This window comes from Muscardinus avellanarius, assembly GCF_963383645.1.
Source record: "Muscardinus avellanarius genome assembly, chromosome: 13".
NCBI lineage: Eukaryota > Metazoa > Chordata > Mammalia > Rodentia > Gliridae > Muscardinus > Muscardinus avellanarius.
This window is the reverse complement of record NC_137799.1, coordinates 66,765,174-66,909,352: the sequence shown is the minus strand read 5'-3', so window position 1 is coordinate 66,909,352 and position 144,179 is coordinate 66,765,174. Positions and strand designations below refer to the sequence as shown.

Sequence of the window (144,179 nt, the reverse complement as noted above, 5' to 3'; positions counted from 1 at the left end):
AAATAAATATAATATATATTCAAACCCCAGGACAACGACAACCACCACCACCACCACCACACACACACACACACACACACACACACACAGTATTCATAAGTATTCAATTAAACACATTTACATGACATGTAGTCTCTGCAAATGCCTCTATTCTACTGGACAAAATTACTGAAAAATAAACAAACAAAAAATTACTAATAGCCAGTTATACCAATTTCATTTAAAAAGGGCAAGCTTTAGATATTATTTATGAAATGTATATTTGGGTTTTCATAAAACATTTTAGAAAGATTCTAAGGAAATTTTCAGCAATCCCAATAGCAAAAATATGTATTTTAATATTCAAAATCAGTATTCAACAGTATCACTTAGAATTGCAAACTGGAAAATGCAGCAGAAAACTTGACACACAGAATTGCAAATGCAACTGTCCTTTTCAGAGGGGTTAATATCAACGATTAACTATGCAGTGCTTAATTTACAATGCTAATAAACACTGAAACACATCCTGAGATTCTTCTGCTTAGGCCAAAAAGAAGAAAGCAGTGATAACTCTTTTAGATAGGTTATTAATCAGAGCTGCATTCCTGGTCTGGGGAACCAAGGCATATCAATGGATCAATGTCTAAAAGAGCCTGTACTATAAAGAGAATTTGTTGTTGTTGGGTGGGGGGGAGGTGGGTGGTACTGGGGATAGAACTCAGGGGCATTCTACTTCGGAGATACATCCCCAGCCCTTGCCATTTTTTATTTTGAAACAGGGCCTTACTATGTTGCTAAATCTTGCTAAATTCCTGAGGGTGACCTCAAACTTTGAATCCCCCTGTCTCAGCCTCCCAAATTCTAGGATTATAGCTATATGCCACCTTGCCAGCTTCTGAAGAGAATTTGAAAAATTTAAGTGAATAAATACAAGTTTCATATCTAAAATATAAAAAATGATAATGAAAATATCCAAAAAAGTATTCTGCCAAGAAATTACCACTCACAAACTATGCAAACTTTAAGGAAAACTATAGAGTGAATTCAAAATTCTAGAAAAAAAACAAAAGACTTTCTTATGTTCAAAGTTTAAATTCCAATTTGTAGCTAGGCATAACAGCACACACTTAAAATTCCAGTACCTGGCCGGGCGTGGTGGCACACACTTGTAATCCCTGCGCTTGGGAGGCAGAGACAGGAGGATCGCACAGGTTCAAAGCCAGCTATGCTGGCTTAAGAGACCCTGTTTCCATATAAAAATATAAAGTAGGTCTGGGAGTGTAGCCCAGAGGTAGAAGGGCTTCCAGGAACCCCAGTACACCAAAAATAAATATATATATATATTCCAGTACCTGGGAGGCTGAGATAGGAGGATTTCTGGTTCGCAACCAGCCTCAGCTACTTAGTGAGACCTTTCCCAACTTAGCGAGATCCTGTTTCAAAATAAAAATAGGGCTGAGGGTATGGCTCAGAGGGAGAATGCCACTGGATTCAGTCCCCAGTTATGCAAGGGAAAAAAAAACTTGCAGCCAGGAGTGGCAGCACAAGCCTGTACTCCCAGCATTCGGGAGGCTGAGACACCAGAGGATCACAGTTCACCGACAGCCTCAACTATTTAGTGAGGCCCTCCTCAACTTAGTGACACCCTGTTTCAAAATAAAGAATAAAAAATAGGGCAGGGGGTGTAGTTCAGAGGTCGAATGCCCCTGGGTTCCATCCCCATACCTGAAAAAAAAAAAACCCCAACTTGTAATCAGGCATGGTGGTGCACACTTGTAACCCCAGTACTTGTTAGGCTGAGACAGGAGGATCACAGGTTTGAGGACAGCCTCAGCAAGTAGTCAGACTCATCAAACTAGCAAGATCCTGTTTCAAAAAAAAAAAGGTTGGTTTAAAAAAAAAAAAAAAAAGGTCTGGGAGTGTATCTTGGAGGTAAGAATGCCCCTAGATTCAATCCCCAGTAACACAAAAATAAATACATAAATTAAATATAACCCAATTTGTTTATATCAACAAGTTTTCATCATTAAACATAAATAAGTAATTTTTGAGGTAAAAAGTGCTAGAGAGATACTCATAAAGAAAAAATACAAAACTCATGTCAATCAATAATAACAGTAATCAAAATGTTTATTTTCTCCCTATTTTCCAGGCAGTGCTCTAAGTGCTTTTCCTATATTTGCCAGACAGTGCTCTAAGTGCTTTTCCTATATTTAATAATTTCATGAAGTATATACTATCATTACCCCACTTTACTAATGAGGAAACTAAGGAATAGAGAGGTTGAATAACTTTCCCAAGTCACATAGCTAATAAATTACTAAGCTGCTACCTGAATTCAGTCTTTTGGCTCCAACATCTATGCTCACCACCAGGTTTTTGTTTTGTTTTTATTCTATTTTATTTTATTTCATTTTATTTTTGTGGTACTTGGGATTGAACCCAGGGGCCTTCTACTGATGAGCTACACTCCCAACCCTATTTTGTATTCTTTATTTGGAAACAGAGTCTCACTAAATTGCAGAGGGCCTCATTAAGTAGCTGAGGCTGGCTGCAAACCTGCAATCCTGTCTCAGCCTCCCAAGTACTGGGATTACAGGAGTGCGCCACTACACCCTGCACCACCAGACTTTTAAATAAAGACATTAATAATTACATAAACTCAGTCATAAGTTATGCTAGTATGAACCTTGATATGATATGATATGCTGAGAATGGCACTCCATTGCCAGGAGTGGTGGGTGGTACATACCTGTACTCCCAGTACTTGGGAGACTGAGACAGGAGGATCACAGATTGAAAGCCAGTATCAGCACTGGCCCCTAGTCCTAGCCAGCCTAATGAGGACTTAGCAACTTAATGAGATCCTCTTTTCAAAAAAATTAAATAGAGCTGGGGGTGTAGCTCTGAGGTAAGCTCTGAGGTAAGACTGTTCAATCCCCAGTACCACTAAATAATGAATGAATGACACTCCACCTCTGTGATAAACCTCTCCCAAATCCAGAACCCCTCTACTCATGGGTGCAGTATCAGACGACCTTAAATTCATAGACATTCTACAAAATACTTGACCAGGATTCCTCAAAACTTCCTTCATCTTCAAAAACAATGAAAGTTTTAAAAACGGTTACAAACTAAAGGAGGCTAAGGAAACACTAAAACTAAATTTACTGTGGCATAGTGGATGGGATCCTGGAACAGAAAAATGCAGGAAAGAAAAACTAGTGAAATTCATATTGTGGAGCTGGGTAAACAGTAATATACTAATATTCATTCCTTAGCAGTGACAAATGTAGTATGGTAACATAAGATGTTAATTAAATGAGAGAATATTAGATGTGTTAAGATATTAATATTAAGATGTTAACTGAATGAGAGCACTATCTTTCAACTTTCATATAAACCGAAAACTATTCTAATACCGAAAACAATTCTAATAAAAATCTTACTTCTAAAAAGGAATGTAAAGCCAGGCGTGGTGGCGCACGCTTGTAATCCCTGCGCTTGGGATGCTGAGACAGGAGGATCGCACAGGTTCGAAGCCAACCTCAGCTACTTAGTGAGGCTCTTAGCAACTTAGTGAGACCCTGTTTCCAAATAAAATAGAAAATAAGTCTGGGAGTATAGTCCAGAGGTAGAAAGCCTCTGGGTTTCACCCCCAGTACCACCAAAAAAATTAAAAAATTTAAAATTTAAATTAAAAAAAATTAAAAATTTAAAAATAAAAATAAAAAATAAAAAGGAATGTAAGCCGGGCATGGTGGTGCACGCTTGTAATCCCAGCATTTGGAAGGCTGAGACAGGAGGTTCACACAGGTTCAAAGTCAGCCTCAGCTACTTAGTGAGGCCCTTTGCAACTCAGTAAGACCCTGTTTCAAAATAAAGAATTAAAAAATAGGCTGGGGGTGTAGTTCGGAGGTAGAATGGCCCTGGGTTCCATCCCAGTACCAGAAATAAAATAATAATAATAAAATAAAAAAGCATATAACTAATTTTTTACTTCCCATCTCCACCCATCCCTTGAGGTATTCCTTGGTGAGATGTCCAACAGATAAGCAACCAGCGTGAGATAAACCACAAAGAGGGAACCAAATGAGGTATTTTCTTTCCCATGCCAGAGAACTAATTCCTGGCAAAGAGAGTAAGTTTCATCTTGTTATTTTTGGAGAATGTTCTCTGGAATCTACCCAAAAATCCTAAAGGCAATTACGAATGTACTGGAGGGAGGGGGAAATGCATGTATCACTTCAAATTTCACTACAATGAATAATTGCAATGCACCAATAAATTAAAAACAAGAGAGAGTAACATGTAACTTCTCCCCCCCCCCACGCCCAGAATGTAATTTGTGCCCTAACTCCAAACTAAGCTCCGTACTGGCAATACCCAACTAGGTGGTATTTCCATGTTTAATGCACATTACAGTTACAACTACAGACAAAACAGACTTTTTTTTTTTTTTTTGGCGGGTCTGGGGATGGAACCGATGGAACCCAGGGGCATTCAACCTCTGAGCTACACCCCTGCCCTATTTTTTATTCTGTATTTTGAAAACGGGTCTCACTGAGGTGCAGAGGGCCTCACTAAGTAGCTGTGGGATTACAAGCATGCGCCACCACACCCGGCTAAAACAGACTTTTTATAGTCTTTCCAGGCATCAATTAAACCTATAAGGCTTTATGCCATAATTTATTTGAAATCCTGGAAAGCCAACACTGACTAAAGCCTGAGATGATAGCAGGAAGCCTCCTCTGTTAACTCAAGGAAAGCCCCATACTAGAATTTTGTGGTTGAAGGCTTCCCCTACCTAGAAGACACCTAAAAGGATGAGGAAGAACTAGGCATAAAATGAGTTTTCCATACAGAGAACACAGTAAGGCAAAGGTCTAGAGGCATGTTCAAATAAATTTGAAGTTTTCAGAAGTATAAGAATGTGGTATATCAGAAGTACAACATAAAATTAAGGATGACAAGTTGCGAGAAATGAGGCCAGAGATACCTTGAATGTTGTTCAGGATATATTTCAAGAAGGGAAAGTCTAGTAGGAACAAAGAGGAAGTTATTTATGCAAAAAAATATTAAGTATATATATAGGAATAGACTTTAAGATAGGCCTGAAGTCTAGGGAGGTACATAAATGAAACTGAACTTTGGTCTTCAGTGATGGAAACTTCCATTGATGATAAAATGTTATAGTTTATGCATACCATGAAATATGACAGAGCAGTGAAAATGAATGAACTATAGCAACACTATCAACATGGATGAATCATTAACCAATGACCAAGTAGCAGAAAAAAACATATGCTATGATTCAATTTATATAAGGTTCAAAAACAACAAAAAAAAAAACACTGAACATTAATATACACATAGATGGCAAAGTCTTAAAAAGAATGGTTAATCCAAAATTTGTAGTAATGCACACCTGTAATCTCAATACTTGGGAGGCTGAGACAGGAGGATCATAAATTTCAGGACAGACTTAGCAATGTAGCAAGACTCTGCAACCTAGTGAGACCCCGTTTTAAAACAAACAGACAAAAAGACTGGAGGTATAATTCAGAGGTAGAATGCCTTTGGGTTCAAACCCCAGTATCAAAAAAAACAATAAAATTTGGAGTAAGGTTAACTAAGAGAAAAGAAGGAAAATGAAAAGGATGCTTAAGAATTTCCAAAACATTAGAAATGTACTATTCCTTAGTTGAAGGTATATAAATGTTATTTATAATTATATAAGTAATTTGTATGTTACACAAAATAATTTATAATTATACCTCATAATTTTAAAAGGTACATTTGTATTTTTTATATATGATAGATTTACATTCTTTAAAACAGAAAAGTTTAAAACTAAGTTTTGTTTTAGTTTTCTGGATTTTTGTTTTTTGGGAGGAGGGCACAGAACCAGAGATGGAACTCAGAGACAAGGCACTCTACCACTGAGCTACATCCCCAATGCTTTTATTTTTTATTTTAAGCCAAAGTCTCACACTAAATTGCTAAGGCTGACCTTGAACTTGAAATCCTACTGCCTCACCCTCCCAGTACTGGGATTACACGTGTGTACCACCACAGTCAGCTTTAAAAAAAAAAAAAAAAAAAGAGTTTTGTTAAAAAAAAAAACAAAACTAAGCAGCAATAGTTCAGAAATTAACATCCCAAGTTCACCACTTAACAACTGTGTGACCTCAGACAACTGTATTCTATCTCTGTTTCTTGATAATGTTAAAAAAAAAAAAAAAGTCCCATACAGGTAGACAGAAGTGGGTGGCCTTTTTCTGGGTGAAACCTTTAAAAAGATTGTGAGTTTTCTAATAATCTGCTTGTCCTCAGGCCTCTGGAGCCTGTAGATACAAGTAAGTCAAAATGTTTTGTCCCTACATTTTTCTGGCTCTAACCCCTCAGTGAGAAGCTACAAGGGCTTCATACACTCTCCCTCTCCCTCTCCCTCTCCCTCTCCCTCTCTGAAACTCTCCCAGTTAATTCAAAGTTCTCTATACTCAGGACTAACCCCTCCACATGCCTCTGCTCTGTCCTCTCTGTAAATGTCCACTTTGTGCCCAGTCATTTGAGGAAAATGTTGCTATTCCTAATCCTTATCCTTAGTATTAAGAGAAAAGTTTCTGGTTCAAAGTTTGGGAGAATTCCTGGAACCATTAGCATTTCTGCAAGCACCAGAGACCATCTATTTGCTGGAACAAAATAGGGTTTAAGGAAATCTTTGTTACTCTATATAGGCTTTACATACAGATATTTACAGTAAGAATTATCATTTTTTAACTTGTAGGCAAGGACTACCTCTTTCAATTATTTTCCCTTCGTCTCCATCCATTCCCCTATAATTCCTTTTATTCTACCTCCAAGATGTTTTTAAAAATCTACCTTCAAAGCCCCTTCCTCCTTTAGTATACACCCACGCAGTGGGGACTGGGTGAGGGGTATACAGTTCTTCAGACACAGATTCTAAATTTTTCTTTTTTGGTACTGGGTGTGGAACCCAGAGGCTTTTCTACCTCCGGGCTATACTCCCAGACCTATTTTATACTTTATTTGAAAATAGGGTCTCACTAAGTTGCTGAGAGCCTCACTAAATAGCTGGGGCTGACTTTGAACCTGTGCGATCCTCATGTCTCATCCTCCCAAGCATGGAGATTACAGGCCGTGCCACCACACCTGGCCAGATTCTAAATCATTTTTTCTTTTCTTTCTTTCTTTTTTTTTTTTTTTTTTTTGTGTGTGTGCGGGTCTGTGGATGGAACCCAGAGGCATTTGATCTCTGAGCTACACCCCCTTCCCTATTTTTTATTTTGAAACAGGGTCTCACTAAGTTGCGGAGGGCCTCACTAAGTAGCTGAGGCTGTCTGCGCACCAAGGTCCTCCTATCTCAGCCTCCCAAATGCTTGGATTACAAGCATGCACCACCATGCCGGCCAGATTCTAAATCTTAATCTCATTAACAATAAACTCTCATGCTAATTTAATGTACTGACAGTTCTATTTGGGATTCAGAAAGGAAAATCCTATACTATAGTACACACGTATGTATTTTTTAAAAGCTAAATAGTTCAAGTACAAGGGCTTCTAAAAAGAAATATCATCCTATTCTTAAATGAAGATCAACCTAACCACTGAAATATAAAGACCGATAGCAGTAATACTTGCAGCTATAAACTGCAGCCAACATTCTTATTCATTCTGGAGAATATCTATAAGGAAGTAACTTACTACTTACATTATTAATGGAGCTGGACTATGATGAGAAATAGTAGTGAAAATAACTTTTGAACTGAAGTCATATATAACATTCTGACTTTCCACAAGAAAATCCCAACTACAATTTTCTCCTTCTACTCTTGAAACATTCTCAATGGATTAGTGTTTCAAATATATACCTTATTTTTTAGCTCAATTAAACATTTAAACATTTTCCCTTTGTATTCAGCTAAAATGAACAAAATGTTCATAGCAATAATTTTATAATAGAAATAAAACTTAGGAGGATTCACTATGGCAGTGAAAATGACCAGACTACAGGGTGAGTTGTCAGTACTTTAGAAGCAATCTGGATCATCAGTGGAGATTATTTTATATGCAAGTGTAATCCAAAAGCTCTATACTGATCATTCATAATGAAAGAAATCACATGGTGAGACCTGGTGGCAGTGTTGTATAAGTCCCTAATTATTTTCACACTTGCATGTCAGTCACTATAATCCCACTCTTTTAATCCCAAACCCAGGCTGGGCAGAAGGTAAACTTCGCTTTTATACTCAAGTTTCAAAAATTTACTTATAAAGCATAACATATACAAGCTTCTAAATATAAAAAGAATAATTTTTATCATTTACTTTCACTTCACAAAAGACTATTATAAACCCATCTCCCTTACTAAAGAAAAATTCAAAGTTCATTCTTCATTCTTTAGTAATAAAAACAGGTCAGTAATGTCTTTTTTTTTTTTTGCTTGCGGTAGTGGGGATGGAACCCAGGGGCAATCTACCTCCAAGCTATATCCCCAGCCCTATTTTTTATTCTTTATTTTTGAAACAGAGTCTCACTAAATTGCAGAAGGCCTCACTAAGTAGCTGAAGCTGTTTGTGAACCATAATCCTCCTGTCTCAGCCTCCCAAGTGCTGGGATTACAAGTGTGTGCCACCACACCTGGCTCCAATGTCTTTACAAATAAAAAATAGCACACCATTGAAGGATTACAAATAATTCACAAGTTCCTTCTTCATATGTTTCTGAATCAAATTTTATGTGTGTTTTTTTAATAGCATCAAAAAGCTTTCCGTTTTGAGCAGTACTGGGTTCCATCCCCAGTACTACAAAAAAAAAAAAAAAAGCAACTTTCAGTTTTGTTTTGGTTTTTTTTTTGTTGTTGTTGTTGTTTTGTTTTTGGTTTTGTTTTGTTCTGCGGGTCTGGGGATGGGATACAGAGGCATTTGACCTCCGAGCTACACCCCCTGCCTTATTTTTTACTCTTTATTTTGAAACAGGGTCTCATTAAGTTGCAGAGGGCCTCACTAAGTAGCTGAGGGCTGTCCATGAACCATAATTCTTAGGTTTCAACCTCCCGAATGCTGGGATTACAAGCGTGCACCACCACGCCAGGCTGCAACTTTCAGTTTTGGATGAAGAATTTTTTTAAACCTTTCTATATAATATTGATTATTCCACTGTCTGATCTAGAGATATGAAATTACAAAACTATGAGGTGATAGTTTAGAATGTTATACCTTAAACTGATTATGCTATAAATTAAATTTCATTTGATAGAGCTATGTTTTCATAATATAAGTAAAATGGGTTAGTCCATTATGCAGCTTATGTAGATTTACTCAGGAGATCAGAATATTGGCAACCAGGAGTCCTCCTTCCAGAGCCATGTCCTGATTTGGAATATGGAAACCAAGTCTCTGAAAAATGCCAGCTCAGTTTCACTATGAGAAGAAACCATTACTCTAACAAATCTTAACAAATTATTTCATATTTTGAACTGAAAAGTGAAGAAGCACATATCCAAGAAAACCGGCCACAAGATTGATGGTCCAAATACTTCAGAGAGGGAAAATCAAATGGAAGTTTGGATCTTGTGATTTAGAATCTCAACTCCGAATGAACAGCAAATATTTCATGTTATCTACATTAATCCAGAGATTTCTTTACCCTTCATTCTCAGTTTTAAAATAATTCCAGTTCAAGCTGGGTGTGGTGGTACACACCTGTAATCTCAGTTACTTGGGAGGCTGAGACAGGAGGACCTCAGGTTCTAAAGCAGCCTCAGCAACTTAAGACTATCAACAACCTAGTGAGACCCTATTCTAAAACAAACAAACAAAAAAAAAAAAACAGTTGGTGGTATAATTCAGAGGAAGAATTCCCCCGTGTTAAATCCCCAGTAAAATACACACACACCAGAATTCAGGTTCAGAGTCTGGAACTATTCCTGAAACTATCAGTGTTTCTATAGGAAATGGAGGAAAATTCTACCCTCATGGACAAAATAGCTCCTAGGGCAGCAAGGGATTTATACACATAACCAAATCTCCCATCAACCAGCTTTCATGTTTCCAAAAAGAACAATTCACGTGTGTGTGTGTGTGTGTGTGTGTGTGTGTGTGTGTGTGTGTGGTGTGCTGGGGACTGACTCCAGGAGCCTTCTACCTCCAAGCTACTGGCTAAATTGTTGGGGCTGGTCTTGAACCCATGATCAGTCTCAACCTCCCAAGTACTGGGATTACAGGCCTATACCACCACACTCAGCAACAATTCACACTGTTTAATCTAGGGTAACACACTCTTCATTAGAAGGGTATGGCAATAATAAACATTATTGGATCCTGTGAAAGGGTTTTTGGATATAAACCCAAAGGAAACCTAAAGTTGTTTGGATATACCACAAAGAGATGAGTAAAGCAAACTGCTGAAACTTGTGGGGTATCATATTATGTTCCACAAGCTCTTGTTTGTAAGAATTACCAGCATGGTGGCACATGCCAAGAATCTAAGTACTTAGGAGGCTGAGATAAGAGGATCTCAGGTTCAAGAGTAGCCTCAGCAACATAGGGAGACTCTAAGCAACCAAGGAGAGCCTGTTTCAAGACAAAAATTAAAAAGAGTTGGGACCTGGGCATGGTGGCACACACTTGTAATCCCAGCAGAGACCAAAGTATCATGGTTCACAGACTGCCTCAGCTACTTGACGAGGAGGCCCTTCAACTCAGTGAGACCCTGTTTCAAAAATAAAAAGACTAAAAACTAAAGCTGGGGGTGTAGCTCGAAGGTACAGTAACCCTGGATTCCACTGCTGGTACCGCAAAATAAATAAATAAACTAACTAAAAAATAGGACCGGGGGTGTAGCTCAGAGATAGTATGATCCAGGGTTCCATCCCCATTACAGCGGGGGAAAAGAGCTGAGGGTGTAGCTGAGACATAGAATGCCCCTGGGTTCAACCCCCAGTATCACAGAAAAAAATACTTATATATTATACATACATATATATATATATATATTATACATACATACATATATATATATATATATATATATATATATATATATGATATGTTATATACATACAATTCGACAAAATCAGTAAGAAATGCTCAAGGATATTTTCTGGGCATGAGCAACCAGACAATCAGCTAAGTGGTAGAATTAGATGATTAGATGATCTGGTGAGTTGAGACGCTGATAGACACTATATAATTGGTTCTACACTACTGGACAGACCAAGACCACCTTCCACAACAGTAACCATGAATGTAAGCAGACATGCCTTTAGAAATGTGAGATGAGGAAGGGATGGATTCAACTACAATACTGAAAACCCCTGACCTGTCCATTTGTTTATGTTATACTTTTTCCCCTAAATTCACAAAGTGCAATTTAGTATTTATTTATTTATTTATTTATTTATTTATTTATTTATTTATTGGTGGTACTAGGGTTCTTGGAAGCCCTTCTACCTCTAGGCTACACTCCCAGACCTATTTCTACATTTTTATTTGGAAACAGGGTCTCCTAAGCCAGCCCGCGCACGGCTGGCTTCAAACCTGCGCGATCCTCCTGTCTCTGCCTCCCAAGCGCGGGGATTACAAGCGTGCGCCACCACGCCCGGCTAGTTTTTATTTTCAAGTGTAAACTTGAAAAAAAACACTACTATATTTTCTACTCTTCCTCTCGCTTCCTCCAAATTAAGACAATTGTGGCTTGTTAGACTGTGGGGGGCGGGGGTCTCCTGGACCTCGCTCATCTAGGAAAGCCGCCTACCACTAAGCTGCACCCCGAGTTTTTTAAATTTCGTTTTGAGACAGGGTCTCATTAAGCTGCTGACCTCGGAGCTGCGATCCTCCTGCCTCGGCCTGCGGAGTGGCGGGATCGGGGCGCGAGCCGCCGCGTGGCCCGCCCGCGGCCCGAACCCTGCTGTTCCGGCCTCTCGCGCTACTGATACTTGGCTGGCGCCGAGTTATTTGTATTAGGTTCCGAGGAACCTTCAAATCCACTTTATGAGTAGTCGTGGGGTTTTCTCGGGGCCTTTTCGGGAAGCTGGGGACGGAAGGACAGGGAGGGGGACACTCCCCGGAGTTCTGAGCTCAGGTAACTTTCCGTGCGGGGGCTTTTCACCTATTTCCGTTAGCACCAGAGCTAACCGATCTTCAATTTTGAAAACCGCTGGGTGTAACAGAAAAAGGTACCAGACGGCTTGAACGCGGGGCGTGAGCGCCGGGGCCTGTCGCCCACTCGACAGGAGAGCACATTTCTCGTTCTCCTGATAATAATCGCGGTTCTGCCTACCTCACAAGGTCCTTGTGATGCCGAAACACCGAGAGTAAACGTGGCGTCGGAGCTCCGCGGCGGTTCCGTCGCCTCCCGCCCTTTGGCCCGGAAGTGCCCCCCCGCGGGTCGGCCCCCACCGCCGACTTCCGCCGGAAGTGGACTTCGCCCAAGGCGGCGACTCCTCAGGCCGGAGCTTCGACTCCCGGACCAAGTTGTCAGGCCCGCGTGCTAAGACATGGACCCTTCCAGCGTGGAGTCCCACCACACTGAGCAGGAGTCTGAGCCTGCAGGTCTAGATTTTGACTCTGCCGGCCATGATTGTTTCTCTGCAGGCCAAGAATTGGATTCTCTCTACCAAGAATTAGACCTGGATTCCCTGAACGAAGATGATTTAGCTGTGGCCATGCTAGATGCCAGGGCAAGGTCCACTGTGGGCGCCAGTGAACTCCACCCAACTTCTGAGCCCGAAGATCTGACAGAGGCCGAGAAATTGGAGCTCAAGTCCGAACTCACTAAATTGGAAGCGGAAATCTTAATGCTACGCCAAACACTGGCTGCCAAAGAGAGATGCTGTGAGGAGCTCAAGAGGAAGTTGGGACTCACGGCCTTGGTAGGGCTGAGGCAAAACCTGTCCAAGAGTTGGCATGATGTTCAGGCCTCCAACGCTTACGTGAAACAGAAGACATCAACTGCCCTATCCACCATGGGCTCTGCCATCTGCAGGAAGCTTGGAGACATGAAGAAGTCAGCCACTTTCAAGTCTTTTGAAGGTCTGATGGGAACTATCAAGTCCAGAGTCGCGGGTGGCAAAGAGCTAGGCAGTGATTGCTTTCCTTCTTCCGCTGGGAGTGGGGATGATCCACTTCCGGTTCTAGGGAATGAGGTGGATACTACACCAGGGCCCAGAAATCATCTGCTCCCTTTCCTGGAGCCAGAATGAGCCCTTTGTTAACCTTGCCTGGCCAGCAAACCAGCACAAAAGCCCCCTTTCCTCATCACATTTGAAACTGCCCAAGGAAAACAACCACAACGGTAAAGTTAATTCAGGAAATGGACAATGTCCAGTTTTAAGAAAAGAAATGCTCATTTTTACATAGATATTTGCTGCTGTTAAATGAGAAGAGAACCAAAAGTTTTGTCCTAGTTATTTTACACTAAAGTTTGTAGATGAAATATCTCAATGCCAGCTTTTCTGGGGTTGGGTTTAACGAACAGAACAGTGGCTTCCGATGGGGTCTTAGGCCAAAGTCTCTTGGAAAAACCAATATATTAGAAGACCAAAGTAATCCCTGTTTACAACTGAGGAAAACGCCAGGTGTGGTGGCACACGCTTGTAATCCCAGGCTTGGGAGGCTGAGACTGGAGGATTGCACAGGTTCGGAGCTGGCCTCAGCTACTTAGTGAGGCTCTTGGCAACTTAGACCCTGTTTCCAAATAAAGTATAAAATAGGTCTGGTAGTATAGCCTGGAGATAGAAAAGCCTTTGGATTCCATCCCCCGTATCACAAAAAATAAAACTGAGGAAAGGTATGAAATAACATATAGTTTTAAAACCCTCCCTGGTATGAAATAACATGTAGTTTTATCCCCTCCCTGTTTTCCTTTCTTCCCTTATTCTCAGAAGGAACACAGACACCTGACAAAAAAGAAAACTTCAACTTTTGTTTCATTTTACTTTTTTGTAGTGCTGGAGATTAAACCCAGGCCATTACTAATGCTAAGTAAATGCTCCTACCTCCGAGCCACATCACTAGCCTCACAGCTTTTATTTTTTAATCAAGAAATCTGGAACTCTCTGAGGCCCCCAGGAAGTAGGAAAAATATTAGTAGTAGGTTGTTACTATAAATTTTATAAAAATTTAAAATTTTCAAAGCTCCCAATTAAGCAAGGAAATTGAGCTTCAATTAAAGAAATTACTACCGTTTTGGACTCAAGCTAAAATTGCAAATTTACTTTGCCTTGTGTTTTGTAATCTCTGTATATTAAAATGAGGGGTTAAATTTTAGCCCTTATTGTTAGCATGTCTGTACCACAGAAGCATGCCTCCTAAAAGGAAGAAAATCACATCTTTGTTCTGCAGCAATTCTCAGTAACTACCTCCAGCTGAAGTGCTAGAGGGACATAGTATGGCCAAACATAAGAAAGATTAACCTATTTAAAAAAAAATTGCCAGGCATGGTGGCACATGCTTGTAATCCTAGCATTCAGGAGGCTGAGACCTCAGCTACTTAGTGAGGCCCTCCACAACTTAGACCCTGTTTCAAAATAAATTTTAAAAATAGGGCAGGGGGGTGTAGATCAGGGGTCGAATGCCCCTGGGTTCTATTCCCAGACACGTAAGGAAAAAAAAAATCATCCTCCATAATGCTGACTCTTGTCTTTGAGTGGACCCAACTGATTATATATCACTGCTATGCTTATCTCTAAATCTGTCCTTGTTTATTTTTAAAACCCAACTGACAAGGAAGTAGAACCCAACCCTCTAGAGGTGTCCAGTCAGTAGGAACCTGTAGAACTTGGTTTGAGTTTCTTCAAATTTCTCATATGTGATTTTCACAGGAGCTATGGTTATTCAGGTTTTTCCCCCTCTTTTTCCTTTTTTAAAATGCCAGTGCCTGGTAGCTTCTTTTACATTTCCAATCACACTGCCTGAAGTAGAAGTTTGTGTCTTGGCAAAATGCCTAGGACCTTATTTGCTTTGGTACAGTGTGTGTGTGTGTGTGTGTGTGTGTGTGTGTGTGTGTGTGTGTGTGTTTCTTGCATGTAACCCCAGGGCATTCTACCTCAGAGCTACACCCCCAGCTCTAGTTTATTTTATTTATTTACTTTTTTTTTTTTTTTTTTGGTGGTACCGGGGGTGGAACCCAAAGGATTTCTACTTCTGAGCTATACTCCCAGACCTATTTTATATTTTATTTGGAAACAGGGTCTCACTAAGTTGCCGAGAGCCTCACTAAGTAGCTGAAGCTGGCTTCAAACCTGTGCTATCCTCCTGTCTCAGCCTCCCAAGCACTGAGATTACAAGCATGTGCCACCACGCCCTACTTTATTCTTTATTTTGAAACAGAGTCTCAATAAGTTTCGGAAGGCTGTCCATATATCTGTGATCCTCATGTTTCGCTCTCCCAAGTACTGGTATTACAAATATGTGCTACCATGCCCGGCTTGGGTATATTTAATAAACTCTCGTTGCTTTAAAAGTAGTCTTTCTACCCTAAGAAAGTGAACCTGTCTATTGATTTTTTAATGCTCCCATATTCCTTTGATTTTTCTATAATTGAAATGAAGTGCCACAATAAGTGCAAATGTATTTGGTGAATAGTAAAGTCACTAATATGTCCCAACCAAAAAATTTCTGAAGACCAAGTTTTACTTGAACTTAAAAAATATGTACAAATATTAAACATGTTTTTTTTAATTTGTTATGTTTATCAATTGAAATTATCTTGGAGAACAGAAGGTAAAATTGCACAAGAAAAAAGTAAAAGTGTTACTGGAGTCCTAGGCCAGAGGCCTGACTCTGAGCATCCGACAGCAAATTATTTCTAGCCACTTGTTCCAAAACCCAAAAAGAAAAGGTAATGGTGAAAAGCATGAGAGGAATTTTAATCAGTGCAGCCACCAGGAAGACAAGGAGACCCATATTCTTAGGCTTGTCTTTGAGGGGCTGACAATGATTTAGAGGTTCTATAGAAAGGGGATTGAGGGCAAGCGTTGTGAGTTTGCATAACTGGAGACTGCACAGCTGCCAAAGTGGGTGATATTGAGGAGGGGTAATCTGACCCATCATTATCTCGGGGACTGGTCAGGTGGGCCCTTTTGGCAATTAGGAAGTTGCTCTTGTCTTTGGCTATAATTTGGACTCATCACAAGATAAACTATTGACCAAAGCTGTTATTCCTGGAATCCAAGGTGACTAAGAACAAAGGAAACAGATGCAAAATAGAGGAAGAGATGCAAAAAAAAGTGAAGAGCCCTTGTTACAAAAGCAGTCTGACAGTCTTTTAACTTATGTCTCAAAAAGTTATGTGTTACAGACAATCCCAAACTGACATCATGACCAGAACTAAAATGTTTTAATAATTCATAAATATTCTGTAGCAATTTCCTTAATAAAACATATCTTTGAGATAGGATCTTAGTATGTTGCCTAAGCTGGGCTCAAGCTCACAATCCTCCCACCTGGTATCACAGACATCTGCCACTATGCCCAGCATCCTCAATAAATTCTTAACTACATGAGACCAGTAAATCACATCTATTTTTGTTGATCATCATATTCCCATGGCTAGCTTAGAGCTTATATTAAATGAATTCTTAGTAAGCCAATGGAGAATTAACATCACATATTTCAGACATCACCTCTTGGATCCAAGATTTACCAACCACATAAACTGGTTGACAAGTTCTAGCTTTTCAACAGAAATATTTTGTTTATTCAAAAAAATCTGAAATTTCAATGACAATTTGAGACCCTAATATGTGTCTGAACCTGTTCCAAGCCCTGAAGGCACAGAAGTTCATAAGCCAGGTGTGGTGGCTCACATCACCTAATCCCAGTACTTGGGAAGCTGAGCCAGGATCACAGGTTCAAAGCCAGCCTCAACAATTATGTGAGGCTCTCAGTATTTAATGAGATCCTGTTTCCAAATAAAAAATAAAATGGCTTAGAAGTGTAGCTAGAAGGTAGAATGACTCTATGTTCAATCCCTAGCAGCACACACACACACATACACACACACACACAAAATAATCCATTATACTTCACTGCATTAGGTGCTAAAATTAGAGTTGTGTGCCAGACACAAAGGAAGTCCTGAGGAAGGGATGTTCAGCTCTGCCTTGTAAGTTAATAAAAGACTTCACAAAGGCAGAACGTTTTAGAGACTAGGAAGAGTTTGCCAGATACACAAGAGTAGAGCATTCCAGACAGTATCCAGAGGAACTGAGTCATGCAAGAATGTATAAAAGTGGCATATTCCAGGAAATACCAGTCATTGAAACTGTAAAGGAAAGGGAAATGATGAGAGATGAGTATGGAAAATAAGCTGAGCAAAATCATAAATACATGAGCTTATATGCTGCCTGAGACAGTGGAGTTTAATCCTCCAGAAAATGGGGAAGGATTGAAGCACTTATTTAAAAGAGTAACTGTCAAATTTGTATTTTAAATAGATTTTACTGGTCACCAGAGAAATAGATTGAGAATTTTTTTTTTCAGTACTGGGAATGAAACCCAAGGACATTCTACCTCTAAACTACACCCCCAGCCCTATTTTTTTAATTCTTTATTTGGAAACGGGCTCAATGAGTTGCAAAGGGCCTCACTAAGTAGTAGCTGAATCTGTCCACAAACCATAATGCTCCTGTCCCAGGCTCCCAAATGCTGGGATTACAAGCATGCGCCACCATGCCTGGTGAGAAATATTTAAAAGGTAGAGTTTCCCAGACTTAGGAAATTACTACATGGGGAAAACAGAAGGGCAAATTTGCAAAATAATAAGAATGTAGAATTAATAAAGTTAGAGCTGCATGTTCATTTTGCTTTTGCAATTTTTTTTTTTTTGTGTGTGTGTGTGTTGTGTGTATGTGGTACTGGGGTTCCTGGAAGCCCTTCTACCTCCGGGCTACACTCCCAGACCTATTTTATATATATATATATTTTTTTTGGAAACAGGGTCTCTTAAGCCAGCGAGGCTGTCTCTGAACCAGCGCCATCCTCCTGTCTCGGCCTCCCAAGCGCAGGGATTACAAGCGTGCACCACCACGCCCGGCTTGCTTTGGCTTTTTTTAAATTGGATTTCAGCACACCTGTATCTTGTGCCAGAGGCACTAAATAAAATGCCTCTACAAACATTTGGGCTTTAGGTCAAAGATTTTCTCTAGACGCCAGATGGGGCCCGGGTCGCGGGACTCTGGGCCCCAGACCGAACTGCGCATAGCACGCCAGACCCCTGGAGAAACCAGGCCAAGTAAGACGCTGGGTTCTGGGCAGGGGTCGCGCGCGGCGCACAAAAGCCGGGGCCTGGGTCGCGGGACCCTGGGCCCCGGGCCGAACTGCGCGTAGCACGCCAGACCCCTGGAGAAACCAGGCCCAGTAAGACGCTGGGTTCTGGGGGGTCGCGGGCGGGGCACGCCTAATGGGGCCCGGGTCGCGGGACTCTGGGCCCCGGCCGAACTGCGCGTAGCACGCCAGACACCTGGAGAAACCAGACCCAGTAAGACGCTGGGTTCTGGGCGGGGGTCGCGGGCTGGGCACGCCAGATGGGGCCCGGGTCGCGGGACTCTGGGCCCCAGACCGAACTGCGCATAGCACGCCAGACCCCTGGAGAAACCAGGCCAAGTAAGACGCTGGGTTCTGGGCAGGGGTCGCGCGCGGCGCACAAAAGCCGGGGCCTGGGTCGCGGGACCCTGGGCCCCGGGCCGAACTGCGCGTAGCACGCCAGACCCCTGGAGAAACCAGGCCCAGTAAGACGCTGGGTTCTGGGCGGGGGTCGCGGGCGGGGCACGCCTAATGGGGCCCGGGTCGCAGTACTCTGGGCCCCTGCCGAACTGCGCGTAGCACGCCAGACCCCTGGAGAAACCGGACCCAGTAAGACGCTGGGTTCTGGGCAGGGGTCGCGGGCTGGGCACGCCAGATGGGGCCCGGGTCGCGGGACTCTGGGCCCCAGGCCGAACTGCGAGTAGCACGCCAGATCCCTGGAGAAACCAGGCCAAGTAAGACGCTGGGTTCTGGGCTGGGGTCGCGGGCTGGGCACGCCAGATGGGGCCCGGGTCGCGGGACTCTGGGCCCCAGGCCGAACTGCGAGTAGCACGCCAGACCCATGGAGAAACAAGGCCCAGTAAGACGCTGGGTTCTGAGCGGGGGTCGAGCACAGGGCACCCCAGCTGGGGCCCGGATCGTGGGACTCTGGGTCCCGGCCGAACTGCGAGTAGCACGCCAGACCCCTGGAGAAACCGGGCCCAGAACAGAAAAAGATAAAGAAAAATATCGGAGAGGTGGTAAGAAAGCCGTTATGGATGCCAGGACACTGGAGATGCAGACAAAACTTATCTAAATGCACTGGAACTTATGGAAAAATTCGCCGTGAAAGAGGACTGCTATTTCTCTATATTGTTAAGAATCTCAGACATCACATATAAGGAGAGAGTTTAGCGGAGACCAAGGAGAAATGCGGTGTTGAAAGAGTTCTTCGCGATGGTGGTAGAGACTTGTATTCAGGAGAAGCAGAAACCGGATCTTACCAACTTTATTTTTTTGGAGAAATTACACCAAATGTCGAATGCTACCATCACGCATGCTTAGGAACACTGGACAACATTCAGAGTGGAAAAAGAGCCTGGGAAGGATTTGAAACGGTGGAGGCAGTGGCAATGCCAGTGGCCAATATTCGGGGGAGGCAGAGATCTGATACATTACAACTGGAACCTTTGAAATACTAACCACAGAGACAGTGATCGGAACCTGCTGAGGGGTTAGGCGGGCGCCGGGGCCAGTGGCCGACATCGGAGCTTGCTGTGAGGCAGGGCCACTACTGAGGCCTCCGTGGCCGGGATTGGAACCTGCAGAGGGGTTAGACCGATGCTGGGGCCAGCGAGGCCGGCATTGGAGCCTGCCATGATGCAAGGCTTGTGCTAGGGCCTCCGAGGTCGGGTCCGGAACTTGCTGAGGGGTTAGGCCGGTGCTGGGGTCAGCGAGGCCGGCATCGGAGCCTGCCGTGAGGCAAGGCCAGTGTTGGGGCCCCCGAGGATGGGACCGGAGCCTGCTGAGGGGTTAGGCCGGTGCTGGGGCCAGCGAGGCCGGCATCGGAGCCTGCCTTGAGGCAAGGCCGGTACTGGGGCCTCCGAGGCCAGGACAAGAGCCTGCCGAGGGGTTAGGCCGGTGCTGGGGCCAGCGAGGCTGGCATCGGAGCCTGCCTTGAGGCATGACCAGTGCTGGGGCCTCCGAGGCCGGGATCGGAGCCTGCCGAGGGGTTAGGCCGGTGCTGGGGCCAGCGAGGCCGGCATCGGAGCCTGCCTTGAGGCAAGGCCGGTACTGGGGCCTCTGAGGCCGGGATCGGAGCCTGCCGAGGGGTTAGGCCGCTGCTGGGGCCAGTGAGGCTGGCATCGGAGCCTGCCGTGAGGCAAGGCCGGTACTGGGGCCTCCGAGGCCAGGATAAGAGCTTGCCGAGGGGTTAGGCCGGTGCTGGGGCCAACGAGGCCGGCAGCGGAGCCTGCCGTGAGGCATGACCAGTGCTGGGGCCTCCGAGGCCGGGATCGGAGCATGCCGAGGGGTTAGGCCGGTGCTGGGGCCAGCGAGGCCGGCATCGGAGCCTGCCGTTAGGCAAGGCCGGTACTGGGGACTCCGAGGCCAGGATAAGAGCTTGCCGAGGGGTTAGGCCGGTGCTGGGGCCAACGAGGCCGGCAGCGGAGCCTGCCGTGAGGCATGACCAGTGCTGGGGCCTCCGAGGCCGGGATCGGAGCATGCCGAGGGGTTAGGACGGTGCTGGGGCCAGCGAGGCCGGCATCGGAGCCTGCCGTGAGGCAAGGCTGGTACTGGGGCCTCCGAGGCCAGGATAAGAGCCTGCCAAGGGGCTAGGACGGTGCTGGGGCCAGCGAGGCCGGCATCGGAGCCTGCCTTGAGGCATGACCAGTGCTGGGGCCTCCGAGGCTGGGATCGGAGCCTGCCGAGGGGTTAGGCCGCTGCTGGGGCCAGCGAGGCCGGCATCGGAGCCTGCCGTGAGGCAAGGCCGGTACTGGGGCCCCCGAGGCCAGGATAAGAGCCTGCCGAGGGGTTAGGCCAGTGCTGGGGCCAGTGAGGCCGGCATCGGAGCCTGCCGTGAGGCAAGGCCGGTACTGGGGTCCCCGAGGCCAGGATAAGAGCCTGCCGAGGGGTTAGGCCGGTGCTGGGGCCAGCGAGGCCGGCATCGGAGCCTGCCGTGAGGCAAGGCCGGTACTGGGGCCTCCGAGGCCAGGATAAGAGCTTGCCGAGGGGTTAGGCCGGTGCTGGGGCCAACGAGGCCGGCAGCGGAGCCTGCCGTGAGGCATGACCAGTGCTGGGGCCTCCGAGGCCGGGATCGGAGCATGCCGAGGGGTTAGGCCGGTGCTGGGGCCAGCGAGGCCGGCATCGGAGCCTGCCGTGAGGCAAGGCCGGTACTGGGGCCTCCGAGGCCAGGATAAGAGCCTGCCGAGGGGTTAGGCCGGTGCTGGGGCCAGCGAGGCCGGCATCGGAGCCTGCCGTGAGGCATGACCAGTGCTGGGGCCTCCGAGGCCGGGATCGGAGCCTGCCGAGGGGTTAGGCCGCTGCTGGGTCCAGCGAGGCCGGCATCGGAGCCTGCCGTTAGGCAAGGCCGGTACTGGGGCCTCCGAGGCCAGGATAAGAGCCTGCTGAGGGGTTAGGCTGGTGCTGGGGCCAGCAAGGCCGGCATCGGAGCCTGCCTTGAGGCAAGGCCGGTACTGGGGCCTCGAGGCCAGGATAAGAACCTGCCGAGGGGTTAGGCCGGTGCTGGGGCCAGCGAGGCCGGCATCGGAGCCTGCCGTGAGGCAAGGCCGGTACTGGGGCCTCCGAGGCCAGGATAAGAGCTTGCCGAGGGGTTAGGCCGGTGCTGGGGCCAACAAGGCCGGCAGCGGAGCCTGCCGTGAGGCATGAACAGTGCTGGGGCCTCCGAGGCTGGGATCGGATCCTGCCGAGGGGTTAGGCCGGTGCTGGGGCCAGCGAGGCCGGCATCGGAGCCTGCCGTGAGGCAAGGCCGGTACTGGGGCCTCCGAGGCCAGGATAAGAGCCTGCCAAGGGGCTAGGACGGTGCTGGGGCCAGCGAGGCCGGCATCGGAGCCTGCCTTGAGGCATGACCAGTGCTGGGGCCTCCGAGGCTGGGATCGGAGCCTGCCGAGGGGTTAGGCCGCTGCTGGGGCCAGCGAGGCCGGCATCGGAGCCTGCCGTGAGGCAAGGCCGGTACTGGGGCCCCCGAGGCCAGGATAAGAGCCTGCCGAGGGGTTAGGCCAGAGCTGGGGCCAGTGAGGCCGGCATCGGAGCCTGCCTTGAGGCAAGGCCGGTACTGGGGCCTCTAGGCCAGGATAAGAGCCTGCCGAGGGGTTAGGCCGGTGCTGGGGCCAGCGAGGCCGGCATCGGAGCCTGCCTTGAGGCAAGGCCGGTACTGGGGCCTCGAGGCCAGGATAAGAGCCTGCCGAGGGGTTAGGCCGGTGCTGGGACCAGCGAGGCCGGCATCGGAGCCTGCCGTGAGGCAAGGCCGGTACTGGGGCCTCCGAGGCCAGGATAAGATGCTGCCGAGGGGTTAGGCCGGTGCTGGTGCCAGCGAGGCCGGCATCGGAGCGTGCCGTGAGGCAAGACCGGTACTGGGACCTCTGAGGCCAGGATAAGAGCCTGTCAAGGGGTTAGGCCGGTGCTGGGGCCAGTGAGGCCGGCATCGGAGCCTGCCGTGAGGCATTACCAGTGTTGGGGCCTCCGAGGCCGGGATTGGAATCCTGCCAAGGGGTTAGACCGGTGCAGGGGCCAATGGCCAGCATCGGAGCCTGGCGTGAGGCAAGTTCACTCCTGCGGCCTCCAAGGTCGGGACCAAAGCCAGCTTAGGGGTTTGACCGGTTCAGGGGCCAGCGAGACCAGAACTGGGTCCTCCCATGAGGCAAGGCCGCTGCGTGAGCCAGCGAGGTCTGGATCAGTCCACTGAGTAGCCAGGCCACTACTGGGACCATCAAGAGTGGGATTGGTACTTGCAACGCAGCATGCACAGAGAAATATCGCAGAAAATATAAATCAGACGCTTCTCTTAATCAGCAATAACTAGGAGGAAAAGGGCAACAGGAAGAGGTTGAGCTATAGAAAGGGCCCTATAGTGAAGCAACTAATGTGATCAATCAGAGGGTATGTAATACTGGAGGACGGAGCCTCTTTAAAATGCAGGAGGTACATAAACAAATGTATCAAAGTAAATCACCAAAGAAGTGTGGCATGGAGGGAGGGGGAGGGAATGGGACGGGGGCTGGAGGAGGGCTAATTGGATGATGTGTGCTTGTATATCCTCTCAAGTCTTGTACTCCAATGTGATTGATATATGACTACAATGCACCAATTTAAAAAATAAATTAATTAAAAAAAATAAAATAAAATAAAATAAAAAAAATAAAAAAAATAAAAAAAAAGAAAAAGATATAATGACATGTAAGAAATGTACGCAGTGAACGTGGCACACAAAGCAGGCTTCTTAGAGATGCATCTTAAATTTAGTAAACATGTCAGAAAAGCTGAAGAGAAACCCAAAGAACGGACTATATAGTGGATTGAAAAAGACCAAAGAATTGTTTGTTAACAAATAGAATCAAATGTTGTTATATCATCAAAGAGAAGAGAAAGTAATGTTCTAAACTCTGAAAAAAAAAAAAAAAGATTTTCTCTAAATTTCCTACCTTTCCTAGAAATTTTCTTTTCTGATTATCCAATGCATTGATTTTCTCAATTCTCTCTTTTTATAATTTGATCACCTCTTCTTATCTAGGCCTATTTGGATTTTGTAGCCTCAATTCAGTCTATTTCACTTTAACTTGGCCACTTCCCAGATGGATACATTCCTGGAGCAGTCTACACACAGTTTATGGGATGTAGGGTTGGCAAAAAGGACTCTCCTCCAAATATTGAATACCAATGCCTTGGTCATTGACTGCAGCTTCTGGTCACAGAGGTGATCCCAAAGAGGTGAGTGGCCAGTATTGTTGCACCTCCACCACTGCTGCAAGCCCCCCTTACTCTGACAAAAGTGATGGATTTCCAGGGGACTTAAAGGCCCAGTGCTTGCACACACACACACACTCTCTCTCTCTCTCTCTCTCTCTCTCTCTCTCTCTCTCTCTCTCTCTCTCTCTCTCTTTCTCCTCACCACCCTTAATTTCTTTCTTTTCTCCCCTTTGGGAACCAAACATTAAAGACTAGTACATTCAAAAACAACTGCATGTGTGGGAGAAATTAGAAAATGGTTGTGTATGCCCAAGGAAAGACTCTAATAAACCTGAGAAGAATTTAAGATAACCTACAACAATCAAAATTAAAAATAAAAACAATGACAACTACCACAAAACAACAACAACAAAAACCCACAAACCCCGAAGAAGGTGGAAGAATGTGATTTTTTAAAGTTACTACCTTATGGATTCAAATGTCTAGTTTCCGGCCAGGCGTGGTGGCACATGCTTGTAATCCAAAGGATCGCAGTTTGCGGACAGCCTCAGCTACTTAGCGAGGCCCTTCACAACTCAATGAGACCCTGTTTCCAAGACAAAAAGACTGAAAAATAGGGCTGGGGGTGTATCTCGGAGGTACAATGCCCCTGGGTTCCATCCCTGGTAACACACACACACACACACACACACACACACACACACACACACATCCAGTTTCTAACAAAAACTTTTAAGGCACACCAAGAAACAGGAAAGTACAGTCAGGCATGCTACTACATGCCTATAATCTCGGCACTTGGAAGGCTGAGACAGGAGGATCATAAGTTCAAAGCCAACCTGAGCAATTTAGCAAGACCCTCAGCAACTTAACAAGGCCCTGTTTCAAAATAAAAAATAAAAGTGGGAGCAGCTCAGAAGTAGAATGCTCCTGGGTATAATCCTCAATATGAGAAAGAGAAATAGAATGAGGGAGGGAAGGAGGAAGAAATCAAAAGAGAAAATATAATCTATACAAAGGATGGTTATAAACCAAAGAATCTGTCCTGAAAAAAAAAAACAAACCTGATAGCAGTTATGCTAGACAAAGACTTTTAAAATGCCTTAAAGAAAATCAGGTTCAAGGACAAGCTCAGCAAGTAGTGAGAATCATCAACCTAGCAAGACCCTGTTTAAAAAAAAAATTGGGCTGGTGGTATAGTTCAGAGATAGAATGCCCCTAGGTTCCACCCTCAGTACAAAAACAAGTGCCTTAAAGATGCTCACATAACTAAAGGGAGACTTAAGAAAGTCAAAGAATGCCAGGCGTGGTGGCGCATGCTTGTAATCCCAGCATTCGGGAGGCTGAGACCCAGAGGATCGTGGTTCGTGGACAGCCTCAGCTACTTAGTGAGGCCTCTGCAACTCAGTGAGACCCGGTTTCAAAACCATGCACCAGTTAATTAAGGAGAAAAAGACTATTAACTAGGGATTTGACATTAATTTGTATTTCTGACTTTTTTGTCCCTGTGACAAATACCTGAAAAAAAAAATTTCTTCCAACTAGGAGAAGTAGGTCACTGGGGCCATGCCCTGAGAGGTTCTATCTTGTCTTCAGTCCCTTCCTCCCTCTCTTTCTGCTTTGTGGTGAGCAGCTTTAATCCACCATGATGTTTCTGCTTGGATCCAACCAACCATGGACTGAAACCTCTAAAACCATAAGCCAAAATAAATCTTTCCTCTAAGTTATTTTTCTTGGGTATTTTGTTCCAGAGATGGAAAATTGACTAACAGAGAGGACTCTTTGTTCTAATCCAAAATAAGAAGAGATAGATGCTTCTCTGAAAAAAAAAAAAAAAAGAATGTTTGTGTCAGGTAAGGGAGGAGATGATCATTTAGGGGATCAGTGGATAAAAAAAAGGAAGTAAGCCACGAAGTACCATAATTAAACAAGGAAAAAACCAAAGCTTCTCATCAGGCTTCATTTCTCAGCCCCTAAACTCTAAAAGCCTTCAACCCACACATCATTCTTCTTCCTGATTATCTCTTGGGGGTGTACCTGATTATCTCTTGGGGGTGTAGGAATTGTCTGCCCTAAATGACAGAGACTCAGAAGTAAAGGAAATAGGGAAGAACATTCCTATTCCTAGCGTATTCTCTAGTAAAATACTGTTTATTTGGTAGCCAGGCCCTGTAGTTCTGTTGGAATTCTACTTCAAAACACAATGGGTAAAACATAGTTAACCACCACACAAAACATAGGTACTATGAAGAATGAATTCTGAGTTTCACATATATCATTTCTGTAATTAAGCCACTGGAATATTGTCATTCTGACATAGGGCTGCTTGTGCAACTTTCAAATGAGAAAGATAGGTTGATATCTTTTGGGACTGTTAGGTTCATAGGACAAGGAAAGATTGTCCTTTTTGCTCAAGAACTTTCTCATATTACCTTTTGGTCATTCTAGAGATCAAGAAGTATGTTATTTTCCTTCTGGGCAGGACTCAGGCCACTGACCAGCATAGCCATTGATTTTTGTTGAGTCAAAGCAATGCTTCAGTATCTAACTTGTTTACAAACTTGAGGGAACTAGTAAAAGTTGGAAAGAAGTTTAATTATTTGGACATCTTGATCATGAAAAATATTAAAGCATATTTAACAACTGTAAGCTTCATTATTGGAGTTGAGAGTTGTTTATATAAATTCAGATTATTAAGTTGTATTTTAGCTGCTTTAGCATGAGTGTGTGTGTGTGTGTGAAAGACAGATTATACATATGTGTGTGTGTGTATATATATATATATATATATATATATATAGAGAGAGAGAGAGAGAGAGAGAGAGAGAGAGTGTGTCATTAACAGTCTTCTTATTGAAGCTAAAAGTCTAGTTAACTCTGAAAAGATTCATTGTGAAGTGATCTCTAGCTCACTGTTTATATGAAAGCCAGCCACCAAATCATATTTATTTTTTGGGAGGCCCTTAGCAAAACAATACAATCAACTTCTAGTACATGGAAATATTTCTATACTGCAAGTTTTTCTTTTCTTTCCTTCTTTATTTTTATTTTTATTTTTGGCAGTGCTAGAGGTTGAACCCAGGGCCTTATGCATGTTAAGAAAGTACTTTACCATGGAGCAATGCCCCCAGCCCTCCCAAGTTTTTCTGGAAAAAAAAAGATATCACACCATGATTTGAAAATAATCAATGAAACAGGCTTTTCATATGACTCTTCTGTGCCAAACATTTTTACAAGTAAGACATGTTTTAAAAATAGTTAAATATCAATCATAAGTGTGAGAAGAGTGATAACATTCAATAAAACTCTAAGTCATGCATTTGAGAACTTGCTATGTGTGAAGGACTTTACATATATTATCTTCTTTAATCCTCACCAAAGCCTTTGAAGAAGGAATTAATATTCTCACTTTACAAGTCAGGAAATTAAGGCAGCAGAATTAAAGAACTTGCCTAAGCTTCATAATTTACAAATAACAGAGAGGACATTTGAATCTAGGTCCATCTCACTCAGACTAAAACTCTCAGTTGCTCTCTTGCCTCATATGGGAGAAGTCCTACTGCCACTATTAAACATAAGCCATCAGTACCAAGGATTTCCCAGAGACATCTTTATAGAACAGTAGCATATGCAAACCTCTCCCAAAGGTTCTCTCTTTAGTAAAGATGGCACTTTCTAGAGGAAAGCATTCTTGAATATCATCACCAGTTTATAAATCCTTAAAATTAGAATAACATATATTCTATGCCTCCCCCATTCTCAACCAAACTCTAGATATTCATGAGTCATTATGACTATTGATTGCAGAGAGTTTTTCTTTTGAGACAGTCCTCTCTAACTTACCCAGAATTGTTAAAAGCAATCTTGGTGGTTAGCTCTGATGTCACCTTTGTCTGGCTTGGGGAGGGGAGGGTGCAAACTGCCAACCCAAGTTTCCAAGAACCAAATGAAACCCATAACCAGGTAATAAGCAGGTAGATCCTGACATAGCTTCTTCATTTCCCAGAATTGTTTACCCTTTCCTTCCCTGAATCATCCTTGACTGCCTTGCTATTTTACCCTGATTCATCCCATGACTGCTTTGCTGGCTCCTGTATTTAATCATTTTTACAACACTTTTGTTAAAACTCTCAATAAAAGAAAGATGCTGGTTGAAGGAGGGCAGGAGATCTCAGTCTTCTCCCTATATGCCCTGTTTCTCCAATAATAATTCTAACTAACTCATTCATGTGAGAACATTTCAAATCTATCAACACCATCCATTACAAGTAGCATCCGAATGTAAACCATAAAACCTGGGGTTTTATTTTTAGTGAGTCTCTCACATCTCTTCAACTGTCAAGGTTGTGACCTGCTTGGAAGGAGAATTTTATGGTTGATTCACAACCTTCTATGTGATATTACTCTGCTTTGACTCACTCTTTGCTTAAACACAAAGGAGCTAATGTCAGTTACAGCCTTTGACTCCCACTTAAACAGCTGTGGGGGAAAACATAAGGAAAAATAATACCTTTCCTCTTCCATCTATTAAGTTTTCTTCTAACAATATAAATGATTTAATCCCCTGTATTCTATTATATATGGCTCTTAAGAGGGGTATAAATAAGATTAAAGTGATGAAGAACTTATCTTTCAACAGATAATATCTGTATACCCAACTATTCAAGGTCCTAATCGAAATAATATACAGCAAATTTTTTTTGTTAAATAAATTTTATTGGTGCATTGTAGTCATACATCTTAATGGGATAAAAAAAAAAACTTGTGGAGATACACACACACACATCACCCAATCAGCCCCTATGCAACCCCTAACCCTTCCCTCCTCCTCCCTCCTTCCCATGATTAATTTTTTTTTTTTTTTTTTTTTTGTGGTGGTACTGGGGGTGGAACCCAGAGGCTTTCTACCTCCGGGCTATACTCCCAGGCCCATTTATATTTTATTTTGGAAACAGGGTCTCACTAAGTTGCTGAGAGCCTCACTAAGTAGCTGAGGCTGGCTTCGAACCTGCGCGATCCTCCTGTCTCAGCCTCCCAAGCGCGGGGATTACAAGCGTGCGCCACCACGCCCGGCTTCATAATTAACTTTGATATGTTTTATTTTTTCTTTCATATATGGTCAAGTTATTTTTGACAAGGTTTCCAAGAACATTTGGTGAAGGAAATAATAATCTTTTCACTAAATATTGTTGAAAAATAATAACTACATGAAAAAGAATAAAATTGGGCCCTTACCTAACACCATATACAAATATTAACTCAAAATACATAAAAGACCTAAATATAAATCTTAAGACTATAAACTTTCAGAAGAAAGCCTGGGTCATAAAACTTAACAATATTGAAATTAGCAGTGATTTCTTGGATATGATTCCAAAGGCACAGGTAACAAAAGAATAAACAAACAAACTTCATAAAAAATAGAAAAATATTGTATATCCAAAGACAATGTAAACAGAATTAAAAGTTACTGATAGAATAGAACAAATTATTTCCAAATGCTATATCTGAAGGTATATTAATATTCCAAATAGAAATCCTAAAATTAGCAACAATAAAAGCAAACAATACAATTTAGAAATAGGTAAAAGACTAAAATAGATAATGAATCTCCAAAGATTTTTATATGACCAATAAACACATGAATATCACTCATCATTATCATAATATAACTAATCATTAAGGAAATACAAATTAAAAACTATAGTGAAATACTACTACACATTCGTTAGGATGGCTACTTAACATGAATTACCTTGCTCTAGCCCTTTACCTTGAGTTTGCTCCTATCTTTACTTGTCAAGTGTGTTTCTTGTAAGCAGCAGATGGATGGATTCTGGTTTTTAATCCATTTTGCCACTTTATGTCTTTTTATTGGGGATTTGAGGCCATTTACATTCAGTGTGATTACTGAGAGATAACTTTTAATTCCTAACATGTTAAGATTTTATTTCTGTTTTAAATACTGCGTATTCTTCTTTGCTTAGTTGTCTGCTGGATGGAAAATCTTGTTTCTCTGATTCTGGTGTGTATTACTTCTTCTTTGTAGTTAATCTCTGAGTATTTTCTCTATCGCTGGTTTAGAAGACATAAATTCCTTCAGTTTCTGTTTGTCATGGAAGCTTCTTATTTCCCCATCTAAATTGATAGATAGTTTTGTTGGGTAGGAAATTTTGGGCTGGAAGTTGTTTTATTTCAGAGTTTGGAATATGTTACTCCAAGCCCTTCTGGCTTTCAGGCCTTGGTTTGGGAAGTCTGGAGTGATTCTAATTGGTTTGCCTCTGAAATCCTCCTCTAGTAGCTTCACAGTCTCTGGTCCAACTTCCAGGTTTTTGATAGATCTCAAATTGACACTCACTCTCTCTCTCTCTCTCTCTCTCTCTCTCTCTCTCTCTCTCTCTCTCTCTTTCTCTCACTGACCTCACTATGAATTGAACTTGGATAAAACTCCATTTGTCACCTGGCCACCATAACTCTCATTCTAACTGGAGGACCAGGATGGCATTTTGGGCTCCTGATAACAGAGCACAGACTTCAAATCTAACAAATTTGAAAAGCAAGGGTATCCCCCCTTTCCCCTGGCAAGTTACTATGCTAACTGGCCAAAGATACTTCTAGGGAAAGATCAGAATATTTACTTTGGTGTCATTGCCAAGTTCCTCTTCAAGGATATCTGATGTCCCATTCAGTCAATAGATTCTGGGTCCATATATCAATTCAATTTTTAACTGGGTGGTTTTCCTATTGCAGTACTGAGGTCAGCTTTTTGCTTTATAGTTCTTAATTCTCCTTTGCCATTCAAATCAAGCAACATCCTGGTCAGTTATCTGGCTATCTTGCCCCTAAAATTTCCATAAATCCATGTAGGTCAAATCATTCTAATTGCCACTTTGACTTTGATGCTCATTGTAGTAATTATATTTATCTTGTCTCTGAAAATTAAATCCTGCCACTTGTCTCTCTCATTCTGGATCCCTATCACTGTCAATGATATTAGGCAGCTTAATTCTATGGTCACATATGCAGGCTGGTCTACAGAGAACAAGTACACTAATTTTCCTGAAGAAACTACTGTGCCCAGACCTGATATATTTTCTATTGCCTTGAAGATGGTAATGTCCTCTGGATATTTCAAAGGAGCATATTTGTAATGGGTCCTCACTACCATTTTCACTTCCCTGATCCATGTGTTCCCTCTGCTCAATATAATATGAAGACTGATAAAATCACTTCACATACTCTAAGCCATTGTCATATTTAGGTTTCAAGAAGTGAACTTCTGAGCTGGGCATGGTGGCACACGCTTGTAATCCCAGCATTCGGGAGGCTGAGACCTGAAGATTGCGGTTCGCACACAGTCTCAGCTACTTAGTGAGGCCCTCTGCAACTCAGTGAGACCCAGTTTCAAAATAAAGAATAAAAAATGGGGCAGGAGGTGTAGCTCAGAGGTCGAATGCCCCTGGGTTCCACTCCCAGACCAGCAAAAAAAAAAAAAAAAAAAAAAAAAAAAAAAAAAAAAAAAAGTGAATTTCTTTCTTTATTTATTTATTTATTTTTATTTTTGGTGGTATTGCGGGGGGTAGAACCCAGGGCCTTCTACTTCTGGGATACACCCTCAGCCCTATTTTATAATTTATTTGGAAACAGAGTCGCACTGAGTTCCTAAGAGCCTCACTAAGTATCTGAGGCTGGCTTCAAACCTGTGCTATCCTTCTGTCAGCCTCCCAAGCACTGAGATTATAAGTGTGCGCCACCACACCTGACTCTCAATGTATTTAAACCATGTTAGGTCCCAGAACATTGAGGGAGACTATCCCATACCCGTGAATTCCCCTTATCCAACTTTGTATTCTTCCCAGAATATAATAGTCTGAAAATCCACTCCCACACATGTGCCCTTGTTTTCTGCTGGTAAACAATATCCAGATTCTGTCATTTGTTTTATAGGTAAATTATTTCTTTCCTAAGCAGGGACTGTACCTTCTCTCTCAGGCTGTACTGAAATATGATCCAGGTTACTGGCCTGGAAAAAATCAGGTTTAGTGGAAACAGCTGTTGGGGAGTACAAGCATTATTCTCTTGGGCACCTGCTTCAGGTGAGGTTATCATAGTCTTTTTCTATTTTTTCATTTTTCTTTTTCTTCTCTCTGGGAATTGAATCCAGGGTCATTCTACCTTGGAGTTACACCTCAGCCCTTTCTACTTCTGGTTCTAAAACATAGTTTCATTAAGTGACCTCAAATCTATGCTCCTTCTGTCTCCACTTCCCAAGTACTGGGATTACAGGTATGCACCACCACCCCCAGCTTTATTGCAGTCTTTGGGCAAGGGAACACTGTTCTCCATTGGCAAAGAGGAGCATGTAGATTCTGCTGGCCCAGAAACATGCAAGGAAATTTTTACTCCCGGATTCTTAGTTTATCCATTCAAATATCTTACTGCAGGTCTTTGTGTTCTTTTTACCATCTGGGCCTTGGTGCATGCACACATGCATGTTTGTGTGTGTGTGTGTGTGTGTGTGTGTGTGTGTGTGTGTGTGTGTTACTGGAGATTGAACCCAGAGGCATTCTACCTCTGAGCTATACCTCAAGCCCTATTTAATTTATTTTTCAGTCCTAGAGATGGAACCCAGGGCATTCTAACTCCAAGCGACACCCCCATCCCTATTTTTTTATTCTTTATTTTGAAACAAGGTCTCACTAAGTTGCAGAAGGCCTCACTAAGTAACTAAGGCTCTCCACAAACCATGATCCTCCTGTCTCAGCCTCCCAAGTACTGAGATTACTAGCATGAATCACCACACCCAGCTTGGGACTGGCTTTAATATAGCATTTTCAGCCGGGTGTGGTGGCGCACGCTTGTAATCCCTGCACTTGGGTGGCGGAGACAGGAGGATCGCGCAGGTTCAAAGCCAGTCGTGCTGGCTTAAGAGACCCTGTTTCCAAAATTAAAAAAAAAATAGGTCTGGGAGTATAATCCGGAGGTAGACGGGTTTCCAGGAACCCCAGTACCACCAAATAATAATAATAATAATAATAGTAATAATAAATAGCATTTTCATAGTAGCTGCAAGTTTAACTTTTTTACATCTTTATTATTCTTGTAATTAGAATCTGAATTTTATTTTCAACCCCTTCTACCCTGAGACCTGACTGCTATTGAGATCTCTGGTTGTCAGAGGATACCTTGAGTTGGCAATTAGCTGCTCTGAGCCTACCATTTTCTTTTTATAAGATACTGCCATCAAAAGCAGACACCTTATCTCATGAGCCTACTATTTTCGGCATACTGATCTTCCAGTGTCTTCTATCTCCTTCCCAATTAACCCTAGGCAAAAATTTTATCAATTGTGATCTCATTTCAAGATGTTATTATGGGCTGATCACCAGCAGTAAGGTCCCTATCTTCTGTCAAATAGGCAATTAAAGCCACATTATGAGAGTCTGCTCTGTGTGTGTGTGTGTGTGTGTGTGTGTGTGTGTGTGTGTGTGTTTTACTGGGGATTGAACCCAGGGGCATTCTACCTCTGAGCTATACCCCCAGCCCTATTTATTTATTTATTTATTTATTTATTTATTTATTTAGTGTTTGTGGTAATGGGGGTGGAACCCAGGGGCTTTCTACCTCCGGGCTATACTCCCAGACCTATTTGCCTATTTGATATTTTATTTAGAAACAGGGTCTCACTAAGTTGTTGAGAGCCTCACTAAGTAGCTGAGGCTAGCTTCAAACTTGTGCATTCCTCCTGTCTCAGCCTCCCAAGCACTGGGATTACAAGTGTGTGTCACCACACCCAGCTTATTCTTTTATTTTGAAACAGGGTCTCACTAAGTAGCTGAGGCTAGCCATGAACCTGTGATCCTCCTGCCTCAATTCAAAAAAGAAAAGAAAAGAAACAGATCCTGAGGCAAAGCTTGTGTGATAATGTAATCATCTGTCAGGGAAAAGAAGGTGGGCAAATTACCTGCTGGTTCCTTCCTGTTTCCTATCACTATTGAGTCATGTTGAAACAGGGTTTCTTGAGAAGAAACACAGCATTTCCTTAAGATGAAACAGGGTTTCTTGAGAAGAAACTCGGCATTTTCTTACCAGATTTTTGTCTGTGGTGAGCGAAGAATGACACCTGCAGACGGCAGGCAGAGGAGTAAGAAGTTTATTGGAAACAGCAGGGAATAGGAAAAAATGGCTGAACACCCCTAAGGGCTGTCGGGACTCTGATGCCCAGCAACTGCCTTCAGGACAATACTTGAGGGTATCCCAAGCCAAATGCCTTCAGTTGCAAGCTGCTTTCTCCCAAAGTCCATGCAATCTGCCAGAAAAGAAGTGCAGGTCACCCCTAGGGGCTCTGGTTGGCCTTGATGTCCAGCAGAGGCCTTCAAGTACTACCCGAGTGTATCCCGGGCCAAGTGCCTTCAATTGCACCCCACCTTCTCTCAAAGCTAATGCGACCTGCGAGAGAGAGAGAAAAGCTCCCCAACAGGGAGGGGTTCCCAGAGTGGGTAACCGTCCTGGTGACTGGTCTAGGAGTTTATATATCTCTGCATGTCTTCTGTTACTTGGAGTCTGGGAAGCAGTTCTTAAAATTTGAATAGGGTATTTGCATGTCTTTTGAGGGGTCTCCTTTCAGTAGAGGTGTCAGACTTGCTCCAGTGATGTCTCCTGGGTTTGTTGATTAGTAAACAGATGGTTTTGTGAAGCTTTGGTCATTCTTATCTCTGAACCTTGGAAGAGCTGGTCTCTTTTAGGAGCCTTGGAAGTTAATTAGTATTCGTTGCCCCTCAGGAAATTAAGCTTTTCTACCAAGGCCTCTTCCCTACCTGCCTACTTCTCTTCTACCTCCTCAATGTTTACCCTGTATAGCATAATGCCCCTGTAATTCCTTGTCTACTGATTCCAGATGGATCAGATAGGGTCCTAGAGTTCCTGCCATAGGCAGTCAAGAATCATGAAACCCAGAAAGTTGAATGGACCTTTAAAGGTACAAAAGCTATGTCTGGTGATATAATTAGCATAAGAAAAAATATGATCTCACAGTTAGAGGTATATAATCTCATTATGAAAACTTTCAAAGAGAAATGAAGCTAGACACTAAAGGTAGTAAAGACCTTTTTCACTTAGTAATAATTGCAATAGGAAAGAGTTCAGTGTAGCCAGGCATGGTAGCGCACACTTTTGATCCAGTACTTGGAAGGCTGAGACAGGAGGATCACAGATTTGAGGACAGCCTCAGCAAGTAGTAAAACTCTCATCAACCAAAAGAGAACCTATTTCAAAATGAAAAATAACATATGGCTGAGGGTGTAGCTCAGAGGTAGAATGCCCCCGGGTTCAATCCTCAGCGCCACACACAAAATAAAATAAAATAAAAATAAGAGTCCAGTGTAAACTGAGCTCAGCTTCACTCAACGTGTACAAAGTAACCAGGTGTTTTAAAGGGAGAATGAGAAAGTTGGGTAGGGGAACAAGCTGCAGCTTAGCAGAGTTAGGTGGAAAATTACAAAAAGCACCAGACTGGGGGTTGGTCGATGTGATTCGGCCATCTGAGTTTGCTAACTGGCGCTTGTCTAAGTTAAGGTTCCTATGCTCCCAAAGAGATTGAGGGATTGGGAATCTATCTTCAGAAGCTGACTGAAACAAACAGTAAGCTCTCCTGGCAGCCTTGAGCTTTCTCAAGTAGCAATTTAAAGGAGGGAGGGAGGAAGGGTTAGGTCATCCCAGGATACAACCTTGAGTTGTAGAAACCATGCCAAAGTTTATTCAAATTTCTTAGCATCTGTATATGCTTGAGGACAGAGAGCAGAGGCAAACGAAAGCATTTTTGCTGAGAGTCTGCAGCCCTTATAGGCTAAGATGGATGCCTAGCCAAAAGAGGAATCAGAAGCTGAACATGGTGACTCATGCCTGTAATCCCACTACTTGAGAGGCCAAGACAGGATTGAAGGTTGGAGGACATCAGCAAGTAGTAATGTTCTTGTCAACCTAGCAAGACCCTGTTTTAAATTATACACACACACACACACACACACACACACACACACACACACACACACATCTGGGAGTGAAGCTCAGAGGTAGAATGCTGCTGGGTTCAATTATCTGTACCACAAAACAAAAGAGAGATCCAAGCCAGCATAGTAGTGCACACCAATCCCAGCTACTTGGGAGGCTAAGGCAGCAGGATGGCAAGTTTGAGGTCAGCCTGGGCAACTTAGCAAGACCCTGCCTCAAAATAAATAGAGAGGATGGTGTCTATAGCTCAGTGGTAGAGTACTCTGAGTTCAATCCCCAGTATTTTCCCCAAAAGGACCTAGAAGAACTTGAATTTGTTCAAAGAGACTAAGGATATCCATAAACGAAGGATACAGTGCCTGAGACATATCACTACCTGATAGCCAACTGTCTCTCTAGTTTAGATCATATCATACTGTAGATGCGAAAGCAAACTTTATAAAACTACTTCCACTTACTACTTTTTAAATTTAAGCCCTTTTAACTAAAGCACTTTTAAACTTTGTGGTAAATAAGAAAATGTGTATAAGAAAACATCAATAAGCCGGGCGTGGTGGCGCATCCTTGTAATCCCCGCGCTTGGGAGGCTGAGACAGGAGGATCGAGTGGGTTCAAAGCAAGCCTCAGCTACTTAGTGAGGCTCTCAGCAACTTAGTGAGACCCTGTTTCCAAATAAAATATAAAATGGGTCTGGGAGTATAGCCTGGAAGTAGAAAGCCTCTGGGTTCCACCCCCAGTACCACCAAAAAAAAAAATGTGTATAAGAAAACATCAATAAATGTCAGTTCCCTTCCCTGTTGAATGTCACTAAGAGAACCTCTGATACCAATTCTTTTTTCCCAAGGAGATTCCCTCATAAATGTTTGTTCAGTGTTGCCCTAGACTTTCAGACCCATGCTCACGTATATTTTGTCCCATACTTCTCTGAGGAGGCTAGAGTGTTTAACAGGTCCTGTCTAGCTTATAACTAGAAGTCTCAGGCACCTTATAAGACTCCCTCTTTAGCTTCCTAGAGCCATAAAAATATTTCCCTCAGGCTGGGCGTGGTGGTGCACGCTTGTAATCCCAGCATTCAGGAGGCAGAACCTGGAGGATTGCAGTTCACAGACAGCCTCAGCTACCTAGGGAGGGACTTCCCAACTCTGTTTCAAAAATAAAAGGACTAAAAAATAGGACTGGGCATGTAGCTCAGAGGTAGAATGCCCCAGGGTTCCATCCCCAGTACTGCCCCCCCCAAAAAAAAAAAATTCCCTCAGACTTCAGCTCTACCCTGACCTCTAAGAATTATTTTCCTGCCTACATCCATGGGCTCCAGAAGACCAGCCCTGGCTCTCCATGCCAACTCAGAGTTCTAGAGCCCTAGCTTGGCAAGAAAAGTTCAAAAACATTTCCTGCAGAAAGAGAAGCATCTTTCTTTGCAGCTGAGTACCATCCCTTTAATCTTGATGAGACAACAAGAAAACCTGATAAGTATCCCTTCACTCCTCTCTGGAAGGTACTGGGTAGCTAGCTGTATTTTAATTTGGCCAAGATGGAGTAAGCCTCTGAACCTCTAAAAAGGTTAGCAAATTAACTCTAATTTTCTACTTTCCAGAAAGAAATGGGTGTTTGTTGTTTCAGGAATAACAAGGATTACCTTCTCTTTACTATAAATTCAGATTTTAACCTCATTGACTTATTTCTTCATTTACCTGGCTTTAGAATTATTAAATTTAGTTTAATGGTAAAGGGACTTTTAACTAAGAAATGGTGGCCACTCTGAAATTGTTTAGTATTATGGCCAAGAAGCTGAGTTTCCTGAGTTATCTCCAAATCCTAATTCAACTCTGTGAATTAGGATGCAAACTTACCTAATGTACCTCAGATGACCTACCTCTACTACTAAGATGCATTTAGACTTTTCAAACATCTGGCTTTGATTTTTCTTTCCTTTTTTTTTTTTTTCCCCAGTAATGGGGATTGAACTCAGGGACATTCTACCTCTGAGCTATACCTCAGGCTATAACTGTCTTCTGTATTTCTATCTTTTTAATAAACTTCTTTAAATCTTCAGCAAGAGTCTGGGCTAATGTGTATTTATCCTTAGCTCAGGACAAGAACCCGCAGTTTTTCTGGGGGGGGGGGGGTTGTGGTTTTATTAAGCCTCGCTGGCATAAGAGACCCTGTTTCCAATAAAAATATAGGTCTGGGAGTGTATCCTGGAGGTAGAAGGGCTTCCAGGAACCCCAGTACCACCACCAAAAAAAAAAAAAAAGAATAAAAAATTGGGCAGTGGATGTAGCTCGGAGGTCAAATGACTCTGGGTTCCATCCTCAGACCCGCAAAAAGCCCCAAACAAACAAACAAAAAACTTACCTAGGCCAAGACTCTCAGTAAGTCTTTGATTACTTAATATTCAATAAGTGTTGGCTGAGTCTTTGATGCCAACAGGCTACTCTTGATTTGCTCTTGATATTTTGACTTAATTGCTTATGAAGAGTCAGTGTGCATGTTTCTAAAAGCTTTTATGCTTATTGTGCTTATTTTATAATTATGTTTTTAATCAACATTATATAAAAGAAAGAGTTGTTTGGGGAAAAGTGATTTGAATAGATTCTAAAAGCTAGTCACGTACAAGTGTCAAATTAGGAGTAAAGGATTGGGAGAGGAGTAAAAATTTGAATGAATCTGTTTATATATTCAGATTGATTTATAAGTGTTTTCAGTTCTTGCTCTACCTTATTAAAAAAAGAGAAACTATAAGTCTTATATAATTCATTGTGGATATCATTTATTCAGGAATGATTTCATGAAACTTTAGAGGGTCCTACTGTCAACAACAATGAGTTCCTTAGTCCTAAAATGTTTAAAAATTTTATCTAAGTTAATGAATGAATATGTTCTTATATTCTTTAAATTTATTTTTATATTTTTAGGTTAAAATAAAATGTTTAACATATAAATATTTGGCCAGGGAAATTTACTCCCATTTTTTTCATAGTTCTAGAGATTGAACCCAGGGGCATTCTATTTCTGAGTAACACCCCAGCCCTATTTTATTTTTAATCAATTAACTAATTAATTAATTTTGTGACAATGAGGATTGAACCCAGGGGCACTCCACCTCTGAGTTATACCCCCAGCTCTATTTTATTTTGAAACAGGGTCTCACTAGGTTGATAAGGGACTTGCCTAATTGCTGAGGCTGGCCTTGAACCTCTGATCCTCCTTTCTCAGTCAGGTATATGCCACCACACCTCTCCTCCTATTTTATTTTTGAAATAGGTTCTCACAGCCGGGAGTGGTGGCGCATGCTTGTAATCCCTGTGCTGGGGAGGCAGAGACAGGAGGATCACGTAGGTTTGAAGCCAGCCGCACACGCTGGCTTAGGAGACCCTGTTTCCAAATAAAAAATGTAAAAATAGGTCTGGGAGTGTAGCCTGGAGGTAGAAGGGCTTCCAGGAACTCCAGTACCACCAAAAAAAAAAAAAAAAAATAGGGTCTCACTAAGTTACTGAGATTGGGTTCAAACCTTGTCATTCTCCCAAGTACTAGAATTATAGGCATGTGCCACCATACCTGCCTCCATTTTAGATAATTTAACTTAATTTTCTAAGATTAATATCCATCTTGTGGTTACAATTCATTCAGTTCTTAACAATCTGGAGTTCTAACTGGCTGAGGTAAATTTTAAATGCCTAAGCCGGGCGAGATGGCGCACGCTTGAAGGCGCACGCTTGTAATCCCCACATTTGGGAGGCAGAGACAGGAGGATCGCGCAGGTTCGAAGCCAGCCACGCTGGCTTAAGAGACCCTGTTTCCAAAAAAAAAAAAGTCTGGGAGTGTAGCCCGGAGGTAGAAGGGCTTCCAGGAACCCCAGTACCACACACACACACACACACACACACACACACACACACCCACAAAAAAAAAAAAAAAATTTAAATGCCTAAATGAGCACTTTATTGGCCAGGTGGGTACAAGATGGCTGCTGCCGAATAGGACATTCATTCCTCTGAGAAGCCCTGGACAACAGATTTTTATTTAATATCTGATTGGGACAACTTATGGATACATTTCCAGTCATGACTTCCTATCTAGAATATAGGAGAGAAAGTGGATAATGGCGGAATTAGAGGCAAGATGACAGCGAGGTGCCCGCGATGCAAGAAAAGTGATTTTTGGAAGAACATCCCAGAAGAGATTAGAGATTAGACTGCTTCAGCCTCACATGCTCACTCACATGCTCAGGAATTCTTAACAACATACTCTGTAAGAAAAATGTTCCAGGCGTGTTGGAGGGAGCCCAGCAGTGCCAGGCAGGATGCCCAGCCACACATCTCAGGGGACTCAGTACACCTGGCTGCTGCACTCCTCTACGCCGCTGGAGGCCATGGCATGCTCGGAACAGCAAATCCTGCTCTACGTGGTGAGGCTGTAGGCCTCTGGTCTTGGAGGGGAGATAAAATCCATTGCTGCTGAGTGCTCGAGCTCACAACCTCGGTAAAAGACATGTACTGTTTTCTTTTATTAAAAAATACTGAAGCATGCTTGTAATCCCCACGCTTGGGAGGCAGAGACAGGAGGATTGCGCAGGTTCAAAGCCAGCTGTGCTGGCTTAAGAGACCCTGTTTCCAAATTTTAAAAAATATATAAAATAGGTCTGGGAGGTAGCCCAGAGGTAGAAGGGCTTCCAGGAACCCCAGTACTACATATATATAAATTTTTTTTTTTTTTTGAAGAGGGGCCAAGATGGCAGCGGCAGTGGCCAGTATTTAGGAGATGCAGACAAATCCTATTCAATCCACCCTGAACTTTTGAAGAAATCTCCTCGAAGGTGGACTGCTCCTGCCGCACATGCTTAGGAATTCTGGACAACATACTATGTAAGGAAGGTGCTTAGGGGAGAACTGGGATGGTGGTGGTGGCAGCTGCGGCAGCCAGTATTTGGGAGAGGCAGAGATCTGATCCAATCCACCTTGAACTTTTGAGGAAATCTCCCCAAAGGTAGACTGCTACTGCCGCGTATACTCAGGAATTCTGAACAACATGCTGTGTGAGAAAAGTGTTTAGAAGAGAACTGAGATGATGGCGGTGGCAGCGACGACAGCAGACAGTTTTTGGGAGGCAAAGATCCAATCCGATCCACTTTGAACTTTTGAAGAAATCTCCCCAAAGGTAGACTGCTACTGGTGCATGTAATCGGGAATTCTGGACAACAAGCTGTGTGGGAAAGGTGTTCAGGAGAGAACTGAGATAGCGATGGTGGCGGCGATGGTGGCAGCGGGGGCATGGACAAGTGTTTGAAGGGGCAGACAGATTCAGTCCAGTCCATCTTGAACTTTTGAAGAAATCTCCCCAAAAGTAGACTGCTCCTGTCCCACGTGCTCGGGAATTCTGGACAACATGCTAAGTGGGAAAAGTGTTTGGGGCATAGCAGAGGAAGCCCCGCATAGCCGGGTCAGGCTGCCATGATGCATGTTCCAGGAGATATCGGCCCTCATGGCCGCCGCACTCTTCTGCACAGCACTGGAGGCTGGGGTGCATTTGGAGCAGCAGAGCCCACTCTCCATAGTGAAGCTGTGGACCTCTGCCTTCGGAGAGGAGACAAAATTCATTGCCACTAGGTATTCGGGCTCCCAGCTTTTGCAAAAGACATGTTCCGTTTTCTCCTATTTAAAAAAAAAAAATAGAAGAAAAAAGGGAACATCTGTAGTCGACTTGCCCACAGTGACAGACACCGGAGCCTGCCGCACAGCGAGGCCGGAGCCAGGGCCTCTGAGGCCAGAATGGGAGCTTGATGGGCAGTGGGGCTGGTACCGGAACCTGTGAGGCCAGGATGGGAGCCTGCTATGTGGCAAGGTGGTGCGAGGGCCTGTAAGGCAGGGATCAAAGCCTGCCATGCAGTGAGGCCAGTTCCAGGGCCAGCGAGGTTGGGATAGGAGACTGCTGGGCAGCAAGCCTGGTGCCAAGATCTTCAAGACTGGGATAAAAGCCTGCCATGAGGTAAGGCCAGTACCAGGGTCTCTGAAGCCAGGATTGGAGCCTGCCAGGTGGCCAGGCCGGTGGCAGGGCCTGCAAGGCCAGGATCGGAGCCTGCTGTGCGGCAAGGCTGGTGCTGGGGCCTTCAAGGCTGGGATTGGGGCCTGCAGTGCGGCATCCATAGGTAAATATCACAAAAAAGTAAAAAATTAGATGCTTTCTCTAATATGTGAAGAGCTAGGGAGAAATGGGTAATAGGAGGAAATCTAGTAGAAGAGGCCCTATAGAAGAGCAATTAAGGTGACCTATCTGAGGGGATGGGAAGGGAGAAGATGGAAACTCTTTAAAGCACATGATGTACTTAAACAAATATATCAAAGTCAATCACTAAATCAAGCATGGGATTGTGGGAGGGGGAGGGAATGGGATGGGGATCGGATAAAGGCTAATTGGGTGATGTGCGCTTGTATATCCTCACAAGTCTTGTATTCCATTGAGATGTTTGACTACAATGCACCAATAAAAATATATTTAAAAAAAAATAGCCAGGCGTGGTGGTGCACGCTTGTAATCCCAGCATTCGGGAGGCTGAGACCGGAGGATCGCGGTTCACGGACAGCCTCAGCTACTTAGTGAGGCTCTCTGCAACTCAGTGAGACCCTGTTTCAAAATAAAGAATAATGAGTCCCAGAGGTTTTATTTTTTAATTAGCATTCATTATTTAAGGCATTTTTGTTTTTATAATTAGAAGCAAATTATAATCTTAAAAGGAAGGTGGGCTAATAATGAGACTATTTTTGAGTTCCTGAATATAGCAATGTCTTGTTTGCAGATAATTAGGAGGTTCAGGAAAGTCTTCAGGACTGAAGAAAGTCTTTATGAAGCCAAGTAGTCCTGAAATGGTGTTAGAAATCTTTCATGAACTGAACCATACCTCCCATACTCAGTTCGTATGTTGAAATGGGACTATAAATAGAGATTAGGCCTTTAATGAGATGAAAAGTTACATAAATCCATAAGAGTAGATCCCTAATCCAACATGGCTGATATCCATATAAGAAGAGGAAGAGGGCTGGAGTATCTCAGTGGAATAGTGCTCGCCTTATAAGAAGCAGAATAGAGCTCTTTTTTGGGGCGCTATGTAGGCAATCAGTTTCACCAAGATGAAGCTCAATATCTCCTTCCCCAGCTACTGGCTGCCAGAAACTCACTGATGAATGCAAACTTTTTACTTTTAGGAGAAGCACATGGTCACAGAAGTCACCACCGATGTTTTGAGTGAAGAATGGAAGGGTTATATGGTCCAAATCAGTAGTGAGAAAAACAAACAAGGTTTCCCCATGAAGCAGGATGTCTTGACTGATGGCCGTGTCACCCACTACTGAGTAAGGGGCCTTCCTTTTGTAGACCAAGGAGAACTGGAGAGGGAGAGAGACAAATCTGTTCGGGGTTGCATTGTAGATCCCAGTCTGAGCATTCTCAACTTGCTTATTGTAAAAAACAGAAAAAAGGAAAGGATAGTCCTGGACTGACAGATACCGCTATGCCAAGTTGCATGGGGCCCAAAGGAGCCAGCAGAATCTGAAAACTTCAATCTCTCCAAAAAAGATGTGTGCCAATATGCTGTCAGAAAGCCCTTAAACTAGGAAGGTAAGAAATTCTCAAACAAAGCACCTAAGATGCAGCATCATGTGTTTTACAACATAAATGCCAGCATATTGCTTGGAAGAAACAGTATACTAAGAAAAATAAAGAAGAGTCTGCAGAATGTGTTAAACTTGTGGCCAAGAGATTGAAGGAAGCCAAAGAACAACACCAGGAACAGCTTGCCAGCAGACATAGGCCATCCTTCCTGAGAGCTACTACATTTTGTGTATATGTGTGGTACTGGGAATTGGACCCAGCAGCATACTATCACCGAAGCTACACCGCCAGCCCTATTTTATTCTTTTATTTTGAAACTGGGTCTCATTAAGTTGTAGAGGACCTCACTTAAGTTGTTGAGCCTAGTCTTGAACCTGCAATCCTTCTGTCTCAGCCTCTCAAGTACTGGAATTATAAGTGTGCATCATTCTATTTCTGAGTGAAGTAAAAAATAAGATTTTTAAAGTGTGACAGATAAATAAGATTAGACCTAAAAATAATAATAAGAACAAAAAGTAAAAGAAGCAGTAGCATCAAAGATGTTCCTGTACACGCATGCATGTTCACACACACACACACACACACACACACACACACACACACACACACACTATATGAGGACACAGGGAGAAGATGATCATCTGCAGGGCAAAGAGAAAGGCCTCAGGAGAGTAAAGCCTGCTGCTGACACATTGATCTTGGACTATTAGCCTCCAGAACTGTGAGAAAATAAATTTCCGGGTTTTCTTTTTGTTTGTTGTTGTTGTATCCAAGGGCATCTACCTCCAAACTACACCCCCAGCCCTAATTTATTTTTATTTTGAAACGATCTCGCTAGGTTTATAAGAGACTCACTATTTGCTGAAGCTGTTCTTGAACTTGTGATTCTTCTGTCTCAGCCTCCCAAATACTGGGACTACAAATGTGTGCCATCATGCCCAGCTAATTTCTGTTGGTTAAGCCAGGAAGTTTGTGATATCTTGCTGTGGTGACCTAACAAACTGCTAATATAATACCTGAAGCATTTACATAAAATATTTTTCAGTTGTAGTTACATGCCTACAATGAGCATAGAAAGAAATATTTCAGAACTTTTGGCCAGGCGTGGTGGCGCACGCTTATAATCCCAGCATTCGGGAGGCTGAGACCTGGAGGATCGCGGTTCGCGGACAGCCTCAGCTACTTAGTGAGGCCCTGTGCAACTCAGTGAGACCCGGTTTCAGAATAAAAAATAGGGCAGGGGGTGTAGCTCGGAGGTCAAATGCCCTTGGGTTTCATCCCCAGACCTGAAAAAAAAAGAACTTTTGCAAGTAATTCAACCTAGAATAAGTGAAGATTATAATAAACTGGTTCTACACACAATAGACTCTAGAACGACACTCTGGGCCTGGGTGTTTTTTATTTTATTTTATTGTATTGTATTTGGTAGTACTGGGGGTGGAACCCAGGGGGCGTTTCTAACTCTGGGCTACACTCCCAGACCTATTTTATACTTTTATTTGGAAACAGGGTCTCACTAATTTGCTGAGAGTCTCACTAAGTAGCTGAGGCTGGCTTTGAACCTGTGCGGGCCTCCTGTCTCAACCTCCCAAGTGCTGGGATTACAAGTGTGCGCCACCACACCCAGCTGGCCTGGGTGTTTTAATGATTATTCTGGGTTGAAATGACTGCTCCATAACTGAGCCATATTCAGACATCATCTTAATCACTATATATGCCTGGGACTGATTCTAGAAAAGATAGAAGAAAATCTGGAAATCAGTCTTCCTCTCTACAACATTCTTACATCTAGTATTGTTCTGACTGGACTTTCTGCTTCAGTGGACACAGGGGCTTCTATTCTATGTCTACTAACATTCCAATTATGGGATATATAAAAATTTGTTAGCAGTATTTTGATCATCACAATGAGAGTTACTTAGCTGTAAAAATCTGACATGTTCCTCGCCTCAATTGCATTCACTTTTCTTTTTGGACAATTAAAATTCATTTAGCATATTTGCTGTCCTTGAATAGGGTTGTTGAAGATATGACCAATTTAACCATGAGTGTGTGTGTGTGTGTGTGTGTGTGTGTGTGTGTGTGTGTGTGTTTTGCTGGGGATCAAATCCAGGGTTTGAGAATGCTTGGCAAGTGCTCTACCACTGAATTTCATTCCCAAGTCTAACACATACATTTTCTAACCTATAATTCTTCTTCCAATGGTTTATGAATAATTCAGAAGAGTTGAAGCCCCTCAAGGAATATATTTTGGGTATAATCTCTTTAAAAAATTGTATCTTGCTTCAGTTTGTACCCCCCAATCCCAAGGTCACAGAAAGTTATATAAAAACAGATGATTTCTGTTTATTTTGCTCTTTATTTTGGCTTTTTAAAGTTACACAATACGATCAGAGCCTAACTCGCTTACAGGAGTATAGGAAGTCTTGACAAGTTCCTCTCTTTTTAATATCTCAGACTTGTATTTTCAAATGTCAGACACCTGCTCAAATGAACTCACTGAATTTTCTCAACTGGCTTCTTAGTTCTGTTAAGAGGGCTATTCACTCAATCTATCCATTTAATCTCCCACACTAGAAACCTAAGAATTGTCAGCATTCCATTTTCCTCATTCTTCACATCCATACATTATACAGTCTTAGAAGCTCAATTTTGTAGACTATCCTGAATTATATCCTTTCCTCTCTTATCCACCACCACCAATTTCACCAAAATGGACACAGTTGCCTCATTACTAAACAGGACAACAATCTCTTCCCCACACTTCCCTTACTTCTCCCCTAAGGCATCCTTCTACAATTCTGCGGTCTTCCCAAATATTTAATGATATCAATGTACCCCTTTAAAAAAAAAAAAAAGACTTAGCCAGGTGGTGTGGTGTGTGGTGGAGCAAGCTTGTAATCTCAGCATTTGGGAGGCTAAGACAGGAGGATTGCGGTTTGCAGACAGCCTCAGCTACTTAATGAGGCCCTTTGCAATTTAGACCCTGTTCCAAAATAAAGAATAAAACATAGGCTGGGGATGTCTCTTCGAGGTAGAATGCCCCTGGACCCTGGGTTCCATCACCAGTACTGCAAAAAATAAAAAATAAAAAAATAAAAAAAATAAAAAAGCCCTCATTCCCCCCCCCCTTTTTTTTTTTTTTTTTTTTTTTACTGTTTTGAGTGCTAATCTTCACACACTGCCTTTATTTAGTCAACCTTTCTCTGATATACAATCTCTTCTGATCCGTGAAAATGCATACTTATGGTGTTGGCTTAAGACAGCTCTTTTTACTTTGGGTATTCTCTGCTTATCTCAATCTTCATAATAATAGCACTAAAGTAATACGTTGTTTGCTTAGGGATAGGCACCATGCTAAGCACTTTACATTCATTAGGTGTTAAAAGGAACAAAATGGATTTACAATTCTGGTCTTTCCTAATCCATGAAGGATATATTTAAATTCTGCCTTCAACTACAATATACCTTCTAAGTCAGGCTATGTTGTATACTATTCTTAAACTTCTAGATCATTCTCGTTCCCCTTCTCCCACTCCTTATCGAAGTTTTTACATCAAATTGTTTAATATTAAGTTAATCCTTGATGGGTGTGATGGTGCACACTTTTAACTCAGTACTTGGGAGGCCGAGACAGGAGGATCACAGTTTCACAACCAGCCTCAGTTACTTAGTGGGGCCCTCTGCAACTTAGTGAGACCCTGTTTCAAAATAAAGAATAAAAAATAGGGCAAGGAATGTAGCTCGGAGGTAGAATGCCTCTGGGTTCAATCCCCAGTACCGCAAAAAAAGAAAAAGAAAAAAAAAAAAGTTGATAAAATAGCAAATAGTTACCCCTTCTTAGGGCAGGAGTGTGCTTTAGGTACATCTATGATCTCATTCACATACATAACGAATACTTAGTGTTTGCTTTAGCTAAGTTGGGAGCAGACAAGATGGATTTTATTTAGAGGTCTTTGGTGGATGTGAATTTTTCAGCAAGGGCAGAGTCCCGAATCATGTTTGTATATCCCTTTTTTTTCCCTGTACTTTCGGCGACAGGCCATCTTTTTCTTTTTAAACGATACTACGGGCCTTGTCAGTGGTTGTAATTTTTTCATTAATTTTTTACAAAATGCGGCTCTTTCTAGAAATAGCACTGCTTAATTACTTAAAGTTGCCAATTTCGACAAACATAAGGTACAAATTATTTCGTTCTTTTTCGTATGCTTCTCCCTTCTTACGAAGTCATGTGTTCATCTCAAATAGGCTCCGTTAGGTAGTGCCACGATGGGCCTTATTTCCGAGAATGTACTACCGGTAGGACACTGTAGCTCTGCACCGTTTAAAACTGTTTTCCGCAAGCGCACAGTCCCTGGGGCCGAAGGCCGGCCAGAGGCGGGTGCAGTGCCCGGGAGCTGGCTGGGGCGGCGGCGGCCCCGGCCCTCTGCCCCAAGGCGGGAGCCCCGGGCGGGGAGGCGTGGGCCGCGGGCCGGCCTTGCCCCAGCCCCGGCCGGGCCGCCATGCCCCGCGCGCGGGCGGCCGCGCTCACTTCCTCCCGGGCTTTCTCAGAATTCAGGCTGCACCTCCTCCCTCACTGCGTGATCGAACAGACGCAAACCGGGGTTGCTTGTTTCGGGTGCACTTTCGAGACTAGCGAGCTGAATCCACAAGGCCCTGAACTAGGACCTAGACAGGGACGCGCTGGGAGCGGCCACATAACTGTCCGGAGCGCCGCGCCGGCCGGGGGCAGACGGCGACCGCCGGCGGCCCCGCCCTCGCCGCGCCTTCCCATTTTAACACCCGGGGGGTCTGGAGCCATTTCCTGGGCCTCTTCCTCTTTAAGGCGGAGCCCGGCGCAAGTCTCGCGAGATCCGGTTGGCGCCGTGACCTCCATGTGGGAGCCTCGGCTCTATAAGTAAACACAGCGCGCGGCCCAGACATGGCTCCGCGGCGTCTGTGAGGCCGCCGTCTCCGCGGCGCCTCGGCGGCTCGGGTCTCTCGGCTCCTCCGCCGCCGGCCGGCGCGGTCGGGGGGCGGCGCGGGCCCCGCGGGGCGCGAGTCGGCGGCCCTCCGCCTGCGCGCTCGCTCGTCCGCCTGCCCGCCGCGGAGCCCCGGGCGGCCGGGGAGGCGGCGCGGGCCGGGCGGGGCGCGGCGCCCCGAGCTCCGGGGGAGACAAAGGGGCGGCCTCGGGGACCACGATGTGGATCCAGGTGCGCACCATCGACGGCGCCCAGACGCGCACCATCGAGGACGTTTCGCGCAAAGCCACGATCGAGGAGCTGCGCGAGCGGGTGTGGGCGCTGTTCGACGTGCGGCCCGAGTGCCAGCGCCTCTTCTACCGGGGCAAGCAGGTGAGCGCGCCGGCCGGCCGGGGTGCGGGCGGCGGCTGCAGGTGCGCGGGCGGGCTCGGGCCGCGCAGACCTCGCCGCTTGCTGATGGGGCCCGCGGCGCGGGCCGGGCCAGCCGGGGCCCGGGGTTCCTCGCTTCCCGCGCTCGGTGGATCCCGGGGCGGCTGGAGGGTGGGGAGGGCGGCGGGCTCCGGCGGCCATGCCACGGCGCGGGGGGGGGCCGCTGACCCCGCCAAGGGCTCGCCGCGCTGCCGCGGCCCTGCAACCTCGCCGAGGAAGGATTTGCAGACGCTGAAGATCGGAGGACTTCCAGGATGTTTCGCCGTTCCCTCGCTCTAGATTTGGGATCGATCTTGGGCGAGACTAGAGATCTGGGTTTAAAGAACTATTGGTGTAATCTGGAGCCAAGTTTGAAACTGTCCAGTGTATAGAGCCGGGGGTTTTAGTCCCAGAGTGCTGCTTTTACCTCTCACTTTTGAAGAGTCCCCTCGTTCAAGCTTTTAGCAACACGGAAGCATACATAGCGGGCGGCAACTTGAAGGCTTAAAGTGTGTAGGACGGTGAGGGTGTTTGAGGGTGACTCTAATAGATACAGTATAGCCATGGTCTGGCCAGTTTAAAAGATTTCCTATGCCACAGTCCTCTCATAATCTAAATCTACACACCTAGACCCGTCATAATTTTTCTTTTTTTTCTTTTTGTCTTTGTTAATCCGCTAAAAAATCGGCATTCTACAGCTTGGCTCCAATCCTGAGGTTTGAAATAAGTGCATTTGCCTTTGGTTTGGTAGAAGGTTTGGGAGGACTATTTCTTTACCTTTTACAGGCTTAACTTAAAGACTGTCCAGAAATTTCAGAGTAACATACTCAAGAAAAGAGAACCGGGGTGTTTTTGTTTTTTTTCTTTTTCTCCCCCCCCCCCGCCCTTCTTTTTGGAAAAATGTTATAGCAAATTCATTTTGTGTTCACAGCCAATTTTATACTGATTCCTTAGTGTTTATGATTTGTAAAAACAGGTGTTCCATTGTAAGATTTGCTTTTGAAATAGTTGTACCAATATTTAATACCTGTAGCTTTGTATTGCTGTGCTTCAAGTGGTTGATAACTTTTTCCTTTTGATCTCAGATGAAAAGCATGTCATCAAGTTTTCTGACTTTTATTTTCTAGCTAGGAACAATAGTACATGAATTCCTAGGATACTTTGGTGAGATCAACACCAGAGATAGAAATGGAAGTCAAGAATACATTCTGATTTCACTTTAAAGTTGCATACATTCTCAACACCTTGAAGTCTAATAAATATGCTAAAATAAAGTGACCTGGCTATTGGAGGAAAAGGTAGGGATTAAATTAAATTCAAGGCAGCCGAGTGGTCTTCCAGTAACCAGGAAGCTGGTTCCAGATTCTGGGAAAAACTGTTGAGGATAGCAACCTTTGTACTTCTCCCAGGACAGTCAGTAATGCACTGCTTTGATATCTCCCCCCCCCCAGCCCATTGATAAACCAATAGGAATGAGGAATAAACATTTTGTGCTTGCTGTTGACTTGTTGAGAGAAAAGGAAGACTGCTGCTAGCTGTCTTTCTTATCATTGACTAATAGTCATGGCAGTAAAATTGTCTCCATTTGTCTTTGGAGCTCCACAGTCCATGGAGAGCATAGTGTGCCTCTTGCAGACAGCTGCTGGATTGATATCAGAGCTGTCCCTATCCTATATAAAATGTCTGTGCACATTAGAAAAAAGGTACCCCTTTCTCATGGCTTTACTGCCACACTGAAAATATAAACAAATTTACACAAGCTGGGTACCATCTTCCCAACTACTTGGGAGACTGAGGTAGAATAATCACTTCAACCTAGGAGGACTAGATTGGAAGATATAGGGACACCCTGATTTAAAAAACAAAAAAGGAAGAGATATATTGTATTCAGTTTGTGCCCCTCCCCCTTTTATCTGGCTTTTTAAATCTTTGGTGTGTATCAGATTCACTTGAAGATAACTTATTACAAACACTTAGGTCACCTCAGACTTATAAGTACATAGTTACATTTAACAAGACCCCACTGGAGATTCTGATGAACGCCAGATTTTGAAAGTGAATGTGTTGAGAGGATAGTTTATTTCTTACTATTCAGAGTATACTTCCTGGGTTATCAGGACCAGCAGCTTTAGGCACCTTACAGAATGTTAACTGAAGTCAAATCTGTATTTTAAGAAAGTTTCTAGGTGATCTGTGAGCAAATTAAATGTGAGAAGTAGTATAATTTACTTCACTTTTGAGAGCCAAAATGGAGACTTATTAATTCAAGGGTGTAAATTCTGATTGGAGTAGCATAATCTCATTTGGACTTTCTTATCTAGGAGGTTGAGTTTGAGGCACTGTGGGGTTTGGGTCTTTTTTAAAGATTGTAGAATTTAGTTGGGCGTGGTGGCTTATGCTTGTAATCCCAGCGCTTGGGAGGCTGAGACAGAAGGATTGCACAGGTTCAAAGCCAGCATCAGATACTTAATGAGGCTCTCAGCAACTTAGTGAGATGCTGTTTCCAAATGAAGTATAAAATAGGTCTGGGAGTATAGGACAGAGGTAGAAAAGCCCCTGGGTTCCACCCGTAGTACCACACACACACAAAAAATAAGATTGTAGAATTTAAAATAATTTCTAGGGGATCTCTCAATCTTTTGAGAATCTAGAGTGCTTACTTCTACAAAAAGACTCTCCCCTCTCTTCTCTTGAAGAACAATAGGTGAAGAAAAACTGAACAGCTGTCTTTTGCCTTTATATTATTTGTTTTCATAAGGAGTTATAAAAAATAAAAGTATTTGGCCATTTAAAGAAGTGTGTGTGTCAAGCCAGGAATGGTGGCACAAGCCTGTAATCCCAGTATTTTGGAAGCTAAGACAGGAGAATCACAGATTCATGGACAGCCTCAGCAAGTACTGAGACTTTCATCAATCTAGCTGGGCCCTGTTTCAATATAAAAAATAGGGCTAGGATATAGCTTGGAGGTAGAATACCACTGGGTTCCATCTCCAGTGCCAAAAGAGAAAAAATGTGTGTGCATGTGTGAAATTTGAAATAAACATCAAGGAAAGTGGTTATGCCTTCTCCCCCCTTTTTTTTTCTTTTTTCTTTTTTTTTCTTTTTTTTTTTTCTTTGCCATTCCTAATCCTTTGAGAATGATTTCCCCTACAGCTTTTTTTTTTTTTTTGCCACTTCCATTTTTTTTAACCCCCCCCCCCTTTCCTTTTTTTCCCCTTCTGGTTTCCTTTGCATCATTGTTGCAGTTCTTCCTGTTTCTTGAATTTCTTCTTTCAATCTAGTAAAAATCCAAGAGGGGCAGTCAGATACTTGGGAGGCTGAGACAAGAGGATTGCAGGTTCACAGATAGCCAGCTAGCCTTAGCAACTTAGGCCATCCACAGCTTAGTGAGACCTCCTTTCAAAAATAAAAAATTTCAAATGTAAAAAATAAAACAGGGCTAGGGTATAGCTCAGAGGTAGAATACCCCAGGGTTCAGTCTCCAGAACAATAATAAAACAAGATCCTAGCCATTCCTGCCTTATCAGAATTGAAAATCCTTTATCCTCAAATACATCTAAGAGACCTTGGATTATGATTGCATGCCCCAAATTCATAGGTGTTAGTAATTTCTAGTTGAGCTCATCCTCCATCACTGACCCTACACATAGCACAATTTCAGTGACAGAGATTACTTTGACTCTTCATTTTCATTATATGTGGAAAGACTTCAGTACTCTTTAATAAATAATATTGATACTCCTGATAGCTCTTCTAATATTTGTTTTTTTCTTTTTGGTGGTACTGGGGATGGAACCCAGGAGCATTCTACCTCCAGGCTATACCCCCAGCCCTATTTTTTTTTTTAATTCTTTATTTTGAAACAGGGTCTCACTGAGTTTCAAAAGGCCTCACTAAGTAGAAGCTGAGGCTGTCTTCGAACCACGATCCTCCTATTTCAGTCTCCCAAATGCTGGGATTACAAGCATGTGTTACCATGCCAAGCTACAATATTTGGTTTTGTAGTATAAAGTTGTGTGAAATTTTCTATGCACTGAGTAATAGTGACTGGGGAAAATTGGAAGGATATCTGAATTAGGAATGAGTGGGTACTCTGGGGGAAAGTCTGTCATAGCAAGCATGAAGAAAGATTTTTATTTTTTTGGTGGTATTTGGGTTCCTGGAAACCCTTCTACCTCCAGGCTACACTCTCAGACCTATTTTATACTTTTTTTAAAAAAATTTGGAAACAGGCTCTCTTAAGCCAGTAAGGCTGGCTTCGAACCTGCGCGATCCTCCTGTCTCCACCTCCCAAATGCGAGGATTACAAGCGTGCACCACCATGCTGACGGGTCCAGCCTGTCAGTGGTGAGGCTGAGCTGGAAGGTTGAGTACCAATGGCCCCAAACAACAGCAACACAGAGAGCTGGGAGGCATGTCAAGCAGGATCTCGTTTATTTCTCTCAGGCAACCCAATTTAAAGCAAAAAACTGCAAGGGGGATTTCCAACAGGAAACTATTCTAACCTATCAAGCTAAAGGTCACTCTTGCATGTGCAAGGCACATAACTTGCAGCCAATCATTGTCCAATGCACAAGGGGTTCATGGAAGCATTATTTGAGCCAATAAGGCTCAACATTACCAAATTGGGCTAGTGGGGGCAAAGAGAGTAGTTACGCCCTTCATCCTCTCAGCGCTACATGTTGCAGATTCATTCATCGGAAGTTCAGGCAATTCTGCAGACCTGCGCTGGACGCTACATGTAGTTGATTCATCGGAAGTTCTGTCAGGCAGTTAAGCAGACCCCAACACCACGCAAGATTTTTTTTTTTTTAAATGATAGCGATTGAGCCCAGGGATGCTCTATCACACTGAGCCATATTGTTTTGAAGCAGGGCCTCCCTAAATTGCTTTGACTGGCCTCGAACCTGCGGTCCTCTGGTCTCAACCTCCCAAGTACTGGGATTAAAGGCCTTGCCACCACACCTGAATTTTTTGTTTTTAATAAAGTAAACAATATTAACATCCCTATTTGTATAAGGGCTTATCTGGTTACTACCTTGGTATACTGCTTAGGTTAAGCATATTTTTTTGCATGTGTATTTATTTGTGGTAGTGGGGCCTTGCACATGCTAGGCAGGCATTCTACTACTAAACTACATCAAAAACCCTGGGCTAAATCTATTAACTAACCTGTAATTTCATTTCTCCACTAGGAAATCTATGAAATTGTAACCTGTGGGATTATGCTAGGTGTGTTTTGAACCACGTAAATTAAAATCACTTATCTAATGAATTCAGCAAGCTTATAATTAAAGGAAAAACTTTTGTTCTTTTTGTTTGATTTTGTAAATTTTATTTTATGTCACTGTTGGGAATGGTGATAAGTGCTGCATATAAAGAGGGCGAAAGGAGCAATTTTATGGACATGTTTTTAAGGAAATGATTGTTCTGATCTTTAAGGAGTTTAGTTTTCTTGTTTCATTGTATCATAGTGAAATAACCAACTGAATTTCATAAAGAAATAAAATGAAGATGTAATTTTTTAGGGCTACTGTGACAGTATCAAAACCTTGGGTGGCTTAAAAATGTAGACATTGAGCCAGGCATGGTGGCGCATGCTTATAATCCCAGCATTTGGGAGGATGAGACTAGAGAATCACCATTCACAGACCACCTTAGCTACTTAGTGAGGCCGTCTGCAACTCAGTGAGACCCGGTTTCAAAATAAGGAATAAAAAATAGGGCAGGGGGTGTAGCTCGGAGGTAGAATGCCCCTGGGTTCCATCTCAAGACACCCCCCCCCCAAAAAAAAATGTGGAAATTGTCTCAGTTCGAGAGGTTTAAAATGTCAGCCAACAGGGACATGCCTTCTTGATAGCTTTAGGAGAGAACACTTTTTTGTGTGTGTATGTGTGTGTCCAGGTTATACTCCCAGACCTATTTTTGGTAACAGGGTCTCACTAAGTTGCTGAGTACCTCACTCAGTAGCCAAGGCTGGCTTTGAACCTGGGTGATCCTCCTGTCTCAGCTTCCCAAGTGCTGAGATTACAAAGTGCGCCACCAGGCCCTGCATAGAATACTTCTTGTGCTGCAGTATTTATAAGAAATCCTGTTTCTTAGCTTGAAGATGTATCACTCCAGTCACAAGGTTTCCTTTTCCCAATGTGTCTTTAAAAGATCTCGGTGCTGTATCTGTCTGTGTGTCTCTATTTCCCCATTCTTACTTTTTTTTTTTTTTCTCCATAAGGGCATCAGTCAAATTAGGAGTTCATTCTTAATGACCTTACCTCTTTAAAGACCTTGTCTCCAAACAGGGTCGTGTTCTGAGGAATTGGGAGTTAGGGCTTCAGCATATTCATTTTGGGAGGGATACAATTCTACCTATAAAAATAGGTTGTGTATTTCTTTATTCAAATGGGTTCTTTGATTACCTCTAAAAAACCCACTCCAAATATGGTTATATTCTGAGCTACTTTTTTTGGTAACGGGGATTGAACCCAGGGCCTTGTGTTCTACCACTGAGCTACATCCTTAGCCCACTGGGATACTTTGGATTAGGACTTATATATACAATTTTTGGGGAAGGGAGAGACAGAATTAAAACTAACCCTCTCAAAATATGGGCGAGTAGAGTTGCAAGATAATTTACTTGTTCATTTTGGAAGACTTCTTGATAAAACTTGATAATCTTTTTGCAGATGGATAGAACTAGAGAATGTTAAGCAAGTAGAATGTAGCATAAGCAAGAATTATACTTATTCCTGATTGATTTTTTTTCCTGTTTGATTTTTGAAATTGTCAAGCTCGGTATAGTGCTGCATGCCTGTAATCCCAGCTAGTTGGGAGTCTGAGGCCAGAAGTTTTCAAGTTTGAGGCCTTTCTGGGCAACTTAGGGAGACCCTGTCTCAAAAGAGCTGGAGATGTAAGTTCAGTGGTATGTAGTACCTCTAAGTTCAGCCCTAGTATTGCTGGAGATAAAAGGTATATGATCTTGCTTCAGAAAGATTAGGTATTTGACTTAATATCTTTATAAACACAAGGTCATAAAACACTTGCTTTCCAAATTCACCTTCTTTCCCTTGCAGTAGGAGTCAGGTACTAGTTATTAAAATGAAATTTGGTGGAAGTTAAGTCTAATTTAGAGTATGTTTGGCTAGATCAGTCACAATGATGCTTTTTAAAATTTTAATGGCTAGCAGTGTTTTCTGTGGCTAATATGGAGTAGTTCATATGGATTTTGGGGGGGTCTAGAAGATATGCTGAAATCAGAGACCATAAATTGGGAAGAATGGTTTCCAGGTCCCTAAGAAGCAATGCTATAAAATTTAATAGTTTGGCTGGGACATTTTGGGCAGCTAATGATATAGAAAAATGTTTTGAGAAGAGCATTTCAACATACTTTTCTGTTTTCTCTAGCTGGAAAATGGGTACACTTTGTTTGACTACGATGTTGGGCTGAATGATATAATTCAGCTCCTGGTCCGAAATGACCCTGACCTGCCCAGCACATCCAAGCAGACAGACTCCTCTTCCAAGCCCTGTGCTGTCAGCCCACCCAGAGCCAAGAAAGCCTCCAGGGGGGCATCCTCCAGCCAGCCGTCCACATCTATGTCAGCCCGATCTCGGCTCATAGATCCTGGCTTTGGACTCTATAAGGTATGTGGTCTTCAGACTTAATATTGCAAGAATACAGATGTGTGTTCTCTCCGGATGTTTTGAATAAGCAAACATTGCTTGAAAGTAAAGACTAGGCTGTTCATATATTAACTTTTAAAAGTAGTTTTTAAAAATCTGCTGTGAAGACAAATGTATAAAATCTGTATGCACAGTTTAAAGAATAATAGGTCAGTCACTTGTGTAATTTCACCAAGGTTAAGAAATAGAATGATGCCAGTATATTTTTAAAGTCTCCTGTGTGCCCTTAGCAGAACACATCCCCTTCTTTAAGAGGTAAACTATTCTAACTTTTGTTGATTTTCTTTTTTTAGTTTTACTGCTTATATATATTTCTCTAAACAGTTTGTTCTGCCTATATTTGATTTTTTTCTGTTGCAATTCTGTTTTTCTCAACATTGAGAGATTGATGTATATAGTTATATCTTATATATACTTTTACATTATTCCTTTTTATTAACATGCCACTATATATCTGATTCATAATAATAGATATTCAGGCTGTTTGTTACCAGCTTTAGCTGTTCTTAACAGTGCTGTTCAAACTTCTGTATGTATCCTGGTGTATATGTTCAAGAATTTCTTTAGAAATTTCTACCCAGGAATAGAAGTACTGGTTGTTCACTCAAATGATGTCGTCAGAGTGTTTTATTTTGTTCCACTGGTCTATTTGTCTATTCTTGTGCTCATACTGTTCTAAGTACTGTTGCCTTATAGGCTTTTTGATAATCTCCCTTCTTCCAGCTCCCAATTTCCATTCCTCTTCAAGGATATCTTGGTTTTTTGGCTCTTAATACTGAATTACAAATTTCAGAAATAGCTTGTAAAAGTTCTACAAATAATCTGCTCAGATTTCAAACATGGATTGCATCTATAGATCAACTTGGAGACAGCCTCAGCTACTTAGTGAGGCCCTCTGCAACTCGGTGAGACCCGGTTTCAAAATAAAGAATAAAAAATAGGGCAGAGGTGTAGCTCGGAGGTCGAATACCCCTGGGTTCCATCCCCAGACTCGCAAAAAAAAAACAAAAAACAAAAACAAAAAACCTTGGAGAATTGATGTTTCTATAATGTTGTCTTTTAAATTTAGGAACATGGTAGGCCTCTCCATTAATTTAGATTTTTGACATCTTTTTTTTTTTAACTTTTTTTTTTTTTTTTTTTTTGGTACTGAGGATGGAACCCAGGGGCATTCTACTTCCGAGCTACACCTCCGCCTGCCCGCCCGCCCGACTGACTGACTGACTTCCTTCCTTCCTTCCTTCCTTCCTTTCACTGGGGGTAGAAACCCAGCGGCTTTTCTACCTCCAGGGTATACTTCCAGACCTATTTTTATACTTTATTTGGAAACAGGGTCTCACTAAGTTGCTGAGAGCCTCACTAAGTAGCTAAGGCTGACTTCGAACGTGTGTGATCCTCCTGTCTCAGCCTCCCAAGCACTGGGATTACAAGCGTGCACCACCATGCTCGACGATCTTTGACTTCTTAATGAGTAGGGTTTTTTTGTTTTTTTTTGGGGGGGGGAAGGTACTGCGGATTGAACCCTGGGGCATTCAACTGAGCTACACGTACCCCAGTCCTATTTCATTCTTTATTTTGAAACAGAATCTCACTAAGTTGTGGAGGCCATTACTAAGTTGCTAAGACTGTCCCCAAATTCAGTCCTCCTGTTTCATCCTCCCAAGTGCTAGGATTATAGGCATGCGCCACCACACCCGTCTAATGAGTTGTCTCAACATATCTTGCTTGATTTATTTCCAGTAGTTTTGTTTTTGATGCTGTTTTAAATGGTTATCTTTAAAATAGTAACTTACGTGCTGATGCATAGAAATGCAGTTGACTTTTTTTTATCCATCAACGTTTTTTTTTCTTTTTTTTTTTTCATTTGTGGTACTGGGGATTGAATCCAGGGGAATTCTACCTCTGAGCTATACTCCCAGCCCTATTTTTTATTCTTTATTTTGAAACAGGGTCTTACTGAGTTGTGGAGGATCTTGCTAAGTAGATGAGGCTGGCCGGGAACCTGTGATCAAAGGTGCCCTGATTTCTTTGATTGGAGAATGATATTAGGGGTGCTTCTTGCTCTTAGTTTGTGGAGTATCAAGCCCTCAGCTAAGCATAGATGTGTGTGTAAATATGTAACTATATGTTTATTAAGCTTGTTATTACTTTTTACCTTCTTCCTGGCTATAGTTTAGAAGCTGCAACTTTTGAATGGATTGTTTAGGGCAGTGAAGGAATGATTTTTTCTCCCATAGGAGAGCCAGTTTATGTATCACCAAACCCGATAGTTATCAGTTAGGCAGTTCAGATTAACTTCAATTCTTCTCGTCTAACAAACTTCTGTGCCTCCCTTCCCCAGTCAACTTCAGAAAAATATCAAGAAACTACTTCTCTTAGCAAATATTTGCCTTTTATTTTTAGTGGTAGTGTTTTGACTATCAACTGCCTCTCTTGTTTTATCTTTAATTAATAGTTCTTATATTGATGTATGCTGTTCATAGATCCCCAAACTTATTGGCTCACCGCCCTCCTTTTTAGAGAAAAAACAATTACTCAGTTCCTCCCTGGGCACTTTCACTTCACACTTATTTTTATTAACTTTACTATCCCCCCAGGTAGTGGGGTGGGTAGTATTGTTGACCTTGGGAATTTATGGTTTTGTCATTAGACTTAGTTTCAAATTCTAGTTAAACTGTTTCTTAGTTGTGTAAATTTGTAGATCACAGTGTTACATTAATATTCCACTTGGGAACAGATTGGAACCTGGCACTTAAACTCTAAAAAAAACCTACATTTACCTTGTTGGTTTAGTAGAGTAACAGATTTATTTGTCTTTTTTTTTTTTAATGATACTCAGTAATTGTCATTATTTAAAATTTTTCTGGGCGTGGTGGCGCACGCCTGTAATCCCCGTGCTTGGGAGTCTGAGACAGGAGGATCGTGAAGGTTCTAAGCCAGCTGAGGCTGGTTTAAGAGACCCTGTTTCCAAATAAAATATAAAATAGTTCTGGGAGTGTAGCCTGGAGGTAGAAGGCCTTTCCATCCCCAGTACCACCAAAAAAAAAAAAAAAAAAAAAGACTAGTAACTTTTCATTTAGAAGTGCCTATTTTGGGGTAGTTCATTCATTCCATGATTTATTTGGATATGAGCATATTAGTGCTAGGTATTAGGGATAGAAGGGCAAACATGATATTGTCCCTATCTTCTTGTAACTTTAATTAGATACTAACATTTTTGCTAAATTGAGAACAAATTAGAAGCTACTGCCTTTGCTTTTTAAAAAAATTTTTTCCAAGATTTTTTATTCTTGCTAAATTTATTCTTATTTTATTTTTAATATATTTTTATTGGTGCATTGTAGTCAAACATCTCAATGGAATGCGGTTGTGACTTGTGAGGATATACAAGCACACATCACCCAGCTTTTATCTAATTAGCTTTTATCTAATCTAATTAGCTTCTATCTAATCCCCATCCCATTTCCTCCCCTCCCTTATGTTTGATTTAGTGATTGACTGATATATGTTTAAGTACATCATGTGCTTCCCCCTCCCATCCCCTCGATAGGTTACTTTAATTGCTCCTCTATAGGGCCCCTTCTTCAAATAGAGTTCCTCCTATTACCCATTTCTCCCTAGTTTTCGCATATTAGGGAAAGCATCTGATGTGTGTGTGTGTGTGTGTGTGTGTGTGTGTGTGTGTGTGTGTGTGTGTGTGTGTGACATTTCCCTGGGATGCTGCACTGCAGGCGATTCTGGACTCAAAGGCCCTGGCACCATCCTCAATGCTCAGCAGGCTCTGATCCTGGCCTCTAAGGACCCGGCACCGGCCTCGCAAGCTACTACTTTTGAATTGAAATTTTTAAATTTCCCTTCTGTAATGCAGATTTATTAGTTATTGCTTCCCAAACTTATTTGGCTTACAGCCCCTTTCCAGAAAAAAGAAATTACTCAGAGCTGTACCTTCTTTAAGCAAATAAGTAGAAAATGCATTGACAAATTTGCATTCTTTTTGTATTTTTTTTCTCAACACCGACTGATAATATCAAAATGAGATACTGTATTTTTGTTTCTAGATTTACTTAAGATTCTTCTTAAGTAAATCTAGGGCTGGCTAATTCTTGTTTTGTCTTGATAATGCCAGAATTGAAAAGGCTGGCTAATTCTTAGAGATAGTCAACAACTTGTCAGTGAGCCTGCTTTTCATGTACAAAGCAACCCTGAGTCCATATTTATGTATTATGTCAGAATTTTGTTAAATGGTTTCTAGGTTACTTAAAAACTGGAAGGTTTTCTTTTTATCTTGAGTTTTTGCCTGTACCATTTTGCCTTTTAAAGACTTAACTCTCTCCCCCACACCCAGGTAATGCTGAGGGTTGAACCCAAGGTAGAGCATTGGCTCTACCACTGAGCTACACCCCTAAGATTTTCTTTTTATAAACAGAGGTAGTTCTATAATTAAAATTTCTTTTTGGATGACAGATTTTTCTATTTTCCCTCCTTTTGACTAAAGAATTTTTTTGGACCTCATAACCCAGTACAAAAGGTGGAATTACAAATTAACTTTACTTAAAACTGACAAAGATAAACATGTAAATAATTAAGACAACATTTTAATTTGAAGTTATTTATTATTCTGTATCATTTTTATTTTCCCATATTTGATAACTCTGAGCATTATTTGTTCAGTTTCAGAGCTTTTCATATTTGTAAGTAGCTATCATTAACAGAAAATTGTGCAGGAATCCTCTGTCACTAATAGAAGTTTGTGCGTGAATGATTGTGGGTTCATTCATTCTCATTGTACCTAAAACATAAGTTGAGTCACACTTCTAGATCAGGAACTATTTTCTTTTCCTGAAACAGGGTGGACTTTGAATATCCAAGTTGGTTTTAATTATGTTTATTTTTAAAATGGAGGACTATTTATTTTGTTGCTTAAATCGAAACATTCCATGACTGATTGCCTTTAATAACTTCAAAGTCATCACTGATACATAATGTGGGAGGATAGAAGCCCCACCGCCTCATGCTGCAAAAACCACTTGACACAACCAATGACATGCAAACAGAATTTGCAAAAGCAGACCATCATTACAATATGATAGAGAAAAGTTGATAGAGCAAATGTACTTCACATTTTTTTGTTTTTTGTTTTGCACCAGGGATGCAACCTAGGGGCATTCTGCCTCCGAACTATACCCTCAGCCTAATTATGGTTTTTTAATATGGAAACCTTGTAAAACTTAAGGTCTACTTTTGAAATGGTCATGTGATAGCTGGGCGTGGTGGTGCATGCTCGAAATCCCAGCATTTGGGAGGCTGAGACTGGAGGATCGAGGTTCATGGACAGCCTCAGCTACTTAGGCCCTCTGCAACTTAGTGAAACCCTGTTTCAAAATAAAGAATAAAAAATAGGGCAGCGGGTGTAGCTCGGTGGTTGAATGCCCCTGGGTTCCATCCCCAGACCCGCAAAAAAAAAAAAAAAAAAGTCATGTGATGTGTTTAGAATGGTAATCTTTTAGAGTTTAGTTAAGTGTATGGCACTGTTAAACTTCTTACATATTGATGTATGTTTATCATAGGAAATACAGAAACAATCAGTAATCTAAGTGAAAATATTGATATTTCAGTATATTCTATATTTTGTTCATAGTGCAGTTAATATTTAATATTAGCCAGTCGTGGTAGTACACACTTGTAATCCCAGCATTCAGGAGGAAGAAGATTGCAGTTCTTGTACAGCCTTAACTACTCTAGGAGGCCCTTTGCAACTCAGTGAGATCCTGTTTCAAAAATAAAAAGACTAGCCGGGCATGGTGGTGCACGGCTCGTAATCCCAGCATTTAGGAGGTTGAGACCGGAGGATCGAGGTTCACAGACAGCCTCAGCTACTTAGGCCCTCTGAAACTCAGTGAGGCCCTGTTTCAAAATAAAGAATAAAAAATAGGGCTGGATGTGTAGCTCGGAGGTACAATGTCCCTGAGTCCCATCCTCAGTACCACAATAAATAAATAAATAAATAAATAAATAAATAAATAGACTAAAAATAGGGCTGGGGTTGTAGCTTGGAGTACAGTGCCCCTGGGTTCCATCCCTGGTGACATACACCCACACACATAATCTTCTCATGAAATGTATTAGACAATATAAAAAGAACAGGTGTGTGTGGGGGGTACTGGGAATTGAACTCAGGGGCATTCTACCTCTGAGCTACATGCCCAGCATTATTTTTTATTCTTTAGTTTGAAACAGGGTCTCAGTAAGTTATGGAGGGCCTCACTAAGTAGCTGAGGCTGGCTGGGAACCTGCAATCTTCCTTGTTTCAGGGTCCAAGTACTGGTATTACAAGCATGTGCCACCATGCCCAGCAAAAGAACAGATTTTAATGAAATGCTATGAAGTCAGTGTTTATAAATACCATCCCAAATTATGGAATAGAATATCAGTACCCCAGGAATTTCCTGGTTATAACTCCCTCTTCTCTATTTTGTAACTACTACCTACATTTCTATAATGATTTATTTGCTCTATATTAATTTTATACTATTATTAATTTTTACAGCCTATTAATAACCTTTTTATACAACTCTGATTTTTCTGTTTCTGAACTTTATATAAATGGAACCATATCACATTTTAAAAATTTGTAACCCTAATGAAACATGTTACTAAAAAGTGATGTTCATTGTTGGGAAAACTACAGTCTCATCTCACTTTTTTTTGTACTGGGGATTGAACCCAGGTGCATTCTACACTGAGCTCTACCCTCAGCCCTTTTTTATTTTTATTTTGAAACAAGGTCTAAATTTTGGACGGCCTCACTAAGTAGCTGAGGCTGGCCAGAACCTGTGATCCTCCTGTCTCAGCCTCCCCAGTTACTGGGATTACAAGTGTGTCCCACCACACTCCAGCTAGCTCTCACTTTTATCATCTGTGTGTATGTATATGTCTTGAGTGCTTTTCATACTAAACCTCATTGAAAAAGAGGAATGATTTTGTATTATAAATATTAAAGGTGACTGGGCGTGGTGACGCACCCTTGTGATCCTAGGGCTTGGAAGGCTGAGATAGGATCACACAGGTTCAACGCCAGCGTCAGCTACTTAGTGAGGCTCTCAGCAACTCAGACCCTGTTTTAAAATAAGTATAAAATAGGTCTGGGAGTATAGCCTGGAGGTAGAAAAGCCCTTGAGTTCCACCCCCATTACTACAAAAAAATATTAAAGGTGATATTTTATGTAATCATAAACTGTTGATATTTACTAAGCAGAGTATGGGAAAATAAAACTACTGTGAGTTTTAATAGTCATAACATTGCATATATTGATACTTAGTGTAAGGAGATATTTGGTTCATTTGTGTATATGTTTGCTTTGCTGGGGTGGCGCATTGTGTGGATTTATTTAATCATATCTCAAATAATCTTACTGTGCTAGATGTGGTAGGCCGCTTGTAATCCCAGTACTTGGGAAGCTGAGACAGGAAGATTGTGCAGGTTAGAAGCCAGCCTCAGCTACTTAGGCTTTCAGTAACTTAGTGACACCCTGTTTCCAAATAAAACATAAAATAGGTCTCCCCAGTAAAATATAAAATAGGTAGCCCCTGGGTTCCATCCCCAGTACCACCAAAATAAATAAACAAGCAAAATAATAATCATAATACAAGGTATGTTCTTACTGCAAAGTGTGAGGATTGTACAAGTTAAATTGTTCAGGGTTACATCTTGTAGATGATAAATGAAGGACTCAGGTTTACCTGCAGAACTGGAGTGTTTTCCACAAAACAAAGTATTTAGAAATAAGTGCCCTTGACATATGGAATAAAACTTCTAATATTTACTGTTTGGTATTATTGTTTTAGACTTTTCTTACTTCCCATGATTTAAGTTTCTTTCCTTCCCATCCATTCATCCATCCATTACTCCCTTCTCCCTTCCTGCCAAATACTTGGTAATGGGAGACTTTTCTCTTTATATGGCCATATCTTTCATATGCATAAATTCAGCTCTTAAGTGTAGATACATGTAATTTTTACCCCCGGGACTTTTTACTCAAAACTACCCACTCCATATATATTAAATTTTGTATATTAATTTAAGATATAACAATATTAATTAAAATATGTATTTTAAATTTTGTGTATTTTATGATCTTTTGACATCTTTGAGAGGCCTTGCCAGCTGCAGAGAGACTGTTCTTCCTAGGGCTAGCTAATTTAGTCTTGTTTTCTTCTGGTGGTGCTAGAGAGTGAAAGGGCTAGTTAATTCCTAGAGAGAGGAAACAACTTGTCTCTGAGCCTGCCTTTCATGTATAAAGCACTCAATCCTGAATCCAAGTCTCAACAACCTCCCTTATCTAACTTTCACACATCAAGCCAATATTCCTCTATCTTGATCATCCAGGGCAAGGTACCAAGCAACTAGAGACCCCCAGAGCTCACTGACATTACTCAAATATCAAATCTAAATCTGTTTCCACTGTCCTGCTCTGCCTTCTCAGTGGAAATATAATAAAGGCTCTGGACCATGTTTTCCCTACTTCTACCTCCTAGCCAAAACTGGTGTTTCCCTCCTGGCTTTGCTTGCCTTCCCCTGGGAAATGCTAAGTGATTTTCTTTTTTCTTTTCTTTCTTTCTTTGTTTCCTTTCTTTTATTTTTTTGCAGTATTGGGCATTCTATCTCTGAGCTACACCCCCAGCCCTATTTTTATTCTTTATTTTGAAACAGGGTCTCACTGAGTTGCAAAGGGCCTAAGTAGCTGAGGCTGTCCTTGAACCTGCGATCCTCCTGACTCAGCCTTCCAAATGCTGAGATTATAATTGTGCGCCACCACGCCCGGCTAGTCATTTTTCTTTCAGTGACATTAGCCTATGTTTTCATTCAGTTACTTTCATAAATTAAAGTCCTGTGGGTACTATTGAGAACTTTGCCACACGTGTTTTTTCTTTTGTCACATTATCTCTTCATTTTTTTGTTACTCTTCTGGCTAATTCAGTTCTTAATTTCCACTAGATTACATAAAAAGTTACAATGGCTGTATCCAGTGTTCACATTAGTTATATGGGTTTAATTCTTTTTCTTGTGAACTACCATCAAACCCCAGACTTTACAAAAGAAATTTAATTAATCTCTTACATGCAGCTTGATCCATTTAAATTGGGCCTTAGCTAGGCCTGGTGACACACACTTGTAATGCTAGTACTTAGGAGGCTGAGGCAGGAGGATCGCAGGTTCCCAGCCAGCCTCAGCTACTTAGGCCCTGTGCAATTTAGTGAGACCCTATTTCAAAATAAAAAATAGGTTTCTGGGGGTATAGCTTAGAGGTAGAATGCACCTGGGTTCAATTCCCAGTACTGCAAAATAAATAAATAAATTTGTCCTTAGTATGTTTATGTAGTATGCAAAAACTTTTGAACTCAAGAGCATCCCCCTGTGTATGTGCATTATTGTGGATGATTTACTATCATTAATAAACTAATAAAGCTGGTGTGGTGGTGCATACTTGTAATCCCAGCATTTTTTGGTTGATTTTGGTTTAGTTCTGATTGTATTGCCAAATATTGGGGTATCCAGATAATAATGTCTGCCTATTAATTTCTTATATTTGATAAACAAATTCAGTATTTCATTTGTACTTCTTAATGTGCCATTGGAAGGCTTGTATTGCTTAAGGTATTTTGCTTTTACAGTATTAATTGTATATTGTATTCTCAGCTCCAACCGTATTTGTGTAGAACTATATGAAACATTATATTTGATTTGCATGAAAGAATAGTAACCTTACTTTATCCACCTAATTATCATAGAACTTTGTTTTTTTGTTTTAGCTGTGTTGCCTACAAAAGATTAAATGTCTTTAAAATTTTCAGCAATTATTATGGAAGAAATGAGCCCATGTACATTTAATATGTGAATTAATGTATTCAGTATGTAATATGTTCCATCTTTGACTTTTTTTGGTCATGTCTAACCTGGTTGGCCCTTAGGTTTTTTCTTTCTTCTTTCACTCTTAATTCTTATGTTGTATGAACTATGTCTTTCAAGCTAGTCATTGCTGCCATGTTTATACTACTTTGGGTCAAATATATCTCTTCTGGTAGTGAAAGTTAATACATTTTGGCTTGTGTACATTCTCTCATTTGTTGTCCTTTTGGTGATTTAAAACATTTTGTATTTTTAATAATTTAGAAATAATTTAATGATTTAGAAGTAATTGTGAGTTCATTAGTTACCTTTGAAGTGCCTATTTACCTATCTTGCCATCTATAGGTTTCAAGGCCAAGATGCCTTTAAATTTTGACTTTTCATTAGTTTTCACCTACAGCAAGTTAACTTCTAAGAGTCTATCTCCTTATCTTATAAAATAGGAGATATTTGTTAGGATTAGACAAAATCTGGCATATGGATATTTAATTTTATATACTGTCTCCTCTAAGCTATACTATGTCAGAATTAAACACCTTAGCCGGGGGTGGTGTCACACACTTGCAATCCCAGCATTTGGGAGGCTGAGACCAGAGGATCACAGTTCACGGAAAGCCTCAGGTACTTAGCGAGACTCTTCACAATTCAGTGAGACCCTGTTTCAAAAATAAAAGACTAAAAAATAGGGCTAGGGTGTAGCTCGGAGGTAGAATGCCCCTGGGTTCTTTTCCCGGTACTGGGGGGAAAAAATCAAAGAATAGCCAGTTTAAAGAGATGATTACCATGTGTTGGTTTCAGGTGTTTTTTGTTTCTTGGGTTTTTTTTTTTTTTTTTTTTTTTTTTTTGGTGTTACTGGGGTTCCTGGAAGCCCTTCTACCTCCGGGCTACACTCCCAGACCTATTTTATATTTTTGAAACAGGGTCTCTTAATGCCAGCACGACTGGCTTCAAACCTGCGCTATCCTCCTGTCTCCGCCTCCCAAGCGTGGGGATTACAAGCGTGCGCCACCACGCCCGGCTCAGGTTTTCTTTTTAAGGGACTCCTCTCCTCTCCTCTCCTCTCCTCTCCTCTCCTCTCCTCTCCTCTCCTCTCCTCTCCTCTCCTCTCCTCTCCTCTCCTCTCGTACTGGCATTCCACCTCCAAGCTATACAAAACAGGATCTCACTAAGTTGCTGGGAGACTAAATTGCTGAGGCTGGCCTTCAAAATGGAATATTTCTATCTGGAATCACAGGCATGTGCCACCATGCCTGACTTTAAAGGCTTTGTTTTTTTAACTGGGGGTTGAACCCAAAGCATTCTACTTTGGAGCTATACTCCTAGCCCTTTTTCTTTTGAAACAGGGTCTTGCTAGGTTGCTGAGGGTCTCACTTAGTTGCTAAGACTAGCCTTGAACCTGCAGTCTTTTTGTCTCATCTTCCCGAGTACTGGGATTATAGGTGTGTGCCACCACACCTGGCCTTTAAGGACTTTTTTTTAAAAGAAAAAGAAAGAAAAGGAAAAGAAAATCTGAGTAGATCTCTTTGTTTTTGTTTTGAAAGTGCTTCAGCCTTTTATAGCAATGTTTTTAGATATTTTAGGAGAGATTAAAAAAAACCGGTTTCTGTTTCATACCTCTTAATTCTGATATGCTTTTTTTTTTTTTTGGTGGAGGTACTGGGGATGGAACCCAGGGGCCTTATACCTTTGGGCTATACTCTCAGACCTATTTTTTATATATTTGGAAACAGGGTCTCTTAAACCAGCTGAGGCTGGCTCCGAACCTGCACGATCCTCCTGTCTCAGCCTCCCAAGCACAGGGATTACAAGTGTGTGCCATCGTGCCCGGCTTCTGATATACCTTTAATACTTAATTTTCTTTTTCTCAGATTAACATGGTATAGTTCTATAGTCAGCTGACTTTACATCAATTTTGTTTATTATAAACATGTTCTAACATTTTTTTCTTTGAGGTGGTAAATGTGTATGCCTTGTAAGCTACTAACTAGTGAAATTTCTCTTTGTAAGGGCGAGTTCACTAGACTCTGTTCTTAAAAATAATTCTCTCATTTTAAAGTTTAATATTCTATTTAGTACTTTACTGTTTTCTTGTTGAACTAAGTTATCTTTAGGATTATGAAGAAATTAATGGGATAAATAACACAGTCATAATAAACTCCTGGATTTTTATTAATGACATTTTTATTGGATGACTTGCAAGAACAACTCTTGTATACATAAAAATTACATTTTCACTTGAGTGCAGCGGTGCAAGCCTATCATCTCAGCCACGTGAGAGGCTGAGGCAGCAGGATCACAAATTGGCAGCCAGCCTGTGCAATTTAGCAAAATCCTGGTTCAAAATAAAATTTAAAAAGGGCTACAGATGTTGCAAAGTGGGAGAGTACTTGCCTAGCAAGGGCCCTGGGTTAAACCCTAGTGCCACAAAACAAACACAACAAATACATACTGAAACGTATAGTGTAGACATGGGTGTAGAGTATTTAAAAACACCTATTTGATCAAAATAAATTGGGAGGAAAGCTGTCATATTAATAAATAGCAGGCTTAGCATAATCCTGATAGAATAGTTTCGACCTAATCTCTTTAGTCATTTTAAACATCAATATCTGCAAATAATGTTTACTGTGATAATGCTCAGATACTTGAGTTACATTAAGATTTTTGGAGCAAGGTGAAATAAAGCTTCATTAACAAATTCTAAACCTTTTTTAGGTAAATGAATTGGTGGATGCTCGAGATGTTGGCCTTGGTGCTTGGTTTGAAGCACGGATACATAGTGTGACTAGAGCCTCTAATGGACACTCACGTGGCAAAGCTCCCCTGAAGAATGGCAGTGCTTGTAAAAGGACTAATGGAAATATAAACCATAATCCCAAAGAAAGCACAAATAAATTGGACAGTGTATCCTCTGCGTCTAATTCAGACTCTGTTGCTGCTGATGAAGACGTTATTTATCATATCGAGTATGATGAGTAAGTGCTCATGCTTTGAGGACTTCATGAAAATTCGTGTTTTGTTTATAGAAGTACAACCTTGCATTTCAAGATTTTAAACTAGTCTTTCCGAAGAAATAATTTAGAGATCATGTTCAGTCTATACTTATGTTCTGTTTGGTTATTGTTAACTAATGCACAGGGGCCCTTTTACTCTCAGTCATTTGGCTCTTAAGTGGTTTGTTTTTACCTGGCTTAATTTAGAATGCTCAGATTTGTTTGTCTCTTTATTAGGTGTTTTGATATGCACTTTAACTGTTTTGGACAGTGTTTTATAATAGCCATTAGAATAACGTAAGTATTTTTAAATGGCTTTTTATTGATAAAATCTACATATAATTTTTCCACTTGAATATAATTCAGTGTTCTTAACACATTTAAAGGATTTATGTATTACCACAAACTAATTTTAGAATTTTTTTTTGTCACTCCCCCAAAAGAAATTCTATGCCTATTAGCTGTCACTCCCCAGCCTTCCCATTCCAGATGGAATAGAGTTCTAAAATGTGAGGATGGAAATAGTGTTAAGAACTTGGCCTTAGCTGGGTGTGGTGGCACACACTTGTAATCTTAGTACTTGGGGGCTGAGCCAGGAGGATTGCAGGTTCATGGCCAGCCTCAGCTACTCAGGCCCTCCGCAACATAGTGAGGCCCTGTTTCTAAATAAAGAATAAAAAATAGGGCCGGGGTTTGGCTTGGAGCTAGAATGCCCTTGGTTTCCATCCCCAATATCATCCCTCCCAAAAAAAGGAACTTGGTCATAAGGGTGTAGACTTAACACTAAATTTTCTTTCATTAAAAAGAATCTTAGAGCAAAAATTATTGGGTGGGGGCAAACTTAAATATTTATTAAACATACTGAATGGACTTGTTACCACTCAAATGATACCTTAATATGTATGAGAACTATTATGTTATCAAGTTCCAGTCAAGTATAACAGTTCAAAATTGTAGAATGGGTGTGAATTTTTCTACCATGAAATAATTCAAAGTCATGTTTCTAGGATACCTGGAAAGGGTCAAAAGTAGATCGCTTTTATTTGTTTTTTTGTTTTTTTGTTTTTTTGGTGGTACTGGGGTTCCTGGAAGCCCTTCTACCTCCGGGCTACACTCCCAAACCTATTTTATATTTTTGAAACAGGGTCTCTTACGCCAGCGCGGCTGGCTTCGAACCTGCGCGATCCTCCTGTCTCCGCCTCCCAAGCGCGGGGATTACAAGCGTGCGCCACCACGCCCGGCTATCTTTTTTTTTTTAATATTTCTTGTGATTGAAGTAAACCTATCAACACTACTTATTTCAAATGAGCGTTATTGCTTTATAAAAATACTAGATTGTAATAATGATAATATTGGAAAATCTGGGCTGATAGAAATTGGAGTTTGTGTTGAAAATAGGCAGTCTCTTGGTTTATAAATGTGGCACAGAGGCAGGTTACAGTAGTGGTGGGAGACTTTTTAACTATTGGTATTATCTGCATTCAGCAAGTAGAGTAAGTTCTTGGTTTTATCTCTTGGTGAATTGGAGAAATAACACAACACACAAATAGTGCAAGAAGCTTTGAACACAAAGTAAACTAAGGCTTATTGAATTTTAAAGTTTTGGAGGCTCCCAAAGATGGTTTTGCAGTAAGCATATCTAAGGGATAGTCTCAGAGCATAAAACATAGTATCTTAGCATTTATTTGGTTGCTGCTGCTGCTTATTTTTTGTTTGTTTTTTGTACTGGAGATTGAACCCAGTGATACTCTACCTCTGAGCTATAGCCCCAGGCCTATGTATTTATTTATTTATTTATTTATTTATTTTACATACATACTAGAGATTGAACCCAGGGGCATTCTACCTCTAAACAATACCCCCAGCTACTCCCCTCCCCTCTTTTATTTTGCAAAAGGATCTAAGTTGCAGAGGCTCAACCTGTCTCAGCCTCCCAAGTACTGGAATTGCAATCATGCACCACAACACCTGGCCTTAATTTATTTTTAATTTTAACTTTTTGGTTCTGGGAATTAAATCCCAGGGTGCTCTACCACTGTGCTACACCCCCAGACATTTTTATTTTTTTATTTGAAATAGGGTCTTGCTAAGTACTGAGGATCTTGCTCAGTTGCTGAGACTGGTTTTGAACCTGTGATCCTCCTTAGTTTCCCAGGGTGTGTGCCACTGCACCCAGTTTTGGCTATATTTTTAATGGTGAAATTTGTCTTGAAGGAATGTTTGTAAAAGGGAGTCTAAATCTCTGAAATTATTTCCCTAAATAATTTTATATGATGGAATTACATGTTTCATTGCTGGCCACTAAAAGTTATAATAGCTGAACTAACTTCTCTCTCTTTTTTTTTTTTTTCCACTCGGGATTGAGCCTGTGGGCTTTCTACCTCCGAGCTATAAGCTCAGTCTTGTTGTTGTTGTTGTTGTTGTTGTTGTTGTTGTTGTTGTTTTTAGTACTGGGGATTAAACCCAGGGGCATTCTACCTCTGAGCTATACCCCAGCCCTGTTTTTTTGATTTTTTATTTTGAAACAGGGTCTTGCTAAGTTGCAGAGTGTCTCCTAAGTAGCTGAGGCAGGCCACCAACCTGTATTCCTCCTGTCTTAGCCTCCCAAATGCTGAGATTACAAGCATGTGCCACCACATCCAGCTCTCAGGCCTATTTTTGATTATTTTGAAACAGGATCTCATCAAACTGTGGAGGGCCTCACTAAGTAGCCGACACTGGCCGTGAACCCGCAGTCCTCCTGTCTCAGCCCAACTACTTTGATTACAAATGTGAGCTACCATACTCAGCTGAACTTTGTTTGAAAAATAACAGAAGCTTAGCGGTAGGTAAATATCATTTACACCTTTAAAAAGAGAAAATAATTGTATAAAATATAACATAAGATATATCAGATAAGCTCCTGAATAACAAAAGGCTGGTATAAGCACCTAGAAAGTATGACAACCAATCATTGTTACAGTTTCATTTTTCATGCTCATTTAAAAAATCACTTTGGGCCAGGTGTGGTGGCACACGCTTGTAATCCCAGCGCTTGGGAGGCTGAGACAGGAGGATCGCACAGGTTCGAAGCCAGCCTTAGCTACTTAGTGAGGCTCTCAGCAACTTAGTGAGACCCTGTTTCCAAATAAAATATAAAATACCTGGGCGTGGTGGCGCACGCTTGTAATCCCAGCACTTGGGAGGCTGAGACAGGAGGACTGCACAGGTTCGAAGCCAGCCTCAGTTACTTAGTGAGGCGCTCAGCAACTTAGTGAGACCCTGTTTTCAAATAAAGTATAAAATAGGTCTGGGTGTATAGCCCGGAGGTAGGAAAGCCCCTGGGTTTCACCCCCAGTACCATAAAAAATAAAAAAATAAAAACTCAATTTGAAAATATAGTGAAGTAACCTATTAATATCAATAAGTTATCAAATAAGTTTTTCTTTGGGTAGAGGATGTATTAAACATATGGCTTAACAATAGTGATAAACAGATTTTTTTAAAATTTATTTTTATTGGTGCATTGTAATCATATATCACATTGGAATACAAGACTTGAGAGGATATACAAGCACACATCATCCAATTAGCCCTTATCCAGCCCCCATCCCATTCCTCCCCCTCCCTCAATCCCATGCTTGTTTGGTGATTAACTTTGATACATATGTTTATGTGCCTCCTGTTTTTTAAAGAGGCTCCATCCTCCCCTATTTCATACTCTCTGACTGGTCACCTTAATTGCTTCGCTATAGGGCCCTTTTTATAGCTCGACCTCTTCCTGTTGCCCCTTTCCTCCTAGTTATTGCTGATTAGGGGAAGCATCTGGTTTTAATTTTCTGCGATATTTCTCTGTGCATGCCACGTTGCAAATACCGATCCCACTCTTGACGGCCCCAGTTGTGGCCTGGCTACCCGGTGGACTGATCCAGACCTCGCTGGCTCAAGCAGCGGCCTTGCCTCATGGGAGGCTCCGGTTCTGGTCTCGCTGGCCCCAACACTGGCCTAACCCCACAGCTGGCTTCGATCCCGGCCTCGGAGGCCCCAGCACCAGCCTTCCTCATGGCATGCTCCGATGTTAGCCGATGGCCCCGGCATCGGCCTAACCCCTCGGCAGGCTCCGATCTAGGCCTTGGAGGCCTCAGTAGCGGCCTTGCTTCATGGAAGGCTCTGATGCTGGCCGCTGGCCCCGGCACTGGCCTAACCCCTGGGCAGGTTCCAATCCCGGCCTCCGAGACCCCTGCCTTGCCTCGTGGCAGGCTCCGATTACGGCCTCGCTGGCCCCAGCACCGGCCTAACCGTTCGGCAGGCTCCGATCCCGGCCTCGGAGGCCTCAATAGTGGCCTTGCCTCACGGAAGGCTCCAATGCCGGCCGCTGGCCCCGGCACTGGCCTAACCCCTCAGCAGGCTACAATCCCGGCCTCACTGGCCCCAGCACCGGACTAACCCCTCGGCAGGCACTGATGTCGGCCTCGGAGGCCTCAATAACGGCCTTGCCTCACAGAAGGCTCCGATGCCAGCTGTTGGCCCCAGCACCGGCCTAACCCCTCGGCAGGCTCCGACGTCGGCCTCGGAGGCCCCGGCACCGACCTTGCCTCAAGGCTGGCTCCGATGCCGGTTGTTGGCCCTGGCCACGGCACCAGCCTAACCCCTTGGCAGGCTCTGATCCTGGCCTTGGAGGCCCGAGTAGCGGCCTTGCCTCACAGCTGGCTCCGATGCCGGCCATTGGCCCTGGTACTGGCCTAACCCCTCGGCAGGCTCCGATCCCAGCTTTGCTGTGTCCGTCACCGGCCTCACCCCGCAGCAGGCTCTAATCCGAGCACCCTCTTCGCCCAACTATTTGTCCCACGTTCTCAAGGGTGTGTGGTGGTAGCATTCTGCCTCTGGGGTCATTACTTCAAAGGTTCCAGGTGTAATGCATCAGATCTCAGCCTCCCCTGAGTACTGGCCACTGCCATTGCCACTGCCTCCACCATTTCAAATTTTTCCCAAGCTCATTTTCCACTCTGAATGTTGTCCAGTCTTTCTAAGCATGCGCGACAGTAGCATTCAACCTTTGGTGTAATTTCTCCAAAAAAAAAAAAAAATAAGGTTGGTAGGCTCCGATTTCTGCTTCTCCTGAATACAAGTCTCTACTGCCAACGCGGAGACCGCTTTCAGCACCGCCTTTCTCCTTGGTCTCCACTAAAGTCTCTCTCCTTACAGGTGATGTCCAAGATTCTTAGCAATGTAGAGAAGAAGCAGTCCTCCTTAGCAGGGAATTTTTCCAATAATTCCAGTTCATTTGGATAAGTTTTGTCTGCATCTCCAGTATCCTGGCACCCGCTACCTCCTTGACCCCTCTCTGATATTTTCCTTTTTTCTTTTTCTTTTCCTTTTTTACAGGGTCCTTCCGGGTGGAAAGGGGTTCGCCTAGGGGTGCCCCACCAACGCCTGCCCATCCGCCCAGGGTCGGGGACAGAGGCCCTGACCACGGGGTCCTTCTGGGTGGGGAAGGGGTCGCCTAGGGGTGCCCCGCAAGCGCCTGCCCACCTGCCCAGGGTCGGGGACAGAGGCCCAGACCACAGGGTCCTTTCAGGTGGAAAGGGGGTTGCCGAAGGGTGTCCCGCCAGCGCCTGCTCACCCGCCCAGGGTCAGGGCCAGAGGCCCGGACCACAGGGTCCTGGGTGGAGAGGGGGTCGCCGAAGGGTGTCCTGCCAGCGCCTGCCCACCCGCCCAGGGTCGGGGCCAGGAGCCTGGAGCGATAAACAGATTTTTTAAAATATTCTTTTTTTTTTTTTTAAGTACTAGGGCTCAATACACAAGTGCTTTTATTACTAAGCTATATCCTACCCTTTGAGACATAGTCTTGCTAAGTTGTTATGGTTGACCTTGAACTTTGATTCTCCTGTCTCAGCCTTAGGCATGCACCCAAATTATTATTGTTTTTTTCCTTGTTCTTGAGACAGTATCTCACTGTTGGCAAGCTGGCTCCAAAATCCTAGGCTCAAGCGATTTTGCCGGTTTCAGGCTCCCAAGTTCATACTACTGTGCTTTGCTGTAATCAGATTTTTATTGAATGGAAGGTGTAAGTTAAAAAAAAAAAAAAGAATGTGGCTGTAAATAGTTGATGTTGTAGTTGTACTGGATTGGTTATTCCCTACTTGAAAAATTGCCCTCTAGCTTGAACAAGCTGCTATTTAGCAAAGGAAAGAGAAGTATCAGACATGAGATCAAGGAATCTGCGTCTGGAAGGAGGATAAAAGAGTGTTTTTTTCAGTTGAAAATGAAGCTTTGTAAAAAACTAATTTTTGTTTGTTTGTTTGTTTGTTTTGTTGTTGTTGGTACTGGGGTTCCTGGAAACCCTTCTACCTCCGGGCTACACTCCCAGACCTATTTTATACTTCTTAAAATTTGGAAACAGGGTCTCCTAAAGCCAGCACGGCTGGCTTTGAACCTGCTCCATCCTCCTGTTTCTGCCTCCCAAGCACAGGGATTACAAGCGTGCGCCACCACACCCGGCTAAAAGCTATTTTTGCTTATCTTACTTTTTTATAGATGGAACCTTGCTATGTTGCCCAGACTGGTCTCCAACTCCTGGGCTAAAGTAATTCTCCCACTTTAGTCTCCTGTAATTCTCCATTGCACCAGACTCAAAAGCTGTTTTTATAATAAGCTGCCGATCTAATATATTATCAGACCAGCTGAATTCTTAGTTTTTAAAATGAATTTCACAGACAGGTATGGTGACACATGCTTGCAAAAAAATAAATAAATAAAATAAAACTGCACATTTAGATCAAGGTAAGTAGGTATTCTATTACATTTTCAGTTCCCACTCTAGTCAAAGTAGAGTTAAAAGTAATTTTTAAGAAGCTGGGTGTGGTGGGGCATGCTTGTAATCTCAGTACATGGGAGGCTGAGACATGAGGATCTCAGGTTCAAAGCCAGCCTCAGCAGCTTAGTGAGACCTTGTTTCCAAATAAAATATAAAATAGGTCTGGGGTATAACCTGGGAGTCCTCTAGGTTCCATCTCCAGTACCACAAAAAAGTAATTTTTAGTCTATAAGAAATGATAAACATTGTAGACTTAAAATACTATGTAGAGGAGAGCCGGGCATGGTGGCACATGCTTGTAATCCCAGCTTTTGGGAGGCTGAGACAGGAGGGAACCACTGACTGCGGTTTGAGGACAGCCTCAGCTACTACTTAGTGAAGCCCTTAACAACTCAGTGAGACCCTGTTTAAAAATAAAGAATAAAAAATAGGGCTGGGAGCCAGGTGTGGTGGCGCACGCTTGTAATCCCTGTGCTTGGGAGGCTGAGACAGGAGGAGGTTCGAAGCCAGCCTCAGCTACTTAATGAGGCTCTCAGCAACTTAGTGAGACCCTGTTTCCAAATAAAGTATAAAATAGGTCTGGGAGTGTAGCCTGGAGGTAGAAAGCCTCTGGGTTCCACCCCCAGTACCACCAAAAAAAAAATAATAGGGCTGGGGCTGGGGGGTGTAGCTTGGAGGTAAAATGCCCCTAGGTTCTATCCCCAGTACTGCAAAAAAAAAAAAAAAAAAACAACTATTTAGAGGAGTTTAAAAAATTAAGATATAGAGTAAATATTGTTCTAAAATACAAATAAAATCATTTGTTTTCTACATTTTTCTTCAAAAAAATTTTATAGGTGCATTGTAATCATATATCACATTGGAATACAAGACTTGAGAGGATATACAAGCACACATCATCCAATTAGCCCTCACCCAGCCCCCATCCCATTCCCTCCCCCTCCCTCAATCCCATGCTTGTTTGGTGATTAACTTTGATACATATGTTTATGTGCCTCCTGTTTTTTAAATAGGCTCCATCCTCCCCTATTCCATACCCTCTGATTGGTCACCTTAGTTGCTTCACTATAGGGCCCTTTTTATAGCTCGACCTCTTCCTGTTGCCCCTTTCCTCCTAGTTATTGCTGATTAGGGAAAGCATCTGATTTTTATTTTCTGCGATATTTCTCTGTGCATGCCACGTTGCAAGTACCGATCCCACTCTTGACAGCCCAGTTGTGGCCTGGCTACCCGGTGGACTGATCCAGACCTCGCTGGCTCAAGCAGTGGCCTTGCCTCATGGGAGGCCCTGGTTCTGGTTTCGCTGGCCCCGACACCGGCCTAACCCCGACACCAGCCTAACCCCTCAGCTGGCTCCGATCCTGGCCTCGGAGGCCCCAGTACCGGCCTTGCCCCTTGGCAGGCTCTGATCCCGGCCTCAGAGGCCCCAGTAGCAGCCTTCAAAAATTTTAAATATGCCTAAGTTTATGAATGCAGATGATGTTAAGAGATTTGAGGTGTTTTAAAATTTGAAGTTTTAGCCGGACGTGGTGGCACACGCTTGTAATCCAGCATTTGGGAGGCTGAGACAGGAGGATTGCAGGTTCATGGCCAGCCTCAGCTACTTAATGAGACCCTTTGCAACTCAGTGAGACCCTGTATCAAAATAAAGAATAAAAAATAGGGCTGGTCTAGGCATGGTGACACACGCTGTAATCCCAGTGCGTGGGAGGCTGAGACAGGAGGATCACACAGGATCGAAGCCAGCCTCAGCTACGTAGGCTTTCAGCAATTTAGTGAGACCCTGTTTCCAAATAAAATATAAAATAGGTCGGGGGTGTAGCCCGGAGTTAGAGGCCCTTGGGTTCCATCCCCAAGACCACACAAAAAAATAGAAATAAATAAATAAATAAATAAATTAAAAAAAATAGGGCTGGGGGTGTAGCTCAGAAGTAGAATGCCCCTGGGTTCCATCTCCAGTACTGGGGAAAGGAAAAAAAAAGATTTTTTATTTTTGAAGTTTTACTGTCAGTAAATATCTTTTCTATATTCTATAGAATTGTTAAAGTCTTTTTCAGAGGGACTACTGCGGATAGAACCCAGGGGCATTCTAGCTCTGAGCTATAACCCCAGCCCTACTTTTTATTTATTTATTTATTTTTGAAACAAGGTCTTACTAGGTTCTGGAGGACCTCACTAAGTAGCTGAGGCTGTCTGTGAACTGTAGTCCTCCTGTCAGCCTCCCATGTACTTGAATTACAAGCTAAGTTGCCACCTTGCCTGGCTTGGAGCCTTTTTTTGATGAGTAGTTAGGCTATGAACTTTGATTCACAACTGCAGATAATATAAAGCAAATGGGGGGGTAACATCAAAGTGCCTGGTTCAAAGTAGGTATTTGTATGCTTTTTTTTTTAAGATTTAAAAGGAGTTTATTAAAAGATAGAAATACAGAAGATAGTTACAGCCTCATGTACCCAAGGGTAACATGAGGGGGTGGTTTGAGCAAATTCACCCTATGCTTTTCTTGACTGCTATTATATCTTATCACCTTTCTTATTAGAACTCAATAAACTTAGTACTTAAGAGAATATGTTGGCTATAAGAATATTAAATTTAGACTTGAGATCTAGAGTCCAAAATCTTTTTTTTTTTTTTGGTGGTACTGGGGTTCCTAGAAGCTTGTCTACCTCTGGGCTACACTCCCAGACCTACTTTTATATTTTCATTTGGAAACAGGGTCTCTTAAGTCAGTGCAGCTGGCTTTGAGAACCTGTGTGATTCTCCTGTCTCTGCCTCCCAAGCGCGGGGATTACAAGCGTGCGCCACTGCGCCCGGCTTAAATCATTTTTAAAAAGCACTTTTTAGCAGGCATCTACAACTTGACTGAGGAGAGCTGCCTTTCTTCTCTACCAAAACCTTGATTTCTGGGATTAGGTTATGCCTGATTGAAAACTGATTTTATAATGGTATTTTGTACAGAAGAAAAAATGAAGATTAAAAATAAGCAAATGTCAAGGTAATATAGGCAATTTAAAATCATTATGTGGAGGGGAAAAAAATCATTAAGTGGGAACCAGGAACATAGCTCCATTGGTGAGTGCTTCTCTAGCATGGGCAAAGCCCTGGATTCAATCCTCAGTAGTGTGGGGGGGTAGGTCTCACCAATACATTAAGGGGAAGTGGTCAATAAAAAAAGGGAGAAAACATCAAATTTTCTCTTATTTCATTTTGATAAACAGTTCACTTTTATCTATTCTTGTTGTTTTTTTTTTTTTTTTTTTTTTTTGTGTGTGTGTGTGTGTGTGTGTGTGTGTGGTACTGGGGGTGGAACCCTGGGGCTTTTCTATCTCCGGGATATATTCTCAGACCTATTTTATACTTTAATTGGAAACGAGTCTCACTAAGTTGGGGGGAGCCTCACTAAGTAGCTGAGGCTGGCTTTGAACCTGTGTTATCCTCCTGTCTCAGCCTCCCAAGTGCTGGGATTACAAGCTTATACCACCACGCCTGGCTTTGTTTTTTGTTTTTGATACTGCACTTTGAACCCAGGGCATTCTAACTCTGAGCTACACCCTATAGTCCTTCTCATATATATACACATTTTATATATATTTTATATATATAAACAAAAATATATTTTGTTTTTTGGTACTGGGGATGGAACCCAGGGACATTATTCTACCTCTGAGTTATACCCCAGTCCTAGTTTTAATTCTTTTTTTTGTGTGTGTGGTACTGGGGATGGAACCCCAGGGGCATTCTACATACGAGCAATCCTATTTTTTAGTCTTTATATTTTTTTGAAACAGGGTCTCACTGAGTTGCAAAGGGCCTTGCTAAGTAGCTGAGGCTGTCGGAGAACTGTGGTTCTCTGGTCTCAGCCTCCCAAATGTGGGGATTACAAGTGTGTGCCACCATGCCCGGCTTAATTATTTATTTTGATATAGGATTTCACTAGGTTGCGGAGGGCCTCATTAAGTAGCTGAGGCTGGTTACAAATCTGCGATCTTCCTCTCTCAGCCTACCTGTACTAGGATTACAAGTGTGCATCACCATGTAGGGCCTGATTTTGTATTTTGAAACAATCTTGCTAAGTGGCTGAGGCTGTGGCCTTGAACCTGTGATTCTCTTGTCTCAGCCTCCCTCAGTAATCCCTATAATCCTTCAGTACTGGAATATAGGTGTGTACCACCACACCTGGATTTCTGAATGTTCTTTATTCCAATCACTATCCTCTCCATAGAAAAAATATTAAAAATTAAGAGTAAAAATTATTTAAGTACCTTCCAACATCCAAATTCACAAACTGATTTTAATCTTGGGAAAATAGAGACCTTGAAGCTACTGATGAAGATCCATGATGTTAACTGAAGGGAAAGAAATAGTCTTGAAGATGGGCAAGCATTTCTTTAATGTTTCTAATAGGTAATGTCTATGACATAGTTTTAAGTGCTTTCGATAATGTTAAGTCATATGTGCGAGGCTCTAAGCTAACTTCTTGAATGCATACTCATAATCTTTAGCATAATTGTATTACTTTATGAGGAAACCAAGGCTTAATTACTTAATTTGCCAAAGGTCATATTCATTAAGTTGTCTGACTCTAGTACCTGAGGTAATAGTGCAATATTGTAACTTAATCTAGACATAGCAGATACATATTAGTAGTAGTATACACCTCTATTGCCTTCAAAGATGACCATTTGCTATAAATCTATTATGATCTAAAGACTTGATTTAGACATTGTCTGGAATCTAAAGCAAAGAATGCACCTACAACTTTATCTGTTGAGTTAAGCCATAAGTATATCTGTAACAGAGACCACCAACTCATCAGGTGTTGTCTGTACTAATCACTTTGCTGCTTTCTCAGCAAATAAATGCTAAAATCTTCATTTAGCTTTTGTATTAAAAATACCTTTTCTCATACCTAGACTAATGTTTCTCAATCCTGGCTACAGTTATCTAGAAAGTTTTAGAACTTCTATATCCTGAGGGACGCTACAGGTGTGGGTGTTTTCTTAACCCATTATTCGACTTGAGAACCGCTGTATTAGATCAGTGGTTTTCAAGTTATGGCCCTCGACCAGGAACATCAACATCACTTGTTAGAAATGCAAAATTTTAGGCTTATTCCAGGCATAAATCCATCTCTAGGTGTATCTCAGAGACCATTTATGTTTAATAAGTCCTTTTGGTGGTTCTAATACACACTGAGGTTTGACAACCACTCATTGATAGATTCCTTTCTACCCATTTTTATCTATTGCTATCATACTCCCACCTCTATAAAGAGCAATATGGGGTAAAGGGGTTATATATGACAGTTTAAATATAGTAAGTATATTTTATTAAAGGCAAGAATGCAATAGCTGAAAAATTTGACTATTCATCTTTATTGTAGCACATGATTAGGTTTATAGCTTATTGATTTTTTTTCAATTTTTAAATGTATAGACAATTATTAGATTTTTGTCTTTTCTAAATAAGTGTATTTAATTTAAGCTAAATTATTTGTAGATGGCTTTAAGTGAGGGACTGTTTCTCTACTGTGCAGTCTTTACCCATTATTAACTTTGAATATGTTTATACTGTGTTTATAGGGAATTTATATATTAAATTCTTGAGTAGGGAAAAATACTTTGTAATGGTTGTTTTGAGATCTAGTTCTCCTTTTTCTGTTAAATTTGACTCTTTACAATGTCGATCAGTTCTTGTAAGACAAACGTCCTGAAAGTTAAATAGAAATGAACTAGATCTCAGGTTCTCCTCTGATTGTAAAATGCGTTTCTTTGAAATGTTATCAGTAGATAAAGCAGCTCAGTAACAGTGTTCATTACAATATAATCCCCAGTATATTTTTAAATCAGTTACAAGTTTCTCTAAAGACACATTGAATGAAGCCAGGCGTTGGTGGCACATGCTTGTAAATTCCAGCCTTTGGGAGGCTGAGACAGGAGGATCGCACAGGTTCAAAGCCAGCCTCAGCTACTTAGTGAGGCTCTCAGCAACTTAGTAAAAACTCTGTTTCCAAATAAAGTATAAAATAAGTCTGGGAGTATAGCCTGGAGGTAGAAAAGCCCCCTGTGTCCTACCCCTAGTACCAGGAAGGAAGGGAGGGAGGCAGGCAGGCAGGCAGACAGACAGACAGACATTGACATAAGTTCTTAGTCATGTGATCTAGGCTTTAATTTTTAGGCAATAATTACCATACTACCAGCTATTCTCTTTAGCATCTGAGTACCAAAGATGTAGCATGTATACCTCCAGTAAATCTTAACAGGCAAATTAAAAAGGCAAGTTTAAGCTGGGTGTGGTGGTGCACACTTTTAATCCCAACATTTGGGAGGCTGAGACAGGAAGATCGTGAGTTTGTGGCCAGCCTTAGCTACCTAGGCCCTTTGCAACTCAGTGAGACCTTTTTTCAAAATGAAGAATAAAAAATTGGGCTGGGGGTGTAGCTCGGAGGTAGAATGCCTCTGGGTTCCATCTCCAGTACTGCAGTAAATAAATAAATAAATAAATAAATAAATAAATAAATAAATAAAGTAAGTTTAAGAAAAATATTTTTGTTAGCAACCTACTTTTTCTTTATTGCTTTATTAAATGTAGTAGTCTATAACTTAGAGGCCTTGATTTACAAATATTAGCAGATTTCTGTAAGGACAAAAGCTAGAAAACGTTTGATAGTGTGATGAGGAAGTATGTATTTAAAGAAGGAATATTTGTTAGGAAAGCTCATATATTCCTGTATCATATCTTAGGAATGAAGAATGTCTGTAGCTAGACAAAGTTGGACCTTTAAGTATAGGTAAACAAAAAAACCACCCAAAACCCCTATTTTTTTTTTGGTGGTACTGGGGTTCCTGGAAGCCCTTCTTCCTCCGGGCTACACTCCCAGACCTATTTTTTTATATTTTTGAAACAGGGTCTCTTATGCCAGCACAGCTGGCTTCGAACCTGCGCGATCCTCCTGTCTCCGCCTCCCAAGCGCGGGGATTACAAGCGTGCGCCACCACGCCCGGCCAAAACCCCTATTTTAAACATTGTCTAAGCTGGGCATGGTGGTGCATGCTTATAATCCTAGCACTTGGGAGGCTGAGGCAGGAGGATCATGTAGGTTCAAAGCCAGCATCAGCTACTTAGTGAGGCTCTCAGCAACTTAGGCCCTGTTTCCAAATAAAGTATAAAATAGGTCTGGGTGTTTAGCCAAGAGGTAGAAAAGCCCCTGGGTTCCACCCCCAGTACAATAATAATAATAAATAATAATAATAATAGTATAAGCAATGCCTATTTATGTTAGTCTCTCTGGTTAGGAAATTTTGCAGAACAGATACTATAAACCAGAGGTTATTTATTTAACCTGTCTATCAATGCCTATGTGCATTTTTTTCTGTGGGGAAGACCCACAATCAATTAGTATTAAAAGGTGTTTTTTTGTTTGTTTTTTTGGTTTTTTTAAATCCAGGAGTGGTGGATGATGCATGCTTGGAATCCCAATACTTGGGAGGCTAAGACAGGAGGATAGTTGGTTCATGGCCAGCCTCAGCTACTTAAGCATCTGCAACTTAGTGAGACCCTGTTTCAAAATAAAGAATAAGAAATAGGAATGGGGGTGTAGCTTGGAGGTAGAATGCCCCTGGATTCAATTCTCAGTATCACTAATTAATTAATTAATTAAAGGTTTTTTTTTTTAAACCAGATAGGTTAAACTATACCTTTTAATATAATGTCAAGGTTTTGCCATAAAAATTGAGATTAAATGGAAATGTCATAGCATCACTTAAGACTTTGGGGGCAAATTACACTACGTGTTAATTAAGAGCATATCTGGCAAATGTTATAGATGTGCTACATGATAGAGCAATGTTATCATTGCTTCCAGTGTTTTAAGGTTTTTGAAGCTATTCTCAGTCTGTGGTCTTAATTTTGAGTAGTCTTAATTATAACTTGCAGATAGTCATTTTGAGTTGTCTTAATTATGACTATTGCCAATAGTGAGACAGTTCTGAATAAAATCAAGTGGTATTTTTAGGTGAAGGTAACTTTTCTATATTGATGTGTAGTGATCTTTTTGTAAAAGAATATTAAAAAGTGTTTGAACATTGCTAAATATAAGGTTAATTTTAGAACCCTGTTGCAGTGACCAGTCTGCCTTATTCCTTTGATAATGTATTAAGACATCAAGTATTTCCTCTATTCCTCTGACTTGCAGGGTCTTGAATGGATGGTAATCAATAAAAGAATGAAAGAAGTTAGAAACACAACCTACCTTTATCATTGGTCTTCCATGTGTTTTAAGATTGTTTAGTATTTAGAAAAATGACTACAGAACCAGTTTTTTACTTTTCAGATTTATGCATATCTTTTTACATTAGTGTTTCTCAAAGATGGTCGGAAACACTATAGATTCACCCACATAAAGTGCTTAAGATGCAGATTACTGAGCATCCTATCCCCTGCCCCCAGGAAGTGTGGGTCTTGGGTAGAGCAGAGAATCTGTTTTTGAATAGGTATGCCAGGCCCTGTTAAGTATACAGAGCACTGGTTATCATAGTCTGTATGGTTAGGCACTACAGTGAGAATTTGGTTTGAATTTCAGGTCTTCAGTTTATTGGTAAGTTTTTGTTTTCAATCCTTTAGCATCATTTTCTCTGTAAATATCTACTTTATGTATGTTCTTTAGTCTTATAACTTTGAAATATACTTCATGGTAATGAATCAGACTATCTCCTTTTTACTTACTAATTAGTACAGATTATTTGGGTAAGTATTCTAAACACTTGGAAGTATTGTTTCTTTGGCATAGGTGTTTTAAAACTATGTTGTTTCCACTATTATTAAATAGTTATCCACTGTTAATGTGTTCTAAAAGTGAGATTGATTTTCATGTAATATGTAAAATCCCACTGTTGTACGCAGTTTTAAGTGAATTTTTCTTATCTGTGAGTAAGCTCTAAATTTAAGGTGTGAAACTCAATGTTCTCTATTAGAATAACAAATGCTTTCCTTTTGCACGTGGTATGACATTAAAGATTTACTAAACTAGAACATGCCTGCAGATGAATGGTGTCCTTATTTAAACATATTTACCTCAAGAAGCCATGTTTTGAAAGAATAGGGCTTCATTGATACTGTCTTGCTTAATAAAGTTTGAGTCTTTTAGAATAGCTTCCAAGTAGTTAAATGTAGTTGCAGTGTTATATAGCAGTTTTATTTTTAAACATAGCATAATCTATTCCCTGAAATTTACTTGAACTTTCTTCATCAATTGTTTTTGTTTTTAATTGGTAAAGATGTTATATAGATAAGAATAATCAAAAGTGAGTACTCTGAAGTAGAACTGAAAAGGTAGTTTTTACTTGAAACTGCAAATTTTAATGGAAAAACTTAAACTTCAGATATATTTAAGGCAGACTGAGAAGATAGTCTTTACCTCACAAAAGTGGTTCTTCACTTTCAAAGATGTGATTATCTTATACCTATAGTAGAATAATTCCTTGACTTCCAGGTTCTGTGAACCAGGAGGTCATGCTTATAAGAGAAAGGACCCTAGTTTTCTTCCTTCCCTGGAAGTAGTGTTGGCCCTTGGCACAGTGGTAAGTAAAGTTGGCTTTGATACATACCTGCCTCTCTGCTCCAGTTCATTATGAATCCTTAAGCCTTATTTTAGAAGTGCCACTGGCACAATCACTTGTTTATCAAAGCAAATGCTTGAAAAACTTACCTTACTTGGACTAATTTGGAATGATTAGCTTTTGACTATATGTCAAACTTCATGTGAAAGAGAATGCTATTAGTATAATTAAGAGTTTAGCTATATGGAGTATTTTATTCTTGTTTTATAAAAACATTAAAAATGTAATCTTAACTCCAGGCTTGGTGGCACATGCTTGTAATCCCAGTACTTGGGAGGCCCACGCAGATTCGAAGCCAACTTCAGCAACTTAATGAGGCTCTCACTAATTTAGAGAGACCCTTTTTCCAAATAAAATATAAAAATAGGTCTGGAAGTATAGCTCAGAGGTAGAAGTACCACAAAAAAAGTAATCTTAGCCGGGCGTGGTGGTGCATGCTTGTAATCCCCGCGCTTGGGAGGCAGAAACAGGAGGATCACGCTGGTTCAAAGCCAGCCTTGTTGGCTTAAGAGACCCTGTTTCCAAATAAAAATATAAAATGGGTCTGGGAGTGTAGCCCGGAGGTAGAAGGTTTTCCAGGAACCCCAGTACCACCAAAAAAAAGTAATCTTAACAAATTTGTTTTGTTTTTGCGGGTCTGAGGATGGAACCCAGGGGCATTTGACCTCCAAGCTACATCCCCTGCCCAATTTTTTATTCTTTTATTTTGCAACAAGGTCTCAGTGAGTTGCAGAGGGCCTCACTAAGCAGCTGAGGCTGTCCGGGAACCACGATCCTCTGGTCTTGGCCTCCTAAATGCTGGGATTGCAAGTGTGTGCCACCATGCCAGGCTTAATGAATATTTTTCTATAAGCTCTGCATAAAATTGTGCTCCCACCTGCTGTGGTTGAGTATGGTTTGAGTGTGTTACCTAAAGGTTCATGTATTAGAAGCCTGGTCCTTAGTGTGGCAGTATAAGAGGTGGTGAAACCTTTAAGAGGTAGAGCCTAGTAGAAGGTCCTTAGAACTGGGGGATATACCTTTGGAAAATATTGTTGGACCCTACTTTTTCTGGCTTCCTGCTTGCAGATATGATCTTTTTATCCAAATGTCCTCCCACCATTATAACATATTATTGTGATTAATATACTATTAGGCTTTCATCAAAGGCCTAACCAGTGGGGCCCCACCTGATCTAGAACTTTGAAATTCCAGAGCTGTGAGCCAAATAAACTTTTCATTTATAAAGTCATCCAGCCTTGGCTATTTGATTATAGTGATATACCATCTAGCTATTTAGGTCTAGGATTCTCAGAAAGAAGAAAGATATAGCACAATCAAGATAGTTTTTAAATACAGTGGTCATAGTTTGCTATATTAAGACCTGAAGTTACATAAAAGTCTGTTTTTATGTTTAATGAGTTGTGCATGTTTCCAAACATTTATAGGTTTGGTAGATTCCGGGCACTCTAAAAACTGAACGTGGTTTTTCTTAGTGGAAAATTGCTGCTTTGCAGTATAAGTGCTGTGATAGAAATATGTACACTTTGCTTTGAAAGTACAAGTTACAGAAAATATTTGTGTTCCTAAAGGGTAACAGTGGGATACCAAGACTATAGACATAGGAAATACTGGGCTTCCTGAGAAAAGATTAGTACAGCTAGAGCACAGAGGGTATGTGGTAAGAAGAAGTGAAACTAAAACTTCCAGTTAAACATCCAGATGAAGATGCATTTGTTTCAATTTATTTTATAGCCACCTAGAAAACATTAAAAGAATAAATATAGAACCCCCATGACCAAAAAGAAAAGAGTGGGATAGAATTTAAAAAAAGAGAAAGTGAAAATTTTGGAATGTAAAATACATGGATTGGTATCTAACTTAGCAGGCCAGAGAAAGCTGAAACCTAAGGATGAGAAGCCAACAAACAAGCAAGTAACTTGGCATTGGAGAACCTTGGGAAGGCTCAGGCCTTGGATTCACTAGGTACTTTGGAGGTAGGCGTATGGCACAGGGCCCAGAACAAGGGGCTTGGCTAGTTTTATTGAAGAGCATTTTAAATACTTTTACCCCGCTTGAGGCTTAAACCAAGGAAGAAGACATGGTATCCAGAAGTAGCATTCAACAAAGGAAGTAATGGATGGAAATCCCAGTATGATAGCTTTGAAACAGTTCTAGGCCTGCAAAGCAGGTTGGAATAAGACTGAGGGCTCTAGAAGAGAGGATTTGAAACTCAGAAGATTGGTAGAGTGCCTGAAATGTTCAAGCAGGAGTTTTGCAACTGTGGTGGAATGAAAATAAATTAGCAAAGTGTACATAGAAAACTAGGTAGCAACCAAGAAACTGGTCAGGTGCTCACAGGAAAACAAAGCTATGGAAGAACTGTAATTAAGCACACTCTATTACATGGCTATAAATAGTTTAGTCAACATGTTTTAAAATGCTGATTTTTGCAAATACGTAGTTCGTATATGTACATAAGAGCAAGTTTGCCGGCCCTTGTTAGGAGCATGGAATTGAGCGGATGATCAGTCTGAACCATGTGTCTGTCCAAATAAGGTATTTAACTTTGTACTTCACTGCAAAATGGGGATAGAGTGGTTCCTACCTGTGTCATAAGGTTTGTCACAAATATATAATTACTTAGAGCAGTTCTTGGTACCTTTGAGTAGTTAAAAAGAATATGGAGGCAAGTGAACTGGTTATGGGGAAGGGTTAGAGTAACAGTTAAAATACAATATAAGCATAAAACAAGGATTAAAAAATCTGGAGACCTGGGTGTGGTGGCACACACCTGTAATCCCAGTACTTGGGAGGCTCAGTGAGGCAGGAGGATCTCAGGTTCAAGACCAACCTTAGTAACTTCATAAGACTTAGCAACCTTTCCTCCCTCCCCCGCAACAAAAATAAAAAGAACTGGAGGTATAGCTTGGAGGTAGAATGCCCCTGGATTCTATCCTTAGTATCAAAATAATAACAATAATAAGATGGAGAAATATCAAAGAATTGAAAGTGGTTGCCTCAGAGTAACAGAAGACAGGGTATGTGGTGGGCTAGGGGCAGGAGACTGTCTTTATTGTAAGCCTTGAGTGTAATTTTTTTGAATTTTGCACTCAGAACCAAAACTTCAGAAAACAGGGAAAACCTTTTGTGTTTGGCTAGTCTTTGGGTTTTAACTTGGAGCAGTTTTATTTTATTTTCATTTTAGAAATCTTTAAACATTTTGCAGAAGTTGAGAGAACAGTGTGATGAACCTATCATCTAACTTCAACCATTATCAAGTCATAGCAAATTCTGTATTATCTATACCAACATCATTGAATTCTTTTGAAGACTGTTTCAGATCTTACATCATTTCAGTAATAAATGGCATTATAACATGGCCTTACTGACCTTGGTAGATACACTGCTTGGAACTCTCTTCAAGGAAGAATTTTACTCACCAACTGCAAGGAGTTGAATTTGCTGATGAACTTCAAACATAGCACTTTGAAGATCTGCTACTGCTTTTGAGCCAAGGTTATGCTGTTTCCTGGAAATCCCCCCAGTCAGCAACCATGTATGGCAAGGCTTCGAAGTCTGGCAATTTCTGCCCAGTGTAGGACTCTAGGTTGATCTCTGCCCCTGAGTTCAGTATTGGGTTGGCCAAGACTTGATCTGAAGTTATTTCTGCCCAACCAACCCTCTTCCTTTCTCTCCTTTCAACACAACTGACCATCATAGCCTAAGGGCTCTTATTTCCCAATTCTGATCTCCCTATATGTCATAGGTGTTGCCTTAATCTTCACATCTGCCTTCCAACATTTATCTTAAAAACTACCTAAAAAGGATTCTTTTTAGAGTTTGCAGGAAAGGTTAACATATCTGACCTGAAACTGCTACCCTTAAAAGGTCTGCTTATGTGGTTGACCCTTAGCTGACATTTGGGAACTTGGGTTTTAGGATTTTTTATTTATGATTATGCTGAACACCTGATTCTCGGAACCTGGAATTTCAACATGTGCTAGGCAGTACCTATGTGACTAGCCCCATAATCTCTCTATTGAGCTGCTATAGACCATATTTCATATATGTTGTTTTGTCCTTAGGAAATACATCAATTTTGTTTGTATGGTCAATATACTATGTTTTCAAATCACTTTTGATAGTTCCTCTCAGTGTAGTTAAGTCACCCCAGTCCTGTACTTTTGTTTCACTTTTACTTTTGGTTGTTAAGGATTTCCTATGTTTTTTTAAGTTTGTTTTAGAAATGTTGAGTTACCCAGGCATGGTAGTGTACATTTATAATACCAGCATTTGGGAGGCTGAGACAGGAGGATCTCAGTTTGAGCACAGCCTCAGCTATTACTTAGGCCCTTTGCAACTCAGTGAGACCCTGTTTCAAAACAAAGAATACAGAATAAAAAAATATGGCTGGGATGTAGCTGGGGGGAAGAATGACCCTGGGTTCCATCTCCAGGACCGCAAAAAAAAAAAAAAAAAAAAAAAAAAATGTTGAGAGTTTATAGTAAAACGCTAAAGTAAGGTACAGTAAGATAAACCAATCCTCTATTCCTGGTAAATATTGCACTCAACAGAAAATAGCACACTAAGCCAGGCATGGTGTCACAAATTTGTAATCTCAGTACCTGGAAGGCTGAGACAGAATTGCAGGTTTGTGGCCAGCCTCAGCTACTTACTAAGGCCCTCTGTAACTTAGTGAAACCCTGTTTCAAAGTAAAAATTAAAAAAAAAAAAATAGGCCTGGGGGTATGACTTGGAAGTAGAATGCCCCTAGGTTCCATCCTCAGTACTACATACAAAAAAGAGAATAGCATGCTATAAATATTGTTTGTACCTTGCTTCATTAATGTATCTTGGAAGTCGCCCAATATAAGAGTATAACATTCCATTGTGTAATTGTACCATGTTATCTTAAGTGGTTTCCTGTTGTGATTCTTTGTTTCTAGGTCTTTCTTTACAAATTGTGCAACTATATGTAGCCTTTTATGTCACCTTCATGAAGAAGTTTCTTATTTATGTTTGGGATAGATTTCTAGAAGTAGAATTCCTTCCTAGGTCAAAGGTAAAGACGTAAGGCAGGTGTGGGGGCTCATGCCTATAGTCCAGTACTTGGGAGGCTGAGACAGGAGGATCACAGGTTCTCAGCCAGCCTCAGCTACTTAGGGAAGCCCTCTGCAACTTAGTGAGACCCTGTTAAAAAATAAAGCATAAAAAAAATAGAGCTGGAGATGTAGCTCAGAGGTAGAATGCCCCTGGGTTCAATCCCTGGTGACAGACCGCGCGCGCGCACACACACACACACACGCACACGCACACGCACACGCGTGCGCGCACACACACACACACGTGCATAAATATACCGACATGGGCAAATTGGTTGGCTGTTGCCAAATTCTGTAAGAGGACAAGCATCACTTGTTATTTCCATTAGTAATGTATGGGAGTATCTGGTTTCCCTTAGACTATCATTGTTACCAATGCTACTTTAGTGAGGCCCTTCGCAACTTAGTGATACCCTGTTTCAAAAATAAAGAATAAAAAATAGGGCAGGGGGTGTAGCTTGGAAGTTGAATGCCCCTGGGTTCCATCCCCAGGCCCTTAAAAAAAAAAAAAAAGGTTTTATAGCTGGGTCTGATGGGGCAAGCCTGTGATCTCAGTACTTGGAAGGCTGGGATAGGAGGATCCCAGGTTAGAGGACAGCCTCAGCAAGTAGTGAGACTCATCAACCTACTGAGACCCTATTTCAAAATAAAAGTAAAATAGGGCTGGGGGTATAGCTCGGAAGTAGAATGCTCCTGAGCTCACTCCTCAGCACCACACACACACACACACACACACACACACGAATTTTTTTTTATGATGCCCCTTCTATATCTGCTTTTTTGTGGTACTGGATTCAGAACCCAGAAGCATTCTACCTCTGAGCTACACCTCCGGCCCAATTTTATTCTTTATTTTGAAACATGGTCTCACTAAGTTGCAGAGGGCATCACTAAGTAGCCGAGGCTGGCTACGAACCTGCAATCCTCATACAAGCATGAGCCACCATGCCTGGTTTTTGTTTTAATCTAGCAATTGACCAAACATCTGTTTAGCTAGAATTAAAATGTTTACTTCATTTTTATGATATATGTTTTATAGACTTACTATATACATATATGTACATATAAAGTATACATAATCTGCATAATTTTGTTTTGAAATTGTAAGTCTCTAAATTTCCTTGCTCTCATGATTTAATTTTGCTTTAAAATTTAAAACAACTCAGGTTCTTGATAAAGTATTTCTCTTCTGAGTAATATTGACAAACCTAGGCAAATGGAGAACTTTTTTTTTGCCATCGAAACATGGTTTTTACTGTATTATTTTAAAATAGATAAAATGGTAATGTCATCTAAAATAGAATAGTTTTTTTTTTTTTTGTCTTATATAGCCTTAAGAATATTGATGCAGCTTAAGAATTAGAAAAGCCTTGCTGGGCGTGGTGGCATTTGGGAGGCGGAGACAGGAGGATCGCGCAGGTTCGAAGCCAGCCTCACTGGCTTAAGAGACCCTGTTTCATATATAAAATAGGTCTGGGAGTGTACCCCGGAAATAGAAGGGTTCCAACCCCAGTACCACCAAAAAAAAAGAAAAGAAAAAAAAGCCTTAAGATATTTAGATTGCTGGGCAAAGTGGTGCACATCTGTAATCCTAGCAACTCAGGAGCGTGAAACAGGATTGTAAATTTGAGTCTAGGCTAGGCAACTTAGCAAGACCCTTTCTCAAGAGGACTAGGGATGTACCTCAGTGGTAGAGCACTCCTGTGTTAATACCTCCTATGGCCAATCTCATTTTATAGGTTAAGATAAAAATGGTGATTTTTGACCAACCATATGAGACAACATGAGTATAAATATCAGATGTTTTGCTAAAGACTGCCAGATTTAAAATTGACCACTAAAAAGTAGAATTGAAATAGGCAGAAGAGTAGAACCATGGACATGACTTTATTTCAGATTTTTTTTTAGGATTATTTCTACATAATGGTGAAATACAACTGGTATTTACTTCATTGTACACCATTCTAAGTGTTTTGAAGGCCTCATTTTGGTTCTCAAAACCACCATTAGATACATTTTACAGATGAGAAACAGTCAGGTTTAGAGGTTAGTAGCTTTCCCAAGGATGCTCAGTACAAAGAGACAAAATTGGGACTCTAAACCAAGGAAGTTTGAAAATAGAACATATTTTGAGTGAAACCACCAGGATGATAAGTATTTCAAACCTACTCATGTGATTTGAAGGAAATCTAAAAACAATTTTTTTTAGGGGAGTAGATGCTTAAAGGCGGTAGGGACATTTCCACTGTTAAATATTCGATCTTTTATGGAGAAATTTCTTCATGGAACTAAAGTATAGAATAATTACAGGAGCTTATCTTTGATCCATCAAGTATCTTTTCTTGTTGGAACTATATGGACAAAGCATGGCTTTTCTTAGGGTTAAAAATGCCTCCAACATTTACTGTCTAAGCAGAGGCTGATGTTTGGAAAGCATGTTGGGGAGAATTATAGTGCCAAGAGGTTAAATAAATCAGATAGCCTCTGAGGCTAATCTTGAGATTCTTAACCACTATCATCATTAACTAAAACTTTGAGAGTTGATTAAGTTGAGTGATTAACTAAAGATCCTATATAGTTATTATCCATTTATTCTAAATGAGTTCAGTGTACTGAGAGTCCTAGGCTTGCATAGCCTGTATTTGATGTAGAAGAAATAAGAGTAGCTGCGAGAGCAGCTTCCAACTTGAGATCCATTTTTATTTTGAGCAAGCTATTCTTGGTTAAAGGTTAAAATTTTTTTCCCTTAGTTTCTACCTTATTATTGCTGTTATACTATGGTATAAAGTATTTCATTGTTCTCAAGGCCCTATAGCATAGTAAATTCTCAAATTTGAAAATGCATTAGAATCACTAAGTAGATTACCAGGTTTCATTTCCAAAGGTTCTCACTCAGATCTGTATGCCAAGAATGTGAATTTCTAAAACATCTGCAGTTGGTGCTGATGTTGCTGGTTTGGAGACAACACTTTGAGAACCACTGCTATCGCGGTTTGGCCTACCTCGATAGATTGAATTTTTTTAAATACTTTTATTGAGCCGGGCATGGTGGCGCATGCTTGTAATCCCAGCATTTGGGAGGCTGAGACCGGAGGATCACGGTTCACAGACAGCCTCAGCTACTTAGTGAGGCCCTCTGCAGCTCAATGAAATCTGGTTTCAAAATAAAGAATAAAAAATAGGGCAGGAGGTATAGCTCGGAGGTCAAATGCCTCTGGGTTCCACCCCCAGACCTGCAAAAAAAAAAAAAAAAAAGAAAAAAAAATAAACTTTTATTGATGCATTATAGTCTCACATCATAATGTAGTTCGTAGTGAAAATGGTATACTTTTTAAAAAGCAGGAACCAGATGTTATTCATCTCTTTCTCCCATTACTACCTAAGTGTACATAAAGGCAGCTGGTCTTCATTTTATAGAAGCCAGTGTAGACTGTTAAGTTGCTATCTTTGGCTTGATGATACCAAGAAGTTAGGCCGAAAATTTAAGAACCTTCTAGAACTGTAGAAGAAAATAAGTCCAAGATTCTGCTAGACTTCTTTTACATGGTTTTACTTTTTCATACATATAAGTTTCTGGGGGTTTTGTTTGTAAACATTATTAGGAAGCTGACCGTGTTAATGAATTAGACTCATCTTTTTCTGGAAAAATGGAGGCTATTATTGGAGTGGGCTAGGTTCAAGGCCTTGTTATGCATAAAGCAACTGACAGAACTCAATGAATTGGTTCTAAGATCAGGGAAAGGTCAACATCTAGTCCTATTAAAATGATTTGTAAGCCAGGTGTGGTGCACACTTGTAATCTCAGTACTTGAGAGACTGAGACAGGAGGATTGTAGGTTTGAGGACATCCTCAGCAAGTAGTGAGATTCTCATTGACCTAGGGAGATTCTGTTTCAAAATAAAAAAATAAAATAGGACTGAGAGTGTAGCTCAGAGGTAGAATGCCCCTGGCTTCAATCCCCAGTACCAAATAAAATAATTTGTAAACAGGTTAAAAAATGTGAAACAACAGCCGGGCGTGGTGACGCACACTGGTGATCCCCTGCTTGGGAGCTTGGGAGGCAGAGACAGGAGGATCGCGCAGATTCGAAGCCAGCCTTGCTGGCTTAAGAGACCTTGTTTCCAAATGAAAAATATTCAGAGATAGGTCTGGGATTGTAGCCTGGAGGTAGAAGGGTTTCCAGGAACCCCAGTACCACCAAAAAAAAAAAAAAAGTGAAACAAGAATTTGTGTTTATGCCGCCCTTATACCCCTTATTCCATGGCTAATAATGAATGCATTCATAAGACTAATAACTATTTTGCTCTGGTAATTAAACCATGAATATATATCATGTAAGCACCATAAAAAAAGAATATATAGCTTTTCGTGTATAATATCTACATTATAACAGTAATACTGGACTGAATAGGTATATTACATAAATAGTACGTAGCTCTCAAAGAGGATGGTGGTGGTTCTTGAACATGGAATGTACACTTGGTTGAACATAGAGTGTACACTTGGTTGGCATTCTGTAAACCATGAAGACACCCATATCTGAATTCCAAAGAGTAGTACAGATAGGGAGAGTGTGCATGTTCACAGTTACAGAAAACAACTTGTAGGTATCATAGTACAACTGAGAGGCTAACATGAACTGTATACCCTTTATTTAAGGTATTGTAACCCTTTTTACTTCTAGATAATAACTCTGAAAGTCAAGTTTTTCTGTTTATCACACATGATTTTGTCACCTTTGGTGATAATCATAAACTGTTTTGTGGTTCTTGGTCCTCAGATATCCAGAAAGTGGTACTCTAGAAATGAATGTCAAGGATCTTCGACCACGAGCTAGAACCATTTTGAAATGGAATGAACTAAATGTTGGTGATGTGGTAATGGTTAATTACAATGTTGAAAATCCAGGAAAAAGAGGATTTTGGTATGATGCAGAAATTACCACTTTGAAGACAATCTCAAGGACCAAAAAAGAACTTCGTGTGAAAATCTTCCTGGGGTAAGATTCTCCTCATATGTCATTTAGCTACTGAATTACAGTATATAATTTTTAGGCATAGTGTACATATTTTTAGTTTTAAAAAAAGGTAGTTTGCTACCTGTGTTTACTTTCCTTATCTGTTTATGTTTACTTTATGTCCCATTTATCTTTAACTGTAAAGAAACTGTTTAGTGTCACAGCTTTATTTGAGGGTCCTTCTCAGACACCTCATCTCATGTTTTTTTAAAATATATATACTTTTATTGTGCATTGTAATTAGATATTATAGTGGGATTCAACGTGACACATAAACATATACACACATCACTGGGTTTTTTCCTGTTAAAAATACCTCTTGTGTCTTATAGTTGGTTATTATTTGGGGGATCAGCTTTATTTGGAAAGTCTTAAACTGCCCCATTTCAGGCCACCTTCTTTTTGGTAATATATAAAATAATATTTTGCTGGTTAATTAATTAAAATATATTTCTTGAGGAAACAAATTGAGAGTTTATGTACAGGTTTTGTTCTGACTCCATCAGTTATATATGGAGGAAGTGGTCTTTTAAGTCTGTGATAAGCCTTTAAATAAAATGGCAAGTGAAAAGGCAATTTTTAGCTTTGAAGCTGTTTGTTTTTGTGATATTTATGGGATCAATTAAAGTACACAGAAGGCTTATGCTTCCAGGTAGGGTGGGGCAGTTGGCAGTAGATTAGTATTCTTAGACAAAATAGCTGCAAGAGCTAGAATAGTTATCTGAGGGCAGCAGAGTGTCAAGGAAAACTACTGTGGCTATGACTGGAGAAGGAAAACTGCAGAGGCAGCTGGTTTTGTGTTTGTATTATTCCCTGGAGGATTTGCTGATTCTAGATCCAGGGTAAAACCTAGGTGAGAACCAGGTGGTAGTATGAGAGCAAAAGCCAGCAGAGCTTTTAGCAGAGTTTTGGGATACCGTAAGCAGATAGCTGTGTTTACCTTTGGACTTTGGCCCAATACTACTGGATTTCTGCTTGGCACGTGGCTGAAAGTGTAAGTAAAAAGCAGAGTGGAATTTTCTGCACTCTTAGAAGGCGAACATAAGCCTTTGAGATCAGTGGTAGAGTGGCTTCACAGATACATTATGGTCTCTTAGTTTAAAAACTGCTTAGCTCTGGTAAACAGGCCGACTAAATCTTACCAAGGCTATAAACCAGCCTTGAGTCAGCAAAGCTGCTGAAATAGTAAACTCTACCACAATGTCTCCCTTGCGGAATTATGATTGAACTTCACATAAGATGAACTTCTGAAGCCCTTGTTTTGTATGTACCATCTGTCATAAAGCTAAAAATACCATGCTGTCAAAAGACAAGACCATAATCAGGAAACAGAAGAACTAACCACAGAAAAGAAACTTAACAGAATCTTTGAAGGAACTGGTTAATATACTTAAGAAGATAGATGAAAGGTGAATTTCAACTGAAAATTTAGGTCTATAAAATAATGGAGATTCAAGAACTAAAAAATGTAGTAAAATACTAAGATCTTACTACATTGATATGCAGAGGACAGAATTGGCAAACTAAAAGATGAGTCAATAAACGCTATTAAACCCAAACAAGAAAAAATAACGGAAAACAGAGAAGAGAATATTAGACCCATGGGACATGTTCTTATATGTATTTAATGTTCCAAAAAGCCGGATGTGGTGGTGCATGGTTGTAATCCCAGCACTTGGGAGACTGAGACAGGAAGATCACACAGGTTAGAAGCCAGCCTCAGCTATTTAGTGAGGCTCTCAGCAACTTAGTGAGACCTTGTTTCTAAATAAATATAAAATAGGTCTGGGAGTATAGTCCGGAGGCAGAAAAGTCCCTGGGTTCCACACACACACCAAAAAAAGTTCCAAAAAAAAGTGAAGGGTGGAAACAATATTTGAAAATATAGAAGCCAGGATTTCCTAAAAATGATAAAATATACCAGTCCAGGTCAACAAGTATCAGTCCAGATCAGAGAAGTTCTATAAACTCAAATTATGATATAGAAAGAGCACATGAACACATCACAGAAAAGACTGAAAAAAACTAAAGAGTCTAAATCTTAGAGGCTGAAGAGAAGGATAATTGGGATTCTATGAAGATGACAACAGCAGAGACTTAAACCACTCAAGACCTGTTTGGTATCAGTGCCTAAGAGGAGGGACAGGATGTGTGATAGTCCCAAGAAATCCAAAATAATAAATTAGATCAACAAGCTAATTTTAGAATAGCAACTATGGTAATCATCTTTCAAAATGACCCCCAGTGATTCCTGCTTTCTGGTACTTACCCTTCTGTAGTTTCCTCCTATCTTGTACTCGGGTGCCTCTCTGTGACCAAAAGAAAATGGCAGAAGTGACAATATACATTTTAAGATTATGCTGTAAAAAGATAGCAGCTTCCATTGGGAGTTGTCTCTTCGATCACTTCTTCTGGGGGAGTCAACTACCTGTAGTAAGGCTTGACAGCCTGTGGACATTCCCCTAGTGAGATAATTAGCCAGGTGTAGTGGCACATGCCATTAATACTAGTACTTGGGAAGTTAAGACGGGAAGTTAAGACGGGATGATTGCAGGTTCAGGGTCAGCTATAGCAACTTATCAAGACCTTCAGCAACTTTTGAGTTGCTAGTGAGACCCTGTTTCAAAATAAAAAATAAAACTGGACCGGAGTTTAGCTCAGAGGTAGAATGGCCCTGGGTTCTGTCCCCAGTGCTGCCAAAAAAAAAAAAAAAAGGAAGGAAGGGAAGTTGAGAAAATTTGTCTTGTAGGCTCTTGGGGTTTTTAATGTAGCAATAGGTAACTAATACTGCAGATAAAAGGGGAAGGGACTAGAGCCTTGTAAATTCTTTAATTAACTAAAGCTGCGTTGTAGGGCAGAGCCTCATATCGAGAAGAAACTAGTGTTGAGTAGATCAGGGAAAAAAGAGACAAAGGAAAAATAGGCCCAGTTAAAAGTGGGGAAAGAATAGAGCCATAGACTTCAGAAAATAAAGTTCCATAGTATCTCCTTTTAGAAGTCACTTTTGGGGTACAGTTTATATATAGTAATTGCAGTTAGTCCTCTATCCAGGAGTTTTATATCTCTGGATTTGCTAACCACAGATCAAATATACTTTTTAAGGTTAATCTGTAAGCCGGGCCTGGTGGCGCAGTTTGTAATCCCAGCGCTTTAGATGCTGAGACAGGAGGATCGCTCAGGTTCGAAGCCAGCCTCAGCTACTGAGTGAGGCTCTCAGCAACTTAGTGAGACCCTGTTTCCAAATAAAATATAGAATAGGTCTAGGAGTGTAGCCCAGAGGTAGAAAGCCCCCGGGTTCCACCCCCAGTACCACTAAAATAAGTAAATAAATAAATAAATAAAGTTAATCTGCACCAACATGCAGACTTTTTCCTTGTCATATTTTCTAAACAATGCAATGGAGCAACTATTTACATAGCATTTTATTATATTATAAATAATCCTAAAAAGTTATGTATAAGCCGGGCGTGGTGACTCATGCTTATAATCCCAGCATTTGGGAGGCTGAGACCAGAGGATCGCGGTTTGTGGACAGCCTCGGCTACTTAGTGAGGCCCTCTACAAATTAGTGACCCTGTTTCAAAATAAAGAATAAAAAACAGGACGGGGGTGTAGCTTGGAGTTCAAATGCCCCTGGGTTCCATCCCCAGACCCGGTGGGGTGGGGGTTGGGGGAGTTATGTACAGGAAGATGTGCATAGGTTATAAGCAAATACAAATTTTTTTCTTTTTTTTAATTATTTGTTGGTGCACTGTATTCATACATCATAGTGGGATACAAAAAAACTTTTGTAGACATACATGCACACATGGCCCAGTCATCCCCCACCCGATCCCCACCCCATTCCCTCCCCATCCCTCCTTCCCATGCTTGGCTTAGTGGTTGACATCTAGTATTATAGCAATTTATCCAAAATTAAAAATGATAATCTCACATAACAGTTTCATTTGTCTGATACCAAGCTTTTGATAACTTAAACATTTCAATATTCCTTTTTGCTTTCTTTCCTACCAGAGAATATTTTTTTTTCTTTTTTTTTAGGTGAAACTATCATATATTTATATATTTATTTTTCAGAAAAAATCTATCCTAATATGGAATATGGACTCTAGATACCCAAAACGATCTCGAAAAAGAACAAAGCTAGAAGATGTATGAAGATGTATATTTTCTGATTTCAAACCATATAAAGCTACAATAATTGAAAGTGTAGTACTGTTATAAAGGCAGATATATAAACCATTGGAGTTAAATAAAAGCCTAGAGATGCATTCTTCCATATATTGTCAAGTTATTTTTGACAAGGTTTCCACGAACATTTGGTGGAGGAAATACTAATCTTTTAACTAAATATTGTTGAAAAATAATAATTACATGAAAAAGAATAAAATTGGACCCTTACCTAATACATATACAAATATTAACTCAAGATAGATAAAAGACCTAAATATAAATATTAAGACTATAAACTTTTAGAAGAAAATCTGGGTCATAAAACCTCACAACATTGAAATTGGCAGTGATTTCTTGTATATGATTTCAATGGCACAGGCAACAAAAGGGTAAACAAACTTCGTAAAAAATAAAAAAAATATTGTATATCCAAAGACAATGTAAACAGAGTTAAAAGTTACTGATAGAATGGGATAAAATATTTCCAAATGCTATATCTGAAGGTATATTAATATTCCAACTAGAAATCCTAAAATTTAACAACAATCAAAGCAAACAATATAAGTTAGAGATAGGTAAAAGACTAACATAACATAAATAATGAATCTCCACAGATAACCAATCTTAGTTGTCTGTTGCATGGAAAATCTTGTTTCTCTGGTTCTGGTGTGTGTTACCTATTTCTTCTTTGTAGTTAATCTCTTTGAGTATTTTCTCTAGCGCTGGTTTTGAAGACATAAATTCCTTCAGTTTCTGTTTGTTGTGGAAGCTTCTTATTTCCCCATCTAATTTGATAGAAAGTTTTGCTGGGTAGGAAATTTTTGGCTAGAAGTTGTTTTCTTTCAGAGTTTGGAATATGTTACTCCAAGCCCTTCTGGCTCTCATGACTTGGTTTGGGAAGTCTGGAGTGATTCGAATTGGTTTGCCTCTGAATGTCACTTGGCCCTTTGTTTTTGTTGCCTTTAAGATTCTCTGCTTGGCTTCCACATTGGTCATTTTGACAATTATGTGGCGTGGGGATCCTCTTCTCTGATTCTGTCTAAAGGGGGTTCTATAAGTTTCCTGAACCTGTGTATCAACCTCTTGCTCTGTTTGGAAAATTTTCTGCTATTACTTCCTTGAAGATATTGTTGATCCCTTTGGTTTCACCTTCTTTTCCTTCCCCTATTCCAATTATTCTTAGGTTAGCTCTCTTAAAATGGGCCCATATTTCTTCAATGTCAGATTCCTGCTGTTGGATTTTTTTTCTAAATTAGAAACTATGCGTTCATTTTTGTAGTGATCATCTTCTAAGAGCGAGATTCTATTCTCCATGTGGTATAATTGGTTGTTTGTACTTTGAATTGAAGACTTCACTTTATTAATTACATCCTTTATCTCTTTTTGGCTCTCTCTGAATTCTTTTCGAAACACCTCTATTATTTCTACAGTTATTTTCCTGATTTGATCTTCTAGAAATCTCTGAATTTGTTTTATCGGGTTCTCATGTTGTGGGGTTGTGGGCATTCATTGCTCCATTGTTATTCCTCTTTCCCATGATTTCGGAAGTTTGTGCCTTCTCTGGATTCTTTCCTTGGGTCACTAAGGCTTCACTTAAGGTGCTCTGGATCTTAGTCCCCACGACTCCTTTATTAGGTTGTATCGCAGAGTCTCAGACCCAGGGAGTCAAACGAGGCTGCTTTAGACCATGGGCGTTGCCAGGTTGGGCATTCTCCTATGGTATGATATCTCTGCCACCACCACTCCCCCACTGGGTCAAGTCCCTGGGAGTGCAGTACTGGGATTTCTCCTCTAGGGGCCACAATTTGACTTACTGTTGATGAGTACGCCGATGGAGCTGTAGTGGACTTGGTGAATTCGCTGCTGTTGCCGCCGGTGGCAATATGGCACTGCTACCAGGCCCTCAGCCATGAGGCTGGCGTATTTCTTCTCTGGTTTTGCACTCTGCTCTGAGTCCCTGCAGGGTGTGCTGAGCCCAGCCACTGGGAGCTTTAGATGCTCCCTGCGCCGAAAAATCTGCCGAATCTCACCCGGCTGTTCCTCAGCGGCTCACCTTGGCTCGCTGTCCGCCACTCCTCTCTGGAGCCTGGTGGGCTGTTAAGTGCATTTGGTCTGGAGCCATTCGGTGAAGTTGCCGCAGCCGCCGGCAGTAAGGCGCCGCTGCTGCTGCTGCGTCCTCGGGCGTGAGGCTGGCATATCTCTTCTTTGGCTCTGAGCTCTATTCTGAGTCCCCCTCCTCTCTGGGGCCTGGTGCTGCAAGGAAAGATGGCGCCCGCCACTCCGTGCCACGGTTCCGGCCTCAGCACTGCAGTCTGGTTTCTTTCTGGTGTCTCATTTTTCCAGCCCTCTTTTTCTCTGTCCCTTGTAATTACATTTTTTGTTCCTCTGCTGATGGTGTTTTCTGACTATGAAAGGCACTGATTTTATAATAATAGGGATTGGTTGTTAGCGGGGCTCATAAGTCCCGCTTTTTTCCGTCGCCATCTTCCCGGAAGTCACCAAAATGTTTCTTTTTGAAGTTTCTCATAGGATTGTTTCAGCAAGTAAATGTGAAAGGAAATCATAGAACTAGAATATCAACATTTTCAAGTCTTCAGTGATTTGATAAATTCAAGCATTGAGCATCAGTGGCTGCCATGACCAAAAAAGAAAGAAAAAAAACCTAATTATGTGCTTTCTGATTAAAATAGACCTATAAAATAGTCTTATAAAAAATGAACCTAAATCTGATTAAGCCTTTTATGCAAGGGTTGGCATTTTATTTATTTATTTATTTATTTATTTATTTATTTTATAAATGACCAGAGAGCAAATAATTTGACTACGGAGGGCTTGATGGTCTCTGAAAACTATTCTAGGGGCAGGCATGGTGGCACCCGCTTGTAATTCCAGCCTTTGGGAGGCAGATACTGGAGGATCTCAATTCCTAAGCAGCCTCAGCAACTTAGGCCCTTAGCAAGCCAGGCGTGGTGGCGCGCGTGCTGGCTTAGGAGACCCTGTTTCCAAATAAAAATGTAAAAATAGGTCTGGGAATGTAGCCAGGAGGTAGAAGGGCTTCCAGGAACCCCAGTACCACCCCCAAAAAAATATTTCTTAGCAGCCTCAGCAACATAGAAAGGCCCTTAGCAACTCAGTGAAACTCTGTTTCAAAAATAAGAATAAAACATAGGGCTGGGGATGTAGCTCATGTATAATGCCCCTGGGTTCCATCCCCAGTAACACACACACACACACACACACACACACACACACACACACACACAAAAAAAAAAATATATATATATATATATATATATTAAATTCTGCCATTGTAGCATGAAACTACCCATAGATAATAATAATATATATATAATATTATATATATTATATTAATATATTACATTAATTCTGTCTTCTATGGTGGCCAGTGATAACAGGATATGCACCTTACAGTTAGTTAAGCTACCCATTATCTATGAAGCATTCTGCATTTGTGTACAATTGACATTAAGGGCTTTAAAAAAAAGAGTGAACTGATGGAAATAAGTATCCACGCAAATACTAACTTCATTAGAGGTAAAAAGAGATATTTTATAAAATGATTTAGGATTCTTAAACCTATAGGCAGCAAATACTGCAACTTCAAAATTGCAATTCAAAAGCTGACAGTTAGCCAGGCATGGTGGCTCATAATTTTCTAATCTGAGTACTTGGGAGGCTGCGACTGGAGGCTCACAGGTTCACAGCCAGCCTTAGCAATTTCTGAGCCCCTCTGCAACTTTTGAGACTCTATTTCTAGATAAAGAATAAAAAATTAGAGCTTGGGTTATAGTTTGGAGTTAGAATGCCCCTGGGTACCTAAAACACACACACACACACACACACACACACACACACACACACACACACAGATTAAAAAGAAAATCGTACAAATATATAGTGATTGTTGGGAATCTTGAAGTATATGCCAATAAGTATAAATTAAGACAGACAAATATAGCTTTGTATTTGAAAGACTTTTTTTTTTTTTTTGGTGGTACTGGGATTTCTGAAAACCCTTCTACCTCCGGGTTACACTCCCAGACCCATCATATATATATGTAATTTTATATATATATATAATATTTTTTTTAATTGGAAACAGGGTCTCTTAAACCAGCAAGGCTAGCTTCGAACGAGCACAATCCTCCTGTCTCCGCCTCCCAAAGCGGGGGAATTACAAGTGTGCGCCACCACGCCCAGCTTGAAAGACTTTTTTTTTTTAAGAAAATGTTATTTTTGTCTAGAAATTTACCATATTCATTAAAAATCTGTTGAAACCTTTAATTTTAGTTGGCAGAGTAATTTTATTCTTTGTGTGCATGTGTCTGTGACTAGAGATTGAAACCAGTAGTGTTCTATCTCTGTGCTATAACCTAGCCCTTTCTATTATTTGTGTTTGAAACAATGTCTTGCTAAGTTGCTGAGAATTGCTATATTGCTAAGGCTGGTCTTGAAATTGGAATTCTCCTGTCTCAGTCTACTGAGATTATAGGTATGCACCACTAGGCCTAGCCTCTCCTTTTCTTTCTATAATGAGGATTGAGCCTAGGAGTATTCTACCACTGAACTACATCCCTAGCCCTTTTTATTTTGAGAGAGTCTCACTGAGTTTCTAAGGCTGACCTAAACTTAATGATCCTCCTGCTTCAGCCTCCCAAATCACTGCAATCACAGACATGTGCCACTGTGCCTGGTTTGTCTAGTCTTTAAATTTACAAGGTAGCTACTTCTTAGCAGGTAATCAATAAAGCCTGAAGTTTTTTCTTGATATACCCTAAAGCTATATTAGTTAGCATTCAGTTAGTCAACTAATTGTTATTGGCCTTTCCTACTCGTAGAAGTAATAATAGGGTGAGTTCAACAGTCAGAATCTCCACTTGTAAATGAGCAGAGTTCATGAGTTTCCACACTTATTTCTTAAATTATCTGTACATGGTTTAGATTTTGTTGGTAGAAGTTAACCTTTCCTCTTTTTTTATACAGGGGTTCTGAAGGAGCATTAAATGACTGCAGGGTAATGTTTGTAGATGAAATCTTCAAGATTGAGAAGCCTGGAGCCCATCCTATTTCATTTGCAGATGGAAAATTTTTAAGTATGAATATTTCTTTTGAGCTTAGATTATGTATGTTGAACATGATGGAAATTTGTTTTTACTGACCATTGGTTAACATGGGAGGAAATATAAAACTGTAGACCATGTTAGTTTATTTTCAAGAAAACAAAGTAGGAATAAAGAATACCTTCCAGTGAAAGAGTCTAAATTTTTCTAAGTATTGTCAGTTGTCTTATATTGTCCAATGGTTTGTATTCTCATCAACAGTGTGCCATTTTTTTTATATCCCATCAATACTGATAATTTATTTCCTACCTCAAAGGACCCAAGGTGTTCATTTGTATCTTTTGGGATGGAATTAAGCATCTATCTAATATTTACCCAGAGTTTCTAGAGTTTTCTTGGTTTGTTGTTGCCATTGAGTCTTGATTTGTATCATGGCATCCATAGGCCAAAAAAAATACCAGATAGTTTTGTTTATCAAGTAACTTTACATTGTTCAACAAATTACATTTTCTTTGAGGTTTTAAGATCTCTGGGATGCTCTAGTGAGTTCATGACACTGCCATAGAATATCAATATCATGGTGCATATTTGGGAAACTCTAGGTCAATATGTATATAATAATACTCCTTTGCCTATTCTTTTGGTTTTGGTAGTACTAGAAATTGAACCCAGTGCTTCATGCATCCTAGGCTGCACCACTACTGAGGTACATTCCCAGACTTCTTTTAAACTTTACTTTGAGACAGGGCCTTGCTGAATTGCCCAGTCTGGACTTGAACTTTCTGTCTCAGCCTCTGGAGTAGCTGGGATTACAGGTGTGCACCATCATGGCCAACTATAATACAATTTTTTAAGACAAAAGTATATGTTATCATCTAGGCTGGCCATTAGATATTCACTGGCCTCATCCTTGAAATTGTGATGTAGTAAGTCTAGGGTGAGGCTCAGGCATTTATTTTTAAGATTTGATATTCCTTTCATTTTCTTTCATTAAGAAAGGTTCTGTTGTTTCCATGGATTGTTATTCATGAGTTTAATAGACATAAAATTTATTTTAAGATAAGACTTGATAAAATTTTGTTCTTAATAGGGAAAAATGACCCGGAATGTGACCTTTGTGGAGGAGACCCAGATAAGAAATGCCGCTCATGCTCTTGTCATAAATGTGGTGAGAAACGTGATCCCAACATGCAGCTTCTGTGTGATGAATGTAATATGGCCTATCATATATACTGCCTGAATCCACCTTTGGATAAAGTCCCAGAAGAAGAATACTGGTATGTTTCTCAGGGTTTTCTTGTTTTTGTTTTATAAAGACTTAAATGTAGCTGGGCATGGTGGCACACGCTTGTAATCCCCGCGCTTGGGAGGCGGAGACAGGAGGACTGCGCAGGTTCAAAGCCAGCCATGCTGGCTTAAGAGACCCTGTTTCCAAATAAAAAAGTATAAAATAGGTCTGGGAGTGTAGCCCGGGGGTAGAAGGATTTCCAGGAACCCCAGTACCGCCAAAAAAAAAAAAAAAAAAGACTTAAATGTGAAGTGTGTGTGTGTGTGTGTGTGTGTGTGTGTGTGTGTGTATTTGAGCCACCAAAAATATATTTTTAAAGACATATAGAGTGTATTGAAGTGCTTAAAATGTTATAGACAATTGGTTACTTGGCATTGATATTGATATCTTTCTTAAGTTGCTGTAACAATTTTTGTGTGTATGTATGTGTGGTACTGGGGATTGAACCCACAAATGTTCTATCTCTTAGCTACACCCCTAGCCCTATTTTACTTTTGAAACAGGGTCTCAGTAAATTGCAGAGGGTCTCATTAAGTTTCCGAGGCTTCCTGCAAACCTGTAATCCTCCTGTCTCAGCCTCCCAAATACTGGGATTACAAGCATGTACCACCATGCCTGGCTCTATAACAATTCATGAATTGGCTTCCAGCTCCATTATTTAATCTCTTCAGTTCCTGTTCCAATATGAAGTCTGTCTTCTTTCCATAAAGCAAGACTAATTGTGTTACTCTTTTGCTTCAGAGACTATGTTGTGTCACAGGTTCTTAGACAATACTATTTAGTTGTTTCTGCAGCCATATCAGTTACCACTTTCCTCTTCCATTTCTCCAAACCTCCCCTATTTGTACACTCTAGCCAGATTATTTTCCATCTCCTTAAATAAGTCATATTCTCTTTCTGTGGACTTTTACACTTGACACATTTTTTTCTTGGAAGCATTTTTTATTCTGAGCTTTAAGGTGTTCTAAGATGTTCTCCATCCTTCAGCTTTCCGTGTGTGTGTGTGTGTGTGTGTGTGTGTGTGTGTGTTATATACATACATACTGGGGATCGAACCCAAGAGTATTCTACCTCAAAGCTACAACCCCAGCTCTGTTTTTTTTTTTTTTCTTGTTCTTGTTTTGTTTGTTTTAATTTTAAAGCAAGTTTTCACCAAATTACTGCACACTCAAAGATGTGATCCTCTTGTCTCATCCTCCTCAGTACTGGGATTACGAGTGTGTGCCATCACACTCTAAATTTTATCATTTCTAGTTACTGTGTTTCCTCTGAAGTCTCCTATTTTTTCTTCTCTCTTGCTTTTAGTGGATGTTATATTCCTGCTTCTCTAAAATGCAAACCCTCCTTTCTGGTCTCACAATTACAAAACTTTTTGCCTTTCCAGGAACTTCAATCCAGCAGGTAATTTCTCTTCCAAATAGCTATTACCAAAGCATTCTCATTAGCATTCTAGAAACTCTTGAGTTTTCAAAATACACACAAACCTCCCTTGAATCCATTTCTCCCACCAGCTGCTCACCCCATTCCCTGCTCCCTTTGTAGCAAAGCTTCTCCAGCTGTCTCTGCTAATTGTTTCCATTTCCTCTCTGCCCATTCATCCTCAGCCTCTATTCTGGCTTTCCTTCCTCTACTTCACTATCTGCTTGTGGAGGGTTTACAGATACTTTCTGTGTTTCTAAACCTAACAGTCACTTCTCAGTCCTTACTCTACTGGCTCAGCTGCTTACTCTTTGTTTTTGTAGACTGGGTTATGTATCCCAATTTTTCACCTACCTCACGGCCTCTCCTTTTTAGTTTGTTGTTTCCCCTCATCTCCCAGATTTCAGAGTTCACTTAAAGTACTACCCACTTGTTTTCTCTTCATGCTTGCTTTGTTGATGACCTTATCCAATCATGAGACTTTAAATATCAAGCTAATATTGTGCTGAATTTTTGTCTCAAAATCTAATCTTCTATGAGCTTATATTGCTATATTCATATGGTTCTTTGACTAGCCTTACAAAATTAGCCCAAATGGAGATTGGATTTTCATAAATACTTCCCCTAAAATCTTGTTCCCCCAGTCTTTGGTAAATAGTCCTGTCATCTTATATCCACTTGTTGATGACAAAAAGCTAAACTTCATCCTTGATTTCTTCCTTTGCCCCTTTACCTACATCTAATATGTCAGCAAATCTTGTTAATTGTTCATTATCTTTCTCCCTCTTTACCTCCCAACCCAAATTGCCATCTCTTCGCTGAACTTATGTAATATATACCACCTTATTCTCTTTGCTTCCACAGTACTCCTTTGGTGTATCCTTTCTCCCATAACATCAGAATTATTTAAATCCTGAATCAGATCATTCATCTGTTTTAAGACCCCTGATGTCTTCCTGTTACACTTAGAGTAAAACCCAAGCCCTTACCATTTATGGCCCATGTTCATTCTGAACTCCATTGCTTATCACTAGTCTGTTTACCTACTAACCTTCAGCTCTACATACCTGGAAGTATACCATTCTTTTTTATGTCTCAAGACTTTTATACTTAACTGTTTGTTTGCCTGGAATGCCTTCTTTGGCTTATCAACTCTAAGAAGCTTGCCATTTCCAGTTGCTTTTTCCATATAACCTTGATAGATATTCTTTTTTTTTTTTTTTTTAACGGTACTAGGGATGGAACCCAGGGACATTCTACACCTACATTCTGAGCTACACCCCCAGCCCTATTTTTTATTCTTTATTTTGAAAGAGGGTCTCACTGAGTTGCAGAGGGCCTCAATAAGTTGTTGAGGTTGCCTGCCAACTGTGATCCTCCTGTCTCAGCCTCCCAAATGCTGAGATTATAAGTGTTGCACCACCACACCTGGCTGATATATATTCTTTATAGCACTTAACACTATCTGAAATTATTTTCTTGCATGAACTGGTTTTCCTTAAGTACTATTTATAGACATTTTGATCACATTTATCCCCAACACCAAAACTGTGCCTGGCACACAGGACCCAAACAAACCTTAAGAAATGAATCCCAGGGATGACTTTAGAATGATAGACTGGTAGAAGCTGTTTAATGAATATCTATACATTCATATTAGGGGCCTTTTCACTTGGAATTCTGTAATTTTTTTTTTGTGTGTGTGTGTGGTACTGAGGATGGAATGCAGGGGCATTCGACCTCTGAACTACACCCACTGCCCTATTTTTATTTTTTATTTTGAAATAGGGTCTCACTAAGTTGTGGAGGGCCTCAGTAAATAGCTGAGGCTGACAAGGAACCACGATCCTCTTGTCTCAGCCTCCCAAATGCTGGGATTACAAGTGTGGGCCACCATGTCTGGCTGGAATTCTGTAACTTTAGGTCTTTTTTGGTGGTACTGGGGTTCCTGGAAACTCTTCTCCGGGCTACACTCCCAGACCTATTTTATATTTTTATTTGGAAACAGGGTCTCTTAAGCCAGCAAAGCTGGCATTGAACCAGTGCGATCCTCCTGTCTCTGCCTCCCAAGCGTGGGGATTACAAGCGTGTGCCACCTCGCCCGGCTAAATCTTCTATTATTCCAAATCATGTTGTCTGTATATTTAATCTTTGAACTCATTTCTTTCTTTTTTTTTTTTTTTTTTTTTTTTTTTGGCGGGTCTGGGACTGGAACCCAGGGGCATTCGACCTCCAAGCTATACCCTCTGTCCTATTTTTTATTCTTTATTTTGAAACTGAGTCTCACTAAGTTGCAGAGGGACTCACTAAGTAGCTTAGGCTGTCCTCGAACCGCAATCCTACAGTCTCAGCCTCCCTAATGCTGGGATTACAAACATGTGCCACCACGCCCAGGTGAACTCATTTTCTTATCAGACAGATAATACTTGTTTAGTCAAACTCTGATATAATTATAAAAGTGAGCTTATAAGGTAGAATTTAGTCTTTGCTTAAAACAGAGTTCTAAGTTTTGGAAGCCTTTCTGATTTCCCAATTAATTTTATTCTAAATTTTTGTGTATTAGTGCCATCTCAGACTTGATTTTCTCAAAATCAAGGACTGAATTATTTGTCCTTTTTCTCTTATAGTGCTAACCAAGGTATCTCATAGTTAGGCACTCAGGATTGACTAATGGGTATAGATGGGGTGTTTTTGTTTTTGCTCTAAGGACTATATGGAGTAGATAATTATAAAATGAAAAGTATTATGATTAATTGGGCAGTGGCTATTAAATTTTTATTAGAATATTCTGAAAATTCTCATACCTCATTCACAAGAATAGCTCTATTTCATCCTATAGACCTATACCTTGCTTTTTAGAAAAGATTTAAGGTAGTTTATAATAAAGGACAAATAACTACAGGACTTAATTAAAAATTAAGCTGGGAGTAAGGCTAGTATATATCTTTGAAATCTTATACATTTATTAAAATAATAAATATTTACATTTTTTACTCTTGAGAATTCTAATAACCAAGTCAGATAAGGAGAATATATCTACCATATAGCTCAATGTTTTATCTAGAAGTATCAATTCTTTCTACTTTTATTTTAATTATAAAAATTACATGTGAATAATATATTTCCTCAAGCTTAATAATATAGTTAGAATCTTACAATTTTATCTGGCTTTTAAACTGAATTAGGAAAATTTATAATATTAAAATCTGAGTTCTCTAAAAAAAAAAGCAAGAAATTTTTTACAGCCAGCCTAATCATGTAAATATTTTGAAAAGTTTAATACTTTAATGCCAGCTGAAGCTCTGTATTAAACCCCAAGTAATATATCTTAAAAGTTGCCCTAACCTAGAAAGGTTATTCTATTACTGGCCTTAGGATAGTATTGTCAAAATTTCTTTGTTCTATTTTTGTTTTAAAGGTATTGTCCTTGCTGTAAAACTGATTCCAGTGAGGTTGTAAAGGCTGGTGAAAAACTGAAGATGAGTAAGAAGAAAGCAAAGATGCCATCAGCTAGTACTGAAAGCCGGAGAGACTGGGGCAGGGTAAAAAAGAAATGTCTCTTTTTTTCCTAGTAGCAAATTATAATGTATAATGTTTCAATACCGATAGTAATAATGGTACAAAAAGATTAAACAATATAACTATTAATATAATTGATACTTAAATTACGTGAATAGTTGGGTTTTTGTTTTATTCACATCTTTTGGGAATTAATGTCTTCTGTTAAGCTTTAACATGATTTTAAAACATCTCATTTTGTGATTTTTTTGATAGGGAATGGCTTGTGTTGGTCGTACAAAAGAATGTACTATTGTCCCCTCTAATCATTATGGGCCTATTCCTGGTATTCCTGTTGGATCAACTTGGAGATTTAGAGTTCAGGTATTTATTCGTCCATTTGTTTGTTTGTTTATATTTTTGGTAGTACTAGGCAAGGAACCTGGAGGCATTCTATTCCAAGCTACTCCCCAAGCCCTATTTTTATTCTTCATTTTTAAATAGGGTCTCACTAAGTTGTGGAGGCCTCACTAAGTAGCTGAGGCTGGCCACCAACCTGCGATCCTCCTGTCTCAGCCTCCCAGGTACCCCACCATGCCCAGCCAGGTATGTTTTTAAATTGGTTTAGTTGGAAGGGTCAAATTTGGTATCGTTAAAATAGAAAGTTTTAACATCTATTGATTATATAGATAGACTTGGTTAGTAGCATTGTGACCTTTTAGTTATTAGAATGAAAGATTTCCTTTGGGGTTAGTATGTTTTTAGTAGAGGTTAGTAGATAGGAGCAAACACACAAATAGGCATAGCTATACTTGTCACTTTGTTTACTCTTCTTTTTTTTTTTTTTTTTTTTTTTTTTTTGCGGGTCTGGGGATGGAACCCAGGGGCATTTGACCTCCGAGCTACACCCCCTGCCCTATTTTTTATTCTTTATTTTGAAACCGGGTCTCACTGAGTTGCAGAGGGCCTCACTAAGTAGCTGAGGCTGTCCGCGAACCATGATCCTCCAGTCTCAGCCTCCCGAATGCTGGGATTACAAGTGTGCGCCACCACGCCCGGCTTACTCTTCTGTTATAGTTACAATATCAACATTATTGTTGTGTTCTAAAGAACTTTTATTACTAAAAATATAATATCTAAAATATTAAACTTTTGCCGGGCAGGCGTGGTGGGGCACACTTGTAAATGCAGCACTTGGGAGGCTGAGACAGGAGGATCGCGCAGGTTCGAAGCCAGCCTCAGCTACTTAGTGAGGCTCTCAGCAACTTAGTGAGACCCTGTTTCCAAATAAAATATAAAATAGGTCTGGGAGTATAGCCCGGAGGTAGAAAAGCTCCTGGGTTCCACCCCAGTACCACACACATATACACACAAACAAACAAATAAATAAAATATTTAAACTATATGATAAATTCTATTTAATGCTTTTGAACTTTAAGCTTGCTTTGGCTGTTTTCTTTGAGGATTATCCTGCAGAGTATATTCACTCAGCTAAACCAGGAATAAAATTATTTTTCTTTTTCCCTGGAGGGGAAGGCTGTGTTGTATTTATTCCTGTTTTTTTCTTTAGAAAGTTAATTCTATCTTGGAAAACTTAATGTGAAAGAAAAACAAAATCTCTTGGGTAGAGCAGTTTTCTATTAAATGTACCTAGTATTCTAGACTTTTTTGTTTTTTTGGTGGTGGTACTGGGGATGGAACTCTTCTACCTCTGGGCTACACTCCCAGACCTATTTTATATTATTATTTGGAAACAGTGTCTCTTAAGCCAGCAAGGCTGGCTTCAAACCTACGTGATCCTCCTGTCTCCACCTCCCAAGTGGGGGGATTACAAGCATGTGCCACCACCTCCAGCATGGATTCTAGACTTTTAGAAAGCCTTTAATTTTTCTTTCTTTTCTTTTCTTTTCTTTTCTTTTCTTTTCTTTTCTTTTTTGTGTGGTACTGGAGTTCCTGGAAGCCCTTCTACCCCGGGCTACACTCCCAGACCTATTTTATATTTTTGAAACAGGGCCTCTTAAGCCAGCACGACTGGCTTTGAACCAGCTCAATCCTCCTGTCTCCACCTCCCAAGCGCGGGGATTACAAGTGTGCGCCACCATGCCTGGAGAAAGCCTTTAATTTTTAAACTGAGTGATTCTGATACTTGGACCTTTGATGCAATTATAAAATTAAAATGATGGAATGCACTTGCATTGAAAAGTTAAGTTGATTTATATTTTAAAAACCCAACCTCAAGCCAGGTGTGGTAGCACACGTTTGTAATCCCAGCATTTGGGAGACTGGAGGTCCTTTGCAACTCAGTGAGACCCTGTTTCAAAATAAAGAATAAAAAAATAGGGCTGAGGGTGTAACTTGGAGGTAGAATGCCCCTGGGTTCCATCCCAAATAACAGAAAAAATAAATAAGTAAATAAATAAAAACCAACCTACTTTTCAGACCCATTTTCTGTTTCTCAAAGATAAAATTTTAATTATTTCCACTGGATTTACCTCCTTCTTTACAAATAACATATTTATTTGGCTTTCTTTTCATCATATTTTAGTTGGGAGATGAACATGTGTTTTAGTACTTACCTTGTCTTCTTTCATCCTTGCTAGAGTTGTATTATAGTTTTGGCTGCATTAGTATTTACTGTTTATATATTTATTAGTTTGGATCACTAAGTATAATAAAGTACTATAAATAATGCAACAATATAATACTATAAATGTTTTTACTTTATTTTTTTTGTGTATCTGTCACTAATTCATTCCCAAACCTTAAAATTGGTGCTTTTCTTTTGTGGCACTGGGGATGGAACCCAGGGGCATTCTACCTCCAAGCTACACCCCTAGCCCTATTTTTTATTTTTATTTTTTCTTAATTTTTTATTTGTGCATTGTAGTTATACATCTTAATGGGACAAAAGATAGTGGAGACATACATGCACACATCACCCATTTAGCCCTTACCAAATTTCTACCACATTCCTCTCCCTCCCTCCTTCCCATGCTTAGCTTAGTGATTGAATTTGATATGTTTAAGTACATCATGTGCTTTAGAGAACTTCCCTCTTTCCCTCTTTCCCTGTCCCATCCTGTCAATTAGGTTGCCTTATTTGCTCATTTATACAATCTCTTTCTTCATCTAGACTTCCGCCTGTTACCCATTTCTCCCTAGCATTCACATGTTAGAGAAAGCATCCGATTTCTTATTTTTTGTGACTGACTAATCTCACTTAGCATGTCCTCCAGTTCTATTTCCCTGTAAATGATGTAATTGTGTTTTTCTTTATGGCTGAGTAAAATTCCATTGTGTACATATCCCACAGTTTTGTAATCTATTCATCTTTTGATGGACATCTTGGCTGGTTCCGTAGTTTGGCTATGGTGAATTGTGCAGCTATGGACATAGATGCACATGCTTAGTTTGGTAGTTTGGTTTCCTTTCTTTTTGGGTAGATACCCAGAAGTGGTATTTGCTAGATTAAATAGTAAGTTTGTTCCCATTCTTCTGAGGATTCTCTATGCTGTTTTCCAAAATAGTTGCACTAATTTTGCATTCCCACCAACAATGTTTTAGAGTTCCCACTTCTCCACATCCTCACCAGCATTTGTTGTTGGTTGTGTTGTGAATGATAGCCATTCAAGTTGGAGTTAGGTGAAATCTCAGGGTAGTTTTGATTTTCATCTCTCTGATTCCTATATTTTTTACTTTTTATTCTGAAACAAAGTCTCACTGAGTTGCAAAGGGCCTCACTAAGTAGCTGTGGCTGGCCACGTACCTGTATCCTTCTTTCTCACCCTCCCAAATGCTGGGATTACAAGCATGCACCACCATGTCCAGCTAAAAGTGCTTTTTAATATGGTCTGATTCACTTGTTGAGGTTGTTGGCCTGAGCAACTAGTAGAATGGATTTGACATTTAGAGAGTGGGAAAGAGACGAAAGAATAGAATTTTGTTTTTTAAACTAGGGTTGGTGAGTTGGGGAAATCAAGTATCCTATCTCCTGCTGAACTATCTGTTGTTCCCAAGACCTCTGGAAGCTTCAGTTACATAAGATGATTTTGTGAAACTCAGAACTCTAGGCCTACTCAATATAAGGATTTTTATCTCAGTACTTTTAATATTTATCTGAGAACTAAAATGAAAGAGCAAAAGATAGAACTCTGAGTGAGACACAGTTCTTGGGTTTTAAAAGTCCTATATATGAAAAATGATTTTATAATTTTAACATAGATGTTCAGAGGTATTTTGAGACTCTTTTTACATATTTTTTAGGTGAGCGAAGCAGGTGTTCATAGACCCCATGTTGGTGGAATTCATGGTCGCAGTAATGATGGCGCTTATTCTCTTGTCCTGGCTGGTGGATTTGCGGATGAAGTAGTAAGTCATTATAAGACATTGTTCTTTATAATCTGTCTTGATCATTCACTAAATTATAAAAGCTTTGTGTAGGATACAGCAAATACTATTATCTCATTTTGGCTTTATTTTTATATTGAAGTGATCAGTTTATTAGAGTGATCAGAGGGAAATCAATTGGCAGTGCCTAATCTTTAGATTTGCTAATCTGATTTTATTTTGCATGAGTGTGTGGTAGGGGCAGTCTACCTCCAAACACACCTCCCCTCCCCTGCCCAATTTTGTTTTGAAACGGTTTCACTAGGTTATCAGAGTTTCACTACTTGCTGAGACTATCCTCAAGCCTGCAATTGTGTCTTAGCCTCCCAAATACTGAGATTACACATGCTATGACACCACACCTGACTCTAGTTTGACTTACTTTTACATTTAGTAACTAATTATTAAAAGGAAAATGCATACTCTATAGAGTTTAGTTTTTAAGAATTAAATCTATTATTTTGAGATAATTGTAGATTCACAATTAATAATTTGTAGCCTTAGCCAGGTGTGATGGTTCACACTTGTGATTCTGGTACTTGGGAGGCTGAGACAGAAGGATCACAGCCCATCTCAGCTACTTAGGCCCTTCACAACTTAGACCCTCTTTCAAAATAAGAATAAAAAATAGGGCTAAGGGTATCTTGGAGGTAGAATGCCCCTGTGTTCAATCCCCAGTACTGAAAAAAAAAAAAAAAAAAAATAATAATAATAATAATAATAATAATAATAATAATAATATAGACCAGTTTTCCTCAATGGTAACATTTTGCAGAATTGTAGAGCATCACAACCAGGATATTGACATAGCCACAACTATAATGCCAAACATTTCCGCTATCACAATTTCCACTATCATGTTGCTCTTTTATAACTATACCCATCAAACTCTGTCCGTAATCCCTGGTAATAATCAATCTGTTCTCCGTTTATAAAATTTTGTCTTAAATGAAATAATGTCATTTCTGACCTTTTGGATTGACTTTTGTTTGCACAGCATGATTCTCTGGTGATTGCTAAGTACTAGGCTATGGTGTGGATATACCACAGTTTGACCATTCACCTGTTGAAGAATTATCTGGGTTATTTCCAGTTCTTAGCTATTATGGATAAAGCTGCAATAAACATTTGTGTACAGCCTCTTTCTAAGCATAATTCTTCATTTTTCTGACATAAATATTTGGAAATACAGTTCCTGGGTCATATGGTAGTTGTGTGTTTATTTAAAAGACTGGCAAATTTTTCAGGAGTAACTTACTGTACCATTTTACTTTTTTGTCAGCAATGTATGGGTGACTCAGCTTCTGTGCATCCCACCAGCATTTGCTATTGTTGCTATATTTTTATTTTAGCCATAATTATAGCTGTGTAGTTCATCTTTTAGAAAATATAGGGTGTTGGAGATTGAACCTAGAGGAATTCTACCACTAAGTAATATCTCTAGCCCTTTCTGTTTGTTTTGAGGCAAAGTCTTAATAAGTTACCGAGACTGGCCTCAAATTTGGAATCCTATTCCTTCAGTCCCTTGAGTAGCTGAGATTACACGCATGCACTCAACAGTTTTTTCTGTTTTAACTTACATTTCCCTAATGACTAGTGTATGTGAAACATCATCCATTTGTTTATTTGCTATTTATATATAGCCTCTTTGGAGGTATAGATTTTCAGGTTTTTTCTTGATTTTTAAATTAGGTTTTATGTGTTTTTTACTGTTCATCAGATATTTTCTCTCAGTTCCTTTTATTTGCTTGCTTTTGTGGGATGTTATGATGAATTAGAATAGCTAAGGAGAACACAACTGTGCTGTTTTTATACAAAAATAGAAACGCTTGCCAATTTTCTAATAGACATGTTTGGTAGTGTTATTATATTAACATGGCAGAATAAACTGAAAATGGAGATACTAGGTTAATCTTGCGTACTTCCTTTTTTTGTTTTTGTTTATTTGTTTTAAGTAAGGTACTGGGGAATCACCCAGAGACATTCTACCTTGGAGCTACATCCCCAGCCCAGTTTCATTTCTTATTTGGAAACAGGGTCTCCCTAGGTTGATGAGAGTCTCACTCTTGCTGAGGCAATCCTTGAACCTGCTATCCTCCTGTCTCAGCCTTCCAAGTATTGGGATTTATAGGTGTGTACCATCAACTTTTAAAATTTTAATTTTTTTTTTTTTTTTTTTTTTTTTTTTTTTTTTTTGGTGGTACTGGGGTTCCTGGAAGCCCTTCTACCTCCAGGCTACACTCCCAGACCTATTTTATATTTTTATTTAGAAACAGGGTCTCCTAAGCCAGCGCGCGTGGCTGGCTTCGAACCTGCGCGATCCTCCTGTCTCTGCCTCCCAAGCACGGGGATTACAAGCGTGCACCACCACCACGCCCGGCGACCTATTTTGTATTTTTATTTGGAAACGGTCTCATAAGCCAGCAAGGCTGGCTTCGAACCTACCTGATCCTCCTATCTCCTCCTTCCAAGCGCGGGGATTACAAGCGTGCGCCACCATGCCTGGCACCACCAACTTTTTAAAGTTTCTGTGATAAAAGTAATTAAAAGTAGAGTCTCTTTAGCTTTTCTTTTTCCCCCCAATTTGGACAGTTATATTTGATCTGGGATTTGTTGTGTGTAAGACTTTGGCCAAATTATTTAACTTAGGTAAACTCTCCAATATGTAAAATGAAAGAATAATAACATTATATCAGAAAGACAGTTACATTAAATGAAGTAATTTATGTACTCCTGGGCATATAATATGAACTTATCTTAAATATATGAAGCACATCCAATATGTAAACCTAAATGAGTACCGAATTTAAGTGGAATGGGTGTTACTGCTTCCTCTTTTTTCTCTTTTAAATATAGTTACTAGTCAAACACTAAAACATTTGTGAATAAATGAACTGTTGATTACCTAAGAGGTTAGTTCTAAGTCTTTTAAATGATATAAAGAAGGCCAGGCAAAGTGGTGAATGCGAATCCCAGTATCCAGGAGGCTAAGACAGAAGGATCACAGATGTGAGGTCAGCATGCAGCAACTTAGCAAGACCCTGTTTCAAAATAAAAATAAAATAGGGCTGGGGATGTAGCCCCTGAGTTCAATTTTCAGTACCCTACCCCTACACACACTAAAGAATTTATTTTAGGACTAAGATAACATGTCAACTTAGATTGCCAGCTAAGATATATCTGGAGATTTTAAGGTATTTTATAGGTGTTTTCATCTTTTGCTCTATAATAGCCAAACCATAACTATGGGAATATGTTAGGGAAACCTAAATAAGCTTTTCTCAGTCAAGAGAAAATTTGTTCTGAATCTTGAATATTTGTAATATTTGTATAGTCAGGGATCTTTGTTCTGTTTGGGTGGATGGACCTGACACTCAAGTACCTACTGATAAATGCATTAGTACTTAGTCTAGTAGCTTAAGAATTAATTAAATGCCAGTTTAAGTGTCCTGAGAGGGTGATCTTTCTTGAGAAATGAGGCCCTCCTAACATGTCCTGTCTTGTCTCAGTTGTTCTGAGAAGTAGTTTGCTCAGGGGTCAGAGGACTCTGAAGCCATGCTGTTTGGATTTGGGTCCTTGAGCCATCTCAGCAAGCTACTGAACATCTGCCTCCTCTGTAAAATAAAGTTTGTACACCTACTTCATAGCCTTGATGTAAAGTTCATATTAATTGATCACATGTTAAAGTGCTTAGCCTTAACTCCACATACTTGGTTAGTGCTGGAGAGGCATTTTGGTATTAGTGGTGCCCAGTTTTATTGGCATGTAAAGAGTATTATGAGAGAGAAACCGGCAAAAATTGGGGCTATCTTTCTAGACAGCCTTGAATTAAAGAATCATTAGTGTTATTTAGGAAAGATTTTGTGGTCTTATTTATACTTTAGGGTAGTTTATCTGAAACCCTCTAAGGGGGGTTGAGATTAGGGTGATGGTTTTCTTTGTGATAGGGTTGATGGCAGCAGTGGGAACATTCAACTCCTCTTGGGCAGCTGGAGATGTTTCTGCATCTTAGAAAAATGGAGATTGGGAAATTGTGTTACTCTGGGGCAGTATTATGGCCCTTGTATAAAAATAGCTTTTTTATGTGAGTTCTTCCCAGGCAGCATTCTTGTTTAGGCTTCTGTTAGGGCACATTTTGATGCATCATGGACTAGAAGATATGAAATTTAGGCTGATCATTTTTCCTTATGAAAATTAGTATGAAATGATAATCGACTGAGCTCTGACAGTCTGACGAGTCTCTAATCCCTCCGGTAATATGTTTTTATTGATTTAAAGATTGAAGTATAGATATATTAATAGTGTAGAATTTTAACCATTATCCGTGATCCTTGATTATTTGGTTACTTGCTACCTGAAGAACAAGCATATGCTTTTGCTTTTCTGTTTTAAGTACTATTTACCTCAAATTGCTCCTATCATGCTGCATTAGTCTTTACTGCTTTTTCTTTATAGTGCTGCCATGATGATAAACTTGAAAAGTTGATAGTTACAGATATGAGTACTGTGAATCCAGATTCCTTGAGAAGGCTCTTTATCAATTTAAGAAGTTTTCTGGTTAAAGGCTATAACTCAGTGGTTAGAGCACTTGCTTAGTGTGTGCAGGGCTCTGGGTTCAATCCTTAGCATGGCAAAGAAAAAAATAATTAAAATAAAAATAAATGAATTGATAATGAATAAAATGTTTAAAAAAAAAAAAGCCGGGCATGGTGGCGTATGCTTGTAATCCCCGCACTTGGGAAGCGGAGACAGGAGGATCGCACAGGTTCGAAGCCAGCCGCACTGGCTTAAGAGACCCTGTTTCTAAAAATAAAAAAGTATAAAATAGGTCTGGGAGTATAGCCTGGAGGTAGAAGGGCTTCCAGGAACCCCAGTACCAACCAAAAAAAAAGTTCTCTGGACTGTTTGAGAAATATGTATTTACTTGAATCCCCTCAATTACAGAATACACTAAAGATGAAATTTCTTAATACTTAATTTTTAAAAATAGAGACCACAATTTTGGATCAACGAAGTGAATCCAAGGGTTTTGGAACAATATAAACTTTTAAAGCACAAGATTTAATTAGGCTTTAACTCAAAGGAAAGGTAGAATGTATATAACTTACATAGAATGTACAAGATGTACATAATTGTCTTCCATAGCAATAAAAATTTAGAAGAGCTGGGTGTGGTGGCGCACACTTGTAATCCCCACACTTGGGAGGCAGAGACAGGAGGAACGTGCTGCTTTGAAGCCAGCCTCGCTGGCTTAAGAGACCCTGTTTCCAAATAAAAAATATAAAAAATAGGTCTGGGGGTGTAACCCAGAGTTAGAAGGGTTTCCAGGAACCCCGGTACCACACACACAAAAAAAATTTAGAAGAGAAAATTTGGTGTGTAAGCTCAATCTGAACCAGTTCAAAATGATTCTGTGTTAAAGATAAAGTCACTGTTTAGCTAGTGTTGGTAGAATTAGTTGTGTACTGATAATTACTTTTCTCAACTTATTTTGAATCATAAATCAATTACAGACTATTTATTAACCATATAAATTTGTAACTACTACAGAAATAATTGTGGAACTGGTTTATAAAATATTCATTTTGGGCATTTTAATCTATACATTTAGTAGATACTAAATATTACTTTTAGTTTTTAAGTTCTGTGTGTATGACAGACAGACAGACGAGATTGAACCCAGGGTCATTCTACCTTTGAGCTACACCCCCAGCCCTATTTTATTTTTATTTTGAAACAGGGTCTCACTTAAGTAGTTGAGGCTGGCTGCTAACCTGTGATCCTGTTGTCTCATCCTCCCAAGTGCTGGGATATACAAGTGTGTACCACCACACCCAACTTTTTTTTTTTTTTTTTTTTTGAGTACCAAGGTGTGCGCCCAGGGGCATTCTACCTCTGAGCTATACTCCCAGCCTATTTTTAATTCTTTATTTTGAAACAATTGCCAAGGGCCTTAGTAAGTAGCTGAGACTGGTTGCAAACCAGCAATCCTCCTGTCTCAGCCCCCCAAGTACTGGGATTACAAGCATGGGCCACCACACTTGGCTTAAATTTTTTTTTTAATAGAATGATTATTTTACTTGAATCTGTTATGGGTGAGCTCAGTATGAAATGTAGAGAACTTACTATGATATTAGAATTCTAACATGAAGTTTTAAGGTAAACTTGCTTTATATAATTTATTTAATGTCGGGTATTTGACAGCAAACTTAGGTACAGTGTAGATGACACCTAAGAATTCAGTTATATAGTGTTTGTGAAAGTGGTACAATCTAAAGTGGTAAGAATCTAAAAATTATTGGCATAACTCTGTGGTAGAGCACTTAGCTAAATCTACAAGTTTTGATACATTTCTTTTAATTAACATTGAACTAAATTAAATATAGTATTTCTAACCCATAAAGCACTATTCTTATAACATTATGTAGATTATTTGGCTACCTATATAGCATGAAAATAAAGTGTTTGGAGATGTTGGAATCTAGAACTTGAGCAAAAACTTCAGGTCAGGTGATACAACTTGAAGGTATACTACATGCAAGATTGTATTTGAATTTTGCATTATTTTGGTGGATACCACAAGAGAACATGTCAGTTCATAATATCTAAACTGAATGTTCTGACTCTAAAATGAGAATTGGTGAATTATACTCGGGTTTATGTATTGTAATATAAGAATCTTCTTCCATAGGACCGAGGTGATGAGTTCACATACACTGGAAGTGGTGGTAAAAATCTTGCTGGTAATAAAAGAATTGGTGCCCCATCAGCTGATCAAACATTAACAAACATGAACAGGTACTACTGTAAAATTGTAGAATTGTATTAAAAGTTTTGTTATAGGATTGTAACTGACAAAATTCTAAATTAGGAATTAAAGATTAGAAATTAAAATCCCATTGCCTGATCATATAATTGTAAACATCCTGCCTTATTTCTTCATACTGTTAGTTTTTAAATAGCATAATTCCCAGTTTTAATACATGTGTTATGCATTTGAAAACTTAATGACACCTTTAAAAGAAAGGTAAAATTGAGGACAAGGTGGCCTTTTTACTACCCCATAAGTTAAAACTAAAGTGAGGTTCTACTCAACACAGATTTATCTTTCAAAGTGATACACTTCATTTTAGAGGACACACACTAATGTGAAATAGAGTTGAAACTGGGAACCATATGTGCATAAGTAAATATCCGATAATCAAATTGGCACGCAAGATACCTTTAGTATTTATATAAATAAAATGCCTAAGTGTTAAGTAAGAAAAATTTTATTAGTTATTTCTTTTCAAATGAGATCCCCTTACACAAGAGCCACCTTGTGCTGACCTTTAGTCTATAGAAAAATTAATTATATTCCAATTCCCATGAAAACAAAAAATTAATAGTTTGAGTATTTTATTTTGCAAATGCATGCTGATCTCAATAATAATAATAATAATAATAATAATAATAATAATAATAATAAGTAACCCAGACCATCAGATGTCAATGATCACACTGTAATTTGTCACTTTAAATTTTTTGTTATCAACTTCAGACAGTTAAAATTTGTATATCTTATTAAGAATATTTTGTGCGTTAATTTAGTAAAATGAGTACTTCTTATTGAACCTTAAATTAGCTAATTTTAAGTAGTGTCCCCTTAATTTCTGATTACTATGTGAAGTGAAGAATATACCAGTATGATTTCAAGACTTTATTGCATACTGAGTTACACAGAATCTCTGTTTTTGTGTCTTATATATTATTTCTGACAGTAGGATTATTTTACTGAACCAGCAGAGGAGACAGGTCAGATTTGCTGGTGAAACATTCCTAAGGCAGGAGTCCAATCCCTAGTTAGCTGTACTTTCTCTTATCAAGAAGGCAGCTCTTTAGAAGGAATGATCTTAAAAGAAGTTAGAAATACTCTGATGCAATTTTGTCAAAGAAAATATATCTTGAATTTGCAAAGGTCTTAATTAAGTTGTTAAATCTGAAAATTATATTTTCCCATTAATAATAGACTATTTTGCTTAAATGAAACCTCTTTCATAAGTACCCACACTTATAATATACACAGTAGATTTCTTTCAAGCTTTGAACAATTCAGTCAGTACTGTTACAGTCTCTTTTTAGAAAATAATTGATGACCACTGAAAATGTTTGTTATTAAAAGGAGGGTTATGAAAATGAAATAGTAATTGAAACAATTCAGAGTTTACTTGCCATATAGACTTTAATATTCAGTTGGTTATTTTACACATTAAGCTACGACTACATGTAATGATTGTAAGACATGAGACAAAGAGACCTCTCTGTCTTATGAACATGAAAACTGAGGTGAAAGGCCGTTAGGTCTGATCATAGGATACTCTTTCCCAAATATTGGATGGTGCAATTCGTTTTTGCGTTCCTGCTAAGAGGAAGTCTGACACTTTTTTGTTTCTGAGAAGTTTATTTCTATTTCTTCCCAGCTCTTCCACTTTAAGAAACTGAAGAGGGCAGCGAGGTAACCTGGCCATCTTTACTCAGGGAAGTTAGAGACAACTGATTGGTTGAGCTACAGATAGGCATGGAAGAGCTTTCTTGTTGTTTTGCCTAGTTCCATTCTCTTGGACTCTTGACATTCTCAAATAGCCTGTATACATATTTGAAGCCAGAATTGAGTTGACAGTGCCAGTTAGTGGTGGCAGTAATTACAACCAAAGGTACTGTGAGCTTTAAAGCATATCACTAAATGACATGACATAAGGTAGCACTTATCCTATTTCTTTAAGAAGTGTGTATATCTAAGTAGGCATTCTGTAAGATATAATACTAGTTGATAGCTGCGTTTTCTTCTCCCTTCAGAATTTTAAAGAATCTCCCTTTTAGATAAAAAAGATAACTTAGTTTTACCTTAACTTTATAAGTTATTTTTTTTAAAAAAATACATTAAGCTTATTTACTGTAAAAATATAACTGTGATCAAGAGATTCCTTTTCATTAGGTTAGTTATAATCTTAAGGTCTAAGTCTGCATTTTACTTTGCTGCTGTATGAACCATGCCCTGAAAAAATATTTTGTATCATTTCTGATTTGGCCAGATTGGGTATACTTTCCTTTTAACCTTTTGTATTCTCAATGTTTTAATTTAAGAAGTTGGTATCTTAGAGGAATATACTGATCTTAAACATTATAATATTTTTAATATTAGGTTTTCCCAAGAAAGGTCTTTTAACATAAAATAAGCTCGCTGGTTTATTACCACCAGTGAGTACACATACTAAGGAAGCTTTAGCTAGTCAGGTACTCACTCTGACTCAGTGTTCCTCCTTGTCTGTGTGTCATCAGTAAACTAGTGATCTCAAGCAGTCAACAATCTTCATTGTCATGATTTAGCACAAGCATTTTAAATCTACAGTCTTATTTAAATTTCTTTTTATGAAGGCCTTTGAAGAATATTCTCATATTGCATTTGTTCTTAATATCCTTTAAACTTTTAGGAATCTCATTTGTCTGGAATGTGGAAAGTAGACCTAGAAAGGTCATTAGTACCTCACTGACAAATTTTCCTGGATTTCTTTCTACATTATTCCAGCAATTTACCTCACTCCCTTATCAAAAATAACTATTAAAACAATCACTTGCTTTAGTTTTCCAACGTTCACCCTTCCCTCAAACGTTATTTAAAGAAAAATTCCATGTACTTTTAGTTGTTTTCTATTATACGTGGCACAGATGTTGTTACTTTCAGAAGAACCCTACAGGCTATCTGAGAACCAATCCCCTGGCTTGGGGGTGACATCAGAAAACTGATTTGTCTTCTCTGCTGGTGGGGGAAAGCATAATCCTATTATCTGGAATAATATGGAAAGAATCATAGAATCTTAACCATCAGGTAAGGCATAATTCACCTTTTAATTGAGCTAATGACCTGATTATATGCTTGAAGAAAGATTACTTGGTATAAAGACTTTGTGTTTTTGTTTTTTTTTTAGGGCATTGGCCCTAAACTGCGATGCTCCATTGGATGATAAAATTGGAGCAGAATCTCGGAATTGGAGAGCTGGTAAGCCAGTCAGAGTGATACGCAGTTTTAAAGGGAGGAAGATCAGCAAATATGCTCCTGAAGAAGGCAACAGATATGATGGCATTTATAAGGTGCTCTATCTGGCATGACATCTTGTTAGTCATACTTCCTGGGCTTTCGAGACAGGGTTGCCGCAGGGAACTACCATGGGTGGGCTAGAGGAAAGAGTAGGCCATTTTAATTGGTATTTCTACTTTTTCTGGAAATGTAAAGTGAGCTCTTCTTAACTTCAATACTTTTTTAAAAGCTTATTTGTAGTTCCTAAGTGCAGAGTTATATTTTAGGTTAAGGTTTTTTAAATAAGTATATATTTTCTATGATAAAACTATTTTAATAACTTGTACATTATAAGTCTTGATTCTTATTTCAGAATGATTTTATTTGTAATGATAATGTTAGGTTTTCAAAGCAGAATACATTCTATTAAAAATGGAATTTTTAGGCAGGTGTGGTGGTGCATGCCTGTAATCCCAGTACTTGGGAGGTTGAAACAGGAGGATTGCAGGTTCAAGGACAGCCTTATCAAGAAGTGAGCCTCTCATCAACCTAGTAAGACCCTGTTTCAAAGTAAAAATAAAGCTGAGGTTGTAGTTCAAGGTGTAGAATGCCCCTGGGTTCAATTCTCAGTACCACACACACACTCAAAAAGATTTTTACCCATTGTTTTAAAATGAGGCCTCAACTCTACTATTTTTATCTACCTTATATGCAAAATTTTAATTAATGATCATAGTTCTATTAGTATGTTAAATTTATAGCAATGTATCTTTACATGGAAACTCTCTTAATGGGAAATAAACTCAGAACAATGTTTCAGTGAATATTCTTGACTTATTTACTATTCTTGCAAAGAAGCAAGTATCTTCTGAAGTTGTATTTAATTCTCGCAAGCTTACTTAAACCACTAATGTGATTGATTACATTATGAATAAGTTAAAACTTTGAATTTAAATCTAGTACTAAATATTACGATGTAGGTGGTGAAATACTGGCCAGAGATTTCATCCAGCCATGGATTCTTGGTTTGGCGTTATCTTTTAAGAAGAGATGATGTTGAACCTGCTCCTTGGACCTCAGAAGGAATAGAACGATCAAAGAGATTATGCCTACGTTTACAGGTTAGATTACATTTGTCTAGGATAGTCATGTGTTTGTGAATGTGGACCCCTTGACACTGTCTACACACCTTAACAGTGGATATAACTCATAGCAGTTATCAGTGGACTATAAAGAATAAAAAGTAAAATCATGCAAGCATACAGAAGCAAAAGCAGTAAAAAGGTAACATCCTAGGTGCCAAACCACCCTAGAACTAATGGTTGTTCTTGGCAAAAGCTGGACTTGTCAATGAAAAGTGAACTATTTCGAGGTCAACTTGGATTTGAAGTATGAGGGAAAGGGACTGGTGAGATTTAGGTTTAGAAAGCCTTGTGAAGAGCCATCATTATAGAGGGCAGGGGGTTTGTCTCTGGTAGGGCAAGGGTGGGGAGGTGACTTATAAGAATGGTCTGCGTTCTACCCTTCTCACTTTTCCTCACCCCTTTTCTCTCTTCCCCTGCAAAACTGCTTCCCTGCCCTGCCACCACTTTTAGTGCTTTGCCTTTCTTTCCCTTTTGCCCATGCTCAGCTGTTAATTCATAAAAGACCTCGTTGGTTTTGTGTGCATACTGGATGATATGGCTGCATCCCCCCTTCAGTGCCTGTATACCCTAGACTGTCCCTGACATTGACTTTAGAGCATAATTTGAGTTCATCCCCCATCATTCTCCATCGTTGTGCTTCCTGTAAAGACTGCCAGCTTTGTCATTTCCCTGGCTCCGCCCACACTGCATGTGTAGGGGCTGAACTATGGGCAAGTGTCTGACCACCCCAGCAGGTGAGTGTGTGTCTTCTAGTGCAAATCTGTGTTCATGTTTGTTTCCTTTTAAAATTCATAGATTAATTGCTTAAGCAAGATCCATCAGCTGCTAAAATAATTACCAAAGTAATTCATCTTGGAACTAAATATAAGAAAGAAAAAACCTTTGTCAAGTCCCTTTTTTTTGGTGGTGGTGGTACTGGGCATTGAACCCAAAGGCATTCTACTTCCAAGCTACACCCCCAGTTCATTTTTTATTTTTGGTTTGAAACACAGTCTCACTAGGTTGCTGAGAGACTCACTTGGATTGCTGAGGCTAGTCTTGAACCTGTGATTCTCCTGTCTCAGCCTCCCAAATCGTTGGATTATAGGAAAGTACCACCATGCCTGGCTATAGCAAATCCAATTTCAAAGATATTTTATTTATTTACTTTTTGTGTTACTAGGGATGGAACCCAGGAAGTATTCTACCTCCAAGCTACACCCCCAGGCCTGTTTTATTTTTTTATTTTGAAAGAGTCTCACCAAATTTCTGAGAGCCTTGCTCAGTTGATGAGTTTGGCTTTGAATCTATGATCTTCCTGTCTCAGCCTCCCAAGTACTGGTATTACATGTGTGTGCCACCAGGCCTGGCTCAAAAGATATTTTAGATTCAGTTGTTCAGAGCATTTAAAACTCTATTCAAATAGAGTTTTAAACTGTGAACAGAAGCATGTAAGCCCATCTACTATGATGAGTTAATATTGATTAGGCAGGCCCAAAACACATTGAGCTTTAAACATGAGCTTTCTCACAAAAGTAAACTCTTGTCTCACCCAAAAGGTGACCATTAAAACATAACTGTAATTGGTGGAATATACCCCTTAAATTCTAAACCTTATGTGGTAGAAACTTTAGTAGTTTATTTGCTTTAGGGCTTCTAAAGGTTTTCTCTACCACTAAATTTGGGGAGATGAGAAATTTTTTTTGATTGACTAAACTTTTTTTTATTGACTCCTCAATTTGCTGTAATCCTATCTATTTGATTACTGCCTTTTGTGCTCCAAGGTTGGTTCTCACTTATCTTCATATCTGATTCTCCTTTTCTCAATTATCCAAGCCACCTAGTCACAACTCATGATTTCTTTCTTCACTTAGATCTGAAACTTAAGTTCATTACAATATGGAATGGAATGTTTTGGCAATCAAAACCATGGAGCATGGTTTTATACTGGATTTGGGGTTTTAATTGTCTTCTCTTCTTTGAATTATTTTCTTTAAATATTCATTTTTATGTAAATTCTTTCAATTTGGGAACAGTCTAGACTCCTCCCCTCCTACACCCTTAAAATTTCTCATCAGGATCTAGATTCTTTCTTCTTTGAAACTTAAATCTCTCTTGTCTTTTTTTCCTCCATCAGTATCCAGCAGGTTATCCATCAGATAAGGAAGGGAAAAAGACTAAAGGACAGTCAAAGAAGCAGGACAGTGAAGCCACAAAAAGGCCAACTCCAGATGGTAGGTGATGATTGCAGAGTTTACATCCTAATGACATACAATTTAATATGCCAGAGAGTCTTAGTAAGTTGAGAGATTTACAAGAAATTAAAGCAGAGGGTTTATTTTTGTTTTGAAGGAAAAGAATGGGCCTTTTTGTGTATTTTAATAGTATCAGAACCGTAACAATGGCAAGTGTATCCTAAATACTAAGAAACTCTATAATGTTTATGTGGGTACCTTCCTAAATATTCCTGGTACCATTTAACTCTTGTTTGTTTGGTACTTTCTTCTTCTCAACTATAGCCCCAGTCCTTTTTTGTTGTTGTTGTTATTATTATTCTTTATTTTGAATCAAGGTCTCACTAAGTTGTAGAGAGCCTCTCTAAAGTTGCTGAGGTTGGCCACAAACCTGTGATCCTCCTGTCTCAGCCTCCAAAGTACTGATATTACAAGCATGTACCACCACGCCCAGCCTATTTTATTTTTTATTTGGAAACAAGGTCTTGCCAAGTTCCTAAAGCTGGCCTCAAACCTGTAATCTTAGCCTCCCAAGTTACTGGGATTACAGGCATGTTCCACCATGCCCAGATGGTTAACTCTTGTTAGAGTGGTTCTAAGCACAATTGTGAATGTCTGCTGACTTTTTTAAAAATAAATATAGATGAGTGTCCAAGTGCCTCCAAAGTGCTCAAGGCATCAGATTCAGCAGAAGCGGTCGAAGCCTTCCAGCTCACTCCTCAGCAGCAACACCTAATCAGAGAAGACTGTCAGAACCAGAAGCTGTGGGATGAAGTGCTTGCATCTCTTGTGGAAGGACCAGTATGTAAAGTGTTTTTTTAATAATAATCTTCTAATATTAATAGCTGATAAAAAATAATTTCCTTATATAGTATGATTTTCACAAGTCAGCAAAAACGATCTTTCTTGTGGGGGGAAGGTGCTCAAAATTTATATCAGGCATTTTACCTCTGAGTTATAACAGAGCCCTATCTTATTTTTTAATTTTGAAACAGGGTTTCACTAAATTACTGAGGCAGGCTGTGAATCTGCAATTCTCCTGTCTCAACCTCCATATACTGGAATTATAGGTGTGCATGAAACTTGATTTTTTTTTTTTTTTTTTTTTTTTTTAGTACTGGGAATGGAAACCGGGGCAGCATTCTAACCTCCGAGCTACACCCCAAGCCCTATTTTTTATTTTGAAACAAGGTCTCACTTAGTTGCAAAGGGCCTAAGTAGCTGAAGCTGTCCGTGAACTGTGACCCTCCTGTCTCAGCCTCCCAAATGCTGGGATTACAAGTGTGCACCACCAAGCTCGGCTAAAATTTGATCTTTCTATGTGGACTTCTTATCCAGTGCCACAAGTTTCAGAAATATTGGAAGCAATAAACTTGTATGCTCATAAATTAATTAATTTATTTATTTATTTATTGTGTGTGTGTGTTACTGGGGGTGGAATCCAGGGGCTTTTCTACCTCTGAGCTACACTCCCAGACCTATTTTATACTTTATTTGGAAATGGGGTCTCACTAAGTTGCTGAGAGCCTCACTAAATAGCTGAGTCTGTCTTCGAACCTGTGCAATTCTCCTTCTCAGCCTCCCAAGTGCTGGGATTACAAACATGCGCCACCACATCCGGCTCGTATATTTATTTTAATCTTATTAGGTGCTGGGTTTTTTTAAATTTCTTTATGTGAATTTAATAATTTACATTCAGATACTATTCCTGGGAAAAATTTTGAGTGTGAAGCACAGTCAACTGAATCTAAAATTCACCAGGAAAGTTTTTGTTATAGTTCATTTATATAGTAGCATAAACCTGAAGCAATTTTATATAAAATTTTTTAAATGCATATGTTCAGTATAGGGATAAAGTAAATCAGTATTGATTTATTTAAGTGTGGTTTTTTTGTTTGTTTGTCTCCACCACCACCACCACCACCACCACCACCACCCCCAGCCAGGCGTAGTGGCACACATCACATTGTAGTCCCAATACTTGGGAGAATGAGATGGGAGAATTGCAGGTTCAGGGCCAGCTGCAGCAACTTTGTGAGGCCTTCTGCAATTTTTTTTTTTTTTTTTTTCAGGTCTGGGGGTGAAACCCAGGGCCATTTGCCCTCCGAGCTACACCCTCTGCCCTATTTTTTATTCTTTATTTTTGAAACAGGGTTTCACTGAGTAGCTGAGGCTGTCTGCAAACCATGATCCTCCAGGCTCAACCTCCCGAATGCTGGGATTATAAGCATGCGCCACCACACCCGGCTTGGCCTTCTGCAATCTAGTGAGAGACCTTTTTTCCTACTCCCCATTATCACAGAAATAAAAAGAAAGCCCCCCCCCCCCTTGGTAATCGTAAAATTTTAAAGTAAGAAACAAGCTAGGCGTGGTAGTGCATGCCTGTAATCCCAGTACTTGGGAGGCTAAAACAGGAATATCATAGCTTCAAGGACAGCCTCAGCAAATAGTGAGACTCTCCTAGACCTAGTTGAGACCCTGTTTCAAAGTAAAAATAAAATAGGGCTGGGAGTGTATCTTGGAGGTAGAATGCCCCTCGGCTTAATCCTAGTAACGCATACACACACACAAAAGTGAAAAGCAATTGAAAAGTTAATGTTTGTACTTTGTGTTAAGCTGGGTTCTACAAATAAACTTTTGAAAAATTTCTAACATTAAGCTGGGCATGGTGGCACACATTATCTTTAATTTTGCTGTAAGTCAGGTGTGGTGGTACACTCCTTTAATCCCAGTACTAGGGAGGATGAGACAGGAAGATCTCAGGTTTGAAGCTAGCCTCATCAACTTATTGAGACCCTGTTTCCAAATAAAAAAATAAAATGAGGCTGACGTATAGCTAGGAGGTAGATTGCCCCTGATTTCAGTCTCTAGTACCACACAAAAAAGTATATATTTGAGCCGGGCGTGGTGGTACACACTTGTAATCCCCACACTTGAGAGGCTGAGACAGGAGGATCACACAGGTTCAAAGCGAGCCTCAGCTGGTTTAAGAGACCCTGTTTCCAAATAAACAGTCTGGGAGTGTTCTATTTATTTCATTGTATTAGCTAGAACTCATATGTGTGAAATGTAGTTAACAGCTCTGTGTTTTCTGTATAGACTTCAGGGGAACTCTTTGAGTTTTTGTGTTGTATTTTTCTTTGAGAGATAATCAGTATTATTATATCAATTAAGAATCTTCTTAATCCCAGTATTTGGGAGGCTGAGACGGAGGATCGCAGTTTGTGAACAGCCTCAGCTACTTAGTGAGGTCCTCTGCAACTTAGTGAAACCCTGTTTCAAATGAAAAAGAATAAAAAATAGGGCAGGGAGTGTAGTTCAGAGGTTGAATGCCCTTGGTTTCCATCCCTAGACCCACAAAAAGAAAGAATGTTCCTAATAGAATTTTTAAACTTTTAGAAGGCTACGTTTATCAAATTCTCTTTGGATTTATATTACAATCATCATCAGAGTACATTTTCCTTTGAGCTATACCTAGAGCCCTATTTTATCTTTTATTTTTAAACTGGGTCTCATTTATTTGCTCAGGGCCTCACTAAATTGATAAGGCCAACCTTAAACCTACAATGCGCCTGTCTCAGCCTTTCAAGGATTAGGATTACAGGCATGCGCAATCATACCTGGCATGTATATACATTTACAACATTCCCTCCCAAGCACCTTATGTGATCAATGGTCATATCTGCCCCTGTAGTCTCCTCTAATAACTTTCATGTCCAGACTATTTTGGTAGTCTTAAGATTGTTAAAAATCACTACTTGATTTTCTTTTCTTCTGATAACTTAAATTTTCATTAGTGTATTATAAACTGACAACCTTTTTTTTTTCCTTCCTCTTGGGTACCATTGTAGAATTTTCTGAAAAAATTGGAGCAGTCTTTTATGTGTGTCTGCTGCCAGGAGCTAGTTTACCAGCCTGTGACAACAGAGTGCTTCCACAATGTCTGTAAAGTAAGTAGAATTCCCCTCTTACTTTACCTTGATAGCCCTGAAGACATGCTAAGCTCTATACTTGTTTTTAGCATGTGAAGAAGCATTTCTCCACAAAGAATAGTCAAGGATCCTTGCCAGTTATGACAATTAGTTAATTAATTACATCTTGATGGTAAATGTATGTTTGTAATTCCATGGTATTAATAATTCTAGTATATATTATTTGAGGTATTCTACCATGTTTAGAATTATAGAGAGGAGAGGTTAAGATAGAGAAAATGAAACTAGGGTATCATTGTTATTTTCTATGCAACAGCTTATATATGTTTTACATTATAATGCAAACTGAAATAATTACATGCACTTAATAAAAAATATAAAACAGATTGTTTCTAGAAGAATGCTCAGATGAATAAAATATTGTATCATCAGTGTGGTATAAAAGTAAAATATGAGTTTTAGTTAAGCCAGGATTGGAATCTTGCTTTACCAAGTGGTTGTTTAGTGCCCTAACCTAAATTCAGAACTTTAGTTTTCTTGTAAAATGGAAATAAAACTTCTACAGGTATGTTTGTGCCTGACCTGTTGTCAGTTAATTCTTTATACAACTAAGTATATTTTTAGAAAACCAATTGTATGTTAAATTAGTTGATAAAATTGATAACTTAGTTCTAAGCAAGAGAATTCTGATCCCTCTCCTCTCTTGTTAGGGCTCTTTGGAAAGAGGAGGATTAAAATCCAGCCTAAGCCAGGCGTAGTGGCGTGCGCTTGTAATTCTCACACTAGGGAGGCTGAGACAGGAGGATCGCACAGGTTCAAAGCTAGCCTCAGCTACTTAGTGAGGCTCTCAGCAACTTAGTGAGACCCTGTTTCCAAATAAAATATAAAAATAGGTCTGGGGGTATAGCCCAGCAGTAGAAAGCCCCTGGGTTCCACCAAAAAAAAAAAAAAAAAAAAAAAAAAAAAATCCAACCTAAAAGATTAGGCTAGTCAACCCATGCATATTCTCTATCATCATTTTACTGGTTGAGGAAATTGAAATACAAAATAGTTAAATCAGTTACCTGAAATCTTACATTATATGTCAGAAGTAGAATTAAAGCCACAGTTTAGGCTTTCTGGTGCAAATTTAGGCCTTTATAGCTGCCCATCGTGTGAATTTCTCTTGTTAAAACATTCAGCATCTAGTTCCTGTTTAAAAGCTCCAGTTGGCTGGGTGTGATGGTGCACATTTGTCATCTCAGTACTTGGAGGGCTGAGACCAGGAGTATTGCAGGTTCAAGGCCAATCTCAGCTACTTAGTGAGGCCCTCTGCAACTTAGTGAGACCCTGTTTCAAAATAAAGAATAAAAAATAGGGCTGGGGGTGTAGCAGTGTAGCTTGGAGGTAGAATACCCCTGGGTTCAATCCCCAGTTAGGAAAAAGCTTCATTGTTGAGCTCTTTTTTTACATGCTTCACCCTCTGATGGAGCCGTGTGTGTGTGTGTGCGTGCGTACACAGAAAACAACTGCGTGATCAGAAAACAACTCATTTTGCTTTACTTCTTTACATTTTTCTGTCTTACATTATGGATTTTAAATAATCAGTTCCTTAAAGTATACCTTAATACTTTAATACCTTAAAGTATTCCTTAAAGTATACCTTAATAAATATTTTATGATCAGAAAACAACTCATTTTGCTTTACTTCTTTACATTTTTCTGTCTTACATTATGGATTTTAAATAATCAGTTATTTTCAGAGGTATTCACTGTGTATCTTTATTAAAATAGACATTTTTTACTCTGATTTTAGTAATGAGAACTAGAATGAAGTTTTAAGCACTGGCTAAGGACAAATTTTATCCTCAGTTTGATGTTTTCTGTTTTTACTTTAGGATTGCTTACAGCGCTCTTTTAAGGCCCAAGTTTTCTCCTGCCCGGCTTGTCGGCATGATCTTGGCCAGAATTACATCATGATTCCCAATGAAATTCTGCAAAGTCTACTTGATCTTTTCTTCCCTGGATACAGCAAAGGACGATGATCTGCCTGCTTCTGTGTTGTTCCTGGTGGCTTTTTGGACAATAAAGAATCTAAAATGGGTGGGGAGAGTAAAGCAGTGGTGGACCATCTCTCTCACATTCTGAAGCAGCTACTCCTCTTTCCCACATAGCCATCATATTGTGTGTGTAGTCAGAGGCCCATTTCTCAACTGTCTTTTAAATATCAAAAGGTAGTTCCTGTCAGTAACAGCTAGTTTAAATGAGTAAAAAGTCAAAGCCTCAGCTGTAGTTGATATTCAAGTTATGATTTATTTTGCAACTACCTCAGGGCAGAAAAGATTTATGGGGATTTTAAAAACTATTGAATAATTAATTAAATGAGATTTTAGCTACACACTGCCTCCCACACATTAGTTGTGCCTGGTTCTTGTAATTTGATTTTACAGAAAAGGAGGTGACACTTGAGATTCTTGGAATGAACGCAGCTTCTGTAGTATGCATAATCCTTTTTTAATGTCTTTTTCTTCCACTGCAGTGTGTGTTTTTGCAAGGAAAAGTTCATTTTTTAGCCCATTTTGTGAGCTTCATTGTGCTTTTCTTCTGGTGTTTTATGCAAGTTGACTACTAATGAAAACAATATGAATGCATTGTTGCTGCATTAGTGTATGTGGTGTGATTTTGCAGTTAAAAGAGGTATTCAAATGTTCTAGTTGTAAATGTTCATGAAAAGCCACTTCTGTACTAGTCAAACTGCTTTTAGTGAGTCTCACCAGTGGTTTTACATCCGCGGAGTACTGAGGGCTGTGCTAACTTTTGAGAGGATTGAAATTGCTTCATATTGTGATCCTAAATTTTATATTCACTATATTCCTTAAAGTATACCTTAATAAATATTTTATGATCAGAAAACAACTCATTTTGCTTTACTTTACATTTTTCTGTCTTACATTATGGATTTTAAATAATCAGTTATTTTCAGAGGTATTCACTGTGTATCTTTATTAAAATAGACATTTTTTACTCTGATTTTGGTAATGAGAACTAGAATGAAGTTTTAAGCACTGGCTAAGGACAAATTTTATCCTCAGTTTGATGTTTTTAAGAATTGATTCTACTAAATGCAGAAAATTTTCAAAAGAATAACTATTCTTTTATCTGTAACTCGTGTCTTGTTCAATTTTAGCTTAATGAGTGCTACTTATTTCAGACTTAAGAATATTTTAAAATATTGTTCTATTTTCTGTACTGCTGGATTTTCATCAGAAAGAAGTAATGATATAATCAAGTAAGTATTTCCATCCCTAGAGTTAAAGCTATATATCTATTTTGGTAGGTAGATACAACCAAAATTTACTAAATATTTACTTTGTACTAGTTCTTGTACATTTTTTTTGGGGGGGGGTGGTACTGGGGTTCCTGGAAGCCCTTCTACCTCCGGACTACACTCCCAGACCTATTTTTACATTTTTATCTGGAAACAGGGTCTCCTAAGCCAGCACGTGCGGCTGGCTTCGAACCTGCACGATCCTCCTGTCTCTGCCTCCCAAGCGCGGGGATTACAAGCGTGCGCCACCACGCCCGACCGTTCTTGTACATTTTTATGTGTATTCATTTAAAACTAGTAAATAGCTCTTAAAAGACAGGTTGTTGTTTTTTTTTTTGGGGGGGGGGTTCTGTGGATGGAACCCAGGGACATTCAACCTCTGAGCTACACCCCCTACCCTATATTTTATTCTTTGTTTTGAAACAGGGTCTCACTAAGTTGGGGTGGGCCTCACTAAGTAGCTGGGATGGGCCTCACTAAGTATCTGAGGCAGGCCGCGAACCACAATCCTTGGGTCTCAGCCTCCTGAATGCTGGGATTAGAATTGTGTGCCACTGTGCCCGGCTGAGACAGGTATTATACTCATCCATGGATGAACATCAGTGGCACAGAGAAGGAATTACCAAAGGTTATATACCAAGCAAATAGCAGAGCTGTGCTGTGACCTTAGGCAGTCTGAGTCCAGGACTGTATAAGTTCTCACCCTTTAATATATAACAGCCTAGTTCCATTGCCTTTTCCTGCATTTGATTAAATTCAGAATCAGGTTCTGGAAAACAGCATAATGATTAGACTGTGACAGTAATTTCAATGTCAATAAGTAGTATCTAAATAAAATGATTCCAAGATGGGCGTGGTGGCACTCACTTGTAATCCCAGCATTCAGGAGGCTGAGACTGGAGGATCACAGTTCTCAGACAGCCTCAGCTACTTAGTGAGGACCTCCATAACTTAGATCTTGTTTCAAAATAAAAAATGAAAACTAGGACAGGGAGTGTAGCTCAGAGGTTGAATGCCCCTGGGTTCCATCCCCAGACCCACATACACACAAAAAAAGATGATTCCAGTATCTGTAAGAAGACATTTTATTCTGAAAACTCAGATTTATATAGGGCCTAATTAGATTGAAAGTAAGTCGTTAAATTATATCATCCAGTGCCATATTCTTTTTTGTTAACTGGGGGTGGAATCTAATGGCATTCTATACCTCTGAGCTATACTCCCACGCCTATTTTATTTTTTTATTTTTTGAAACAGAGTCTTACTAAGTCACAGAGGGCCTCAGCAAGTTTCTAAGGCTGGCAGTGACCCTGCAATCCTGTCTCAGCCTCCCAAGTACTGGGATTACAAGTGTGCCACCACCACATCCAGCTACCCAGTGCTATTTTTACTTCTAGCATTGGCCACATGAATGAAGGGTGTAAAGTAGCCCCCAGTTTTCGTTATTTAAACTGGTTTTTAGTGCTATCACTTTCATCAACAAAGTAATTGATTCTTGCAGTTATATGTTGTCTAAATTTTGCTATAATACGATAGAATTGGAAAGAAAGCTGATTATAGCTTAACACATTAACAATCAAGAATGGCCCAAAACTAAACAATTTTTATTGTTTATAAACCTTTTAAGCTCTTTTTTATATAAATATTCCAGCTTGTACCTAGGAAAAAATATAACCACAATACCATGCCACACATGAAAAAGCTATTAGTGGGAAGTCCTGTATACCATCAAATATCTAGTAAATGTTCCAGTTTCCCTTGTCTCAAAGGCTGGGTGTTTTTAGTTGGTTTATCTGAATCAGGTTCAAAATAAAGACCTCACATTGTGATTAATTGCTATCTTTTAGGTATATTTTAATCTATATGTCTCCTCAATCTTATATCCTCTCAATCTTCCCCCTTCCTCATTTACCATTTACTTCGTATGTTGAAATTTAGTTTGTTCTGAGATGTTTTTGATGGAATAGATTTAAGTGGGGAGCCCTATGGTTCAGTTTATCATGTTCTTTTTTATTTTCTTTGAAATGGTGGTAGGAGTAAAGCATGAACAGATTTAGACTAGATTTGGACAGGGGATGAGACTTCTAAGTGGCAGTGTTGCCCTTCAGGAGACACATAATACACAGGTGTCCCTAGGCTTAAGTTGGAAAGATTGGCTTTTTTTTCTTTCTAAACTGAAATGTATTACATTTAGTAGGTTGCAATAATTTCTATTAAGTTTTCAACCACTTTTATACAGGTAGAATTTAAAATAACTTTTTTTTTTCCCTAGAGTAGACCAGGCCTCTAGTCTTAGAACTCACGGCTAAGTAATATAGTTTATTCAACAAATAATGTACATGCTAGTCATGTTTCAGAGTATTAGGTAACCTTAACTTTTTGAAGCTTGCAATCTAAGCACATATACAGCTTTCTCACGGCCCTGGTATATACAATTTAACTAATAAGGGTTTTACCTATATACTTACAACTTTGGATTTTATTGTACAGCCTATTTTTAAGACCTAGGTAGAGTTCTGTGCAGACTCACCCATTTCCTGCTATTTTTCCCATTAAGAATCATCCCTTTCTTGAGGATAGCCCTGATTTTTGTGTATGTGTGTATGGTACTGCTGATTGAACCCAGGGGCACTCTGCCATTGAGCTGCACCCTCAGCCTTTTTTATTTTGAAATGAGGTCTTGCTAGGTTAACATACACTAGCCTTGAACCCACAATTTTACCATTTTAGCCTTCCAAGTGCTGAGATTACAGCCATGTGCTACTGCACCCAGCTAGTATAACCCTGATTTGAGGAAATTAATCTGGAGGCTTAAGAAGCACTAACCTGTATTGAAGAGTTATTCATGTTTGTCCCCTGTCTGCTAGCTAGTTCTCTCAATTAGACTTTCACTATCCCTGAAGGAATTGCTATCTAGTAACTTTGTTTAATCTGATTCTATCCCCCAAAAATTAAATACCAGTCATTAGATAGAAGAAATCAAGAACTACTTAGTGGACCAAGGAGGTAGACCAAATGGTTATCATTGTAAAACTGAATGAGTGAGGGCTAGGGATGTAACTCAGTAGTAGAGCACTTACACAAGACCCTGGAATTTGATCCCTAGCACTAAGGGTGGTGGGTGAGGAGTTTCACAACTACATACTCAAGTATGAAGTTGAATTGCATTGCTAGAATAAAAGCAAGCTGCTTGTGTTAAGAGTAATTTGAAATTAAGATTCTTGAAACTAATCGTCATTGTGAAAACAAAATACAACGAACAAAATAGAATGGATTCTGCCAAAATTTTAATGTATTGCCAGGTAATTTGTTATATATGGATATACCACAGTTTATTCATCTACTGATGGATATATTGGTTGTTTCCAGAGTTTTACTATTACAAATAAAGCTGCTGTGAACTATAATATGTCATTTTGTGGAAAACCAGTTAACAGTTTCTTACAAAATTAAATATGTACCTACCATACAACCCATCCATTTCACTAGCTGTTTACTCAAGAAAAATAAAGACACATTCATAGTGGTTTATGCCATTATTGTATATTTATGCCAGCAGTGTTTTGAGAGTTTTGATTGCCTCATATCCTAACATTTGGGTTTGTCGTTTGTTTTTGTACATGTGGGAGGGGTGGTTCTGGAGACTGAACCTAGGGGCATTCACCTTTGAGCTATATCCCCAGCCCTTTTTCTTTTCTGGTTTGAAACAGAGTCTGACTAGGTTGCTAAGAGTCTTGCCACTTGTCATTTCATTTGTAACCATAGTACAGGGAGTATAGTTCTGTAAGAGACAAGAGTAGATTAAATATTTGGTGACAGAAAATTAGATTTTGATAGTATTACCCAAGTATTTCTGGATCTGAAGTACACATGATAAGATTCCCCTTTTTAAAAAGCCTCCTTGTGTTTGGGTAGGACCATGTGACCAGTTGACGAGTATTATAATTTGGATCTTAAATGTCTTCCAAAGGCCCATGTGTTGAAGGATTGGACCCCAGCCATTGTCTCTGTTAGGAGGTAGTTGAACATTGGGTTAAGGAAGTTATGTCACCATGAACATGGTGTTGAGGATATTGGGATCCTGGTCCCTTTCCTTTTGCTTCCTGGCCATCATGAGAGGAATAGCCCTTTTCTGCCATATGTTCTTATTATAATGTACATTTTTACAAGCCCAAAGCAACAGGACTAGGTGACCATGGACTGAAACCCCTAAAACCATGAAGCAAATTAATGTCTTACTTTATTAAAATTGTCTCAGGTTTTTTGTCAAGGTGATGGGAAACTAAAACTGAAAGTTGGTGCCAAGAGTAGTGTTGTTCCTGGGACAATATGTAATGATGTGGTTCATAATCCTTTGGAATTAGTTTGAGGCAGGAAAAGGCCTAGCATGTTGTAAGCAGAGTTTAGTGAGTGATTCTAGTAGGAACTTCCAAGACCAGAATACTGATAGAAATGAGGACAGTAGAGGGACTTCCGGGAAGATGGCGGCGGAGCAAAACGGGGCTTACGAGCTCCGCTAACAACCAGTCTCTATTACCACAAAATCAGCGCCTTTCATAGCCAGAAAACACCATCAGCAGAGAAACAAAAAATGTAATTTTAAGGGACAGAGAAAAAGAGGGCTGGAAAAACAAGACACCAGAAACCAGATCGCAGTGCTGCAGCCGGAGCCGGGGCGTGAAGCGGCGGGCACCATTGTGCCTTGCAGCACCAGGCTCCAGAGAGGAAGGGAACGCATAACGGGGCTCAGAAACCAGAGAGGACGTACGCCGGCCTCATGCCCGAGAACACGGCAGCAGTGCCTTACTGCTGGCGGTAGCGGCGATTTCACCGGACGGCACCAGACCAATGCACTTAACAGCCCACCAAGCTCCAGAGAGGAGCGGCGGACAGCGAGCTGAGGTGAGCCGCTGCGGAACAGCCGGGTGGGATTTGGCAGATTTCTCGGCGCAGGAAGCATCTAAAGCTCCCAGGGGCTGGGCTAAGCGCACCCTGCAGGGACTCAGAGTGGAGTTCAAAAACAGAAAAGAAATACGCCAGCCTCACGGCCGAGGGCGCAGCAGCAGTGCCATATTGTTACTGGCGGCAGCAGCAGCGAATTCACCGAGTCCACGACAGCTCCATCTGTGCACTCAACAGTGAGTCAAATTGGGGCCCCTAGAGGAGAAATCCCAGTACTGTACTCCCAGGGACTTGACCCAGTGGGGGAGTGGTGGTGGCAGAGATATTACACCACAGGAGAACGCCCAACCTGGCACCCCCCATGGTCTAAAGCAGCCTCGATTGACTCCCAGGGTCTGAGACTCTGCGATACAACCCAGTAAAGGAGTAGTGGGAACTGAGATACCATAGACTCAAGATCCAGAGCACCTGAAGTGAAGTTGTAGTGACCCAGGGAAGAACCCAGAGAAGGCACAAACTTCTGAAATCATGGGAAAGAGGAATAACAATGGAGCAATGAATGCTCACAACCCCACAACATCAGAACCTGATGAAACAGAAATTCAGAGATTTATAGAAGATCAAATCAGCCGGGCGTGGTGGCGCACGCTTGTAATCCCCGCGCTTGGGAGGCGGAGACAGGAGGATCGCGCAGGTTCGAAGCCAGCCGCGCGCACTGGCTTAGGAGACCCTGTTTCTAAATAAAAATATAAAAATAGGTCTGGGAGTGTAGCCCGGAGGTAAAGGGCTTCCAGGAACCCCAGTACCCAAAAAAAAAAAAAAAAAAAAAAGATCAAATCAGGAAAATAACTAGAAATAATAGAGGTGTTTCAAAAAGAATTCAGAGAGAGCCAAAGAGAGATAAAGGATGCAATTAATGAAGTAAAGGCCTCAATTCAAAGTACAAACAACCGATTAGACCACATGGAGAATAGAATCTCGCTCCTAGAAGATGGTCATTCAAAAAATGAACGCATAGTTTCTAATTTAGAAAAAAAAAATCCAAGAGCAGGAATCTGACATTGAAGAAATATGGGCCCATTTTAAGAGAGCTAACCTAAGAATAATTGGAATAGAGGAGAGAAAAGAAGGTGAAACCAAAGGGATTAACAATCTTTTCAAGGAAATAATAGCAGAAAAATTTCCAAACATAGAGCAAGAAGTCGATACACAGGTCCAGGAAACTTATAGAACTCCCATTAGAGAGGATCAGAGAAGAAGATCCCCACGCCACATAATTGTCAAAATGACCAATGTGGAAGCCAAGCAGAGAATCTTAAAGGCAACAAAGACAAAGGGCCAAGTGACATTCAGAGGCAAACCAATTCGAATCACTCCAGACTTCCCAAACCAAGTCATGAGAGCCAGAAGGGCTTGAAGTAACATATTCCAAACTCTGAAAGAAAACAACTTCCAGCCAAAAATTTCCTACCCAGCAAAACTTTCTATCAAATTAGATGGGGAAATAAGAAGCTTCCACAACAAACAGACACTGAAGGAATTTATGTCTTCAAAACCAGCGCTAGAGAAAATACTCAAAGAGATTAACTACAAAGAAGAAATAGGTAACACACACCAGAACCAGAGAAACAAGATTTTCCATCCAACAGACAACTAAGATTGGTTATCTGTGGAGATTCATTATATATGTTAGTCTTTTACCTATCTCTAAATTGTATTGTTTGCCTTTATTGTTGCTAATTTTTAGGATTTCTAGTTGGAATATTAATATACGTTCAGATATAGCATTTGGAAATATTTTATCCCATTCTAACTTTTAACTCTGTTTACATTGTCTCTTGATATACAATATATATATTTTTTTTAGGGAGTTTATTTACCCTTTTGTTGCCTGTGCCATTGAAATCATATCCTAGAAATCACTGCCAATTTCAATGTTGTGAGGTTCTATGACCCAGATTTTCTTCTAAAAGTTTATAGTCTTAATATTTATATTTAGGTCTTTTATCTATTTTGAGTTAATATTTGTATATGGATTAGGTAAGGGTCCAATTTTATTCTTTTTATGTAATTATTATTTTTCAACAATATTTAGTTAAAAGATTATTATTTCCACCACCAAATGTTCGTGGAAACCTTGTCAAAAATAACTTGACAATATATGGAAGAATTTATCTCTAGGCTTTTATTTAACTCCAATGGTATATATATATCTGCCTTTAGAACAGTACTACACTGTTTCAATTATTGTAGCTTTATATGGTTTGAAATCAGAAAATATACATCTTCTAGCATTGTTCTTCTTTAAGATTGTTTTGGGTACCTAGAGTCCATATTCCATATCAGGATAGATTTTTTCTGAAAAACAAATAAATAAATGCATGATAGCTTCACCTAAAAAAAAAAGAAAAAAATATTCTCTGTTAAGAAAGAAAGCAAAAAGAAATATTGAACTGTTATCTTTTGATCATCAAATGCTTGGTATCAGACAAATGAAACTGTTTTGTGAGATTATCATCGTTAATACTGGATAAATTGCTATAAAACTAGATGTCAACCACTAAGCCAAGCATGGGAAGGAGGGATGGGGAGGGAACGGGGTGGGGATCGGGTAGGGGCTAACTGGGCGATGTGTGCATGTATGTCTACAAAAGTATTTTCTTTATACCATTATGATGTATGAATACATTGCACCAATAAAAAATAAAAGAAAAAGAAAAAAAAAGAAATGAGGACAGTAAAGATTATATTTATCAGGTTTCAGATGGAT

The 144,179-nt window shown here is 40.2% G+C and overlaps 2 protein-coding genes and 1 pseudogene across 4 annotated transcripts; all 3 read left to right on the top strand.

Moving 5' to 3' along the window:
• Positions 1 to 12,505: 12,505 nt before the first annotated feature.
• On the top strand, positions 12,506 to 13,210 carry TPD52L3 (TPD52 like 3; the record flags this gene model as incomplete). Its single annotated transcript, XM_080708983.1, has 1 exon — positions 12,506 to 13,210. The coding sequence occupies one exon, from the start codon at positions 12,506 to 12,508 to the stop codon at positions 13,208 to 13,210; it is 705 nt and encodes a 234-aa protein (XP_080565109.1).
• Positions 13,211 to 43,069: 29,859 nt separating this feature from the next.
• On the top strand, positions 43,070 to 48,451 carry LOC308272226 (small ribosomal subunit protein eS6-like; annotated as a pseudogene). Its single transcript has 2 exons — positions 43,070 to 43,790; positions 47,902 to 48,451. The product of its transcript is annotated as a small ribosomal subunit protein eS6-like (transcript).
• A 279-nt stretch (positions 48,452 to 48,730) lies between these two features.
• On the top strand, positions 48,731 to 135,224 carry UHRF2 (ubiquitin like with PHD and ring finger domains 2; the record flags this gene model as incomplete). 2 transcript variants are annotated; one of them, XM_080708659.1, is made up of 16 exons in its annotated part: positions 48,731 to 48,883; positions 56,318 to 56,557; positions 69,219 to 69,478; positions 95,775 to 95,993; positions 105,189 to 105,298; positions 106,356 to 106,542; positions 111,391 to 111,514; positions 111,747 to 111,854; positions 115,734 to 115,838; positions 122,548 to 122,654; positions 125,822 to 125,984; positions 126,891 to 127,031; positions 129,172 to 129,268; positions 129,912 to 130,069; positions 133,120 to 133,218; positions 135,078 to 135,224. In XM_080708659.1, the coding sequence occupies 16 exons, from the start codon at positions 48,731 to 48,733 to the stop codon at positions 135,222 to 135,224; spliced, it is 2,418 nt and encodes an 805-aa protein (XP_080564785.1). The 2 variants fall into 2 exon arrangements, with proteins under 2 accessions (XP_080564785.1, XP_080564786.1); XM_080708660.1 differs by lacking the exon at positions 111,747 to 111,854.
• Positions 135,225 to 144,179: the final 8,955 nt, after the last annotated feature.